We start from the raw sequence: 144,179 nt of genomic DNA on the forward strand, positions 1-144,179 counted from the left end.
AGTAGGGACCAACCTTTCCTCATGAGATAATTGCTGCATCCCAAGTACAATGGGGGAACTCAGTTCAAGTCAGAAGAAGGGTTTTGGCCCGAAACATTGCCTATTTCCTTCGCTCCATAGATGCTGTCTCACCCGCTGAGTTTCTCCAGCTTTTTTGTGTACCTTGAGTTTCAGTTCAGTTTAGTTTATTGTCACATGAAGGTACACAAAAAAGCTGGAGAAACTCAGCGGGTGCAGCAGCATCTATGGAGCGAAGGAAATAGGCAACGTTTCGGGCTGTGAAAAGCTTTTGTTGCGTGCCAACTAGTCAGCGGAAAGACAATACATGATTACAATCGTGCCCTTGTACAGTGTACAGATACATGATAAGGGGCTAACGTTTAGTGCAAGGTAACGCCAGCAAAGTCCGATCAATGATAGTCTGAGGGGCATCAATGAGGTAGAGAGTAGTTCAGGACTGCTCTCTGGTTGTGGTAGGATGGTTCAGTTACCTGATAACAGCTGGGAAGAAACTGTCCCTGAATGTTGGGGGAAGTCCAGAACCAGGGGCCACAGTTTAAGAATAAGGAGTAAGCCATTTAGAACGGAGACGAGGAAACACTTTTTCTCACAGAGAGTGGTGAGTCTGTGGAATTCTCTGCCTTAGAGGGCATTGGAGGCAGGTTCTCTGGATGCTTTCAAGAGAGAGCTAGATAGGGCTCTTAAAGATAGCGGAGTCGGGAGATATGGGGAGATGGCAGGAACGGGGTACTGATTGGGGATGATCAGCCATGATCACATTGAATGGCGGTGCTGGCATGAAGGGCCGAACGGCCTCCGCCTGCACCTATTGTCTATTGAATCTGATGGTGTGCATTTTCACGCTTGTACTTGAAATTGAAACAGAGGCTCGGCGTGAGGAGGGAAGAGAATAGGAATGTGTGGATTGCTCTTGCGTAGAGCCAGCATGGACGTGATGGGCAGAATGGCCTGCTGGGCCGCTGTAACACTTCTTGTTGATTCTCTGCTAAGCAACGTCTCTGTGCCCGTGCTGATCTCAGCCGGAGATTGCCTAGGGTACAATCCGTACTGCGGAAAATGTTAATCATCTCGTCCAGTTTCCAGGACAACCCTATCTGTCCTCACCGTAATTTTTTGTAATGTTTGACTTGCATTTATACCTCTCCACCCCTCCTCCTCAACACCGTCCCAGCCGAAATGTCCAGCGCTTTGATTAACAGCTGGACTTGAGTGGTGGACAAACGCTGGCTGTCAGCATGGGGTGAGATACTTTGAGCAACTTTCGATTTACTTTAATGAGCTGGCCTGTATTCTGCGGAAAATCATTGACGTTCTAGTAACGAGCGTGTGCGTGGAACTGGAAAATATAACCTCAATGTCCTGCAAACCCGTTCAATCAGGATGTGGTGTCGTTTATAATGTGGTGCTTGGGTTGTTGGCATCCCAACAGCTTAGAGATACAGCATGGAAACAGGCCCTTCGACCCACTGAGTCTGTGCCGACCAGGATGTTTCCACCAGTGGCAGAGTCTAGGACTCGAGGTCACAGCCTCAGAATTAAAGGACGTTCTTTTCGGAAGGAGATGAGGAGAAATGTCTTTAGCCAGAGGGTGGTGAATCTGTGGAATTCATTGCTGCAGAAGGCTGTGGAGGCCAAGTCAATGGATATGTTTAAGGTAGAGATGGATAGATTCTTGATTAGTTCGGGTATCAGGGGAGAAGGCAGGAGAATGGGGTTTGGAGGGAGAGATAGTTCAGCCATGATTGAATGGCGGAGTAGACTCGGCGGGCCGAATGGCCTTATTCTACTCCTATTACTAATGACCTCATGATCAGTGTCCACACTGGGTCTACTTTATCCCACTTTCTCATTCACTCCCTACAGGCAAGTTCATAGGAGTAGAATTAGGCCATTCGGCCCATCGAGTCTATTCCTCCATCATGATCAGAGTTGCTGCCCTGTTTTTGCCCCATTTAGTTGCCCCATCAGTCTCACTTATTTCCATATTTGCCATTGTTTCTCACTCAATTTTCAGGCACATGTTATAGGAGTAGAATTAGGCCATTCGGCCCCTCAAGTCCACTCCACCATTCAATCGTGGCTGATCTCTGCCTCCTAATCCCATTTTCCTGCCTTCTCCCCATAACCCTCGATACCCGTTCTAATCAAGATTTTGCCTTAAAAATATCGACTGACAGCTTTCTGTGGCAATGAGTTCCACAGATTAGAAACATAGAAACATAGAAATTAGGAGCAGGAGTAGGCCATTCGGCCCTTCGAGCCTGCACCGCCATTCAATATGATCATGGCTGATCATCCAACTCAGTATCCCGTACCTGCCTTCTCTCCATACCCTCTGATCCCCTTGGCCACAAGGGCCACATCTAACTCCCTCTTAAATATAGCCAATGAACTGGCCTCAACTACCCTCTGTGGCAGAGAGTTCCAGAGATTCACCACTCTCTGTGTGAAAAAAAGTTCTCCTCATCCCGGTTTTAAAGGATTTCCCCCTTATCCCTAAGCTGTGAGCCCTTGTCCTGGACTTCCCCAATATCGGGAACAATCTTCCTGCATCTAGCCTGTCCAACCCCTTAAGAATTTTGTAAGTTTCTATAAGAGTTCTATAACAACATGTTTCTATAAGAGGGATTAACTTCCCTCTGACCAAAGAAGTTCCTCCTCACCTCCTTTCTAAAAGAGCGCCCTTTAATTCTGAGTGTGTCCTCTAGTCCTAGACTCTCCCACCAGTGGAACCGTCCTCTCCACATCCACTCTATCTTTGCCTTTCATTATTCTGTAAGTTTCAATGAGGTTGGTGACTAGATGCATTTCACACAAGCCAATAAATCTACAAACGCACACGACTTTGTGACGTGGGAGGAGGCCGGAATGCCCGGAGGAAACCCACGCGGTCCTAGGGAGAACGTGCGAAGGGTAATGGTTTTCCTGGCGCTCCCAACATCCCAAAGACGTGCGGGTTTGTAGGTTAATTGTCCTCTGTAAATTGCCCCCTAGTGTGTAGAGAGCAAATGCAAAAGTGGGATAACATAGAACGGGCGATCGCTGCTTAGCGTGGACTCTGTGCCCATGCCCTATCTCTGAACTACACAAAATACCTGGAGAGATGCCAGATTTGAAGGCTGAACGCCCTGTCCCACGGTACGAGTTCATCCCACGAACTCTCCCCGAGTTTGCCCTGATTCGAACTCGGAGATTTACGGTAATGGCCGCTCGTCGGTACTCAGGGCTCTCGTGGACATTTTTCATCGTGTTGAAAAATCTTCACGAGTCTTCCCGTGCTTACCTGCCGTTAGCGAGTCTTCCCGAGTACCTGCCGTTAGCGCTGAGAGACGCCCCCGAGCTCCGACGTACCCGCTACGTTCATTCTCCGTGCTTACCAGGAGTTTGATTTTTTTTAAACTCGGGAGAGCTCTTGGAATGAACTCATACCATTGGACAGGGCTATGAGGTTCTAAAGCTATCACTTTAGTGGGTCGCTTATCGAAATGTACCTCCATTATGATCAGAGAAGGCTTTTGAGTGGAAAGGGCCCTAAACAGATACTAACAGCGGCACACTTTCCTACATTTTTGCAATGAAATAGCATCATTTGACAGTGTTAGTGGAGTATGGGATATTCTTGGTCAGAAGGGTACAACGAGGATGTTACTAGGATTTACGAGGATGTTGTCAGGGTTTGCGTGCCTGAGCTACAGGGAAAGGTTGGGCAAGCTAGGACTCTATTCCTTGGAGCGCAGGAGGATGAGGGGGTGATACAAAATCGCGAGAGGAATAGATTGGGTGAATCCATCCCTATCTGTTTACCGAAAGTAGGGGATTCAAGAACGTGAGGTCTTGACTTTAAGGTGAAATGGGAAATATCTAATGGGAGATTGATACCAAATGTTGGAGTAACTCAGCGGGACAGACGGCAGCAACACAGGAGAAACGGAATGGGCGACCTTTCGGGTCGAGACCCATCTTCAGAAACGTCACTCATTCCTTCGCCTCCAGAGATGCTGCCTCACCCACTGAGTTACTCCAGCATTTTGTGTCGACCTTCGATTTAAACCAGCATCTGCAGTTCTTTCTAACACAAAGATTTAACGGGAATCTGAGGGGCAACTTTTTCATACAGAGGGTGGTAGGTGTATGGAACGAGATGCCAGAGGAGGTAGTTGAGGCAGGTACTAAAAAACAGGTACATGGATAGGCAAGGTTTAGAGGGATGTGGGCAAATGCAGGCAAGTGAGGCTAGTGTAGATGGGGCATCTTGGACAGCTTAGGCAAGTTGGGCCGAAGGGCCTGCTTCTATTCTGTATCACTCTATGACTCAGTATGTATGGCATTACTGAGCAGGAGTTTTAAATACCACATAACAATTTGCCACAAACATTCAGTTTCGAAACAATCATTTAAACAAAAGTCGCAGAATCGATAGGTGGAAAATTCACTTTTCTTTCCTTTCTGATTTTCATTTCAAGACTGAAACTTTCTGTACAAAAACAGAAGGAACTGCAGGTGACGGAATCTAGAGGAAAAAAAACCAAAGTGCTGGAGGAAGTCAGCAGGTCAGGCAGCATCTGCGGAGGGAAATTACAATGTTTCGGTTCGGACTGTAGAGGGGACCCAACCCAAAACGTTACCTCCACAGACGCTGCCTGACCTCCACTGAGTTCCTCCAGCACTTTGTGTGGTTTTTTTTCCCTCTCTTTCTCTCTGATACTTTCCACAGTTTTATCGGCAATTATTTTATCGCAGACTCCTCTCCTCATGACGTTATTGCGGTCCTTGAGAATAAATGTTGATAATTTGTTCAACCGGATGATGCAAAACTTTTATCAGCTCAAGTTTGTGATTGATTGCAATAATATTAGACATTTAAGCGTTTGGCTTGCTGCTTGCTTCACTACAACACTTTGTTGTCTATTGAAGTATAAACAAGCAGGTTTTAGTTTTGGTATTGGAGATACAGCACGGAAACAGGCCCTTCGGCCCACCGAGTCTGCGCTGACCAGTGATCCCCGCACATTGAACACTACCCTACACACACTAGGGACAATTTACACTTATACCAAGCAAATTAACCTACAAAAACGCACGCCTTTGGAGTGTGGGAGGAAACCGAAGATCTCGGAGAAAACCCACACGGTCACGGGGAGAACGTGCAAACTCCGCACTGACAGCACCCGTAGTCAGGATGGAACCCGGGTCTCTGGCGCTGTAAGGCAGCAACTCTACCGCTGCCACCGTGCCACACGTTAAGGGGAAAGGCATGTACATGGTTAGTAATATGAAAATGGTGATCTTTAGAAGTGGGGAAACCTCATGGTAATTTCATTATTCTTGTGGGTTTATGATGGTTTCCTCTGGTACAACATTAGTTTAGTTTAGAGATACAGCATGGAAACAGGCCCTTCGGCCCATTGAGTTCACACTGACCATTGAACACTAGTTCTATATTATCCTACTTTCGGATCTACGCTTTTTACAGGGGGCCGATTATCCTCCAAGCCTGCGCGTCTTTGGGATGTGGGAGGAAACCGGAGCTCCCGGAGGAGACCCACGCGGTCACAGGGAGAACAAACTCCGCACAGATAGCATCCGAGGTCAGGATTGAACCCGGGTCTCCAGTGCTGTGAGACCGTGGCTCTACCAGCTGTGCCACACGCGAACATGGTGCTTTCGGGAAGTCAAATAAGGTGAGTATACCGTCATGGGCAGCATGGTGGCACAGCGGTAGAGTCGCTGCCTCACAGCGCCAGAGACCCGGGTTCGATCCTGACTACGGGCGCTGTCTGTACGGAGTTTGCACGCTCTCCCCGTGACCCGCGTGGGTTTTTTCCCCGGGTTTCCCCCCACTCTCCAAAGACGTGCAGATCTGCAGGTTAATTGTCTTGGGGTGTGTGTGTGTGTCTCATAGACTCAGTAGGCCGAGTTTAGCCTGTTTCTCTAAATTCTAAAGTTGAAGTTCTAAAGTCGGCCGTGTGCGGTGAAGGCGGACTCATCTTTGAGATAAGTTGAGAGGCGAGGCAAGCACTTGGTTTAGTTATTTTTAAAGCACGCATTAGCCTGTGACTTGGTACCGGTGACGATGTGGTCTTTCGATGCAAAAAGCTATTTCCTCTGTGATCAGGAACGAGACTGTAGTCAGTGCTGGGGTGTGGGCCCGTAACCAGAACATTGGGTGGAGGTTGTTTGAAGTAAACGGCCAAGCTGCAAAACTGTGGGGAGTAGGGAGTTTTATTATGCACGTGTTAGAAAACAATAGACAATAGGTGCAGGAGGAGGCCATTCGGCCCTTCGAGCCAGCACCGACATTCAATATGATCACGGCTGATCATCCCCAATATGTTTCCTGCCTTCTCCCCATATCCCCTGACTCCGCTATTTTTAAAGAGCCCTATCTAGCTCTCTCTTGAAAGCATTCAGAAAACCGTCCTCCACCGCCCTCTGAGGCAGAGAATTCCACAGACTCATCACTTTCTGTGTGAAAATGTGTTTCCTCATCTCCGTTCTAAATGGCTTACCCCTTATTCTTAAACTGTGGCCCCTGGTTCTGGAGTCCCTCAACATCGGGAACATGTTTCCTGCCTCTAGCGTGTCCAAACCATTAATAATCTTATATGTTTCAATAAGGTCTCCTCTCATCCTTCTAAACTCCAGAGTGTACAAGTCCAACTGCTCCATTCTCTCAGCATATGACAGTCCCGCCATCCCGGGAATTAACTTTGTAAACCTACGCTGCACTCCCTCAATAGCAAGAATGACCTTCCTCAAATTAGGGGACCAAAACTGCACACAATACTCCAGGTGTGACAACTCTTTGGTTATATCTCCTGTTAACGTGATCTGAAATCAGAGGCAACTTATCAAGAGATGGAATCACAATGTGAACACAGAACGGAAATTAAAACTGTTTACTGCAATATTCGTGCAATTATTCTTGCAGCTTTTTTAGGCACCTACAAATTTGGGCCAGGTTAATTGCTTAAAGTTATCCTTTTTCATGGTATTCATTCAGACCAGTGATTGAAACAATAAAAAAATGTTACCGAGTTGTGATTCTGTGTAATTAATATTAGTGTTTAGCTGAAAGTTAACAAATCGACTAAACTAAACTCTGCTGTCTTTACGGAGTTTGCTCGTTCTCCCCGTGACCTGCGTGGGTTTTCTCCGGGCGCCTAGGTTTCCTCCCACACTCCAAAGACGTGCGGGTTTGTAGGTTAATTGGATTCTGTAAATTGCCCCCAGTGAGATTGTCGGTCGGTGTGGACAAGGTCGATGGTTGGCGCTCACACGATGGGCCGAATGGCCTGTTTCCACGCTGTACTGTATCTCTAAACTAAACTAAGACTCGTGATCAGAAAAAGGACCTTTCCCACCAGTCAACAGCATCAAGCTGTCCATCGGAAATTGAAGCTCAAATTTTCAAATGTAACTTCTCTCAAGTCCCTTTGACCCAAAAGGCAAACCGTAACATTACAGTTTTAAGAAGCCCAAACTGAAACAAGGAAGGATAAACACTTCCCTTTTTCTGGTGACATTGGGCCTATTTTTAACAAATGCCTCAGACTCGTACACAAGCCAAAACTGGATTTAGGGGAACTGGACTATAATTGTCAGTTATTAAATGTAAAATATCTTTTTTTCCCTCTTTCATGGTAGCAAATTGTACATATTCCCACCACGGGTGGTAGGTGTATGGAACGAGCTGCCGGAGGAAGTAGTTGAGGCAGGGACTATCGCAACGTTTAAGAAACATTTAGACAGGTGCATGGATAGGATAGGTTTGGAGGAATATAGGCCAAACGCAGGCAGGTGGGACTAGTGTAGTTGGGACATGTTGGCCGGTGTAGGCAGGATGGGCCGACGGGCCTGTTTGCACGCTGTAACACTCTATGACATTTTAACAGATAATCCCATGAATAATTCCGGTTTAGTTTGTGTTAGTAAACGATCTGGTTAAATGAACCAAGGAACGTGTCTCGGCTGCAAAGTGTACAACTGCAGTTGTATAAGTCATTGGTTGAGACCGCATTTAGAATATTGCATTCAGTTCTGGGCACCATGTTATAGGAAAGATGTTGTCAAGCTCGATAGGGTTCAGAAAAGATTTACGAGGATGTTGTCAGGACTAGATAGTGTGAGCTATAGGGAGAGGTTGAGTAGGCTGGGTCTCTATTCCATGGAGCGCAGGAGGATGAAGGGGATCTTATAGAGGTGTACAAAATCATGAGAGGATTAGATCGGTTAGATGCACAGAGTCTTTTGCCCAGAATAGGGGACATCGAGAACTAGAGGACATAGGTTTAAGGTGAAGGGCAAAAGATTTAATATGAATCTTGAGGGGTAACTTTTTCACACAGAGGGTGGTGGGTGTATGGAACAAGCTGCCAGAGGAGGTAGTTGAGGCTGGGACTATCCCATCATTTAAGAAACAGTTGGACAGGTACATGGATAGGACAGGTTTGGAGGGATATGGACCAAGCGCAGGCAAGTGTAGCTGGGACATTGTTGGCCGGTGTGGGTGACTTGGGCTGAAGGGCCTGTTTCCACACTGTATCACTCGATGACCATCCACACCTCGGACTTCAGGCCTGCGGAGGTTTTCAGATGACTCTGCAATTGTAGGCTGCATCAGTGAGGGGGGTGAAACTGAATAGAGAGGCGTGTGTGGTCAACGACTTTGTTGAGTGGTGTGGGCTGAATCACCTGCAGTTCAACACTGACAAGACTAAGGGGTTAGTGGTGGACTTTAGGAGGAGAGGAACACCCCTGTCCCCTGTCTCCATCAAGGGTGTGGATGTGCAGTTTACCAAAGAGTACAAGAACCTTAGACGGTACCTGGACAGTAAACTGGACTGGTCCAGGAACGCTGAGGCCCTGTACAAGAAGGGACAGAGCCGGCTGGACTGTTTGAGAAGGCTCCGCTCCTTCAACATCTGCAGTGAGATGCTGCAGATGTTCTACCAATCGGTGGCAGCCAGTGCCATCTTCTTTGTTGCAGTGTGCCGGGGCAGCAGGGCAAAGGTCGCGGACACCAATAGGATCAATAAACTCATCAGGAAGGCTGGCTCCATCCTGGGGGCTGGAGTTGGAGTTGGATTCACGGGAGGTGGGTGGTCTTGGAGGGGAGGATGCTCCTCAAACTGCGGAGCATCCTGGACAATACAGCTCACCCCCTCTGTGACACACTGGTCAACCTGAGGAGCACCTTCAGCAACAGACTGGTTCCACCAAGATGCAGCACAGAACGCCACAGGAGATCCTTCTTCCCTGCGGCTATCAAACTGTACAACTCCTCCCCCTTCTGTCGTGGGGTAGACTGAGACTGACTCCCCTCCCACCCCCACCCCACCTCCCCAATCTTTGCACTTTCCCCCCAATCCTTTTCACTCGACACTTTAATTTCATGTTTCCTGCATTTTGTGTTTCATGACTGTCGGAGATCAATTTCTCTCCTGGAATAAATAAAATTCTATCGTATCGAAATACTGATTTTTCAACCATTGAAAGCTGTTGAAATGATCCAGTTTGAACAGTCAAAGTCCCGTTCCGCAGCAGATCCGTCCTCTCTTAACCAGGGTAGAATTTAAGGATAAGGTCTGAGAACAACACAACTCATTGGCTTCCACAGCCACTGGACTTGGGTCTCTGGACTGCCCTGGTCTGCTTTCTGTTAATTAGTTAAGTTGTTGATCAACTCATTAACGTGCAAACTAATTCCCAGGTGATGACTAAGATAAGGACAACCTGCATGGATAAAGGGCAAAGAAATGGTTGCTGCAGGTTAAATACGATACGATGAAATGTTATTTATCCCAGGAGGGAAATTGATCCACCAACAGAGAGAATGGAGCGGCTGGGCTTGTACACTCTGGAGTTTAGAAGGATGAGAGGGGATCTCATTGAAACATATAAGATTGTTAAGGGCTTGGACACGCTAGAGGCAGGAAACATGTTCCCGATGTTGGGGGAGACCAGAACCAGGGGCCACACAGTTTAAGAATAAGGGGTAAGCCATTTAGAATGGAGATGAGGAAACACTTTTTCTCACAGAGAGTGGTGAGTCTGTGGAATTCCCTGCCTCAGAGGGCGATGGAGGCCGGTTCTCTGGATGCTTTCAAGAGAGAGCTAGATAGGGCTCTTAAAAATAGCGGAGTCAGGGGATATGGGGAGAAGGCTGGAACGGGGTACTGATTGGGGATGATCAGCCATGATCACATTGAATGGCGGTGCTGGCTCGAAGGGCCGAATGGCCTCCTCCTGCACCTATTTTCTATGTTTCGATGTTTCGATGTTTCTCGGATGGGTTCCAACCCGAAACGTCGCCCATCGTATATTCTCCAGGGATGCTGCCTGACCCGCTGAGTTACCCCAACACTTTTTGTGTCTATCTCTGGTGTAAGCCAGCATCAGCAGTTGCTACCTACACATTAACCCTGCAGATGCTGGTGCAGCCAACTGTTAACCATTTAACCATATAACCATATAACAATTACAGCACGGAAACAGGCCATCTCGGCCCTACAAGTCCATGCCGAACAAATTTTTTTTTTTCTTTTTCTTTTTTCTCCCCTTAGCCCCACCTGCCTGCACTCGTACCATAACCCTCCATTCCCTTCTCAGCCATATGCCTATCCAATTTATTTTTAATAATTGTTCTGAAATAGGAACGCATTCAGATATATTGAAGTACAAACTTCAAAGATGAGGAAGTTAATTGTGCATATGGAGATCAGGTGCTAGAAATTGTTTCACAATAATATAAAGTTTGTTTGTGCCAGAACAGAAATGAATTCACCTAACCTGGATTACAGGGTATTGGCAATTAGGGCAGGTTGGACAGACTTAGATTTTTTATTCTCTTGAACACTGGAGATTACGAAGAGAAAGATTTAATAGGAATATGATCAACATTTTAAACATAGAATGTGTCAGGGAAATGGAACAAGCTGCCAGAAGAGGTAGTTAGAGCAGGTACCGCAAGGATTAGAACGGAGATGAGGAAACACTTTTTCTCACAGAGAGTTGTGAGTCTGGAATTCTCTGCCTCAGAGGGCGGTGGAGGCAGGTTCTCTGGATGCTTTCAAGAGAGAGCTAAATAGGGCTCTTAAAGATAGCGGAGTCAGGGGATATGGGGTGAAGGCAGGAACGGGGTACTGATTGTGGATGATCAGCCATGATCACATTGAATGGCGGTGCTGGCTCGAAGGGCCGAATGGCCTACTGCACCTATTGTCTATTGTCTATTGATTCGAAAGATTTAAAGATACCTGGGCCCAATGGGACTAGTTTAGATGGGGCATGTTGGTCTGCATGGAGGAGTTGGGCCGAAGGGCCTGTTTCTGCAGCTGTATGACTAATTACAAGTTGGAGAGAACGAAAACTAGAAAGAATGAGTTGAGGTGGGAGAGTCTCAGGCCCTCTTTTAGAAAGGATGTGAGGAGGAACCTCTTTAGTCAGAGGGTAGTTAATCTGTGGAACCCAGCCGCAAGCTGCGGAGGCAACGTCAGTGGATATTTTTAAGGCAGAGAGAGACATATTCTTGATTGGAACGGTTGCCGAGGGTCATGGGGAGAAGGCAGGAAAATGGGATTAGGAGGCAGAGATCAGCCATGATTGAATGGCGGAGAGGACTCGATGGGCCGAATGGCCTAAAGGGCCGGTCCCACTAGCATGCGACCCGCATGCGGCGAGCGCGACCACGCCGGAAACGGGGGCCGCACGGAGGTCGAGTGAAGTCCCGCGGGAAGTTTGCGCGTGACGTACGGCGTCAAGACGATGCGCACGCCCGTCGAGGCTCTGTTTACGCCGTCGAGGCGCTGTGTACGCCGTCGAGGCGCTGTGTACGCCGTCGAGGCGCTGTGTACGCCGTCAAGGCGACTGCGGGCCGGCAGGCCGTTGCCGTGCGGAATTTTTGAAAGCGGTCAGTTTTTCGGAGCCCCGCGCGATGTCGGGACCAGCTCCGCACAACTCCATACGGCTCTGGCGATCGAAGTGGGACCGGCCCCGCGTTAGGTCGCGCTTGCCGCTTGGAGTCGCATGCTCGTGGGACCGGCCCTTAATTCTACTGCTGCAACTTGTGACTAAAAATAGAATGAGCAACAATGGCAAAAAATGTGGAAGTAAGTGAGACTGGTGGAGCAACTAAATGTTTCATTAGCTAAAACAGGGCAGCAGCTCTGATCGTGTGTCTGTGGGAAGGTGCAGCAGACTTGTCTAAATATAAACTGAACATGACAGTCTATGGTTCAACCAAAACTGGTGACGGAACAATGCAACAAGCCTGGGGGGAACAGGGGTTTGTGTAATGACTGTAACCAAGTTTCAGTTTCGAGTTTCTGTGGAGCAGAATTTGCAAACCACAGTCCCCTCACTCTCACGTACGAAATGAAAAGGCACTGATAGAGAACTGTGATGTTTTAAGAGGAATTTAAAAATAAATTAAGCCGGGAGGCATTGGGAAGAGGGCGGAACCCACACAAACGTAAGGATGATGAGATCAAAATGGCAGATGGGCAAATTAGTTCAGAGTACCTGTAGTAGTTCGGAGAAATAGCATGGAAACAGGCCCTTCGGTCATCCGAGTCCATGCCAGCCATCGATCATCGGTTTGCACTAGTTCGATCTTGTCCCACTTTCTCATCCACTCCCTACACACGAGGGGCGATTTACACAGGCCAGTGAACCCACAAACCCAAAATAGTCATGTCGCCCATTCCTTCTCTCCAGAGATGCTGCCTCACCCGCTGAGTTACTCCAGCATTTTGTGTCTACCTTTGATTTAAACCAGCATCTGCAGTTCTTTCTTGCACAGAGTTACTGTAAATCCTTCTATAAATAACTTGAGTCAGTTTGGGGCAGCACAGCAGTAGAGTTACTGCCTCACAGCGCGAGAGACCCGGGTTTGATCCTGACTACGGGTGCTGTCTGTGTGGTGTTTGTACGTTCTCACCGTGACCAGCGTGGGTTTTCTCCGGGTGCTCTGGTTTCCTCCCACACTCCAAAGATGTACAGTAGGCTAATTGGCTTGGTTAAATTGTCTCTAGTGTGTGTGTGTGTGTGTGTGGGGGGTGTGTGTGGGTGTGCGGGTGTGTGTGTGGGTGTGTGTGTGTGTGTGTGTGTGTGTGTGTGTGGTGTGTGTGTGTGTGTGTGTGTGTGTGTGTGTGTGTGTGTGTGTGTGTGTGTGTGTGTGTGTGTGTGTGTGTGTGTGTGTGTGTGTGTGTGTGTGTGAGTGAGTGTTAATGTGCAGGGATTGTTGGTCGGATGTACAGGTTTGTAGGTTAATTGGCTTTGATAAAATTATAAATTGCCCCGAGTGTGTGTAGGATAGTGCTAGTGATGGTCGACATAGACTCGGAGGGCCCCATATCCCTTGACTCCACTAGCCCCTGGGGAGAAGGCAGGCACGGGTTATTGATAGGGGGCGACCAGCCATGATCACAATGAATGGTGGTGCTGGCTCGAAGGGCCAAATGGCCTCCTCCTGCACCTATTTTAAATTAAAAAAAAATAAAATAAAATAACTAAGCAAAACTAATTTCCAGAGAATTTGGGGATAAAAGAGCGGAAGTTAGTATTCAGGCTGGATGCTACTTTGAAAGAGTCAAATATGCCAAGTTCTAGACTTGAACATGGAGCAGTAGTCTACCAGCTGTGAGACCTCACAGAATGAGGGAAGTTGCCAACCTGGTCAGTGGACAAGTTGGGCAGTTGCCAGGTTCTGCACAACAACATTCCCAATGGAACGTTACTGCAAGCTGAACACGGAGTGGGAAAAAGTTGAGTTAAAGCCTAAACAAAAAAAATTAAAAAATCCAAAGTAAAAAAAAACCAAAACAAGTCCGAATTATTTTGAAAAGAGACACAATGCGCTGGAGTAGCTCAGGCAGCATCTGTGGAGAACATGGATAGGTGACGAAGATGGATAAAAAATGCTGGAGTAACTTAGCGGGCCAGGCAGCATCTCTATGGAGAGAAGGAATGTGTGACATATCGGGTCGGAACCCTTCCTCAGACTCCTGAAGGAGATCAGGTCTGAAGAAGGGTCTCGACCCGAAACGCCACCCATCCCTTCTCTCCGGAGATGCTGCCTGTCTTGCTCAGTTACTCCAGCTTTTTGTGTCTATCTTCAGTACAAACCAGCATCTGCAGTTCCTTCCTACAGTAGTTGGGCAGCAGACTCTGGGAGTGAGAGACCTGCCTCCTCCCAGATACTCTTCAAGGCAAACGACCCCCCCACCCGCAGCAGCTAATCTGTTATCATTCCTTCCATGTTAGACACACATCTTTTGTGTCATCTTCAGTATAAACCAGCATCTGCAGTTCCTTCCTACATATAGATAGGTGACGTTTCGGGTCGATGGGTGGGTGGGAACAGAGCTTGCCGAGTGATAGTTGGACACAGGTGAGGGGTGGGGGGTGGGGGGGTGGGGGCGATTGGCAGATACCCAGACAAAGTCCAGAGATGGTTACACAGAAAAGCTGGAGAAACTCAGCGGGTGCAGCAGCATCTATGGAGCGAAGGAAATAGGCAACGTTTCGGGCCGAAACCCTTCTTCAGACTGATCAGGGGGTGGGGGTGGGTGGGGACAAGAAAGGGAAAAGGAGGAGTAGCCGGAAGGCTGGAGGGTGGGAGGAGACAGCAGGGGAGCTGAGGAAGGGGAGGAGACAGCAAGGACTAACAGAATTGGGAGAAGTCGATGTTCATGCCCCCGGGGTGCAGACTCCCCAAACGGAATATGAGGTGCTGTTCCTCCAATTTCCGGTGCTGCTCGCTGTGGCCATGGAGGAGACCCAGGACAGAGAGGTCAGAGGCGGAGTGGGAGGGGGAGTTGAAGTGCTGAGCCACCGGGAGGTCAGCTTGGTTATTGCGGACCGAGCGGAGGTGTTCGGCGAAACGATCGCCCAACCTCCGCTTGGTCTCACCGATATAGATCTGCTGACATCTAGAGCAGCGGACGCAATAGATGAGGTTGGAAGAGATGCAGGTAAACCTCTGTCGCACCTGGAACGATTGCTTGGGTCCCTGAAAGGAGTTGAGGGGGGAGGTAAAGGGACAAGTGTTGCATCTGCTGCGGCCGCAAGGGAAAGTGCCCGGGGAGGGGGTGGACCGAGAGGGAAGGGAAGAATTGACAAGGGAGTTATGGAGGGAGCGGTCTTTGCGGAAGGCAGATATGGGGGGAGATGGGAAGATGTGGCCAGTAGTGGGGTCACGTTGGAGGTGGCGAAACTGATGGAGGATTATTTTTTGTATGTGATGGCTGGTGGGGTGAAAGGTGAGGACTAGGGGGACTCGGCCCTTGTTGCGAGTGCGGGGATGGGGAGAGAGAGCAGTGTTGCGGGGTATGGAAGAGACCCTGGTGCGAGCCTCATTTATGGTGGAGGAGGGGAACCCCCGTTCCTTCGCTCCATAGATGCTGCTGCACCCGCTGAGTTTCTCCAGCTTTTCTGTGTAACCTTCGATTCTCCAGCATCTGCAGTTCCCTCTTTAACAAAGTCCAGAGATGAACAGCCAAACAAGTGTGACGCAAGGGGGAGTCAGGATAGAAGAGGTGTGAAGTGGGAATTCAGAGGAAAGAATATGGGTGGAAGGGGGAAGGGAGAAATGGGTGCGCATCCAGGTGAGGCATTGGGAAGAGATGGGGGGAAAAGTGCAGGGGCGAGGGTGGGGCAGGTTGGAAGGTGTTTTGTAGATTAGTTACCTTGTATTGCAGAATTCAACATTCATGCCTTTGGGTTGTAAGCTACCCAAACGGAATATGAGGTGCAGTAGAAAGTGATCCTTTAGTTTGCACGTCCAAGATGGAACGGGCTGATTCCCCTCTGATCTTCAAACAAGAAAGCTGAGCAAAGAACTCATTTTGAATTGTCTGACCGTGGGCCGAAGGGCCTGTTTCCGTGCTGTACCTCTAAAGTCTAAAGCGGCAGTGCAGAAAGCTGCACAATGTATCTCCCTGTTTATAATTATGAAGCATCAGCTGGCTACATACCTTACAGGGCTGGGATTTGAAATGCCAAGTTAAATGTTCGTTAAAATGTCCCAGCCTCAATTTAGGGCCTTAATTATCATGTGCGTTTCTGATGATTAATTGTTCGAGGTGAGATCATCGCACACACGTCTCTGAGCTCCTGTTTAAAAAATATATACATATCTGAAAGAAATAGCAAAGTGTTTTTGTTCCATGCTGAAAACAGGTAGTTGTAGAATGATGAATATTTAGTGAGTATTGTGAGAGTTCTGCATTCAGATCGTGCTTGGAAATGCAATATGTTCCTTATTCAGTGTTCCGTTTATCAAGTGTGAAATATATTAGCGCAGCTCCACAAATAAATTTGCTTTTGTTGTTACTCGAGGGCGGAGCATCAAGGCAAATTCCTTGTATGTGAATACTTGGCCAATAAACTTATTGACTTATTTACGTTTGGTTACGTTCCCATCAAGAAGGCTCAGCAGCGGCTGCACTTCCTGAGGGTCCTCAGGAAGCACAACCTGGACTCTAACCTGCTGCTGACCTTCTACCGCTCGTCCATCGAGAGCCTGCTGACATACTGCATTACAGCATGGTATGGCAGCTACACCATGGCAGACAGGGAGAGGCTTCAGAGGGTAACCAGGACAGCGCAGAGGATCATTGGTTGCCCTCTCCCCTCCCTGATGGACATCTACACCTCCCGCTGCCTTAGCAGGGCAAAGAAGATCACCAAAGACAGCTCCCATCCTGCTGCCCTCTGGAAGGCGCTATAGGTGCATCAAATCCAGGACAAACAGACTCAGGAATAGCTGCTTCCCGAGAATTATATCTACCATAAATTCAAATCCACACCATGCACTGACTACACCGCCCAACACGGACTTCCATCTGTATATATGTATGTATGTATGTAGCGCCGTAGAATTTGTGCACCTATTCCCCCCCCCCCCATCTCCCTTCTGTTTTGTTTTTCTGTTTCTTGTTTTTTGTGTAAAATTGTATGTATGCACTGAGTACGAGCAGCTTTCAGTTTCACTGTACATGTATAGTGACAATAAATGGCATATCTATATCTATCGACGGAGTAATTAGGTCGCATTTAACAAACTGCTCGGTAATGCTCGGATTATGTGTTCCGTTCAGATACTAAAGTGCCTGCCCCACTTGGTGATTTTTTTTCGGCGACTGCCGTCATCATTGACTGACTCGTCATGTCACCGAAAAATCTGCGGAGGTGATGTGGCGTGACGCGGCTTGATGGCGTATTGACGCGCGATGTTTTTTCAAGTGTCGCAACTTTTGTTGACTCCGCTGGAATGCTCAAAATCTCTTGGCAACACTGATATGCCGCTGGCAGGCCCTTAAGGGAGTAATTTCAACATTGATCAACCGCGCTCTTTAGACTTTAGAGATGCAGCGCGGAAACAGGCCCTTCGGCCCACCGAGTCGGCGCTGACCAGTGATCACAGTTTATGCAAACACTATCCTTCACACTGGGTACAATTTACGCTTTTCAGAAGCCAATTAACCTACAAACCTGAAGGTACACAAAAAAGCTGGAGAAACTCAGCAGGTGCAGCAGCATCTATGGAGCGAAGGAAATAGGCAACGTTTCGGGATGAAACCCTTCTTCAGACCTACAAACCTGTATGTCTTTGGAGTGTGGGAGTCATATCACGGAAAAGGCTCCTGGAGTAAACCTCAAGAAAATCTGGAGTCGGACCCCCTAAGTTTGTCGTCGTCTACAACCTCGCTCTGGCAGCTCTGGTGCCAAACTGTAACGGCCCTGCTGTTCCTTTAGATCGATCAGCGACGTGGAGAGGGGGGTGGGGGGGGGGTTGCTGCATGGGCAACAGCCTGTCCTCCATATGACATCGCCCAGGCTTGCATCCGACCAGGATGCATCACCCATGGCCAGTCGCCGCCCTGTGAGAGTGTGTTTTGATGAGAACATTTTCTGAAGATAGACAAAAAAACACTGGAGTGACTCAGCGGGTCAGGCATCATCTCCGGAGAAAAGCAATAGGTGACGTTTCGGTTCGAGATAGTCTGAATGTCTCGACCCGAAACGTCATCCATCCCTTCTCTCCAGAGATGCTGCCTGTCCCGCTGAGTTACTCCAGCATTTTGTGTCTATCTTCTGTGTAAACCAGCATCTGTACATTTTCTGATGTTCATATTGAACTAAATGTATATAAACTAAATGGTATATAATGTAAGGTAGACAAAAATGCTGGAGTAACTCAGCGGGTGCGGCAGCATCTATGGAGCGAAGGAAATAGGCAACGTTTCGGGCCAAAACCTTTCTCCAGACTAATGCAGGGTGTGGGGGGGCGGGAAGAAGAAAGGAAGAGGAGGAGCCCGAGGGCTGAGGGAGAGCTGAGAAGGGGAGGAGACGGCAAGGGCTACCGGAAATTGGAGAAGTCAGTTGGAGAAGGTGTTGATAACGTAAGTTGGCCCTAGTGGGTGAAGGATAGTGTTAATGTGCGGGGATCGCTGGTCGGCACGGACTCGATGGGCCGAAGGGCCTGTTTCCGCGCTGTATCTCTAAACTAACCCAAATAAGGAAATATTAGAATGGAAGAGCAAGCGAATGAAAGTGGTTTTGAAAGAGGAACTAAAGATAGATTGGTAGAGGGTGGGGGGGTTTCGAGAAATGTCCTTGGACAGCTGAAGACTGTGCTGGAGCAATGAGGGTTAAGGATGTGAAACTATTCAGAATTGAAGGCAGACAAAAATGCCGGAGGAACTCAGCGGGTGAGGCAGCATCTATGGAGCGAAGGAATAGGTGACGATTCGGGTCGAGACTTTGATTTTTCCAGCATCTGCAGTTCCTTCTTCAAAGTTCAGAATTGAAAGTGCGCTGACAGCGCGGAGAGGTCCCCAGCTGGAAGATGCCTCAGAGAAGGGGAAGAGGACGAGGAAGTCCGCAGAAGGATTTGAAACTACGATCGGCCGTAAAGTCATGGAACTCCACACCAGGCCATTCGGCCCATCTCATCCATGCTCCGGTTTCCTGCCGTTCAGTTCCGTTTTAGTTTATTGTCACGTGTACCGAGGTTCAGCGAAAGGCTCCCGCATCCCAAAGACGTGCGAGTTTTGTAGGTTGATTGGCTCTCTGTACATTGCCCCCTGGTGAGTAGGGGGTGGGTGAGAAACTGGGAGGGTGATCGATGGTCTGTGCGGCACTCGGTGGGCCATGAAGCCAGTTTCCATGCTGTATCTCTAAACTAAAACTGGATTAATACAGAGAGACACAAGGAATGGCAGATGCTGGCTTACACAAAAAAAAAGGCAGAAAGTGCTGGAGTAACCCAGGGGGTCTGGCAACATTTCTGGAGAAGTGTCCCGACCTGAAACGTCACCTATCCATGTTCTCCAGAGATGCTGCCTGACCTGCTGAGTTACTCCAGCACTCTGTGAAACGTCACCTATACATGTTCTCCAGAGATGCTGCCTGACCTGCTGAGTTACTCCAGCACTCTGTGAAACGTCACCTATCCATGTTCTCCAGAGATACTGCCACTCTGTGAAACGTCACCTATCCATGTTTTCCAGAGTTAAGAGAGAATTAGTTAGAGCTCTAGGGGCTAGTGGAATCAAAGGATATGGGGAGAAGGCAGGCACGGGTTATAGATTGGGGACGATCAGCCATGATCACAATGAATGGTGGTGCTGGCTCGAAGGGCTGAATGGCCTCCTCCTGCACTTATTTTCTATGTTTCTATGCTGCCTGACCCGCTGAGTTACTCCAGCACTCTGTGAAATGTCACCTATCCATGATCTCCAGAGATGCTGCCTGACCCGCTGAGTTACTCCAGCACTTTGTGTCCTTTTGTGTATTTACCAGCATCTGCAGTTCCTTGTTTCTCCAACATACAATGTCATCTTCTAGACTAAATACAGCAGTATCTGTAGGTCTGACGGAGGATTTCCACCCAAAACGTTACCCATTCCTTCTCCCCAGAGATGCTGCCTGACTCGCTGAGTGACTCCAGAATTTCGTGACTATCTTCAATTTAAACCAGCATCTGCAGTTCTTTCTTACACGGTATTTGTCGGTGGGTGTTTTGTGGATGAAGTTTTGATGTCATTCTGAGTTCACTGCAAGTATTGCCATTGTGTTTATTCTCTCTGATGAAGGGTTAGACACTCACTGCCTTGGTGATAGCGGTTTAGTCCTGAAAATGCCGCGCTGAAATGATCCTTCTGTGCTGCAGCCTCATCTGACCGCAATCTCACTCCTAATACCATTGTCATCAGAGCGCAGTTTCCGCGGTGCCGAATGAAGTTGACGAAAGCATGCCCTCACCAACTCTTGCTCATAGCTCCTTTAATGTATTCCCCAAACTCCCAACGTTCATAGTTCTCCACGTCTCGCTGTCACCATGGAGCCGTCTCTAATTAAATGTGTGAGTTTCAACATACACGCTGAACCCTAGAACGGCACGCCATGCTGTCCAAATGATTCATACAGCATGGAAACAGGCCCTTCGGCCCAACTCATCCATTCCGCCCAACGTGCCCCATCAAAGCTAGTCGCAGGTGTTCCACATCCATCTAAACCTTTCCTCTCCAGGTATCCGTCCAATTGTTTTTCATTTGTTGAAACAACCTCAACTACCTCCTCTGGCAGCTTATTTCAAGAGAGCCAAGTGTTTTATTGTCATGAGTGCCGAAACAGAACTAAATTTGTACGTTGAGTTCGATTCGTACGATTTTCACACAGAAGTGGTATCTCTGGAATCTCTCTGATGTTGGGCCATTGGAAGAAGGGAGTTAGATGTGGCCCTTGCTAAGGGGATCAGGGGGTATGGAGAACGTCACAGTTGGATCACATTCTCCAGAGATGCGGTGCAGGCTCGAGGCCGAAATGGCCTACCCTGCACCCAATTTACGAGTTTCATTCCATGTATCAGAATAAATCTCCCGAGTTGAATTGAAGAAGGGTCCCGACCCGAAACGTCACACATTCACATTCTCCAGAGATGCTGCCTGATAGCCCTGTCCCACGGTACGAGTTCATTCCAAGAGCTCTCCCGAGGTTAAAGAAAAATCACACTCGTGGTAAGCACGGAGAATGAACGTAGCGGGTACGTCGGAGCTCGGGGACGGCTCATAACGCTAACGGCAGGTACTCGGGAAGACTCGCTAACGGCGGGTAAGCACGGGAAGACTCGTGAAGATTTTTCAACATGATGAAAAATGTCCACGAGAGCCACGAGTACCGACGGGCGGCCATTACCGTAAATCTCCGAGTTCGAATCAGGGCAAACTCGGGAGAGCGCTTGGAATGAACTCGTACAGTGGGACAGGGGTTTGACCAGCTGAGTTACTCCAGTATGCTGTTTGTTTGTTTTTTGGAACCAGCACCTGCAGTTCCTTGTGTTGTGAGTCTGTGGAATTCTCTGCCTCAGAAGGCGGTGGAGGCCAGTTCTCTGGATACTTTCAAGATAGAGCTAGATAGGGCTCTTAAAGATAGCGGAGTCATGGGGTTATGGGGAGAAGGCAGGAACGGGGTACTGATTGTGGATGATCAGCCATGATCACATTGAATGGCGGTGCTGGGTCGATTGGCCGAATGGCCTCCTCCTGCACCTATTGTCTATTGTCTAAATAATTCTGTTGTATATTACGTAATTTGGGTGTTACTGTAACGTGACTGAATCAGTGTGAATGTTTGCGGTGAAAATATACTCTCTACATACAAAGAAACCTACAGTCTCGCCATCACAAAATATCAGTTTAGTTTAGAGATACAGCGCAGAAACAGGCCCTTCGGCCCATCGAGTCCGCGCCGACCAGCGATCCCCGCACACTAACACTCTCCTACACACACTAGGGACAATCTTTACACTTATATACCAAGCCAGTTAACCCACAAACCTGGAGTTTGGGAGGAGACCGAAGATCTCGGAGGAAACTCACGCAGGTCATGGGGAGAACGTGCAAACTCCGTACAGACAGCACCCGTAGTCAGGATTGAACCCGGGTCTTTGGCGCTGTGAGGCAGCAACTCTACCGCTGCACCATCGAATGCAGTTCGATGCAGGATAACTCGTAGCAGAGAAGGCAATTAGTTATTTAAATGTGTTCGTCTTTGTAATAAATGTGGTGGTTTTCAACGGACAAACTCATAATGAGTGTGAGGGAATGTTGAATAGTAGTTTGCTGAAAGCACGCCGTGGAATGTCAAACATATGGTCCATTCTGGTTAACCCCTTTCTCTCTCCCTCCACCTCTCCCCCTCCCACTACCTCTCCCTTCTCCCTCTCTCTCCCTCTCTCCATCTCTCTCCCCCCCTCTCTCTCCCTCTCTCTCTCTTTCTCCCTCTCTCTCTCCTCTCTCCCTCTCTCTCTCTCTCTCCCTCTCTCTCTCCTCTCTCTCCCTCCCTCTCCCCCTTCCTCCCCCTCTCCCCCTCCCCCCCCTCCCCCTCTCTCTCTCTCCCTCGCGCCCTCTCTCCCTCTCCCTCTCTCCCTCCCTCTCCCCTCCCCCCTCTCTCTCTCTATCTCCTCTCCCTCTCCCCCTCCCCCTCCCCCCTCCCTCTCCCTCTCTCTCTCCCCTCTCTCCCTCTTTCCCCTCCCTCTCCCAGCTCTCTCCCTTTCTTCCCCTCACTCCTCTCTCACCTGACTCTCCTCCCTCTCCCCCTCTCTCCCCTCCCCCTCTGAAGCTGGAGTCTAGACAAACGCACTACCTGATACATTTAAGATTCTTTGCGCTCCCCCCTCTCCCCTCTCTCCCCCTCTCTCTCCCCTCTCCCTCTCCCCTCTCTCTCTCCCTCTCTCTCTCTCTCTCTCTCTCTCTCTCTCCCTCTCTCCCCCTCTCCCCCTCCCTCCCCCTCTCTCCCTCCCCTCTCCCCTCTCCCCCTCTCTCCCTCTCCCTCTCTCCCTCTCCTCCCCTCTCTCTCCTCCTCTCTCCCCTCTCTCTCTCCCCCCCTCCCCCTCTCCCTCTCCCTCTCTCCCCCTCTCTCCCCCTCCCTCCCCCCTCCCCCCCTCTCTCCCCCTCTCCCCCTCTCCTCTCTCTCTCCCTCTCCTCTCCTCTCTCTCTCTCCCCCTCTCTCTATCTCTCTCCCCCTCTCCCCCTCTCTCCCCCTCTCTCCCCCCCTCTCTCCCCCTCTCTCCCCCCTGGCCTATTTGCAGGACTGATGCTGCCAGAGGTGATCTTGAACATCCACCCCCACATGCGGAGAAGACTAGTTTCCTGGCGTGGATGATCGGGAAGCCCTTAAAGCACTTTGTTCACTCAGACTGAAGAAACATGCCCGGCAGGACTGGCCAAGAGATCGAGGCGGGCTGGAGTATCGAAACGGCCCTGGAGTCGTGACAACTCTTCCCCAACCACCGACCCTCCTCTTTCCCCCCCCCCCCCCCCCCCCCCCACCCCCCCCCTCCTCCTCCCCTCCCCCCCCCCCCCTCCCTCTCCAGCCCCCTACCATCACACTAGAAGATATACGGGGCACACAGCATGCAACTGAGCGAGGAGCCTCTCACACCCGACAGTAACAACAAACAACTCTTCACCAGCCGCTGTAAGCTCTGAACTGCCAACATCTTACCTTCAGTAGAGGAAAACCTGGACTTTGTACAATGCCATCCAGGGGGAAATATTTTATCAACGAAAATGAAACTCGGCGAAGAGCAGACTCGCTGTTTGAGACTTATTTCTGTATCACACAACAATTCCCGCTGGTTTTCCTTTTCCTTCTGATCATTGCGGTGGCTTGTATATCTCTGATCATTGTGTTCTTTGTCATTGAACTGGTAAGTTGAAAACGTCTTGTCCTTCAATGCACAGTACAGTCCATGGTTCAGCAAAGACAAAACTATATTGGTCTATTATGATGGTAGACAAAAATGCTGTAGAAACTCAGCGGGTGAGGCAGCATCTATGGAGCGAAGGAAAAAGGTGACGTTCAGAGTCTCGTCCCGAAACGTTGCCTATTTCCTTCGCTCCATAGATGCTGCCTCACCAGCTGAGTTTCTCCAGCATTTTTGCCTACCTGGAATTGTTTACTTTAGTTTAGTTTAGAGATACAGCGTGGAAACAGGCCCTTCGGCCCACTGAGTCTGCACAGACCATCGACCCCCGCACACTAGCACTATCCTACACACACTGGAGATAATTCACACTCACGCCAAGCCAATTAACCTACAAGCCTGTACGTCTTTGGAGTGTGGGAGGAAACCGGGAGATCTCGGAGAAAAGCCACGGGGGAGAAGGTACAAACTCCGTACACACAGCACCCGTAGTCAGGATCGAACCCGGGTCTCCGGTGCTGTGAGGCAGCAACTCTACCGCTGCCCCACACCGTGGCTCTGCGAGAATGGAATACTAGAGTGCAATACGGGAATGATGGAATGGAATCCTCAACTTCTGGGCAGATGTGGCAGAGACGGAGAAATTGAGGAAAGGGGACAGCATCTTCGCAAGCGGTGGGGTGGGATGAAGTGTAGATAATAGACAATAGGTGCAGGAGTAGGCCATTCAGCCCTTCGAGCCAGCACCGCCATTCAATGTGATCATGGCTGATCATCCCCAATCAGTACCCCGTTCCTGCCTTCTCCCCATATCCCCTGACTCCGCTATTTTTAAGAGCCCTATCTAGCTCTCTGTTGAAAGCATCCAGAGAACCTGCCTCCACCGCCCTCTGAGGCAGAGAATTCCACAGACTCACCACTCTCTGTGAGAAAAAGTGTTTCCTCGTCTCCGTTCTAAATGGCTTACTCCTTATTCTTAAACTGTGTGGCCCCTGGTTCTGGACTCCCCCAACATCGGGAACATGTTTCCTGCCTCTAGCGTGTCTAAACCCTTAGCAATCTGATATGTTTCAATGAGATAACCTCTCATCCTTCTAAACTCCAGAGTGCACAAGCCCAGCTGCTCCATTCTCTCAGCATATGACAGTCCCGCCATCCCGGGAATTAACCTTGTAAACCTACACTCCATCACTCCATAGCAAGAATGTCCTTCCTCAAATTAGGGGACCAAAACTACACACAATACTCCAGGTGTGGTCTCGCCAGGCCTCTGTACAACTGCAGAAGGACCTCTTTGCTCCTATATTCGATTCCTGTAGTCCAGACATCTGTGGTGGGTTCAATATACACGGGTCAGGAAGGAACTGCAGATGCTGGTTTACGACGAAGTTAGACACAAAATGCCGGAGTAACTCTGCGGGACAGGCAGCGTCTCTGGAGAGAAGGAATGGTTGACGTTTCGGGTCGAGACCCTTCCTCAGACTTCATTCTACATGGGTATTATGTTACTTAGCAGTTTAATAAACATTTGTCAGTGCCTAACCTTGTACGGAAATGTTGAGAGGGATTCTAAGTTTCACATTAATGTCATGTTTTTGTCCTTCACAGAGAGTTCCGGATCATCTGCGTTTTTTTGTTACGTTATGCACTGCTCTGGGGATATTTGTAGTGATTTTTGTTCTCATCTTCATTGAGTCACTATTTCAAAGATGCATGAAGATATTTGCCTTGTTCATTTGGCTTTGCCTGCTCACCATGGGCTATGTTTTCATCTTCACTGGTGAACGAATCTCTGCCTGGGACCAGGTATGTCCCTCTCACATCTTCAGTGTACGGTGGTGATGTGTAGGAAGGAACTGCAGGGGCTGGTTTACACTGAGGACAGACACACAATGCTGGAGTAACTCAGCGGTCGGTACAGGCAGCGTCTCCGGAGAGAAGGAATGGGTGACGTTTCGGGCCGAGGTGGACCAGTCCTAAGAAGGGTCTCAACCTGAAACGTCACCCAGAGATACTGCTCGTCCCGCTGAGTTACTCCAGCATTAAGTGTCCATCTTAAGTTGCTGTGATGTTGTGTTGCTTATTGTAGACAATAGACAATAGGTGCAGGAGTAGGCCATTTGGCCCCTCGAGCCAGCACCGCCATTCAATGTGATCATGGCTGATCATCCCCAATCAGTACCCCTTTCCTGCCATCTCCCCATATCCCCTGACTCTGCTATTATTTTTATAAACCTGCTGTTTGCCGTGCAATAATTTTGGCTTGGTATATCATGAAAAAATGTTCGGGACCTGTACAACAAGCGATAGGTTCCTGAGTGTTTATTACAGTGGGGCTTGTCCTATCGAAAGTATAAATGGATTTCATTTGAACCCAGCTATGAAGTTTAGTTGGACAATAAACAATAGGTGCAGGAGGAGGCCATTCGGCCCTTCGAGCCAGCACCGCCATTCAATGTGATCATGGCTGATCATCCCCAATCAGTACCCCGTTCTTGCCTTCTCCCCATATCCCCTGACTGCTATTTTTAAGAGCCCTATCTAGCTCTCACTTGAAAGCATCCAGAGAACCTGCCTCCACCGCCCTCTGAGGCAGAGAATTCCACAGACTCACCACTCTCTGTGAGAAAAAGTGTTTCCTCGTCTCCGTTATTAAATTAATTGGATAATTATTTCTGAAACAATTCTCCTCATAATTTTGGCAAAAGATGGAAGTTTTACTGAAATTGGAAGAATCAAGAGGCCTATCTACACTAGGCCCACGTGCATGTGTTTGGCCCACATCTCTCTAAACCTTTCCTGTCCATGTACCTTTCTGAATGTCTTTTAAATATTGTAGTGGGGGGGGGGGGGGGGGGGGGGGGGGGAGGGGGGGTGGGAGCCTTCGTAAAACAGTTGACATTTTAACTTTTTCCACAAACAAAATCGTGGTCACGGGGAGAATGTACAAACTCTGTATAGACAGCACCCGTGGTCAGGATCGAACCTGGGTCTCGGGCTCTGTGAGGCAGCAACTCTACCGCTGCGACACCGTGCCGCCCGTCTACAATTCAAAGGAGGTGTCAGGGGGTATGGGGAGAGGGCAGGAGAATGGGGTTAGGAGGGAGAGATAGATTAGCCATGATTGAATGGCAGAGTAGACTTGATGGGCCGAATGGCCCTAATTCTACTCCAATCACATGCTTATGACTAATGATCAAAGATGTGCGTGTTTACAGGTTAATTGGCCTCTAAATTTCCCCTGTGTATGAAGGAACTGCAGATGCTGGCCTAAAGCAAAGATAGACACAAAATGCTGGAGTAACTCAGCGGGCCGGGCAGCATCTCCGGAGAGAAGGAATGGATGACGTTTCGGGTCTTGGTTGAGTTAGTTTAGAGATACAGTGGGGAAACAGGTCCTTCGGCCCACCGGGTCTGCGCCGACCAGCGATCCCCGCACACTATTACTATCCTACACACACACGGGACAATTTACACTTATACCAAGCCAATTAACTTACAAACCCGCACGTCTTTGGTGTGTGGGAGGAAGCTGAAGATCGTGGATAAAAATCCACGCAGGTCACAGGGAGAACGTACAAACTCGGTACAGACAACACCCGTGGTCGGGATCGAACCCGGGTCTCCGGCGCTGCATTCGCTGCAAGGCAGCTACTCTACCGCTGCGCCACCGCGGCTGACTTCATCAGACTGAAAGTCACGGGCATGGGAAATGAGAGTTATAGACGATGATGTGGAGAGATTTCGATCCCAATGAATGAAAGATTGACTTGAGTTTAGTCTGAAGAAGGAATCTGCAGTTCTTTCCTACACAAGTAAAACAAGGCCATGGGCAAAGGCGTTTTAATGTACGCAACGATAAACTCAACTTCAAATATTTTTTGTTATCTTTGTTTGGAAGGTGCATTTTAAGAGAGTCATAAATGTAAACAGTGTCTGCTTGCTTCAAGGTGCCTTTCTTTTTGTACATTATCTTTGTGTTGTACACAATGCTGCCGCTATCAATGAGAGACGCCATCATCGCCAGCCTGCTCTCCTCCATCTCCCACGTCCTCACCCTCAGTATTTATCTGTCCACCACGTCAAAGCCGCCAACCTTCCTCGCTCAGCAGGTGAGTCCGCTTTACCGACTTTCCATCTGTTTAGTTTAGTTTTAGTTGAGAAATGCAGCACGGAAACAGGCCCTTCGGCCCGCCGAGTCCATGCCGACCAGCGATCCCCGCACACTAACACTATCCTACACACACTAGGGACATTTTTTTACATTTTTACATTTTTAACATTTACGCCAAGCCAATTAACCTTTGGTTTATACTCTCTAGAATTTATGAGATTGAGAGGGGATCTTATAGAAACTTACAAAATTCTTAAGGGGTTGGACAGGCTAGATGCAGGAAGATTGTTCCCGATGTTGGGGAAGTCCAGGCCAGGGGGTCACAGCTTAAGGATAAGGGGGAAATCCTTTAAAACTGAGATGAGAAGAACTTTTTTCACACAGAGAGTGGTGAATCTCTGGAACTCTCTGCCGCAGAGGGTAGTCGAGGCCAGTTCATTGGCTATATTTAAGAGGGAGTTAGATGTGGCCCTTGTGGCTAAGGGGATCAGGGGGTATGGAGAGAAGGCAGGTACGGGATACTGAGTTGGATGATCAGCCATGATCATATTGAATGGCGGTGCAGGCTCAAAGGGCCGAATGGCCTCCTCCTGCACCTATTGTCTATGTTTCTATGTTTCTAACCTACAATTTGGGGAGAAGGCAGGCATGGGTTGATTGTGGATGATCAGCCATGATCACAATGAATGGCGGTGCAGGCTCGAAGGGCCGAATGGCCTCCTCCTGCACCTATTGTCTATGTTTCTATGTTTCTACAAACCTGCGCGTCTTTGGTGTGTGGGAGGAAACCGAAGATCTCAAAGAAAACCCACACAGGTCACGGGGAGAAGGTGTAAACTCCATTCAGATAGATTCAACCTGGGTCTCTGCGCCCAAGGGCTGTAAGGCAGTGATTCTACCGCTGCGCCACCGTGACTGTTCTGGACACACACACACACACAATCTGAATCAAAACCCCATTTTAATTGGGTAAATTGTTTCATTTATTTAATCGGGAGCAATGACACTAAAATATTTCGAGCAATGAATTTAATTTTATCTTCCACACTCTTAATGTTATTAGATAACATTAAAAAAAATCAATTTGAGGCTTATTTATAAGGTGGGCAGTCAGAACCTTTTCCCCAGGGTAGAGATGTCCAACACTAGAGGTACAGAGCTGTATTCAAGATGTTTTCAAGAGAGAGCTAAGGGCCTGTCCTACTGAGGCGATTTTTCGGCGACTGACTGCCGCCGACATTCACGGTCGTTGCGGGACGCGGAAATGGACCAACCCTACGACAAGGTCTGCGACAGACTACTGCCTAGTCGACGACAAGCCACGACAACCGGCGACACAAATCCTCGTGACTTGGGACGTCTACCTACGACAACCTACGACCACCCGCAACAAGCTACGACCATGTCGATCGACAACTGAAGACCATTCAGTCGCCGGTACCTGTTGCCGCAGGTTGACGCAGGTTGACGCAGGTAGCCGCCAATGGAATTCACCAAAGTCAGCACTGGCGACCACCAACGTCACCTGCCGACAAACTGGCGGCAACCTACGACAGGAGAAGACGAGCCACGTCAGGCCCACTGTTGCCGAAAGGTTTTGAACATTTCAAAATCCAGCGGTGGCAAGAAAAAAAGTGGCGGCACTTAAGGAGACAACTCACGGTAATACAGGTGCCACCCCGCAATTTTGTGAACCATGTGGCGACTGCCTATTTTCCGAAAAAAATCGCCTAAGTGGGACAGGCCCTTTAGATTTAGCTCTTAGGGCTAACAGAATCAAGGGATTTAGGGAGAAAGCAGGAACGGGGTACTGATTTTTGATTAAGAAGGAACTGCAGATGCTGGAAAATCGAAGGTACACAAAAATGCTGGAGAAACTCAGCTGGTGCAGCAGCATCTATGGAGCGAAGGAAATAGGCAACGTTTCGGGACGAAACGTTGCCTATTTCCTTCGCTCCATAGATGCTGCTGCACCAGCTGAGTTTCTCTGGCATTTTTGTTACCTACTGATTTTTGATGATCAGCCATGATCACATTGAATGGTGGTGCTGTCTCAAAGGGCCGAATGGCCTACTCTTGCACCTATTTTCTATGTGTCCCTAAGGTGAGATTCAGGGACAGTTTCTTCCCGGCTGTTAACAGGCAACTGAACCATCCCATCACCAATTAGCGAGCGGCCCTGAGCTACCATCTACCTCATTAGAGACCCTCGGACTATCTTTAATTGGACTTTACTGGAATTTGTCTTGCTAGAAGTTACTCCCTTTAATGTATCTGTACAATGTGGATGGTTCCATTGTGATCATTGTTTAGTCTTTAGCGCTGGCTGGCGTTGTTAAATACTGTGTGGATTCCAAAGACTGACGTCGATGGTTTGGTTTTCCAGCTCGTCTCCAATGCTGTGATATTCCTGTGCGGCTGCCTGGTCGGCTTTTTCCATAAGTTTTCCATGGAACGTGCTCTGGAGCAAACCTACGAAGACACCCTCAGCTGCATCCAAATAGGGATGCAATTGGATGTGAAGAAAAAGCAGCAGGTGAGGAGATCCTCTTCCCAACTCCCCCGAAAATGTATAAAATCAAAGTCGCAACAGATTCGGGACTCGAGGGTCCGAGCTGCAGGGAGGCGTTGAGTGGGCTGGGACTCTATTCCCGGGAAGGTAGGAGGATGAGGGGTGGATTTTATAGAGGTGTACAAAATCATGAGAGGAATAGATCGGGTAGATGCACAGAGTCTCTTGCCCAGTGCATGCAGATAAATGCACAATAATGCCTAACTTTACGATCGATATTGCAGGCAATTCAACGATCGCAAAAATGTTTCAAATCCCTGGCACTTAATGCTCCGAGTCCAGACATTTGATTCTCGCTAACGGACACAAGAAATCTGGTGGCAAACTAATTTGGATAATTATCGTGGATAAATACAAGCCAGTTTCTTCTATTCCTGGGAAAGAGACAAAGTGCTGGAGTAACTCAGCGGGACAGGCAGCATCTCCAGATTGAAGGAATGGGTGACAGAGGAATGGCCAAAAGTCTGTCTGACGAAGGGTCTCGACCCGAAAAGTCACCCATTCCTTCTCTCCAGAGAAGTTGCCTGTGCTGTCGAGTTACTCCAGCACTTTGTGTTGGAGCATCTCTGGAGAACATGTATAGGTGACGTTTCTGGTCGAGACCATCCATTCCTATCTAGTGTATGCCAAATGGCTTCTCATCTCTTCCTTCTCTGGAGAGTTCCATTCCTATCGAGTGTAATTTGATTCCTAATTTGAGGAAGAACATGCTTGCTATTGAGGGAGCCCAGCGTAGGTTTACAAGGTTAATTCTTGGGATGGCGGGACTGTCATATGCTGAGAGAATGGAGCAGCTGGGCTTGTACACTCTGGAGTTTAGAAGAATGAGAGGGGATCTCATTGAAACATATAAGATTGTTGGGGGCTTGGACACGCTAGAGGCAGGAAACATGTTCCCGATGTTGGGGGAGTCCAGAACCAGGGGCCACACAGTTTGAGAATAAGGAGTAAGCCATTTAGGACAGAGACGAGGAAACACTTTTTCTCACAGAGAGTGGCGAGTCTGTGGAATTCTTTGCCTCAGAGGGCAGTGGAGGCAGGTTCTCTGGATGCTTTCAAGAGAGAGCTAGATAGGGCTCTTAAAAATAGCGGAGTCAGGGGATATGGGGAGAAGGCAGGAACGGGGTACTGATTGGGGATGATCAGCCATGATCACAGGGAATGGCGGTGCTGGCTCGAAGGGCTGAATGGCCTAATCCTGCACCTATTGTCTATTGTCTATAGTCTATTGTCTATTGTATGCTGAATGGCTTATGGCTTTTTGAGGCTGATTTTAAAACAATGAAAATGAATTAAGCTTCGGCCTGATATTATAATAAATGTAATGGTGAATGTTTAGTGGCGATAAAAATATTAACCAGTGCTCTTGTAATTAATTTCTTGCAGGAAAGTTTGCTGTTGTCGGTCTTGCCAGTTTATATATCAATGGAAATGAAACTCTCTATAATTGAGCGTTTGAGGGAGAGTAATTATTACCCACACAAGCGGGATAATTTCCACAGCTTATACGTGAAACGGCATCAGAATGTCAGGTACGTTGTCGATATTGTAGATCGTGACAGCATTCATAAAGATGACAAAGTAGGCCTTCTGTTATCAATTTTATTTCAACTGGGTCATCCCGCCTGTATTTTATCATACAACGTTTAAATGTGTAACATTTGGGGCAGGAGCATGGATAGGAATAGAGGGATATGGGTCAAACGCTGGCAGGTGGATCTGGTTTAGATGGTGCATCTTTGGTCAGGAGTGGTCTATAATCCCTGCCTCAACTACCTCATCTGGCAGCTCGTTCCATACACCCACCACACTCTATGGATACAAGTCGCTCCTCGAGTCCCCATTAAATCCTCTGGTCCTTGACTCCACTACTCAGTGTAAAAGGCTCTGTGCTTTCTCCCTGTTTATTCCCCTCAAGTTTAATTCCTCTCTTCTATCAGATCATCCCTCAGACTCCTGCGCTCCAACTTCTGCTGATAGCTCAGGCCCTCGAGTCCTGGCAACGAGGACAAGGGGCGGCGCAGTGGCGCAGCGGTGGAGTGCCTGCCTTACTGCGCCAGAGACCCGGTCTGTACGGAGTTTGTACCTTCTCCCTGGGACCGTGTGGGTTTTCTCCGGGTGCTCCGGTTTCCTCCACTCTCCAAAGACGAGCAGCTTTGTAGGTTACACAAAAAAGCTGGAGAAACTCAGCGGGTGCAGCAGCATCTATGGAGCGAAGGAAATAGGCAACGTTTCGGGCCGAAACCCTTCTTCAGACTGATCGGGGGGCGGGGGTGGGCGGGAACAAGAAAGGGGAAAGGAGGAGGAGCCCGAAGGCTGGGGGATGGAAGGAGACAGCAGGGGGGCTGAGGAAGGGGAGGAGACAGCAAGAACTAACAAAATTGGGAGAATTCGAATTCTGTCAATTTGTCATAAGATAGACAAAAGTGCTGGAGAAACTCAGCGGGTGCAGCAGCATCTATGGAACGAAGGAAATAGGCAACGTTTCGGGCCGAAACCCTTCCGGGTTTCGGCCCGAAACGTTGCCTATTTCCTTCAGGGACTCGGGCCCCGAAACGTTGCCTATTTCCTTCGCTCCATAGATGCTGCTGCACCCGCTGAGTTTCTCCAGCTTTTTTGTGTAACCTTTGACTCTCCAGCATCTGCAGTTCCCTCTTAAAAGCTTTGTAGGTTAATTGGCTTCTGTAAATTGCCCCCAGCGGTTATGAGGTGAGGGGAGTCAGTCCGCCCACAACAGAAAGGGGAAGAGTTGTACAGTTTGATTAGTGGGCAAAATTAGGGAACATGGTATTGGGGGTAGAGTGGTGACATGGATAGAGATGTGGTTGGCAGACAGGAAACACAGTGTAGGGATTAACGGGTCCCTTTCAGAATGGCAGGCAGTGACTAGTGGGGTACCGCAAGGCTCGGTGCTGGGACCGCAGCTATTTACAATATACATCAATGATTTGGTTGAAGGGATTCAAAGTAACATTAGCAAATTTGCAGATGACACAAAGCTGGGTGGCAGTGTGAACTGTGAGGAGGATGCTATGGGAATGCAGGGTGACTTGGACAGGTTGGGGGAGTGGGCAGATGCATGGCAGATGAAGTTTAAGCCATTTAGAATGGAGACGAGGAAACACTTTTTCTCACAGAGAGTGGTGAGTCTGCGGAATTCCCTGCCTCAGAGGGCGGTGGAGGCCGGTTCTCTGGATGCTTTCAAGAGAGAGCTAGATAGGGCTCTTCAAGATAGCGGAGTCAGGGGATATGGGGAGAAAGCAGGAACGGGGGGTACTGATTGGGGATGATCAGCCATGACCATATTGAATGGCGGTGCTGGCTCAAAGGGTCAAATGGCCTACTCCTGCACCTATTGTCCATTGTCTATTGATAGCCACAGGGGAAAAAGGATCTCCTGCAGAGGCTAACAACATCTTTCTCATCGCTGCATCACCAAAACTTGGTAGACAAAAAACTCACCGGGACAGGAAGTATCTCTGGAGAGAAGGAATGGGTGACGTTTCGGGTCGAGATCCTTCTTTAGGCTTCATCAAAACTCGACCTGAAACATCACCCGTTCCTTCTCTGCAGAGATGCTGCCTGTCCCGCTGAGTTAGTTACTCCAGTATTTTGTGTCTTACTGGAGGGTAACCAGGACAGCGCAGAGGATCATTGGCTGCCCTCTCCCCTCCCTGATGGACATCTACACCTCCCGCTGCCTTGGCAGGGCAAAGAAGATCATCAAAGACAGCTCCCATCCTGCGTTTGGACTGTTCGACCTGCTGCCCTCTGGAAGGCGCTATAGGTGCATCAAATCCAGGACAAATAGACTCAGGAATAGTTGCTTTCCGAGAATTATATCTACTATAAATTCAAATTCACACATGCACTGACTACACCGCCCAACACGGACTTCCATCTGTATATATGTATATATGTATATATGTATGTAGCGCCGCAGAATTTGTGCACCTATTCCACCCCTCATCTCCCTTCTGTTTTTTGCTTTTTCTGTTTCTTGTTTTTTGTGCTAAATTGTATGTATGCACTGAGTACGAGCAGCTTTCAGTTTCACTGTACATGTATAGTGACAATAAATGGCATATCATATCTATCTATCTTCACCAAAACTTATTGTCCCTTTTATATGTTCACAGCATCCTGTACGCGGATATTGTGGGCTTCACCCGTCTGGCCAGTGACTGTTCACCCAAGGAGCTGGTCGTCATGTTGAACGAACTGTTTGGGAAGTTTGACCAAATTGCGAAGGTAGGCATCTGGAAACATAGAAAATAGGCGCAGGAGGAGGCCATTCGGCCCTTCGAGCCAGCAGTATCACAACAGTATCGCACAGAACCAAACCGAGTGAACGAATATCTATGGTAGACAAAAATGCTGGAGAAACTCAGCGGGTGAGGCAGCATCTATGGAGCGAAGGAATAGGTGATGTTTCGGGTCGAGACCCTTCTTCTCGAAGGAATAGGTGACGTTTCGGGTCGAGACCCGACCAAAACGTCACCTATTCCTTCGCTCCATAAATGCTGCCTCACCCGCTGAGTTTCTCCAGCATTTTTGTCTACCTTCGATTTTTCCAGCATCTGCAGTTCTTTCTTGAACAAATACTTTATTGTCAGTTGTGACAAGTCACTCTGAAACCCTTTGCTTTGCATTGCCTAGGTATGCAAAGAGTTGGCACCTAAAGGGCACCGACAAAGTTGCAAAGCATCCCATTCCGAGACTCCCTTTGTTCCCGGCTGCTCTTCCTCGAACTCCCATGTGGCCCATCCTCACTATTCTTCATTATTCTTCATATTTCCTCATTATTCTTCATCGTGGTTCTTTTTATTAGTTGTGAAATTATGATCCATTTGACCCCCCCCCGAAGAGTCAAGTCAAGAGTGTTTTATCGTCACATATCCCAATAAAATTCTTGCTTGCTGCAGCACAACAGAATATACAGTCACAATAAATAATGTAATAAAAACTCAAGAACAAACAATAACAGTGCAAATATCATTAATGCTTTATGTGTCGTGCCTAACTGTCACTGTATGTCGCTGTTGTCACTAGCGGGAGGAACACCAAGGCAAATTCCTTGTATGTGAATACTTGGCCAATAAACTTATTCATTCATTCAAATGTGAATTTCACAGTGAAATTCTTTGCTTGCACCCCCAGGGTATTCGAATAGTAGCCACATAAAGGGCACTTATTAAATTACTACGTGCCCCCCTCGCCAGGCCCCTCTCTGTTCTCCCTCCATCCTCACGGCGGTCCCCACATGCTGGAACCCTCCTTTGTTCCTTCCCCCTGGCAGTGGCGACAATTTTGTGAGGTGACGGTAAACTGGGTGGCACAGTGGCACGGCGCCAGAGTTGCCACCTGGTGTTCGATCCTGACTACGGGCGCTGTCCGTATGTTCTTGTTTTGTACGTTCTCCCTGTGGCCACATGGGGATTTCTCCGGGTGCTCCGGATTCCTCCCACACTTCAAAGACGTGCAGGTTTGTAGGGTAATTGGCTTCTGTAAATTGCCCCTAATGTGCAGGACGCCAAACTGGGATAATATAGACCTAGTGTGAACAGGTGATCGCTGGGTCAGCGAGGACTCGATGGGCCGAAGGGCCTGTTTCTACGCTGTATCATTAAACTAAAGTAATCTAAGCAAGTGCAGAGGTTCGTGTTTATAAGTGTCCATAAGTGATAGGAGCAGAATTAGGCCATTCGGCCCATCGAGTCCACTCTGCCATTCAATCAGGGCTGATCTATCTCTCCCTCCTAACCCCATTCTCCTGCCTTCTCCCCATAACCTCTGACACCCGCACTAATCCAGAATCTATCTATCTCTGCCTTAGAAATATCCACTGACTTGGCCTCCACAGCCCTCTGTGGCAACATCCTCCTGGGTTGTGCCTTGTAGATGAGGGGAGTGGTTTGTGGTGTCAGGAGGTGAGAGTATGACTGGGGATACCCTCACTTTGGACATGGTTGATGTGGTTCGTCCACTTAGTTTTCCGTGCTGTGGTGACCCAAGTGTAATGATCGTGCAGAACCCGTCCATCATGGTTAGTGTAACATTTAGCAAACATGGTTGAATATGCTGGGGAAGACACAAAATGCTGGAGTAACTCAGTGGACCAGGCAGAACACGGATAGGTGACGTATCTGATGGATCTCTTCTTCTGATGGTCTTCATTTATGCTCACTTGCAACTCCCACAAAAGGCTAAGAGTCCTTTTAATATTATATATCCAATTTATTTTTAAATGATACCAACGAACCTGCCTCCACCACTTCCACTGGAAGCTCATTCCACTATATCAACTTAGAAATTCCACCCACATTCTTTCCTCCAGCTTCACAATTTGCTACTGTTCAAACCTATTGTCTCACACCTGTCATTTCATTTCTGGCCTTTGTTCCACTATCTGCCTATCAACCCCCGCCCTCTCCATAATACACCTGATACCTCAGGTAGATACAAAGTGCTGGAGTAACTGGTCAGGCAGCATCTCTGGAGAAAAAGAATAGGTGACCTTTCGGTTCGGGTGGGTCCCCACCCCACCCTAACCTCTCCTAACGGATGTTACACAGATGCTGCCTGGGCCCGCTGAAACTCCAGCACTTTGGGTCTATCTGCAGTATCTATGGGCCTTTGTTTCTGACCTATTCGGTTCTGGGCTTTGTCCTCCCCACCACTTCCAGGCTGAGAAATCGTCTCCTAACCACCGTTCCTTACGTACAGTTATGCTTCCATGGCCTTACGTAAGTCAGATCTTAGGTTAAGTCAGATCTTAGGCTAAGTCAGATCTTAGATTAAATCAGATCTTAGATTGTCAGATCTTTGATTGTCAGATCTTAGTTAAATCGGATGTTAGTTAAGTCGGATCTTAGCTAATTAAGGGACAGAAGTTTAGGGGTAACATGAGGGGGAACTTCTTTACTCAGAGAGTGGTGGCGGTGTGGAATGAGCTTCCAGTGGAATTGGTGGAGGCAGGTTCATTGGTATCATTTAAAAATAAATTGGATAGGCATATGGACGAGAAGGGAATGGAGGGTTATGATATGAGTGCAGGCAGGTGGGACTAAGGGAAAAAAGTTGTTCGGCACGGACTTGTAGGGCCGAGATGGCCTGTTTCCGTGCTGTAATTGTTATATGGTTATATGGTTATAATTCGGATCTTAGTTAAGTCGGATCTTAGTTATGACAGATTTTAGTTATGTCAGATCTTAGTTAAGTCAGATCTTAGTTAAGTCGGATCATAGTTAAGTCAGAATGTTTAAGAAAGAACTGCAGATGCTGGAAAAATCGGTAGACAAAAATGCTGGAGAAACTCAGTCGGTGAGGCAGCATCTATGGAGGAATAGGTGACATCACCAATTTCCTTCGCTCCATAGATGCTGCCGCACCCGCTGAGTTTCTCCAGCATTTTGTCTACGTTAGTTAAGTCAGATCTTACGCAAGTCGTAATCTCTATCCCATGCCTGAAATAACTCACTGAGTCAGAAGTAAGGTCTCGACCCGAAACGTTTTTTTCACACAGAGAGTGGTGAATCTCTGGAACTCTCTGCCACAGAGGGTAGTCGAGGCCAGTTCATTGGCTATATTTAAGAGGGAGTTAGATGTGGCCCTTGTGGCTAAGGGGATCAGAGGGTATGGAGAGAAGACAGGTACGGGATACTGAGTTGGATGATCAGCCATGATCATATTGAATGGCAGTGCAGGCTTGAAGGGCGGAATGGCCTACTCCTGCACCTAATTTCTATGTTTCTATGTTTCTATGTTTTCTATCCATGTCTCCCGAGAACAAGGAGACAAGTGGGATTTGAGTATAGGAGCAGGGAGGTTCTACTGCAGTTGTACAGGGTCTTGGTGAGACCACACCTGGAGTATTGCGTACAGTTTTGGTCTCCAAATCTGAGGAAGGACATTATTGCCATAGAGGGAGTGCAGAGAAGGTTCACCAGACTGATTCCTTGGGTGTCAGGACTGTCTTATGAAGAAAGACTGGATAGACTTGGTTTATACTCTCTAGAATTTAGGAGATTGAGAGGGGATCTTATAGAAACTTACAAAATTCTTAAGGGGTTGGATAGGCTAGATGCAGGAAGATTGTTCCCGATGTTCGGGAAGTCCAGGACAAGGGGTCACAGCTTAAGGATAAGGGGGAAATCCTTTAAAACCGAGATGAGAAGAACTTTTTTCACACAGAGTGGTGAATCTCTGGAAATCTCTGCCGCAGAGGGTAGTCGAGGCCAGTTCATTGGCTATATTTAAGAGGGAGTTAGATGTGGCCCTTGTGGCTAAGGGGATCAGAGGATATGGGGAGAAGGCAGGTACGGGATACTGAGTTGGATGATCAGCCATGATCATATTAAATGGCAGTGCAGGCTCGAAGGGCCGAATGGCCTCTACTCCTGCCCCTAATTTCTATGTTTCTATGTTTCTAAGTGCAACGAGACCTGGGTGCATGCAAGTACAGCAGGCAGTGAAGAAAGCTAATGGTCTTCATAACGAGAGGATTTGAGTTTAGGAGCAAAGAGGCCCTTCTGCAGTTGTACAGGGCCCTTGTGAGACCACACCAGGAGTATTGTGTACAGTTTTGATCCTCTAATTTGAGGAAGGACATTCTTGCTATTGAGGGAGTGCAGCGTATGTTCACCAGGTTAATTCCCGGGATGGCGGGAGTGACATATGACGAAAGAATGGAGCGGCTGGGCTCGTATACTCTGGAATTTAGAAGGATGAGAGGCAATCTTATAGAAACATATAAAATTCTTCAAAGATTGGACCGGCTAGATGCAGGAGAAATATTCCCGATTTTGGTGGAGTCCAGAACCAGGGGTCACAGTTTAAGAATAAGGGATAGAATAGGGGTCTTCTCCGCCATTCAATCATGGCTGATCCATCTCTCCCTCCTAACCCCATTCTCTTGGCGTCTCCCCATAACCCCTGACACCCGTACTAATCAAGAATCTATCTATCTCTGGCGTAAAAATATCCATTGATTTGGCCTCCACAGCCGTCTGTGGCAAAGAATTCCACAGATCCACCACCCTCTGACAAAAACAATTCCTCCTCATCTCCTTCCGAAAAGAACGTCCTTTAATTCTGAGGGAATGACCTCTGGTCCCAGACTCTCCCACTAGTGGAAACATCTTCTCCACACCCACTCTATCCAGGCCTTTCACTATTCTGTACGTTTCAATGAGGTCCCCCTTCAATTTGTTGGTGATTCAGCTTTTTTTTTAATCTTTCAGGAGAATGAGTGCATGCGGATTAAAATACTGGGCGATTGCTACTACTGTGTCTCAGGACTGCCCGTGTCTTTACCAAAGCACGCGAGGAATTGTGTGAAGATGGGTCTGGACATGTGCGAAGCTATTGAGTACGTAATGATGGCCGTCTGGGAAACAAAGGAAATAGGTGCAGGAGTAGGCCATTCGGCCCTTCCAGCCAGCACCTCCATTCAAACTAAACTACATGTCTAAATGTCTTTCAAATGTCACCATTTGACGGCAGGTAAGCACGGGAAGACTCGTGAAGATTTTTCAACATGTTGAAAAATGTCCACGAGAGCCCCCAGTACCGACGAGTGGCCATTGCCGTAAATCGCCGAGTTCGAATCAGGGCAAACTCGGGAGAGCACTTGGAATGAACTCGTACCGTGGGACAGGGGTTTATTTAACACTATATGGAACTGTAAGAGGGCTTGGTGTTTTGAGGTTGTGGGGTCTATGCAGCCTCTCGCTGTAGCTGGCAGTCTCCAGTGCAGGCAGTGGTGTGGGATGTGGTAGTGATTGTGTGTTCTTGCCCCGGTGCAGGGTGGTGCGTGCGGTGACTGGGGTGGACATCAGCATGCGCGTGGGCGTACACTCGGGCAACGTGCTGTGTGGGGTCATCGGCCTGAGGAAGTGGCAGTACGACGTGTGGTCCCACGACGTGACCCTGGCCAACCACATGGAATCTGGAGGCGTCCCTGGGTGAGTAGCGTCTACAGAAATGCCCGCGTAACTCAGCGGGTCAGGCAGGATCTCTGGAGACCCATCCCTCCTCTCCAGTGATGCTGACTGTCCCGCTGAGTTGCTCCAGCATTTTATGTCTACCTTCGATTGAAACCAGCGTCTACAACAGTTCTTTCCCACACACGAGCAGTGTTTACCATCACTATCCCTGGTACGAGCTGCGTTTCCCGTGTTCATCAGAAGCAATTGTACCACAGACTTCTCTGCTCACTTATGGAGTCAATAGACAATAGACAATAGGTGCAGGAGTCGGCCATTCGGCCCTTCGAGCCAGCACCGCCATTCAACGTGAGTCATAGAGGGATACAGTGTGGAAACAGGCCCTTTGGCCCAACTCGCCCACGCCGGCCAACAATGTCCCAGCTACACTAGTCCCATTTGCCTGCGCTTGGTCCATATCCCTTTAAATCTTACTTGAGGGCTAACTTGGTTAGGAAAATATAATGAAGATTTACAGAGATATAGCATGGAAACAGGCCCTTCGGCCCACCGATTCCATGCCGACCATCACCAAAAGGCTAGACGCTACAGGGCGGCACGGTGGCACAGCGGTAGAGTTGCTGCGGTTTCCTCTCACACTCGAACAACATACAGGTTTGTAGGTTAATTGGCTTCGATTAACTTGTTAACTGTCCCTGATATGTGTGTCGTTGGGATAGTGTTAGTGTGCGGGGATCGCTGGTCGGTGCGGACTCGGTGGGCCGAAGGGCCTATTTTCATAGAAACATAGAAAATAGGTGCAGGAGTAGGCCATTCAGCCCTTCGAGCCTGCACCGCCATTCAATATGATCATAGCTGATCATCCAACTCAGTATCCCGTACCTGCCTTCTCTCCATACCTCCTGATCCCTTTAGCCACAAGGGCCACATCTAACTCCCTCTTAAATATAGCCAATGAACTGGCCTCAACTACCTTCTGCGGCAGAGAATTCCACAGATTCACCACTCTCTGTGTGAAAAAAGTTTTCCTCATCTCGGTCCTAAATGATTTCCCCCTTATCCTTAAACTGTGACCCCTTGTTCTGGACATTGAACAACCAGAGGGTGTAGATTAAAGATGGACACAAAAGGCTGGAGGAACTTAACGGGTCAGGCAGCATCTCTGGAGAAAATGAATATGTGACGTTTCGGGTTGAGACCCTTCTTCTGACTGAGAGTCAGGGGAAAGATAAATTAGAGATATAGATGGTTATATGGAAAGATATAGAACAAATGAATGAAAGATATGCAACCAGGAGATCACGTAGGCCATGGCAGAACGATCGCCCTGTATCTCTAAACTAAACTAAAATGTGATTTTGCACACCTCTGTAAGATCACCCCTCACCCACCGAATGAGGGCTCCAAGGTATAAAGTGCTTGCCTGCTCAACCTCTCCCCTACAGCTGAGGCCCTCGAGTCCTGGAAACATAATTAGTTCACGGAGCAGAAATATTTGGCTCATCCAGTCTACTCCGCCATTCAGTCACGGCTGATCTATCTTTCCCCCCTCAACCCCATTCTCCAGCCTTCTCCCCATAACCCCTGACACCCGGACTGAACCAAGAATCTGTCAATCTCCGCCTTAAAAATATCCGTTGACCTGGCCTCCACAGCCGTCTGTGACAACGAATTCCACAGATTCACCACCCTCTGACTAAAGAAATTCCTCCTCATCTCCTTTTTTAGAGTACGTGCTTTTATACCACACCTGGAGTATTGCGTGCAGTTTTGGTCTCCAAATCTGAGGAAGGACATTATTGCCATAGAGGGAGTGCAGAGAAGGTTCACCAGACTGATTCCTGGGATGTCAGGACTGTCTTATGAAGAAAGACTGGATAGACTTTTATACTCTCTAGAATTTAGGAGATTGAGAGGGGATCTTATAGAAACTTACAAAATTCTTAAGGGGTTGGACAGGCTAGATGCAGGAAGATTGCTCCCGATGTTGGGGAAGTCCAGGACAAGGGGTCACAGCTTAAGGATAAGGGGGAAATCCTTTAAAACCGAGATGAGGAGAACTTTTTTTTTTTCACACAGAGAGTGGTGAATCTCTGGAACTCTCTGCCACAGAGGGTAGTTGAGGCCAGTTCATTGGCTATATTTAAGAGGGAGTTAGATGTGGCCCTTGTGGCCAAGGGGATCAGAGGGTATGGAGAGAAGGCAGGTACGGGATACTGAGTTGGATGATCAGCCATGATCATATTAAATGGCGGTGCAGGCTCGAAGGGCCGAATGGCCTACTCCTGCACCTAATTTCTATGTTTCTATTCCGAGACTCTATAGCCTCTGGTCGTAGACTCCCCCATGAGTGGAAACATCCTCTCCACATCCACACTCTCCAGGCCTTTCACTATTCGATAGGTTTCACCGATTAAGCTTCCTCTCATCCTCGTAAATCTTCTCTGCACCCTTTCCAGTCTACTTTCACTCTACTGAACGTTTTTTTCCTTCCATTATTTATTATGTAAAAGAATATGTGTGTTATAATTGTGTTTATAATTTGTTTGGTTGTTTTGTTGTTTGTCTTTTGCACAAAAGTCCGCGAGCATTGCCACTTTCATTTCACTGCACATCTCGTATGTGTATGTGACAAATAAACTTGACTTGACTTGACTTGACTTGACTTCCAGCTTGACAACATTTTTCCTATAACACGGTGACCAAAGCTGATGTTGCCTGAGTCCCACTTCGTTCCTCCAGCAGTATTGATTTTGTCTCGGGTTTCCTGCCTGCAGCCTCTTGCATCGCTCGGTGAGAGAACCCACCAGTGATAAGGTGAGCGGCTGATGATATTTTTGCTCCATTTTAAGGCGTGTGCACATCACTGCCACGACACTGAGCTACCTGCAGAAGGCGTATGAAGTCGAAGAAGGAAATGGTCACCAAAGAAATGCCTACCTCAACGAGCTGAAGCTCAAAACCTACCTGGTCATAGATCCAAGGGTGAGTATTAAACAGGAACTCCATTTTATTTTTGCGGGCTGCAACAACTTCAGAGACCCAGGTTCGATCCTGACCACGGGTGCTGTCTGTATGGAGTTTGTACGTTCTCGCCGTGACCTGCGTGGGTTTTCACCAGTTCCTCTGGTTATCTCCCATATCTCAAAGACGTGCAGGTTTGTAGGTTAATTGGCTTTGGTAAAATTGTAAATTGTCCCTACTGTGTATGTGTGTAGGATAGTGTTAGTGTGGGGGGTGATCGCTGGTCGGCGCGGACTCGGTGGGCCGAAGGGCCTATATCTCTAAGCCGTACCACACTAAAGTTGGCCGCACATCATTGTCGATGCTTCCCATAACACTCCACCTGCAGTAAACCCTCGTTGTCACCGACCAGTTTATAATGGATTTCGGTGATAGCGGGCGGACCTGCTGACCTTCACCGCAAGGACGAGCTGCCGGCTCCACTCCAGGCCCGCAACGCCGCCCCGACCAGACCTTCTGCCGCCACCGCTGGTCCACACCGCCTCACCGGCCACTTCCGAACCATGCCAAACGGAGCCACCCGCCTCACCAACGCCTTATACAACTGCAACATGACCTCCCAACCTCTATACGATACGATAGATTCATTTATCTCAGGAGGGACTTGATCTGCCAACAGTCATAACACACAAAATACATGAAACATGAATTAAAGTGACGTGTGCAAAGATTGGGGGGGGGGGGTGTCGGGGTTGAGGGGTGGGGAGTCAGTCTCAGTCTACCCCACGACAGAGGGGGAGGAGTTGTACAGTTTGATAGCCACAGGGAAGAAGGATCTCCTGTGGCGTTCTGTGCCGTATCTTGGTGGAACCAGTCTGTTGCTGACGGTGCTCCTCAGGTTGACCAGTGTGTGTCACGGAGGGGGTGAGCTGTAATGTCCAGGATGCTCCGCAGTTTAGACTCCGTGCACTTGTGCCTTAGCTGTGTGGTGCTGAGCATCTCTCTGTGGTGTTATTACCATCCACAGACCACCCAGCAGAGCCTGAAGAGCCGCCATTTGCCAATGCCAAGGCACTTGAAAGGAGGGCTGAAGATGAGAGCATCTGTCCGCATGACCCGATACCTGGAGTCGTGGGGAGCAGCGAAGCCCTTCGCCCACTTACAGCAGCGGGAGAGCGTCAGCAGCGATATCTCCACGCCCAGCGGGAAGACCAGGAAGGTAAAAATGCCACTGCCCGTGAATGAGATCGACCCGTGTCCGCGGCCTCCTCCAGTGTCTGCGTGGGCCCACGCGCAAATTGGAGGAACAGCGCCTCATATCACAACTAATATCAACATTACATTCTCCACGGGCGGCACGGTTGCGCAGCGGTAGAGTTGCTGCCTCACAGCGCCGGAGACCCGGGTTCCATCCTGACAAAGGGTGCTTGTCTGTACGAAGTTTGTACGTCCGTGACCCGTGTGGCTTTTCTCCGGGTGCGCCGGTTTCCTCCCGCACAACAAAGGCGTGCAGGTCCGTAGGTTAATTTGGCTGTGGTAAAAATTGCCATTTGTCCCTCGTCTGTCGGATATTGCTAGTGTACGGGGAATTCTCTGCCTCAGAGGGCGGTGGAGGCCGGTTCTCTGGATGCTTTCAAGGGAGAGCTGGATAGAGCTCTTAAAAATAGCGGAGCCAGGGGATATGGGGAGAAGGCAGGAACGGGGTACTGATTGGGGATGATCAGCCATGATCACAGTGTATGGCGGTGCTGGCTCGAAGGGCCAAATGGCCTACTCCTGCGTCTATTGGCTATTGTCTATCACTGGATGGCGCGGACCCGGTGGGCCGAAGGGCCTGTTTCCACGCTGTATCTCTGAACTAAATTAAGCTGGACAGAGTGAAGAGATGATTTACAAGGATGTTGCCAGGACTCGAGGGCTTGAGCTATCGGGAGAGGTTGAGCAGGCAAGGACTTTATTCCTTGGAGCTCAGGAGGCTGAAGAGAGCGGAGTGTAATATCATGAAAGCAACACACAGGGTGTACACACCGAGTCTTTTACTCAGGGTACGATCAAGAACCGGAAGTCACGGATTTAAGGAGACATGAAAGATTTAACAGGAATTTGGGGAGTAATTTTTTGACTCGGATAGTGGTGGGTGCATGGAACAAGCTGCCAGAGGAGGTAGTTGAGGCAGGTAGTGTAACTGCATTTTAAAGACACTTGGACAGGAGAGGTTTAGAGGGAAATGGACAATAGGAATCATTGAAAGAAGGAATGGGTGAATCCATCTGAATAAGGGTCTCAACCCGAAACGCCGTGCATTCCTTCTCCCCAGAGATGCTGCCTGTCCCGCTGAGTTACTCCAGCATTTTGTATCTATCTTTGATTTTGACCAGCATCTGCAGTTCCTTCCTACACAAGATTCACTGAAATGCGGGCAGGTGGGACTTAGTGCAAATGGACATCTTGGTCGGCATGGGCAAGTTGGGCTGAAGGGCCTGTTTTCATGCTGCATCATTCTATGAAACAGGCCCTTCGGCCCGACTCGGCCATGCTGACCTAGATGTCCGTTGAACTAGTGGGCAAATGGGGCATCTTGGTCGGCAGACTGTAACATGGAGGGATATGGACCACATACGGACAGGTGGGACTAGTGTAGCTGGGACACGTTGGTCGGCATGGGCGAGTCGGGGCTATGGGCCGGTTTCTCTCTATGATGTAGTCTGACATGTTTTTTTTTCTCTCATCTGTCTAGGAAATTCCGATGCGTTCCCTGGGACTTCACAGGTCATTAGACAGGTAGGTGTGCACCACCTCTTGAGTGCAACAGGGGCGTGTTCCTGCCACTGTGTATTCAATCACGATGAAAAACCCCCCCTCAGATGTTACTTTGCCCTCTTGAGGTCATAGAGTGATACAGTGTGTAAACTGGACCTTCGGCCCAACTTGCCCCACAAGTCCCAGCTACACTAGTCCCACCTGCCTGCGTTTGGTCCATATTAAAATTATTTTATTTGTTTTTAAATCATTGAATGGCCTCACCCCGCCTTACCTCTCTGAGCTGCTCCACCTATATGCTCCTGCCCGGTGCCTCAGGTCAGCGGATCAGCTGCTCCTTGAGGTACCAAGGTCTAAGCGGAAGCTCAGAGGGGATAGAGCCTTTTCTGTTGCTGCCCCGGCACTCTGGAACACCTTGCCGCTGCAGATCAGACAGGCCCCTTCACTGTCCATCTTTAAATCCTCCCTAAAAACTCACTTTTATTCACTGGCTTTCGACACTGGCTGAGACATTGTTCCTGTTTTAGTGCTTTTAATGTCTTTTAATTTTTACTGTTTTTATAGTCCTGTCATCTTAATGGTTTTAGTAGTTTGTAATAACTTTTTGTTGACTTCCCATGTACAGCACTTTGTGGTAACTGATGTTGTCTAAAAGCACTTTATAAATAAAGTTATTATTATTATTATTATTATTATTATTATTATATCCCTCCAAACCTGTCCTATCCATGCACCTGTCTAACTGTTTCTTAATTGTTGGGATAGTCCCGGCCTCAACAGTTTAAGAATAAGGAGTAAGCCATTTAGAACGGAGACGAGGAAACACTTTTTCTCACAGAGTGGTGAGTCTGTGGAATTCTCTGCCTCAGAGAATTCCACAGACTCACCACTCTCTGTGAGAAAAAGTGTTTTATCGTCTCCGTTCTAAATGTTGGAGGCAGGTTCTCTGGTTGCTTTCAAGAGAGAGCTAGATTGGGCTCTTAAAGATAGCAGTCAGGGGATATGTGGAGAAGGCAGGAACGGGGTACTGATTGGGGATGATCAGCCTTGATCACATTGAATGGCGGTGCTGGCTCGAAGGGCCAAATGGCCTACTCCTGCACCTATTATCCATTGTCTAACTACCTCCTCTGGCAGCTCGTTCCATACACGCACCATCCTTTGTGTGAAAAAGTTACCCCTCAGATTCCTATTAAATCTCTTCCCCTTCACCTTAAACCTATGTCCTCTGATTCTTGATTCCCCTACTCCCTGGCAAGAGACTCTGTGTGTCTACCCGATCTATTCCTCTCATGATTTTATACATCTGTATGAGACCACCCCTCATCCTCCTGTGCTGCAAGGAATGGAGTCCCAACTTACTCAACTTCCCCCTGTAGCTCAGACCCTCGAGTCCTGGCAACATCCTCGTAAATCTTCTCCGTATCCTTTCCAGCTTGACAGCATCAAGCTGTATTTAACCAAAAGTATTTAAACCAAAATACTTGCTCAATTAATCCCCGTTAGTTTGCCGTTTGACTTCCGGTTGCAACATTGAGATAGAAGGTTTAGATCACATCCAGTGACTTGGCCTCCACTGCCTTCTGTGTCAGAAAAATCCACAAATTCACAACTCTCTGGGTGAGAATGTTTTTTTCTCATCTCAGTATTAAATGGCCACCCCTTCATCCTTAGACTGTGGCCCCTGGTTCTGAACTCCCTCAACATTGGGAACATTTCTCTTGCAAGTTGACAGTCCATGACTCTATGTCTCTGTGTCGTGTGCGTTGGCGTGTGGTAACTACTATGTTTATTTTTGCAGAAACAAATCACAAAAAAGACGATTTGAAGAAGAGTTGCACGAAAAAATGATAACAACAATTAACGGGATAAATTCACACAAGTAGGTAGCGTTGGGATGGTGTTCTCACCGTGTGTGTGCGCATGTGTGTGTGTGTGTGTGTGCGCATGTGTTTATGTGTGAGTGTGTGCTTTGCATGTGTGCATGTGCGCATGTGTGCATGTGTGTGTGTGTGTGCGTGTGTGCGTGCGGGTGTGTGTGTGCGCATGTACGCATGCGTGTGTGTGCGCGCGTGTGGGTGTGTGTGCGTGTGCGCATGTGTTTATGTGTGTGTATGCTGTGTGCGTGTTTGTGCATGTGTGCATGTGCTTTGAGTGTGTGTGTGTGTGTGTGTGTGTGCGTTTGTGCGTGTGCATGTATTGTGTGTGTGTGTGCATTGTGTGTGTGTGTGTGTGCACGTGAGTGTGCATTGTGTGTGTGCGCTTTGTGTGTGCATGTTGTATGTGTGTGTGCGCTTTGTGTGTGTGCATGTGCGCATGTGTTTGTGTGTGCGCGCATGTGTGTGCATGTGCACATGTGTGTGTGCTTTGCGTGTGTGTGTGCTTTGTGTGCGTGCGCGCCTGTGTGCGTGTTTATGTGTGTGTGTGTGTGTGCTTTGTGTGTGTGTGCGTGTGTATGTGTGTGTGTGCGTGTGTGTGCGCCTGTGTATGTGTTTTTGTGCACGTATTTGTTTGCATTGTGTGTGTGTGTGCGTGTGTGTTGTGTGTGTGTGTGCGCGTGTGCTTGCGTATGTGTATGCGTGTGAATGTCGTTTTCTCCAGGCGATTAGGTCCCATTGTACAAAGAGTATTAACTTTTCAAAATACATTTTTATGATGGTACGTGCTGTTACAGTGAACTAGTACCTCTAAAAAAAAAGTTGAACTAGATATTCAAAATTTTAATATTACACAAAAGATTACTGTAGTAAAAAATAAAATTCATCAGATACATTAGATGGTCAGGCACTTAAACATCTTAGATTATAGAACTGCAGAAAAAAAAGTGCTGGAGTAACTCAATGGGTCAGGCAGTGTTCCCTGAGACCATGGGCAGGTATGTTCTCCAGAGAAATTTGCTTAATCAGCTTCTGTAATTGTAAATTGTCCCCAGTGCGTAGGATAGTTCCAGTCTGCGGGGATCGCTGGTTGGCACGGACTCGTTGGGCCGAAGGGCCTGTTTGCACGTTGTATCTCTAAAATCTAAGGGAGAGGTCAGTTGATTTTGTTGCAATGGAAGAAATAGATGAATTAATATAATGATTAGGTTTTTGTGATGGAGGTAATTGATCTAGCTGGCAACAGTTTAGTACGTGTGTGATCGCGGCATTCTCATTGATTGATTCCCACGTCTTTCTGCAGAGAATCAATTAAGTGCGGCATCTTTGCTGGGGTAACGCCATCTTTCAGTGAAAAGGGACTGGAGAAAGCAGTAAGTGTTTGTAATAAACGTGCGTTTACTGAGCCACCTATTCAAGTTATTTCAACGAAAAACCTCTCATTGTTCATGTTCATGTGATGGGGGCAGAATTAGGCCATTCGGCCCATCAAATCCATTCCGTCATTCAATCATGGCTGATCTATCTCTCCCTCCTAACCCTGTTCTCCTGCCTTCTCCCCATAACCCCTGCCATTAACTTGGCATCATGTTTGGCACAGATGTTGTGGGCCGAAGGGCCTGTTCTTGTGCTGTACTGTTCTATGTTCTATATTCTATGACACCGTACAACCGATAAGGCTCCAGTTTATCTTCATTACCGACACATTTATTTCTGTTTGTTTGACATCTCTTTACATCATCACCCAACGGAAATCTAACCTGGCATGGCATGGGGGGGGGAGGGAGGGGGAGGAGAACAAAGGAGGACCTGCAGCGGGATATTTGTAACTTTGTCGATGCCCTTTATGTGGCGACTATTCGCATACCCTGTGTGTGTAAAGCAACGAATTCCACTGTGGCTCGCCACATGTGGCAATAAAGCATCCATCCATCCGTCCATTTATTCATCCCTCCATCCATTTATTCATCTATCTATCTATCTATCTATCCATCCATCTATCTATCTATCTATCTATCTATCTATCTATCCATCCATCCATCCATCTATCTATCCATCTATCATCTATCTATCTATCATCCATCCATCCATCTATCCATCCATCCATCCATCCATCCATCCATCCATCCATCCATCCATCTATCCATCCATCCATCCATCCATCCATCATCCATCCATCCATCCATCCATCCATCCATCCATCTATCCATCCATCCATCCATCCATCCATCTACCCATCTATCTACCCATCCATCTATCCATCTATCCATCCATCCCTGTAACGGCCACCTCTTTTCTTTCTTCCAGTATCGGTCAGTTTGTCTTCCGTACATGCGATATTATGTTGGTTGTGCTACATTGATATTCTTTTCCATCTTTGTGGTCCATCTGCTGGTCATGCCACTGTAAGTATTATTAAACATTAAACACTTTAAAAATGTTTTATTTTTTTCCAACCTGACTTCTACTAAGTATGTTTCTCTCAATAGAAATGTTCTCCTGGGAATATCATTTGGAATTGCTGCCGCCGTGCTTCTGATAATTCTTTTTGTTTCCTTTGCCGGTTATGTGAAGGTGAGTTGAATCCAAACATTGTAACTGAGATAATCTACTGGCCTTTGTCACACACACGCTCACCAAAAGCTTGACTCTTTGTGATCTTATCGCTTTTAAAACCGGTTGATATCTTACATCAAATACTGAAAGATCAAACACAGAAAGCTGGAGTAACTCAGCGAGACAGGCAGCATCTCTGGGGAGAAGGAATGGGTGACGTTTCGGGTCGAGACCCTTCTTCAAATACTGATGTGTGCCCTGCTCTTTACCTTTTAGTTTAGTTTAGATGGCCCTTCGGCCCATCAAGTCCGCGCCGACCAGCGATCGCCCGTTCACACTAGCGTTAACTATCTTATCCCATTTTCGCATCCTACACACTGGAGGCAATTTCACAGAAGCCAAGTCTGTACGTCTGCATGTCTATGGGATAGTGGATTGTCACCTTGTCGTGGTGGAGAAGCTTGTGTGGACCTGAGATCCTGAGAGCGATGCCGTCTGGAGCTACGCTCCTGGTAGGGCCACCCCTGGCGGTAAGGTCGAGGGGGAGGTCTCTGACAAAGAGCAATCCAACCAAGACCTCAACGGTGGAACAGGCGGAGGACGATGGCTGACCTTAGTGGAGCGTCACAACGGCTGGGAAGGCGGATGAAGGCTGCAGCAGAAAAGGGTCTCCGGTCGTCTTGGACTCCATGCCACTGGATCCTGACCCAGATCTGTCTAGGACCGTGTGGGGTGGCTGTCTGTGCACCAGTCTCCCCACGTTAAACAAAGTCATGCACGGGCGTCCTCCATGAGAGGACAGTCATACTCGTTTCGAGTGACCACTGATGATGATGATAGGATGTGGGAGTAAATCGGAGCATCACAGGGAGAGCGTGCAAACTCTGCACAAACAGCGCCTGTAGTCAGGATCAAAACTGGGTCCCTGGCGCCGTGAGGCAGCAGCTCTACCGCTGCGCCACTGTGCCACCCTGTCACAATATCAATGCAGAAACAGGCCATTTGACCGTGCCTCATCTGTGAGCATAGAACAGTACAGCACGACACCTGGCCCTTCGGCCCGCAATGTCTGTGTCGAACATGATGCCATATCTTACTTACCTGCGCAGAATCCATATCCCTCCATTCCCTGCATATCAATTTTGCCTGTCCAACAGTCTCTGAAATTCCACATCTGCCTCAACCACTGCCCCTGGCAAGGCCTGGCAGGCACTGAAGGATCTGAAGAAGGGTCTCGACCAGAAACATCACCCATTCCTTCCCTCCAGAGATGCTGCCTGTCCCGCTGAGTTTCTCCAGTACTTTGTGTCCATCTTCGTTCCAGACACTCCCTGTATTAAAACAAAACTTGCCCCATCTCATTCAAGCATCTCATTCAAACATTCTCCCTTTCACCTTAAAGCTATGACTTCTAGCATTTGTTTAAGGAGGAACTGCAGATGCTAGAAAATTGAAGGTAGACAAAAATGCTGGAGAAACTCAGTGGGTGAGGCAGCATCTATGGAGTGAAGGAAATAGGCCACGTTTCGGGTCGAAACCCTTCTTCAGGGATGAAGGGGTTTTGACCCCGAAACGTTGCCTATTTCCATCGCTCCATGGAGATTTCTAGCTTTTGATCATTACACCCTTGGGAAAAAACCTCTGACCATTTCAGACTGGGATAATATTACGTCGCACTTTTAACTAAAATGCAAATATTTCCTCAAATTTCATCTCGTGCGGACAACTGTTTCAAACGTGAAGCGTAAGTGTTAAGAAACACAATGAACCAACATTGCTTTTAATTACCTCTGTATTTTTGGAGATTGGAGATCTTGCTTTACAAATTGCCAAAGAACGGCAGCATCCTGAATACCGTCAGGATGGGCGAGCAGTCTAAGGTGCTGCATGCGGGTCGCCGTCTCCTCTGGAGGTGTGCGTTCATAGAAACATAGAAAATAGGTGCAGGAGTAGGCCATTCGGCCCTTCGAGCCTGCACCGCTATTCAATATGATCATGGCTGATCATCCAACTCAGTATCCTGTACCTGCTTTCTCTCCATACCCCCTGATCCCTTTAGCCACAAGGGCCACATCTAACTCCCTCGTAAATATAGCCAATGAACTGTGGCCTCAACTACCCTCTGTGGCAGAGAGTTCCAGAGATTCACCGCTCTCTGTGTGAAAAATGTTTTTCTCATCTCGGTCCTAAAAGATTTCCCCCTCATCCTTAAACTGTGACCCCTTATTCTGGACTTCCCCAACATCGGGAACAATCTTCCTGCATCTAGCCTGTCTAAATTCTAGCGAGCGCAATCCGAGTCTATCCAGTCTTTCTTCATATGATAGTCCTGACATCCCAGGAGTTAGTCTGGTGAACCTTCTCTGTACTCCCTCGAGTCCCTTCGAATCCCACCCTTGACTGCGCTCCATAAGGCCATTCGGCCCCTCAAGTCTACTCTGCCATTCAATCATGGCTGACACCATCCTAACCCCATTCTCCTGCCTACTCCCCATAACGCCTGACGCCTACACTAATCACGAATCTATCCATCTCTGCCTTAAAAAATTATCCATTGACGGCCTCCACAGCCTTTTGTGGCAAAGAATTCCACAGATTCACCACCCTCTGATTAAATAAATTCCTTCTCATCTCCTTCCTTAAACATCCTTTCATTCTGAGGCTGTGGCCTCTAGTCCTAGACTCTCCCACATCCTCTCCACATTCACTCTATCCAAGCCTTCTATTCTCTGCCTCAAAGGGCGGTGGAGGCCGGTTCTCTGGATGCTTTCAAGAGAGAGCGAGATAGGGCTCTTAAAGATAGCGGGGTCAGGGGATATGGGGAGAACGGGGTACTGATTGGGGATGATCAGCCATGATCACATTGAATGGCGGTGCTGGCTCGAAGTGGCCGAATGGCCTCCTCCTGCATCTACTACCTATTGTCTTTCACTATTCGATCCTTTGAGCCTTTAGCTCCTTTTAATCACGTATTGTCTTTCTCCTGACTGGATAGCACGCCACAAAAGCTTTTCACTGTACCTCGGCACACGTGACAATAAACAAAGCTAACTAACATAGAAACATAGTAAATAGGTGCAGGAGTAGGCCATTCGGCCCTTCTAGCCTGCACCGCCATTCAATATGATCATGGCTGATCATGATCATGGCTGATCATCCAACTCAGTATCCTGTCCCTGCCTTCTCTCCATATCCCCTGATCCCTTTAGCCACAAGGGCCACATCTAACTCCCTCTTAAATATAGCCACTGAACTGTGGCCTCAACTGCCCTCTGTGGCAGAGAGTTCCAGATATTCACCACTCTCTGTGTGAAAAATGTTTTCCCCACCTCGGTCCTAAAAGATTTCCCCCTTGTTTCAATGTACTATTATTTTCTGCTCTTTTCAAAGCTCTGGATGAATAATAGCTCGTCATCAAATCCATTCTTTGGAATCTCTGAAGCTGTTACCAAGAAACCGATACTACGCCTGCCACTGACTCTGATCGCCATCGTTGTTGTGCTGGTCATTTCGGTTTTGAACTTGGTGAGTAACATTAGGAACATCGTTGAAAATATTTGCACATTCGACTCATGGCACGGTGGCGCAGCGGTAGAGATGCTGCCTTACAGCGCGTGCAGCGTCGGTGACCCGGGTTCGATCCCGACTACGGGCGCTGTCTGTACGGAGTTTGCACGTTCTCCCCCTGACCTGCGTGAGTTTTCTCCGAGATCTTCGGTTTTCTCCGAGATCTTCGGTTTCCTCCCACACTCCAAAGACGTACAGGTTTGTAGGTTAATTGGCTTGGTAAATGTAAAGATTGTCCCTAGTGTGTGTAGGATAGTGTTAGTGTGCGGGGATCGCTGGTCGGCGCGGACCCGGTGGGCCGAAGGGCCTGTTTCCGCGCTGTACCTCTCAACTGAACTAAACTAAAATAATTACTGCAGCTTATCTTATTTTATAAGTACTCATTATCAACAAAAACTATGTGTTTAGTTTAGAGATACAGCGCGGAAACAGGCCCTTCACCCCACCGAGTCTGCGCTGACAAGCGGTCACCGCACTAAGTTCATAAATACATATGTTCTAGGAGCAGAGTTAGGCCATTTGGCCCATCTAGTCTGCTCTACCATTCAATTATGGCCGATCTATCTTTCCCTCTTAACCCCATTCTCCTGCCTTCTCCCCATAACCCCTGACACTCATACTAATCAAGAATCTGTCATTCTCTGCTTGACTTGGCCTCCACAGCCGTCTGTGGCAATGAATTCCACAGATTCACCACCCTCTGACTAAAGAAATTCCTCCTTATCTCCTTTTTAAAGGTGCATCCTTTTATTCTGAGGCCAAGTGGGACTGGCCCTTAACACTATCCTACACACATTAGGGACAATTTACATTTATACCAAGTCAATTAACCTTCAAACCTGTAGATCTTTGGAGAGAATGGAGCAGCTGGGCTTGTACACTCTGGAGTTTAGAAGGATGAGAGGGAATCTCATTGAAACATATAAGATTGTTAAGGGCTTGAACACGCTAGAGGCAGGAAACATGTTCCCGATGTTGGGGGAGACCAGAACCAGGGGCCACACAGTTTAAGAATAAGGAGTAAGCCATTTAGAACGGAGACGAGGAAACACTTTTTCTCACAGAGAGTGGTGAGTCTGTGGAATTATCTGCCTCAGAGGGCAGTGGAGGCAGGTTCTCTGGATGCTTTCAAGAGAGAGGTAGATAGGGCTCTTAAAAATAGTGGAGTCAGGGGATAGGGGAGAAGGCAGGAGCGGGGTACTGATTGGGGATGATCAGCCATGATCACATTGAATGGCGGTGCTGGCTCGAAGGGCCGAATGGCCTACTCCTGCACCTATTGTCTATTGTATATTGGAGTGTGAGAGGAAATTGGAGCACCAGGAGAAATCCCACGCAGGTCACGGAGAGAACGTACAGACAGCACCCGTAATCGGGATTCAACCCGGGTCTCTGGCGCTGTAAGGCAGCAACTCTACCTACACATGCTATATTGAATATTATATATTTTTTATTTTAGTATTCCATACCAGAAAGGCCCAGCAAGACAAATGAGACAAATGAGATAAATCTCGTGAGTAGATGCAAATATTATTTTTCATTTAGTGAATCTTGCCTGTAAAGGTTTGCCTTGGATTGTTAGATTACACCACAGATAATTCTAAATCAATCTCTGCTTCTCAGTTGGCCAGTGGAGAACTAGATTGTTGTTAATTACCGTAAGGCGATGTACGCTTTGGTCCTTCAGTATAATATATTACTGTAACGAAGATTGACCCAAGAATGGTGGAGTAACTCAGTGGGACAGGCAGCATCTCTCGGGAGAAAGGGAATTGGTGACGTTTCAGACCCTTGAGGTCTGAAGAAGGGTCTCGACCCGAAACGTCACCCATTCCTTTTCTCCAGAGATGCTGCTGCCTGACCCGCTGAGTTACCCCAGCAATTTGTGTCTGTCTATGCTGGTATAAACCAGCATCTGCAGTTCCTTCCTACACTTACTATAAAGGTAGACAGGAGGAGAGAAAGATGTGGACATGACGAACATCAGATGCTGGAATCTTGTGTCGGACACAAAATGTTGAAGGAACGCATCGGGTCAGGCAGCATCCGTGGAGGGAATGGATAGGGAACGTTTAGGGTCAGGACCCTTCTTCAGACTGATTGTAGCAGGGGAGAGAAGGCTGGAAGAGAGAGATGGGGGCGGGACAATCCCTGGCAAGTGATGGGTGGATACAGGAGAGGAGGGGTTTGATGGCGAGACGCAGGGCCGGCCTTAGGAGGTGCGGGGCCCAATTGGGAACAATTTTGGTGAGAACTCGGTGAGAACCAATATAATTAACTAGGTCAATTTAATTAACTAAACCAATGACGGGTGTGTGTGTGTGTGTGTGTGTGTGTGTGTGTGTGTGTGTGTGTACGCGTGCGTGCATGTGTGTGTGTGCGCGCGCATGTGTGTGTTTAGTCCCCACCCCCCTGGTGGCGGGAGCAGATGCCGGGGTCCAGGCGGACGGGTGTGCGCTCAGGCCGAGGTTTGTAAACATTGCTCCAACCCCCGGCCCGGCCCTCCCTGTATTGATCACTGTGTCTCCCCGGGGAGAGAGAGAGAGGGGAAGCCATGGCTGTGTGCGTGAAGCACGGCGACTGGAGGGGCGGGGGCGCTGCCCCGGAACTGTGAGGGAACGACCCAGCTCCCCCTCTCCCCCTTCTCCATTCCCCCCTCCCTGTCTACTCCTTTCTTCCCCCTCCACCCGGGATAGATCTACCCGAGCCGAGAGTAGATTACCCTAGCGCGGGGCCCCCTTAGGCGCGGGGCCCAATTGGGAGCAATCGGTCCAATTGGCTTAAGGCCGGCCCTGGCGAGATGGGTGGAGAAAAGCCAGAGATGAAAAGGAAGCAAGAGGGGACTGAAGGAAGAAGAGTCTCAGGTCAGGAGAGGCGTTGAATGTAAAGCCAGAGGAAGAGAGATGGGAGATAAGGGGTGGAGGGGAAGGAAAGAGAGGTTAGAATAGTGGGAGAAATGGGTGTGAAGATGTTACCAAAAATCGGAGAATTCAATGTTCAAGTATTATCCAATTCAATGTTACGTTCCATTTATTGCCACTTGCACCAATTGGTACCGTGTGTGATTTGAGTTGCCATACAGCCGTACGAATAAAAATAACACAATACACGATAGAGTTTAACATGAGCATCCCCACCCAGTGGAGTCAACGTTTCCCACTGTGAGGGAAGGCACCAAAGTTCAGTCAACTTCCTGCTCGTTCACCCGTGGTCGGGGCCTTTGAGCGCTCCGCAGTCGCCGCTACGGGCGGCCCGACGTTCAAGAGAGAAAAATGATTTTTTTTGTTTAATGAACTCAATTGATCGGTCAATTGGCTGGCCTTGGGCCGTCAACATCGAATGTAATCGTTGCATGAACCAACTTCAGTGTTCCACCAATTATGGGCAGAAACTGCTGCTTAACACATTTTCGAATCATTGAAAATGACGTGCACTTTTGAATACTATTTTCTTTTTAGCATTCCCTACAAAACAACATAACTGCTACAGGAAATGAGACTTATAATCTTACTGTGAGTATATCTATATATTCTTTTCCATTTTGTTGTTTGCAAATAAAATGTTGCCTTGGTGTATTAGATTATGCTGCAGTAACTTGAAAGTATTTTGGTGCTTTGCAGTCGGGGCAATGGAACAGTTAGTGTAGGTAGGAACTATAGACTCAAAATGCTGGAGTAACTCAGCGGGCCAGGCAGCATCTCTGGAGAGAAGGAATGGGCGACGTTTCGGGTCGAGACCATTCATCAGACTGAGCATCAGGCGAGATGGAAACTAGAGGTATGAAAAGGTACTGAACTGTTTTGTATCGTCTCTGACCTGTCCAGTACGTTTTGACCCGCTGAGTTATGTCCCTGTCCCACTTAGGAAACCTGAACGGAAACCTCTGGAGACTTTGCGTCCCACCCAAGGTTTCCGTGCGGTTCCCGGAGGTTGCAGATGGTTGCCGGAGGTTGCAGGTAGTGGAAGCAGGTAGGGAGACTGACAAAAACCTCCGGGAACCTTCGGGAACTGCACGGAAACCTTGGGTGGGGCGCAAAGTCTCCGGAGGTTTCCGTTTTCAGGTTTCCTAAGTGGGACAGAGGCTTTACACCAGCATTAGGGCAATGGAACAGTATGTGTTACTCCAGCAATATGTGTCTATCTTTTGTGGAAACCCATGCGGTCACGGGGAGAGCGTAAAACTCGGCGCAGACACCGCCTCTAGTGATGATCGAACCTGGATCTCTGGTGCTCTAGAGGCAAGACCCTTCTTCACACAGTCTGAAGAGGATGACTGAAGAAGAGTCTCGACCTGAAACGTCACCTATTCCTTCTCTCTAGAGATGCTGCCTGTCCCGCTGAGTTACTCCAGCATTTTGTGTCCAATTTTAATGAACCAGTAAATATTGTGAACAACGATAATGAGACATATAACATACCCACCGCAAAAAATGTGGCAATAATAATAATAACAAAGTTAAAAAGTGATGCCTTTTTTGTAACGAGAACAAGTGAACCCCTCTGTGATTGTGAGGCAGCTCGATTCTAGTGCAGTACTGTATGTCGTGTTGTTACTTGTGAGCAGAGCACCAAGGCAAATTCCTTGTATGTGTACATACTTGGCCATTAAACTTATTAATTAATTCATCCATTCATTCATTAATTAATTCATTCGGCTTCAGGTGAATTACATTGAGGAATGCCTGTTTGAGGATCCAATTTAGAAACCACTTAAAAATACCAATTTCTGCCCTTAGACTTCCAATATAAATTGCCACCTCCAGGTTGTTGCTTCCAGCCACATACATCTAGGTTGCATGCTGGTAACGATATTGGGAGCGCAGTATTAATCAGTGCCTTCGTTTAGTTTAGTGATACAGTGTGGAAACAGGCCCTTCGGCCCACCGAGTCCGCACCGACCAGCGATTCCTGCATACTAGCACTATCCTATGCACTAGGAACAATTTACATTTAGACCAAGCCAATTAACGCACAAACATGCACGTCTTTGGAGTGTGGGAAGAAACAGAAGATCCCAGAGAAAACCCACGCAGGTCACGGGGAGAACGTACAAACTCCAAAACAGATAGCACCCGTAGTCAGGATCGAACCCGGGTCTCTGGCGCTGCAAGGCAGCAACTCTACCACCGTGCCGTCCTTAATCATTCCCCTTACTGTATGATTTATCACATAATTTTGCTAAAGACACGCGCGTCCATTTTGATGGCTAAAGATTATATGTGATAAACTGCTATCTTGCTTATTTTAGAACTGCACTTTGTGCTTAAAAAATGTATACGCTGTTTTAAACATTTTAGTTCTATTTTTTAGGATAACTTACAAAATAAGACAAATTCTTCAGGGTGTGAGAACTACTATCTTCCAGTGAGTATATCTACATTTTGCTGCTGCAAGTAGGAATTTCATTGTTCCATTTTGGTACATACTATGGCAATAAGACACTCGTGATTTTTCATTCTGACACTTGCAAATTAAATTGTTTCTGTGTTATATTTTACGCCACGATACTGTGAGATCACTTTAGTGTTTGTAAGTCGTGTAATGGGACACTATACTTTGTCCAATAATGAGACATCCATTTTCTCTTGTAAAAAGATATTGCTGCATTAATAACACAAGGTAGAGATAGATAGATGGTTGAATAGTACGGGTGTCAGTGGTTATGGGGAGAGGGCAGGAGAAATGATGCTCATCATATGTGAGTCTGTAGAATTCTCTGCCTCAGTGGTGGAGGCCGGTTCTTTGGATACTTTCAAGAGAGAGCTAGATAGGGCTCTTAAAGATAGGATATGGGGAGAAGGCAGGAACGGGGTACTGATCGGGGATGATCAGCCATGATTACATTGAATGGCGGTGCTGTCTCGAAGGGCTGAATGGCCTACTCCTGCACCTATTGTCTGTTGCCTATTGTCTATTATTAAATCCAAAGCCATAATTATGAATCTCAATAGGAACTGTGTACAAGCCGGTGCCTCCGCGCCTAATATATCCATAGATTATTGATTGATTTGAAATTGATTGATTAAAAGATACAGTATGGAAACGGGCTCTTCAGCCCACCAGGTCCACACCAAGCAGCGATCGCCCGCTCACACTAGTTCCATGCTATCCCACTTTTGCATGCGCTCCCTGCACACTGGAGGCGGTTTACAGAGGCTAATTCACCGCACGTCTTTAGGGTGTGGGGGAGACCGGAGCACCTGGAGGAAACCCACGAGGTTACCACGAGGGAGAACGTGCTAGCATGCAACACCCGAGGTCAGGGTTGAACCTGGGTCCCGGGTGCTGTAAGGCAGCAGCTCTACCAGCTGTGCTGACATTGGTTTCATCTCATGAATGGCACAGCGGTAGAGTTACTGCCTCACAGCGCCAGAGTCCCCGGTTCAATCCCGACTGCGGCCGCTGTCTGTACGGAGTTTTACATTCCCCCCCGTGACCTGCGTGGGTTTTCTCCGGGTGCTCCGGTTTCCTCCCAACACTCCAAAGACGTACAGGTTTGCAGGTTAATTGGTAAAATTACGTGTCAGACTGTGTGAGAGGTGATGTGTGGTAAGGAACTGGAGACGCTGGTTTACACCGAAGATAGACACGAACAGCTGGAGTAACTCAGCGGGACCGGCAGCATCTCTGGAGGTGGCGTTTCGGGTCGAGACCCTAAAAGGTGATCGCTGGTCATAGAAACATAGAAACATAGAAATTAGGTGCAGGAGTAGAGGCCATTCGGCCCTTCGAGCCTGCACCGCCATTCAATATGATCATGGCTGATCATCCAACTCAGTATCCCGTACCTGCCTTCTCTCCATACGCCCTGATCCCCTTAGCCACAAGGGCCACATCTAACTCCCTCTTAAATATAGCCAATGAACTGGCCTCAACTACCCTCTGTGGCAGAGAGTTCCAGAGATTCACCACTCTCTGCGTGAAAAAAGTTCTTCTCATCTCGGTTTTAAAGGATTTCCCCTTTATCCTTAAGCTGTGACCCCTTGTCCTGGACTTCCCTAACATCGGGAAGAATCTTCCTGCATCTAGCCTGTCCAACCCCTTAAGAATTTTGTAAGTTTCTATAAGATCTCCTCTCAATCTTCTAAATTCTAGAGAGTAGAAACCAAGTCTATCCAGTCTTTCTTCATAAGACAGTCCTGACATCCCAGGAATCAGTCTGGTGAACCGTCTCTGCACCCCCTCTATGGCAATAATGTCCTTCCTCAGATTTGGAGACCAAAACTGTACGCAATACTCCAGGTGTGTGGTCTCACCAAGACCCTGTACAACTGCAGTAGAACCTCCCTGCTCCTATACTCAAATCCTTTTGCAATGAAAGCCAACATACCATTCGCTATACCATACGGTCGGCATGGACTCGTCGGGCTGAAGAGCCAGTTTCCGCGATGTATCTCTAAAGATAACATTTTCAAATGATTGATTAATTGTTCAATAAAGTGCATATTCTAATTATTTTAATTTTACTTTGTGTAGTATTACGTGTGCTGTTGTATCCTGGGACTCATCGCCTGCTCAGTCTTCCTCAGGATTAGCTTTGAAGTCAAAGCTCTCCTCCTAATTATTGCCTGTGTGGTCTACAACATCATTTTCCTGAAGGATTACGCTTTCTTGTTCGAGCAGTATAAGACATTTCTCTACGGCAGGTATGATTTATTCGGCAGCGGTTACGGGGAGAAGCGCGGACAATGGGGTTGAGAGGGAAAGATGTGGGGAGTCTCGCACACTGGTGGGAGAGTCTAGGACTAGAGGTCACGGCCTCAGAATTAAAGGACGTTCTTTTAGGAAGGAGATGAGAAATTTATTTCGTCAGAGGGTGGTGAATCTGTGGAATTCTTTGCCACCGAAGGCAGTGGAGGCCAAGTCAGTGGATATTTTTAAGGCAGAGATGGATAGATTCTTGATTAGTGCGGGTGTCAGAGGTTATGGGGAGACGGCAGGAGAATGGGGTTAGGAGGGAGAGATAGATCAGCCATGATTGAATGGCAGAGTAGACTCGATGGGCCGAATGGCCTAATTTATTTCTATCACTTATGATCTTATGAGATAGATCAGCCACGATTGGACTAATTCTGCTCATATCACTTGTGATCTTATGATTTCACCAACGGAAAATTATAATCTTCTGTAATATATTCTCTCTATTCTCTCACTGATAGACAACACTTTGTTTCAGACTTCAGACACTTAGAGATACTGAGTGGAAAGTCCCTTCGGCTCGAGAAGTCTGCGCCAATCGACATTCGCTCCTTACACGCGCGCTATCCTACACACTAGGGACAATTTACAATTTTACAGGGGCCAATTAACCTCCACCCATTCACACTAGTTCTATGTTATCCCAGTTTCGTCTCCTGCACCTTAGGGGCAATTAAACAGAAGCCAATTAACCTGCAAACCCGTACATCTTGGGAGTGAGGGAGGAAACCGGAGCTCCTGGAGAAAACCCACGCAGGTCACGGGGAGAACGTGCAAACTCCGTACAGACAGCGCCCGTAGTCTGGGGCGAATCCGGGTCTGTGGCGCTGTGAGGCAGCAACTCTACCGCTGCGCCACCGTGCCGCCCATAACTCACGAAAGACAAGATTCATCTTTAGTTACTTAATGCTGAAAAGAAACAGTGCGTTATTTTTCAATTCCGGGACTCTATGAAAAATGTATATATTTGTCATTAAAAAGGTGCAGCATCACTTTTCTCATGTGCATCGTAAACCGATTATGCCGAGAGCCAATGACGATATTTGAACAATGTTGCAATAATTCGGAGCAACTTATTTTGTCCATTTTGTTTTTCTTTAGTGCCACTCCAAGTCCCACGAAAAATCCAAAGATTATGGCTAGTTTTTACCTCCTCCTGTTTGGATTCACACTGCTGTTCTTAATAAAACAGGTAAAAGTACTGTCGTCGATCATAGACTGTGAAGGAAGGAACCACGTATGCTGGTTTACACTGAAGATAGACACAAAATGCTGGAGTAACTCAGCGGGACAGGCGGCATCTCTGGAGGGAAGGGAAGGGTGACGTTTCGGGTCGAGGCCCTTCGTCAAACAAACAGCTCGTTCCACCCTTTGTGTGCAAAAGTTACCCCTTGGGTTCCTGTTAACTCTTTCCCGCGCTCCTCACCTTAAACCTACGTCCTCTGGTTGTCCATTCCCCTGCTCTGGGCAAGAGACTCCGTGCATTTACCTCATCTATTTCCATTACTGGTAGAGCACTCGATAACCTATTTGATCTCACTGCCGTAATTCAAACTGAATAGACAATAGACAATCAGTGCAGGAGTGGGCCATTCGGCCCTTCGAGCCAGCACCGCCAATCGCTGTGATCGTGGCTGATCATCAATATTCAGTACCCCGTTCCTGCCTTCTCACCATATCATAAAACATATAACCATATAACAATTACAGCACGGAAACAGGCCATCTCGGCCCTACAAGTCCGTGCCAAACAACTTTTTTCCCCTTAGTCCCACCTACCTGCACTCATACCATAACCCTCCATTCCCTTCTCATCCATATGCCTATCCAATTTATTTTTAAATGATACCAACGAACCTGCCTCCACCACTTCCACTGAAAGCTCATTCCACACCGCTACCACTCTCTGAGTAAAGAAGTTCCCCCTCATGTTACCCCTAAACTTCTGTCCCTTAATTCTGAAGTCATGTCCTCTTGTTTGAATCTTCCCTATTCTCAAAGGGAAAAGCTTGTCCACATCAACTCTGTCTATCCTTCTCATCATTTTAAAGACCTCTACCAAGTCCCCCCTTAACCTTCTGCGCTCCAGAGAATAAAGACCTAACTTATTCAACCTATTTCTGTAACTTAGTTGTTGAAACCCAGGCAACATTCTAGTAAATCTCCTCTGTACTCTCTCTATTTTGTTGACATCCTTCCTATAATTGGGCGACCATATCCCCTGACTCCGCTACCTTTAAGAGCGCTATCTAATTCTCTCTTGAAAGCATCCAGAGAATTGGCCTCCACTGCCTTCTGAGGCAGAGGATTCCACAGATTCACAACTCTCTGGGTGAAAAAGTTTTTCCTCATCTCAGTCCGAAATGACCTGACCCCTTATTCTTAAACTGTGGCCCCTGGTTCTGGACTCCACCAACATCGGGAACATGTTCCCTGTGAAAACTAGAAAGATCTCGACCCGAAATGTCACCCATGCCTTCTCCTCAGATGCTGCCTGTCTCGCTGAGTAACTCCAGCGTTTTGTGTCTACCTTCCATGATGTACCCGTGACCAATTTGAGTGGTTGAGTGAGATGCAGACAAAACAGCGTATTCTACCTCTTTACAGAATGCGTATTACTGTCGACTAGACTTCCTGTGGAAGAATAAATTTAAACGGGAGAGAGAGGAAATTGAGACCATGGAGAATCTGAATCGCCTTTTACTGGAGAATGTGTTGCCTGGACACGTTGCAAAGCACTTCATCGGTGAAACCAAGAAGAACGAGGTATGAAGATCTTCCCACCCACCCATTTAATCGATAATGTTTTATTATTAACGTTTTATGTGTCATTCCTAACTGTCACTGTATGTCAGGTTGTCACTGGCGGGCGGAGCACCAAGGCAAATTCCTTGTATGTGAATACTTGGCCAATAAACTTATTCATTCTTTGGTGGGCGCCTGGAACGTGGTGCTGCCGGCAGATATAATGGTGATGTTTCAGAGTTTTACATCGGCACGTGGATTTGCAGGGAATGGAGGGATATGGACCGTGTGGAGGTCGAAAAGGCCTCATGTTTACCTTGGCATCATGTTCGGCCAGGACATTGTGGGCTGAAGGGCCTGTTCCTGTGCTGTCTTGTTCTATTGTCCGAAGAAGAGTCTCGACCTGAAACACCATTTGTTCCTTCTCTCCGGTGATGCTGCCTGTCCCGCTGAGTTACTCCAGCAGTTTGTGTCCATCTTCTGTATTGTTCTTTGTTCTATGACTAAGACGGTAGTGGATGAAAAGTCAAGAGAGTTTATTGTCATGTGTCCCAGATAGGACAATGAAATTCTTGCTTTGCTTCAGCACAACAGAATATTGTAGGCATGAATGCAGAAGAGTTCAGTGTGTCTATATAACATAGACCATATATATACACATAAATAAACATAGAGTGCAATAGGCTGTTATAGTTCAGAGTCTGAGTTTAAAAGCCTGATGGCTGTGGGGAAGCAGCTATTCCTGAACCTGGATGTACCAGATTTCAGGCTCCTGTACCTTCTACCCGATGGTAGCGGAGAGATGAGTATGTGGCCAGGATGGTGTGGGTTCTTGGTGATGCTGGCAGCCTTTTTGAGGCAGCGACTGCGATAGATCCCCTCGATGGTGGGGAGGTCAGAGCCGGTGATGGACTGGGCAGCGTTTACTACTTTCTGCATTCTTCTCTGCTCATGGACGCTCAAGTTGCCAAACCCAAGTGAGCTGCAGTGGGTGGAGGTTCTTGTTGAGGTAGGAGTTGATTTGTGCCATAATCAACCTCTCAAAGCACGGGAAGGCACATCAGTAGTCTCCCTATCAAAGCGTGCGCAAAACGCATTGAGCTCGTCGGGGAGTGATGCTTAGCTGACAATTGAGCTGCCTCCTGATTTTGCCTTGTAAGAGGTGATGGCATTCAAGCCACAGTTGCCGAACATCCGTCTCATCCTCCAGCTTGGAGCAGAAGTCCCCTTTGGCCTTTTTGATGGCATTACCAAGGTCGTATCTGGACGTCTTGTAGACCTCTGTATCTCCAAACCTGAATGCCCGGGAGCTGGACTTCAGAAGAATGCGGATCTCATGGTTCATCCAAGGCTCCTAATTGGGAAACACTCAGAAGGTTTTTGTTAGAGGGCGGTGAATCTGTGGAATTCTTTGCCACAGAAGGCTGTGGAGGCCAAGTCAATGGATATTTTTAAGGCAGAGATAGATAGATTCTTGATTAGTATGGGTGTCGGGTTATGGGGAGAAGGCAGGAGAATGGGGTTAGGTGGGAGCGATGGATCAGCCATGATTGAATGGCAGAGTAGACATGATGGGCCGAATGGTCTAATTCTGCTCCTATCACTTATGATTCAGGACAAGGGGTCACGGCTTAAGGATAAGGGGGAAATCCTTTAAAACCGAGATGAGAAGAACTTTTTTCACACAGGGAGTGGTGAATCTCTGGAACTCTCTGCCACAGTGGGTAGTTGAGGCTAGTTCATTGGCTATATTTAAGAGGGAGTTAGATGTGGCCCTTGTGGCTAAGGGGATCGGGGGGGTATGGAGAGAAGGCGGGTACGGGATACTGAGTTGGATGATCAGCCATGATCATATTGAATGGCGGTGCAGGCTCGAAGGGCCGAATGGCCTACTCCTGCACCTAATTTCTATGTTTCTATGATCCTTGTATATGCTCTCTTTGAAACAGTGTTGATCTCTGAGATAGGCATGGACATTACTTTGGCAATAGACACTAAACGCTGGAGTAACTCAGCGGGTCAGGCAGCATCTCTGGAGACCCTTCTTCAGACTGATGTCAGGGGAGATGGAGATACATGGATCAGGAGGTGTAAGGTGTGAAAACAGGGCAAAGAGAATGGAGATCAAGGAAAGTGTAGAATAGATCATTGTTAGCTGGGAGAAGGTGACAACAAAGCAGAGATAAAATGTAATCGGAGACAGCCAGACTGGTCAGAGAACTGGGAAAGGGAAGGGATGAAGAGAGAGAGGGAAAGCAAGGGTTCCTTGAAGTTAGAGAAGTCAATGCTCATACCGCTGGGGTGTAACGTGAGGTGCTGAACTGAAATGCTGTTTAATGTGCATGGAACATATCAACTTTTATTTAAATTTTACCTCATATGATTTTCCACAGGAATTGTATCATCAGTCGTATGACTGTGTCTGCATCATGTTTGCCTCAGTCCCTGACTTTAAAGAATTTTACACAGAGTGTGATGTTAATAAGGAAGGACTGGAGTGCCTCAGACTGCTGAATGAAATCATCGCAGACTTTGACGAGGTTAGTGTTTTTTGAGCAATATTTTTTGAATTGCCATTTAATTATTGTATGCTATTGTGTGTACGGCCCTGTTACAGTGGGTAGAGCTGCTGCCTCCCTGCGCCAGAGACCCGGGTTCGATCCTGACTTCAGGTGCTATCTGTGACTCAAAGCCCAAACCAAGATGTAGGGAAAGAATGGAGATTTATAGTTACGAAGATAGATGTGGCTTTTTTTAATTTGGTAGAAAGAAAACTGAATTGAGGGGCAGTAGATAATAGGCTTAGAGAATATAGGTTATGGCACTGTGGCACAGTGCTTCCTCACTGCGCCAGAGACCCAGGTTCGATCCTGACTACGGATGCTGTCTGTGCAGAGTTTGCACGTTCTCCCTGTGACCGCGCGGGTTTCCTCCGGGTGCTCCCACATCCCTACGACGTGCGGTTAAATTTCCTCCGTAAATTTTATGGGGTGGCGCAGTGGTAGAGTTGTTGCCTTACAGCGCTTACAGCACCTGACACCCAGGTTCGATCCCGACTACGGGTGCTGTCTGTACGGAGTTTGCACGTTCTCCCTGCGATCGCGCAGGTTTTCTCCGAGATCTTCAGCTTCCTCCCACACTCCAAAGATGTACAGGTTAGCAGGTTGATTGGCTTGGTGTAAGATTAAATTGTCCCTAGTGTGTGTAGGATACCACTGCACCATCGTGCCATAACCGTTATTCTCTATCAGTAACCCTACCATTATTTATCTACTCCTATCTTCTTAACCATAGATCTCCAGACTTTCCTACATCTTGGTTTGGGCTTTGAGTCACAGATAGCACCTGAAGTCAGGATCGAACCCGGGTCTCTGGCGCAGTGAGGCAGCAGCTCTACCCACTGTAAGGAGGCCGTACACACGACAGCGTACAATAATTAATGGCAGTTTCTATACCTTCTCAAAGTACAACTTCGATAGCCATTACTTCACGAGAATGTGATAGTGCTATAGTTTACGCACTCACGACATGACAGGAGCCTCCTGGTGGCGATCCCTGGAAGTGCCCTCTGTAGCGCGCGTCGGGCGACAATTCTGTCAACATGTTGGATGATGACGGAAGCCGACAGCGAGCGACATCGTCTCTGACACACGAGGGAACGAACCAACCAATCTCTTATGATTGCAAAAACGGATCCTCCAGGCATTGCTTCTTGGTTCATTGGTCTTTATTGAAGTAATACATACCGAAGATATCTCATAACTTTCCGTTATCGATAGCTGTTCCATTCATGGCATAGAAATCGTGTAAAAGTGTCTTCTGATAACGGTGTGGCGTCTAGTGCCTCGTGAGATCGTGATAAAAAACTGTCAGCCTTCACATCCTTCGCGACAAACTAAAACTCAAATCTATGAGTCTGCTCTAGTCTCCTCCAAACCCCTCTACGTATCAAATCCCACCTACAAACGTACAGACACAGATAAAAATTAGACATGGCTATAATATACTGACTTGAGCTTAATGGCTCCGACAGTGTTACTGTGCGGGGGGTCGCTGGTCGGCGCGGGATCGGTGGGCCAAAGGGCCTGTTTCTGCACTGTATTCTCTAAAACATAAAACTAAAAAGTAAATTGCCCCCTAGTGTGTGGGGAAAAGGGACGAGAAAGTGGGATAGACAATAGACAACAGGTGCAGGAGGAGGCCATTCGGCCCCTCGAGCCAGCACCGCCATTCAATGTGATCATGGCTGATCATCCCCAATCAGTACCCCGTTCCTGCCTTCTCCCCATATCCCCTGACTCTGCTATCTTTAAGAGCTCTATCTATCTCTCTCTTGAAAGCATCCATAGAACTAGTGCTGCTGGCAACATGGTATTGTGTTTCTTTGTTTGTCTGTAGGCGCGTGTGTGTGCGCGTGTGCGTGTGTGTGTGTGTGTGCGTGCGCGCGTGTGTGTGTGTGTATGTGTATATATATGATCTAGAGATCTATATATGATCCTCTCTCTGTCTCTCTATATATATATGTATATATATATATATAGTGTGTGTATATATATATATATGATCTATATATATGTGTGCATTTGTATGTGTACGGTATATATATACACTCACTGAACTTTCTCGTTTGCTATATTGTTTACAGTGTACTATGTTTACATATACTGTGGTGCTGCTGAAAGTAAGAATGTCATTGTTCTATCTGGGGTAGACACAAAAATGCTGGAGAATCTCAGCGGGTGAGGCAGCATCTATCGAGCTTCTTCAGACTGAAAAGGGTCTAGACCTGAAACGTCACCTATTTCCTTCGCTCCATAGACGCTGCTTCACCTGCTGAGTTTCTCCAGCACTTTTGTCTACCTTTGATTTTTCAAGCATCTGCAGTTCTTTCGTAAACATTGTTCTATCTGGGACGCATGAGAATAAAACACTCTCGACTCTCTGGAACTAGTGTGAACGGGTGACCGATGGTCGCCGTGGATTCGGTGGGTCGACGGACCTGTTTTCCGTGCTGTGTCTCTAAACTAAACTGAGTGTTCGAGGGCCTGAAACATCGGGCCTGTAGCGGCGACTGTGGAGGCCTCGATAGGCCCCGACAACGGGTGAACAGAGGAAGAGGACTGAACTTTGGTGCCTTCCCTCACAGTGGGAAACGTTGACTCCGCTGGAGGGGATGTTTTTTTATGTTTTACGTTAAATTCTACAGTGTTATGTTTGTCTTATTTGTGTGCTGCAAATTTCACTGCACCACGTGGTGCATGTGACGATAAATGTCCTTTGTCCTTTAAACTAAGCCGTACGTGCTATGTTTTTCCACAGCTGTTGTCAAAGCCGAAATTCAGCAGTGTGGAGAAGATCAAAACCATTGGGAGCACTTACATGGCAGCAGCGGGCCTCAGCATAGGCACAGGACAGGAAAATAAACAGGTAATCAGCTCAGTACACTTCAGTTGATTGTCAGTAGACAATCTGCAGTTGTATAGAGCTTCTTCTGCAGTTGTATAGGGCTCTGGTGAGACCACACCTGGAGTATTGCGTACAGTTTTGGTCTCCTAATTTGAGGAAGGACATCCTTGTGATTGAGGCAGTGCAGCGTAGGTTCACGGGATTGATCCCTGGGATGGCGGGACTGTCATATGAGGAAAGATTGGGCTTGTATTCACTGGAGTTTAGAAGGATGAGGGGGAATCTTATAGAAATGTAAAAAATTATAAAAGGACTGGACAGGCTAGATGCAGGAAAAATTTTCCCAATGTTGGGCGAGTCCAGAATCAGAGGCCACAGTCTTATAATAAAGGGGAGGTCATTTAAGACTGAGGTGAGCAAAAACTTTTTCACCCAGAGAGTTGTGAATTTGTGGAATTCCCTGCCACAGAGGGCAGTGGAGGCCAAGTCACTGGATGGATTTAAGAGAGTTAGATAGAGCTCTAGGGGCTAGTGGAATCAAGGGATATGGGGAGAAGGCAGGCACAGGTTATTGATAGGGGACGATCAGCCATGATCACAATGGATGGCGGTGCTGGCTCGAAGGGCCGAATGGCCTCCTCCTGCACCTATTTTCTTTGTTTCTATGACACAAAATGCTGGAGTAACTCAGCGGGTGAGTCAGCACCTCTGGGGAGAGGAATGGGCGACGTTTCGGCTCGAGACCCAAGGGGGTCTGTGGGAAAGAGAAACTAAACTAATGTTCCTTCCCACAGATGCAGCCTGACCTGCAGAGTATTTTCACCATTTTTTGTTTTTTTCTGACTACTCCTTATTATTTACTTATTGTATGTATAATATGTTGTCATTTTGTTACGTTGACAGGATAAGGAAAAGCCTTGCGCTCACATTGGAATCATGGTGGAATTTGCCACTGCACTGATGAGTAAACTAGATGGCATCAACAGACATTCATTCAATAATTTCAAGCTGAGAGTTGGTATGTTATATTCTATAATTATTTGAGGTCGCTTTATTAAGTGCAATTAATAATGCCGATGGGTTAGTTTGTTTTAGTGATGCACCAGCATGGAAACGGGCTCTGCGACCCTCGAGCCCACGCCGACCATCGATCGCCCGTTCACGCTAGTTCTATCCCAATCTGACCTCTCTGTCCTGGGTCTCCTCCATTGCCAGAGTGAGCAACACCGGAAATTGGAGGAACAGCACCTCATATTCCGCCTGGGCAGCTTGCATCCAGATGGCATGAATGTTGAATTCTCCCAATTTTGCTAGCCCTTGCTGTCTCCTCCCCTTCCTTAACCCTCGAGCTGTCTCCTCCCATCCCCCCGCCCTCGGGCTCCTCCTCCTCTCCTTTTTCCTTCCTTCTCCCCTCCCACCCCCCATCAGTCTGAAGAAGGGTTTCGGCCCGAAACGTCGCCTATTTTCTTCGCTCCATAGATGCTGCTGCACCCGCTGAGTTTCTCCAGCAATTTTGTGTACCTTAACCATATAACCATATAACAATTACAGCACGGAAACAGGCCATCTCGACCCTTCTAGTCCGTGCCGAACACATAATCTCCCCTAGTCCTATATACCTGTGCTACTTCAGACCATAACCCTCCATTCCCTTCCCATCCATATAACTATCCAATTTATTTTTAAATGATAAAAAACGAACCTGCCTCTCCACCACCTTCACTGGAAGCTCATTCCACACAGCTACCACTCTCTGAGTAAAAAGTTCCCCCTCATGTTACCCCTCCATAGAAACTTCACCCCCTTATTTCTCATGTTTTGTCTACCTTCTTGTTTGAATCTCTGCCCTACCTTAGATGTGGCCCTTGTGGCTAAAGGGATCAGGGGGTATGGAGAGAAGGCATGTACGGGATACTGAGTTGGATGATCAGCCATGATCATATTGAATGACGGTGCAGGCTCGAAGGGCCGAATGGCCTACTCCTGCACCTATTTTCTATGTTTCTATGTTTCTCATCTACTCCCTGCACACTTGTAAGGTAGACAAAAATGCTGGAGAAACTCAGCGGGCGAGGCAACATCTATGGAGCGAAGGAATAGGTGACGTTTCGGGTCTCGACCCGAAACGTCACCTATTCCTTCCCTCCATAGATGCTGCCTCACCCGCTGATTTTCTCCAGCATTTTTGTCTACCTTCAATTTTTCCAGCATCTGCAGTTCTTTCTTACACCCTACACACTTGGGACAATTTACAGAGGGGCTAATTAACCTTCAAACTGACACGTCCTTGGGATGTGGGAGGAAAACGGAGCACCCGGAGATACCCTGAGGTCAGGATCCAACCCATTGGTTCCCTGGCTCTGTGAGGCAGTGGATACACCAGCTGTGCCACTGTGCTGCAAGTCTTCCTAAAAACTAATTAATTGCCATTGTTAATTGCAAATAATGCCAACCAGTTAGTGGCTGAAAGTCATGCGCACTGTAAGGGGTACGCCATTTAGAACGGAGACGAGGAACCACTTTTTCTCACAGAGAGTGGTGAGTCTGTGGAATTCTCTGCCTCAGAGGGCGGTGGAGGCGGGTTCTCTGGATGCTTTCAAGAGAGAGCTAGACAGGGCTCTTAAAGATAGCGGCGTCAGGGGATATGGGGAGAAGGCAGGAACATAGAAACATAGGAAATAGGTGCAGGAGTAGGCCATTCGGCCCTTCTAGCCTGCACCGCCATTCAATATGATCATGGCTGATCATCCAACTCAGTATCCCAACCATTCCTTCTCTCCATGCCCCCTGATCCCTTTAGCCACAAGGGCCACATCTAACTCCCTCTTAAATATAGCCAATGAACTGGCCTCAACTACCTTCTGTGGCAGAGAATTCCACAGAGTACTGATTGGGGATGATCAGCCATGATCACATTGAATGGCGGTGCTGGCTCGAAGGGCCGAATGGCCTACTCCTGCACCTATTGTCTGTATTTTTTAGTGAAAAGCTTTTCCCTGTACTCTTGGTAAATGGTGACAGTAAACTGAAATAACTAAACCAAACTTTACACAGATGGTACAAAAGCAGTTCAAGTGTTGAAGAAACAAAATATTAAGAAATATAGTGTGTCGGGAGTGGGAGAGTGGACTAACATAGAACTGGTATGAATGGATGAGTTATGGTCTGTGTGAACTCATTGGGATGTAAGGTCTGTTTCAATGCTGGGTCTCTACGCCAAACTAATCTAATTTAAATATTTAATTTGTGGCAGAATTATGCGGCTTTTTTTATCCGGGGGGGTGGGGAAAGTGGAAGAATTTTGTACGGAAGAACAATTTATGCTTTTAAAACTCAAAACAAGTTTAACATTTTGTGAGATGTACCTTCTCCATTCAATAGAAATGGTCGTTTGCTCATTTACTCAGCATGTATTTTTTGTTGTTGTTTTGAACAGGTATAAACCATGGGCCTGTAATTGCTGGTGTCATTGGAGCACAGAAGCCTCAGTACGATATATGGGGGAATGCTGTTAATGTTGCCAGCAGAATGGACAGCACTGGTGAACTTGGGAAAATACAGGTAAAGTGTTCCTTGCGATTACGAAATGCGCGTGTGTGAGACTTAAGTGATTTGATCATTGATTAGGAAACTGATTCACTCCCATCGGGCAAAAGGCATCGAAGTGTGAAAACGCACACCTACAGATTCAGGGACAGTTTCTTTCCAGGAACACACTACCAACAACGAGATAGCAGTCCTGAGCTACTATCAACCTCATAGGGGATCCTCGGACTATCTTTAATCGGACTTACTCGATATTATCTTGTACTTAACGCTATTCTCCTCATCATGTGTCTGTATACTGGAGGACGGCTTAATTGTAATCATGTATTGTCTTTCCGCTGACTGATTAGCACACAACAAAAGCTTTTCACTGTACCTCTTCATAACAAGAGGAGTTGATTATAGGAGCAAAGAGGTCCTTTTGCAGTTGTACGGGGCCCTAGTGAGACCACACCTGGAGTTTTGTGTGCTGTTTTATTGGTCCCCTAATTTGAGGAAGGAAATTCTTGCTATTGAGGGAGTGCAGCGTAGGTTCACCAGGTTAATTCCTGGGATGGCGGGACTGTCATATGCTGAGAGAATGGAGCGGCTGGGCTTGTACACTCTGGAGTTTAGAAGGATGAGAGGGGTTCTTATTGAAACATATAAGTTTATTAAGGGTTTGGACACGCTAGAGGCAGGAAACATGTACCCGATGTTGGGGGAGTCCAGAACCAGGGGCCACAGTTTAAGAATAAGAGGTAATCCATTTAGAACGGAGACGAGGAAACACAGAGAGTTGTGAGTGTGGAATTCTCTGCCTCAAAGGGCGGTGGAGGCCGATTCTCTGGATACTTTCAAGAGAGAGTTAGATAGGGCTCTAGAAGATAGCGGAGTCAGGGGATATGGGGAGAAGGCAGGAACAGGGTACTGATTGGGGATGATCAGCCATGATCACATTGAATGGCGGTCTTGGCTCGAAGGGCCGAATGGCCTACTCCTGCATCTATTGTCTATTGATACACGTGACAATAAACGATACAACCCTGGGAGAGGCATTAATATCAAGTATCACGGAGATCGGGAAGGTAAGATGGGAATGCTCAGCTGTTTTGATAGGGAATAAAGTCAGGAGAGCTGTCGTGGGTTTTTGGATAAGTTTGGCGAGGCTAAGACAGGGGATGAGGAAAGATGCTAAGATATCTGTGCTTTTAGTTTAGTTTAGAGATACAGCGCGGAAGCAGGCCCCTTCGGCCCACCGACCAGCGATCCCCGCACATTAACACTGGGGACAATTTACACATGCACCAAGCCAATTAACTCACAAATCTGTACGTCTTTGGAGTGTGGGGGGAAACCGAAGATCTCGGAGAAAACCCACTCAGGTCACGGGGAGAACGTACAAACTCCGTACAGACAGCACCCGTAGTCAGGATCGAACCCGGGTCTCCGGCGCTGCAAGCGTTGTGATAGCCCTGTCCCACGGTACGAGTTCATTCCAAGAGCTCTCCCGAATTAAAAAAAAAAATCAAACTCGTGGTAAGCACGGAGAATGAACGTAGCGGGTACGTTGGAGCTCGGGGACGTCTCTTAGCGCTAACGGCAGGTACTCGGGAAGATTCGCTAACGCCAGGTAAGCATGGGAAGACTCGTGAAGATTTATCAACATGTTGAAAAATGTCCACGAGAGCCCCGAGTACCGACGAGTGGCCATTACCGTAAATCTCTTGAGTTCGAATCTTGGCAAACTCGGGAGAACTCTTGGAATGAACTCGTAGCGTGGGACAGGGGTTTAAGGCAGCAACTCTACCGCTGCTGTTATCTGTGCGATGTTCTGTGCATTGATGCGACTATTGTATAATTTCAGGTGACAGAAGAGACTTGTAAAGTTTTGAGAGAGCTGGGATATTCTTGCGAATCTCGAGGACTGATCAGCGTGAAAGGGAAAGGGGATCTCCAGACTTACTTTCTCTGCATGGACATGAACAAGTCGCACTGAATCCTGAACTGACCTCGGGACAAGACACACACTGAACGCAAAAGACTAACTACTGGAGCTTGCAGTAGCGTTAAGCAATATTTCTCTTCACCAAGATTGCCATTTGCACTGGAGACGTTTATGAATTTTGTATGGAAAAAAAAGTCACAGCAATAAGTGTTATTTTCAAATCTGAAACCGGAAAAAAAAACCCACGCAAATGATAAGTACAGAGATGACTTTTTTATTCGAACTCTTGAGGTACAAGAATCTTGTTAATGACGTTGCAGTTATTTTACAATCTTTTAATTTGGTGATAACACAATCCACTGCCTATGGCTGACGAGTGAATGTGGAAAATGCATTCAGTTTAATTGTACATACACGTCCGCAGTCATTCTTTCTGTTTCATGCCGGAATAATAATAATTTACATAAATTGTGATACATATGGACTGTAAATACCTGTGTCGAGGAAAATATTTCTATATTTTTTGGATTTTAAAAATGAACAAAAGCATTGTTAGCAGGATTGTACTTGTCTGATCAGCAGAATTGTTACATAACACATATACGTTTCCTTATCTGTGTTCACTTTAAAAAAAAAGTCTTGAGCTGAAAACTCACAATAAGTGGATACTGCACTGCTGATACGTGGTTATTATTACATAATTCAAGGATATCTTCATTCATATTCATTTCTTGATTCTAGTTTACCCACCAAATGTAGTTTCAGGCACTGTGCTAATAATGTCAAGAAGGGACTTGTATGCTTTACCGAATCATGTCATTCAAAGTATTTAAGGTACATTTTTTGAAAGATTGGAATATTGAGGGCAATGAGGAACTGGCATTGAAACGGAGTTGAGGTCAGTCATGAGTAAACTGAATGGTGGGCTAGATAGTTCTATTGTAGACCCAAAACAATGGAGGAATTCCTTCTCTCCAGAGGTGCTGCCTGTCCCGCTGAGTTACTCCAGCTTTTTGTGTCTATCCTCAGTTTAAAGCAGCATCTACAGCACCTTCATACACACCTGTTCTCATAGTGGTGTGTGTTTCTGTGAACCACAGGCTGCATTTGCCGAATGCTGTTGCCTACCATTTTATTTTGGACATTGTCTCGGTCTTGTCTATTCACTCTTGAAGTTAATGCATTGTGGCCCTCTATCCAATTCTTTAACGGCACAGAGCTCAAAAATGTTTCACGGTTGAAACAGCATTGTGGAGTTTAATTTAATACGTGATCTTTTGACGGCAGTCAAGATTCTTTTTGTGTAATATGTGATTATTCGAATTCGAAGTGAACTCATGCATTTTAATAATATGCCCGATTCTAAATTACTCCATAACTCTAGTCATAACTGTTGACCAGTTTTTTAAAGCGCAAATATAGCTGATAAGTCTTTTACCTTTGCCAGAGATTTTATCCCCCAGCCTTTTGAGGAGTACCTTTAAATTATTAAGCTGTAATTGAGTTCCTGTACTTTTTGTATGTGGTAGATTTAAGGAAAATGGCATCTTCAATGTATTTACTTTATTTTGTATTTTAATAACCCTCATTAATTCTGACTGTTGACCTGAGTGGATATCATGACTAATGTCAATTCTAGTAAAAATATGCACTGTTTTAGGAAAAGAACAAACTGTAATGGATTTTTAAAAAGTTTTCTTTTACAAAAACAAATTGTTCAGTAATTTTTTTAAAATCATTTTCTATGCTGCATGATCGGTCGCTTATGAATGAAGTGTGTGTTAGTGAAGACAAACGTTTCTCTGGTACTACTGAAGCAAATAGATCACAATAAATTAGACCTGTAATAGTACAACTTGTCAAAGTTCTTGATATTCAAGGGAATCTGGAAAAGGATCGATTGACTTTGAAAATGTTTAAACACTAATTATTCCACAATATACTAGATATTTCAGAACATAATAACACAACAACCTGGAAACATTTCACACGAGGGCTTTCGAACTGGGCAATTTTACCTGGACAGCTTACAACCCAGTGGCATGAACGTTGGTTTCTCTAATTTGAAGTAACCCGCATTCCCTCCTCCCCCGCCATCATCCTACCAGTTCCACTCCTCGCACCAGTTCCATTCTGTTCGCATTGTCTGTCAGTTGTACAGAGACAACGAAATGCATTTAGCATCCCCCCATAGCAAACGATTTGTAAATAATAATAAGGGTCCGGGGGGGGGGGCAGAGCAGTTCCCATACCATACTGTGATGCAGTTGGTAAGGATGCTCTTGATGGTGCAGCAGTAGAAGTTCACCAGGATCTGAGGAGACAGGTGGACCTTCTTCCTCAGGAAGACTTATCACCCCCCCCCCCAACCCCCACTGTCTGAAGAAGGGTTCTGACCCAAAATGTCACCTGCCCTTTCTCTACAGAGACGCTTCCCGACCCACTCCAGCACTCTGTGTCTATCTCCGGCACGAACCAGCACCAGCAGACCATTCCGACACTCCCTAAGCCAGACATTATACTGAGTGTGATGAGGAGATAATGGTGATGGATCAAGAGCTTGGCCAATGCTACCAGAAAGGCAAAGAGAAATAGGATTGAAGAGGCATGCAAGGGGAGCCGATAGTCTTGGCAGCTGAAGGCAACGGGCTTTGGTTAACATTGTGGATGTGCAGGGGCCTTACATCTTCAAGGATTGCGTTCCACTTCATGTCTATAGCAAGAAATATTTACGGTGAGTACATTTCTCTTCCATTGAGGGATTGGAAAACTAGAAAGAGCATTTTAACTTTAAAATTGAGGCACTGTTTAGATGGAAACCAATGTAAATAGCCACAGTGTTAATTGGTGAATGGTATATAGGGGGAATTGAAACATTATTTTAAAACTTGCATTGTGAATTTCTTCATTGTACCCGAGTTGACTGACCAGACGCTATGATTATTGCCTTGTGTAACAAGGTACAGTGAAAAGCTGTGTTTACTATACTTTAGATTAGATAGACTACAGCTCGGCATTCAATACCATCATCCCCTCCAAGCTGGTTACACGAGGAGGTGTGGTGATTCGGAGCTCCCGTCCAGACTCAAGAACTAGTGGAATTCGGAGGAGATCCAGCGGTACTTTAAACATCTGAGTATATCGCTGCAACGCTGCAGAGACTTGTTTTAAAGTTTTTCTGCTCGTTTTGGGACCTATCAATTGACTGCGTAGCTCCCACTATGGTGGCTGGGAACCTGCCAGGAAAATGTTTGCAAACCAAAAGAGGGGAGAAAACCAAAAGAGGGGAGAAAGTCCTGAAGATCTTTCTGGACTTGTACAACTGTGTCCAGAACAACCCCCTTACTGCCTCGTCGGGGTTGACCTGCTCCGGTCTGGTTTCCGTGGGGTGTGCGAGGTTTTCTGCACCTCCACCGTCTCGACCTTCTTTTGCGGCCTTGGAGTTTGGAGCTGACGACGAAGCCTCCTTTCTCTCGGCAAGACCGAGGGAGATAAGAGGCTTCCAACAACAGTCCCTTTCGTTGCTGTAGGAGCGGTGAAGAACAGCTGGGATTGCCTGCGAAGGTCAGCAGCTCGCCAGGGAACGCAGGAGAGCCGAGATAATCTAGCGAAGAGGTGGTGACGACACCACTTGGCCTCCCTCCCTCGAACTATTCCATATTGTTTTTGTGTTTGGACTTGACCTTGTGCCATTTGGACTGTCTGTGTCTCAGGCTTTAAATAAGTGATATGTTTTACATTGTAGCATCTGTTACTATGCTGGGTCAGTGTTCTGGGGGAGCGGGGCCTTCCAGGAACTATGCTCAGGCAGCTGCTTCAGCTACTGCTCTTGTGGCCCGGTTCCCCATGAAGAACCTGCCTTTTGAGTATGGGGTACGGTGCTACTTGCCCCCCCCAGATCAATCTGGAGGACAGCTCGGCTGTCGTGGCAGTGGCGGCCAAGCCCGCAGGTGTCCTGTACGTGGCCAAAATGTTCGGGAAGGCTGTGCTCTTCCTTGAGTCCGTTGAGGGGGTGAATAAAGGGGTCTCAGTGGGGGGAACATTCCTGCAGGTCTAGCCCGTAGGGTCCATCGCGCAGCGGGAGGTCCTTTCCAACGTCCCGCCCTGCGTCACAAACGAGGCCCTCCTTCCCCACCTTCACACCCTGGGGAAGGCACTCACGGTATTCCCAGGGGTTCCGCAGGAAGGAGCTGCGGCACGTTCTTTCCCACCGGCGCCAGCTGACGATGATGCCGGACCAGGAGGAGGTAGTTGCCGGGCGCTTCCGTGTCCAGCAGGATGGGCGTGACTTCACCGTCTACTGGACATCGGAGCGTCCAAGGTGCCACGCCTGTAAGGAAGTGGGGCTTATTCGGAGGAATTGCTCCAAATCCCACGAGGGGACCTCTGCCTCCGGTGTCACTAACCCCCCCCTCCACCGGCCCCCCAGGGTTGGGACTGAGGTGGAGGAGAGACCAGCGGGTGGGGCAGAGGCAAACCAGGTGCAGGGTGGGGCGGGCGTCTCCAGCACTGAAGGTGTGTCCGGAGTTGGGGTTTGTGACTCCATCGTCAGTGAGTGGGTGGAAGGGGAGATCCGCGAGTTCACCACGGCCACGGAAGGGGCCCAACATCGGCCCAGACTGGCCTCCCGCTGGTGGCCGGACTTACACGAACTCACCAGCTCGCTGAACCTCATCCTCAAAATGACCGGCGTCAGCTCAGGTCCTTTTCGGACGACCTGGAGAAGGACGCCAAGGCCAAGAGCAGCGTCGCTCCTGCTGAGGGTGGAGGGAGCAGTAGAGCATCACTTGTAGCAAAGATCTGGAAGGTAAGACCCACCGCCAATCCACCTCGTGTCCATAGGGGGAGGAGCAGCTCTGCTGTCAGTGACCGGGGGACTGGTGAGGGGATCTAGTGTACTCCTGACATGGCGATCACCATAGCCAGTTACAACATAAATGGCAGCAGGAGGCCTCTCCGCAGGTTTAACCATCTCTTAACCCTGAGGGATGGGAAATATGCGGTGAGCTTCCTGCAGGAAACCCACACCACCCCAGGAGACAAGTCCACCTGGCTCCTGGAGTGGGGTGGTGAGGCCTTCATGAGCCACCTCAGCTCCATTTCCAGTGGGGTGGCCATTTTGTTGGCCCCGAATTTCCGGCCTGAGATCCTAAAGGTCCAGGAACTGGTGCCAGGCCGCTTGCTTCACTTGGCCGTGCGCCTGGATGGCGTGCCGTTGCGTTTTGTCAACGTGTACGCCCCCAAGCCCGCCGTGTTGCAGACGCGCCTGTTCCGGGAGGTGTCTGCCCTGCTGAGCTCCATCGACCCTGGTGACTGTGTGATCCCGGGGGGGATTTCAATTGTACCCTTGAGGAAGGAGACCGTTCCGGTATCCAGCGTGGTCAGGAGTCGGTGAAGAAGTTGAAGGAGCTCGTGGGCTCCTCTGACTTGGTAGACACCTGGAGGAACCTCCACCCCGACTCTAGGGCCTTCTCCAGGAGGTCAGAGGGGGGTGGGTCTCGCATCGACCGCCTGTACATTTCACGGGCGTACCGTCTCCCGTGCCTCGGAGGCCTCCATGCTGCCGGTCCCGTGCTCGGACCACCACCTGGTGTGGGCGGAATTCACTCCACTGCGCACGAGGGGAGGGTCCGCGTACTGGCATTTTAACAACTGGTTGCTGGAGGATCGCCGCTTCCGGGACTCGTTTGAGAGGTTCTGGAATACCCGGAAGGGGAAGCGGGGAGGATTTCAATCCCTGCGGCTACGGTGGGACGTGGGCAAGGCCGACATCCAGTGTTTCTGTCAGGAGTACACTAGAGGGTCGACCACAAGACGCGATTCCAAGATCAGACAGCTCGGGAGCGAGCTGCTCCATTTGGATTCGCGTCTAATTCAGACCGTCGGGGACATGATCCGCTGGATGGAATTCCAGGAGAAGAAGAAGGCATTGAAGGAGCAATCCCAAGGCGCATACGTGAGGTCGTGGATCCAATTGCTCCACGATTTGCTCTAATCCTTTAAGAATTTACGGGTCTACGGTTGGGTGTAGGGAGAACAGAAAACATTCTTGGCAAGTCTTCTATGAGACTTTGGTTCGGACACTTTTGGAGTATTGCATGCATTTCTAGTCGGCCCATTAAAGGAAGGACGTGGAGACTGGAAAAGGTGCAGAGGAGGATTACCAGAATGCTGCCTGGATTAGAGGGCAATAGTTACCAGCAGGGGTCAGGGAAAGAGCGTTCACGTCGCGGCCCCGTTTCCACCAATCTTTCCACCACCAGAAGCAACAAGACAGACACCATTGTAGGCAGATGCCGAGACGTGCGTTCAGCTCTGGCTGAACAACTTCCAATCTTGTGTGTGGACTCGATAAGTAGATGAAGAAGGAGGAGCTACCAGCAGAGATTGGACAATCGTGCATTATTTTCTCTGGAATGATGGAACTGGAGGGGAGAAGTGATCGAAGTGGACAATACATAGTTCGGGGAGACAGACGGAACTTTGTCTCCTTTTCCATGGGTTGAAATGTCAAAGACTAGAGGGGCACAGCTTTAAGGTGAGAGAGGCACAACGTTTAAAGGGTATAAATGTGGGGACAACTTTTTTCAGAAGTTGCTTAGAATATGTTGCCAGTTATGGTGGTGGAGGCAAATTCCATCGTGGCATTTAAGAGGCTTTTAGATAGGCACTAGGATATGGAGTGATAGGCACATGGATATGTATGGAATGGAGGTATATGGATCTCTAGACAGAGAAGCTTAGTTTAACTTGGCATCACGAACTGTATGGCTGTTATGGGCCTGTTCCTGTTCCGTTCTATGAGCATCTATTTGATCAGTTTTGTTTTGAAATGTGTGTTGCACTAGAATTGAATGTGCCACTCAAAGTTGTTGCTTTTGTTTGGGAGGGGTTGCTTGTGCGTTGCTGTGCCTCATCGATGGCTGATCGTGCTGGTAATGAGAAGATAAGAAGCAAAACGTCTTGCCCCTATCTTAGTTGCCAAGATTTAGCAAGGAGAGCAGTCATGCTTTGTGATTTTAATTCGTAGGATGTGGAAAGAGAATTGTGCAACTTGTAAGAAAGCTTAAGCATTTTTGAGCAGGGCTAACGTTTTTCAATGCGGCAGAGAATAGATCTGGAAGAACAAGTAACTGAGCTAGAAAATGCTGCACTTTGACATCTAAGGACTCGTGCTGCAGTCAGACTTCTAGACTGGAAAACCTGACAGCAACTATCACTAAGGAATGAAGGTAGACACAAAATGCTGGAGTAACTCAGCGGGTTGAGGCAGCGTCTCTGGAGAGAAGGAATGGGCGACGTTTCGGGTCGAGACCCTTCTTCAGACGGATGAGGAATAAGGAATGTTGTGGAAGGAGTTAAGAACATTAATGACGGAATTTTGACGAGCTTATCAAAGACGATCAGATAATTATTGGAACTGGTGATGTGTTCTCGTCATGGATGTTGATTTTGGGCACAGATGAAATGAGGAAGAGCAAGGAAGGAGGCATACTTGGTGAGGGAAGTTCGATTTTTTAAACGTTTAGAACAAAAGGTTGTGAATCGAAGCTTTTCGATATTTGTCAAGGGAGAGGTATGGAGTTAATGCATAGGAAATGGGACTTTTGGAAGGATTCAACGGTAACGACTTCAGTCTTAATAATTAATAGAAAGGACATTTTTGCTCCTTTGGTACTGACCCAGGTAGATTAAGCAAGTATTAATGTTGATCACAAAATTAACAAATGTTACAGCATTTTGTCTGGTACACTAATGCTCTTTAAGGAGGGAAATCTATATTTTTTTAATCACAGTAATCTACAATAGATCCCTAAGCGTTATGATAAACTTGCGTTTAAGAAGAAATTGCAGATGCTGGAAAATCGAAGGTAGACAAAAGTGCTGGAGAAACTCAGCGGGTGCAGCAGCATCTATGGCACAAAGGAAATAGGCAACGTTTCGGGCTGAAACCCTTCTTCAGACTGATGTAGGGTGGAGGGGGGGGGGCGGGGAGAAGAAAGGAAAAAGGAAGAGGAGGAGCCTGAGGGCTAAGGGAGAGCTGAGAAGGGGAGGAGACAGCAAGGGCTACCGGAAATTGGAGAATTCAATGTTTATGCCGCTAGGGTGCAGACTGCCTAAGCGGAATATGAGGTGCTGTTCCTCCAATTTCCGGTGGTGCTCACTCTGGCCATGGAGGAGGCCCAGGACAGAGAGGTCGGATTCGGAATGGGAGGGAGAGTTGAAGTGCTGAGCCACCGGGAGATCAGGTTGGTTAATGCGGACCGAGCAGAGGTGTTTGGCGAAACGATCGCCAAGCCTACGCTTGGTCTCACCGATAGATTAACTTGCGTAATCTTAAACGCCACTCAAGTATAAATGCCAGGGAAACAAGAACTCAAATGGCGGTGATATTATGAACTGGATTTATGAGTTATCAATAGACAGTTGCGGCAAATCTACTTACTACGTAATATGGAGGTGTCCATTTTTAAACAGTCATCTTGATAAACACATGCAAAAAGCTTTTAATAATCCATGAACATTAAAGACTAAATAATAGTTTAGTAAAAAGTTTTTAAAAAAATGCCACATTTATTATACAAACACTTTACAGTGCAAAATTCTTACAAAATCATTAATGTGTTGATTATGTTTTTAGGATGAAACACGTTCCTACATTATCTGATTACTGGAATGTCCCTGGGAACGGTGTTGGCTGTTTCGGACTGGGACAGCTCAGTGACTTCCATCTCCTCCGCCAGGTTGCTGCCTTTGGCTCCTGCAACAGTAAGTTTCCAGTGTGGGAAGGAAGTGCAGATGCTGGTTTACACCGAAGATAGACACAAAATGCTGGAGTAACTCAGCGGGACAGGCAGCATCTCTGGAGAGAAGGAATGGGTGACGTTTCGGGACGAGACTTCTTCAGTCTCAAGAAGGGTCTCGACCCGAAACATCACCCGTTCCTTCTCTCCAGAGATGCGGCCTGTCCCGCTGAGCTACTCCAGTAAATTTCCAGTTACGCTTATGCTAGAAGAGTCAGGAATTCTGAGATTTAATCCGTAGAGGTACCACCTCTCACCATAATTCATCTCACTGTTGAACTGGCACATCAGAGTCATACAGTGCAGAAACAGGCCCTTCGGCCCAACTTGCCCACACTGGCCAACATGCCCATCTACACCAGTTCCACCTGCCTGTGTGTGGCCCATATCCCTCTAAACCTGTCCTATCCACATATCTGTCTAATTGTTTCTTAAACGTTGCGATCGTCCCTGCCTCAACTACCTCCTGTGGCAGCTCGTTCCATACACCTAAAGTTGCCCCTCAGATTCCTATTAAATCTTTCCCCTTCACCTTAAACCTATGTCCTCAGGTCCTCGATCCCCTACTCTGGGCAAGAGACTGTGTGCTGGACTCTGACCTGTGAGTAAGTGTTGCCCTTGCCAGGCCTCTGGTGGGATAATACTGAAGTTTGAGGGGATGCATCTTCTTACTTTCTCCCAATTTGAAGATTGTGGGTAGGCACAATAATGTCACACAGCAAGGAACCAGGCCCTTCCACCCAACCTGCCCATGCTGACCGGGATGCCCCACCTTGACCCAAATCCCTCTAAACCTGTCCTATATATGTACTTGTCTAAAATAGTCATGGTACACCCACCAAGGTTTAGGTTTGTTATTGTCACATGCACTGAGGTACAGTGAAAAGCTCCACATGACATTAATGCAATCAAGGCAAACTCGAGTACCATAGGTCGAGCATGAGGAAAGACAGAGTACAGAATATACTTCTCAGCGTTGTGGTGCACCAGTTCCAGAGACAAAGTCCAACATCCGCAATGAGGTAGAGGAGAGTCGGACAGTGCCCTAACCTATGGAGGGACCGTTCGGAAGTCTGATAAGTAGTAAGGAGAATGATGATCTGACACTTAGATAGATTTGGCCATGGAAAATAATTCCCTCTTACGAACAGAGGGCATAGGTTTAAGGTGAGAGGAGAAAGATTTAATAGGAACCTGAATAACTTTTTCCACCCAGACGGTGGTGGGTATATGGAACGAGCTGCCGGAGGAGGTAGTTGAGGCAGAAATTATAATGGCATTTAAAAGACATTTGGACAGTTGCATGGATAGAAAAGGTTTAGAGGGTATGGGCCAAACATGGGCAGGTGGTACTAGTGTAGATGGGGCCTTTTGGTCGGCATGGGCATGCTGGGCCAGTTTCCGTTCTGTATGACTCTGACCAGCCAGGAAACATTTCACAGGGTATCGATACAAGATTTGAAAGCAAGGTTTTATCTTCTACCAGCGTTATAATTTAGAAGATTTAACGTAGAATATTTATTCCAGAAAACAAGCCGATCCCTGGTGTTAGACCTTGCAGTGATCACAGGCATAGATTGGTGATTATCACATTGAGTTCCGACTGCCACCTGCTGGCTCTTTCCAAACTAACAATTGGTGAAGCTAAGATGAAGAGATGAGGTGCACCCCTATGGTCAACTTGTCTCACACCAGTCTTTCAAAAGGAACCACCACGTGGGCCAAGTGTAATGGGGTACCACCACTCAAGAAGAGTACTCGGGTATTCCATGAGTTATAGGAGCAGAATTAGGCCATTCGGCCCATCATGTCTAGTCCACCATTCAATCGTGGCTGATCTATCTTTCCCTCTCAACCCGATTCTCCTGCCTTCTCCCCATAACTCCTGACACTTATCAGGGTTTGGAGGGATATAGGCCAAATGTGGGCAGGTGGGACTGGTGTAGATGAGGCATCTAGGTCGGCTATGCGCAAGCGGGGCCTGTTTCCATATTCTGTATTTATCCTTTCTGAAGGTGTGTGAGGGAACTCCTTAAACTCCCAAAAATCAAATGCACGATTTCAATACAATGATGACAGGAATCATTCAGGTACTTGCACACTCAAGATAGAAGAAATTAGGAATAATCTAAATAGAAAACAGAAAATCTACTCTAACTAAGACAATAAGCACTGTGGCACAGTGGTAGAGTTACTGCCTTACAGTGTTAGAGACCCGGGTTTAATCCTCCCTATGGGTGCTGTCTGTACAGAGTTTGTACCTTCACCCTGAGACTGCGTGGGTTTTCTCAGAGTGTTCCAGTTTCCTCCCACACTCCAAAGACGTACAGGTTTGTTGGGAGTCTGAAAAAGGGTCTCAACCCGAATCATCACCTATTCCTTCTCTCCATAGATGCTGCCCGTCCCGCTGAGTTTCTCCAGCATTTTGTGTCTACCTCAGGTTTGTAGGCTAATTGGCTTTGATAAAATTGCAAATTATCCCCTGTGTGTGAGATAGTGTTTGTGTACGGGGTGGAATCTATGGGCTGAAGGGCCTGTTTCCACTCTCTAACGTCTAAAGAATACTGAAAATAATATAGGACTATGGATGATGATCTTTTTACCTGTGCAGTTTGTTTACAGCGGTTTGCAGTAATGTTGCCTTTGCACCTTATTTAATTCTTCCTATGACTTACCGACCAATGGATCTGTAGAACTGCTATCCATCATTTCCAAAGGGATTGAAATTCCCATGGCCTTTCGAATACCAGCAATACTGGTAATGTCTCCGGGTGCCACCTGACTTGTCAGTTCCTTCAGGTTGCAAGTTAACTTTTCAGCTGAACAGACAAAAAATGAAAGTTACTCTAAGAAGTTACAGAAAGTAGAAAAGCATTGGTCTTAATTGCAATACACTATTTCTAATGCAATATGTCAATGGGTATAAAATCCTATATCCAATTATCAATATTTCATCTTGGGGCTTGCAGGATATACTGTGAAAGCCAAGTGTTTCTATTGCAATTTAAGTTTGAATGGTTCATTCTATAAACACAACATTCTCTCCGTTTGAAGGCAAGTCATAGAGTTATACAGCATGAAATACAGGCCCTTTGGCCCACTTAGTCCTTGCCAACCAAGACGGCATTCTGGGCCAGTCCCATTTGGCCTACATCCATCTAAGCTTTTCTATCCATACATCTGTCCAAATGTTGAATCGGTCTAACCAACATTTCACTTCAGTTGAATCCTTAGAATAAAGGGGAGGCCATTTAAGACCGAGGTGAGAAAAACCTTTTTCACCCAGAGAGTTGTGAATTTGTGGAATTCCCTGCCACAAAGGGCAGTGGAGGCCAAATCACTGGATGGATTTAAGAGAGAGTTAGATAGAGCTCTAGGGGCTAGTGGAATCAAGGGATACGGGGAGAAGGCAGGCACGGGTTATTGATTGGGGACAATCAGCCATGATCACAATGAATGGTGTTTCTAATTCAGGAGTTTGCCCCACAGATAAAGATGACTTAAAATAAATCTCTTGACCTGCTTACTACAGGGAAACTTTAATTTGTAATGTACAAAAGATTCTTTCTCAACTTTTAAAGGTCATTCTACCAAAGAGAGAGTTTGCATTTAGGACCTCTGGGTGGCGCCGTTGTTAAATGTAAGTTTTAGTGTATCTTTAGTTTTGTAATGCGGGGAGGGGGGGGGAAGCAGAAAAAGCATTTTTTAGAGTTTAGAGATACAGCGCGGAAACAGGCTGATCGGCCCACTGAGTCAGCACCGACCAGCGATCCCTGCACACTAACATTATCCTATACCAAGGCAATGAACCTACAAACCGGTACGTTTTTGGAGTGTGGAAGGAAACCAATGATCGTGGAAAAAGCCCACGCAGGTCACGGGGAGAACGTACAAACTCCGTACAGACAAGCACCCGTAGTCAGGATCGAACCCGGGTCTCGGGCGCTGTGAGGCAGCAGCTCTACCGCTGCGCCACCGTGCCGCCCGTAATGGTAATTTCCTCACTGACCAAAGGAAAATAAAAATCCTTTGGTCTTCGTGAGCATTTCGTGAGCCCAGTAAACTGTCCTGCTGCCGGGAGAATTCCTGTACTGCTGGCCACACGAGACATAGAAACATAGACAATAGGTGCAGGAGTAGAGGCCATTCGGCCCTTCGAGCCTGCACAGCCATTCAATATGATCATGGCTGATCATCCAACTCAGTATCCCATACCTGCCCTCTCTCCATACCCCCTGATCCCTTTAGCCACATCAAACTCCCTCTTAAATATAGCCAATGAACTGGCCTCAACTACCTTCTGTGGCAGAGAGTTCCACAGATTCACCACTCTGTGTGAATTTTTTTTGTCTCATCTCAGTCCTAAAAGATTTCCCCCTTATCCTTAAACTGAGACCCCTTGTTCTGCACTTCCCCAACATCGGGAATAATCTTCCTGCATCTAGCCTGTCCAACCCCTTAAGAATTTTGTAAGTTTCTATAAGATCCCCCCTCAATCTTCTAAATTTCAGCGAGTACAAGCCGAGTCTATCCAGTCTTTCTTCATATGAAAGTCCTGCCACCCAGGAATCAGTCTGGTGAACCTTCTCTGTACTCCCTCTATGGCAAGAATGTCTTTCCTCAGATTAGGAGACCAAAACTGTACGCAATACGAGACATTGGACCTACCCAGTAGCAACTCTCGTATGGAAGGTCCGAGCAGGCAAAGCGTGGCTGATGGGGGCCGGGTTCCGAAACGTTCATTCTGAGCCTGTTGAAGATCCTGTAACAATCTGGTCGTTTCATCAAGCTTCTTTTGAAACATTTCACACTCTGAAAAAGGAAGAGAATTAATTAAACCGTAAAACTCCCGAGAGAAATCCGGCATTATTTGTCTGCTCAGCCTTCAGTACATTACGAAAGGAATTTTGAATGGTGAATTAATCTCAGAACAGCCCTTCCCTCAAGTCTTCCCCTTGATCTAGAAGTTTAAGAAAGAACAGGAAAAATCGAAGGCAAGAAAAAAAAATGCTGGAGAAACTCAGCAGGTGAGGCAGCATCTATGGAGCGAAGGAATAGGTGACGTTTCGGGTCAAGGTCTCGACCCGAAACGCCACCTATTCCTTCGCTCCATAGATGCTGCCTTACCGGCTGAGTTTCTCCAGTATTTTTGTCTACCCTTGATCTGGAAAATGTTTTGTAAGCATGGTATGGTGGAATTGCCAAGATTGCATTTAGAGCATTCCCAAGATTGCAAACACAGAAGCACACTAAGGAAAACACCAGTTTCTCATGCAATACATTTCAATACTTTCCTTCCCACTATTGAGGTGAGGCAAATCACTTGCTCTTTTTCCAGTCTAGTACCCAGATTAAAGCAGGATGCTCCTTAAAGCGAATTAGTGTATGATTTCTTCTTTTTCAATATAGCCCAATTTATTGGGTGTATCCAATAGTCTTATCAGCACCAGATGCTTCCCCCTCAACCTCACCAGGAACCAAAGGTAACCTGTCATCTTTCTTGTGCAGGAAGGAACTGCAGATGCTAGTTTATACTGAAGATAAGACACAAAATGCTGGAGTAACTCAGCAGGTCATGCAGCAACCTCTTGAGAAAGACCCGATCCGAAATGTCAATAGACAATAGGTGTAGGAGTAGGTCATTCGGCCCTTCGAGCCAACACCGCCATTCAATGTGATCATGGCTGATCATCCCCAATCACTACCCCATTCCTGCCATCTCCCCATATCCCCTGACTCCGCTATTTTTAAGAGCCCTATCTAGCTCTCTCTTGAAAGCATCCAGAGAACCTGCCTCCACTGCCCTCTGAGGCAGAGAATTCCACAGACTCACCACTCTCTGTGAGAAAAAGTGTTTCCTCGTCTCCGTTCTAAATGGCTTACTCCTTATTCTTAAACTGCGGCCCCTGGTTCTGGACTCCCCCAACATCGGGAACATGTTTCCTGCCTCTAGCGTGTCCAAACCCTTAACAATCTTGATCTACCCATCCATGTCACCCATCCTTTTTGTCCACAGATGCTGCCTGTCCCGCTGAGTTACTCCAACATTTTGCATCCAACTTCAGTCTAAACCAGTTCCTTCCTACACCTGTTATCTCTCTTGATGAAGGATCAGTAACCTGGAACATTACCACATTCTTTTCCCACAGATGCTGTCCGACTTGCTGAGCATTCCCAGGATTTTCTAATTGACTCTGTTCAGCCTAACATTAACCAGCTCTGAGATGGCTACATACCTGCCGATTCAGGCTCTGCATTTATCAGTGATTGTAGAGAAGCAAAAGTGTCGCAGGCTCGCCCACAACCGCGCAAAGTCTCTGCCGAGGCAACCTGCACAAAGCAACACAGTGTGTTATAGAGAACGAGTTCACAATGCATTTAATCTTATTAAGGGGGTTAGATGGAGGTCTTCTCCCTCGCTATTCTGCATATTGTCATTGTAACACCAAACAAGGATAAATACAATACAATACAATTTATTTGTTGTCATTTGAACCTCATTGAGGTTCAAACGAAATTTGGTTTCTGCAGTCATACACACAAGAAAAAGAACCAAGACACAACACAATTTACACAGTGAATCTCCTCCTCACTGTGATGGAAGGCAAAGTCTTATCTCTCCCCAGCACTCCTCATTCTCCTCCCGATGTCAGAGTCAAAGCCCCTGGCGGGCGATAGTAAATAAGTCCCGCGGCAATAAAAGCCGCGCCGGGCGATGATGCAAGGCCCCGCTCCAGGTAATTTTCAAACCCACAACTCGGGCGGGAGAAGTCGGCGTTGCGGAAGCCCCTGAAAAGCGGTCTCCCACCAGGGACCCGCGGGCTCCCGGTGTCACCGTCCACCAGACCTGCGGCTGGAGCCTCCGAATCTCTGGGGTCGGGCTGCAGCAGCTCGCCACCACAGCTCCTCCCGCTCCGAACTCAGCCAGCTCCGCGATGGTGGGTAAGTCCGCAGCTCCGCAACTGGAGCACCAGGTCGTTCCGGTTGGAGGCCGCTCCACGGTGCTAGGCCCCAACGACAACAGAGACCCGACAGAGAAAAGGTCGGGTCCACCGTACAGGGAAAAGATTTTAAAAGTTTCCCCACCCCGCACCCCCCCACACACCCAGTTAAAAATAAAAATTAAAAACTACATTCAAACGAGACAAAAAATAAATAAAGACAGACGGACTGCAGAGGCCGCCGCATTCCGGGAGTCGCTTTCTACAGCATAATTTCAATAAAATTGTCTTATTTTCAGGGAATGGTTCATATCAAACTGAATGATTTATAAAGTGCGCCACAGAGGCGGTAGAGTTGCTGCCTCACAGCGCCAGAGATCCGGTTTCAATCCTGATTACAGGTACTGTCTGTACAGAGTTTGTACGTTCTCCCTGAGACCAAGTGGGTTTTTCTCCAGGTGCTCCGGTTTCCTCCCATACTCCAAAAACGTACAGGTTTGTAGGTTAATTGGCTTCAGTAAAAATTGGAATCAGTCCCTAGTGTACAGGGTTGTCACTGACTCAGTGGACTAAAGGACCTATTTCCGCACTGTATCACTAAACTCTAAATAATTGTCACTAAAATCTTTTTGGCAAATCCTGTACTGCAATCACCTCTTTTTCATTGTTATGTGGCATTGAGTTGAATTGGAACTAAACTTTGAGCCCTTTCTTCCTGCGTCCGTCCCACTCTCCCTTGAGAGTTCTACAAAAATCTGAATCCCAATCCCGTAAAGTTAAATTGTGGAAGCGTTCATTCCTGGTGCCAGCGCAGTTACAAATGTCAGCCAAGGCCGGCACACATCCGATTAAGAATATACACAGGCATCCCAGTTACCGAACTGGGAACTAGGACCATAGAATGGTAACAGCACAAGAACAGGCCCTTCGGCCCACAATGTCCATGCCGAATATGATGCAAAGATCATCTCTTACCTACCTGCCTACAATTCATCTCTCTCCATTCCCTGCATGTCCATATGTATATCTTAAATGCCACGATTGTATCTTCCTCCAACACCAAACCTGGCAGCACGTTCCAGGCACCCACTGTGTAAAAAAGTGACCCCGCACATCTCCTTTAAACTTCGCCTCTCTCACCTTGAAGCTATGTCCTCTAGTATCTGAATTTTTAATCCCGGGCAATAGGTTCTGACTTTCTACTGATTCAATAAATCAGTAAAAAAATGATCAATATGTACAGTGGGCATGTAATTCCTGGCACTAATTTCTATGCTACTCTTAAAGATCAGTCTGAAGAAACTTCTTGACCAGAAACATCACCAATTCCTTCTATCCAGAGATGCTGCCTGGCCCATTGAGTTACTCCAGCATTTTGTTTCTATCTTCGTTGTAAATCAGCATCTGCAGTTCCTTCGTCCACTTAAAGATCAGGAAACCCGTAAAACTGTCTAAATAAAAAAAAACAGAAAAAGATGCATCTTCCCACAAATAAGAAAGTTTTTTTGATGCATCCACGCAGCATTTCAAGGCGCTTTCTTGCTCTCCGTTTCACGAACTGAAAATTTGCCCAAAACATTTGATGAAACAAAAAAAAAAACCCCAATCCTGTTACAAAGATACCACTGACTAAAGGGCCTGTCCCACTGTACGAGGTAATTCAAGAGTTCTCCCGAGTTTCCCGATTCGAACTCGGAGAATTATGGTAATAGCTGTTCGTAGGTACTCGTGGCTCTCGTGGACATTTTTCACAGTGCTGAAAATATTTCACGAGTTTCCGCGTTTCCCGAGTACCTGCCGTTAGCGTTACGAGCCGCTATGGGACATCCACGACCTCCGACCTAGCCGCTACGTACATTCTACGTACTTACCACGAGTTTGATTTTTTTTTAAACTCGGGAGAGCTCTTGAATTACCTGGTACAGTGGGACAGGCCCTTAAATATCAAAGGAACTTTGCACCTTTAAGATTTAACTAGCAGGGATTTACAAGTCAATACTACACAAGAGAAAGGATGCTGTATCAGTAGATATTAAATGTAATACCTGTACGTCTTCAGAGTTTTGAAGAACAATCACTTCATCTCCATTGTTATTTGTAGCCTGCAAAGATATGGTTATAAAAAAAATTACAAAATTGACCTACAAAACACTTCAAAGTACCTCTACAGCATCAATGAATGTGAGGATTAGTTGTAAAGGTAGTAACAGACACAAATATGAATTATTCAATTATGAATCTCTATTTTTGTAGTTACAGTATACAAAGACATCTAGATGCTACCTGAGGTTATAAATGGGAGAAGTTTACAACAAATGACAGAGCACTTAATGAATCCACCTGTTTATTCAGATACAGAATCAGCAGCTTCCCAGCACTGAGGGCGAACAAGGGGTCATTAGAGGAGGAATTTAAGGAGATTAGCATTAGTAAAACTAACAATGCTGGAGAATATAATGGAACTGAAAGTGTATAAATTCCTGAGAATTAAAGGAGATAGCTATGGAATATAGTTGTCCTCTTACTAAATTTTAAAGATTGTGGAATGGTTCATAGAGACTAGGCTGCGTGAGTACTGGGACGGGCCGCCGAGAACAAAGAGGGACCCGGCTTTGTGGGGCCGCTGGGACTTTGCGTAGGGGGCCCATTGAGACCGGAGGAACCCAGCATGGGGCCCAGAAGGAACAATTAGAGGGACCAGGCGAGGTCGGGGGGGGGGGCGGGGGGGAGAGAGGGGACACAGGGAACGAATAAGGACAATCAGCGCTATAATTAATACTTTTGTAACTTTGTCGGCGGCCGAGACGCGGCTCTTAAAAATAGCGGAGTCAGGGGATATGGGGAGAAGGCAGGAACGGGGTACTGATTGGGGATGATCAGCCATGATCACATTGAATGGCGGTGCTGGCTCGAAGGGCCGAATGGCCTACTCCTGCACCTATCGTCTATTGACTCATTGCATATGCTGTGTATTTTCTGCAAAACAAATCCACTGCACCCAAAAGTATCATCATGGGCGTGGCATCTAAGATTTCAGAGAGAGTTAGAGGATTTAAGAGAGAGTTAGATAGAGCTCTAGGGGCTAGTGGAGTCAAGAGATATGGGGAGAAGGCAGGCACGGGTTATTGATAGGGGATGACCAGCAAGCTGGGATTTTTGTGGTGTTGAACTGGCAGGTTTTCGTGACTCATGGATGTCATTCTTAGTAATATCCCAAAACACTTGAATCCCTTTTATAATATTTTCTAATAACCCTGAATTTAGTGATGATGTTGAGACATCTCGCAGAATGCAGACCTACCTGCTCCATTTCCTTCAGTGCTTTAGAATGCTCCCCATTAGTCAGGGAATCCAATAAATTATCCACCATGTCCACGCTGTAGTCTTCATTACTTGCCAAAAACTGCTGAACACTGCAAACAGACACACCGTTCAGTCCTGCTAATCTTTTTGATCTGCCCTATTGTCAATTTGTCCTTCAACATCTAGACAAACACAATTAATTTGGTGAGTGCGTTCATCGATTTAAACTGCGCAGCTATTCTTCATATCGTCTTTGAAAGGAAATATTACTAGCGTTGCTGAGCAACATGCCATGATGCTGTCTGGGCTGCCACGTGACCATCTAGAGGCTAAACCATAAGACACACACCCAGGTCTGATCTCCCTGCGGTGGACCTGCCTCGACTGAGGGTGTCTTGTGATAAAAGGCCGAAACACTCAGTGACGTTGAGGTATGCAACTGAAGATGTGTCTGATTGGTAGCAAAATCACCTAATGGTCACCCCCAAGAATACCAAATGTCAATTGTAGTGAAAAATCTTAGGGATTGTAACATCCTCATCAGCAACAACGATTGGCCTCATCAGCAACAACGATGAGCTGGCCTACAGGGAGGAGGTCCAGCACTTAGCAGCATGGTGCGCTGACAACAACCTGGCCCTTAACTCCAAGAAGACCAAGGAGCTCATTGTAGACTTCAGGAAGTCCAGAGGCGGCACGCACACCCCCATCCACATTAACGGGACGGAGGTGGAACGTGTTTCTAGCTTCAGGTTCCTGGGAGTCAACATCTCCGATGACCTCTCTTGGACCCACAATACCTCTACTCTGATCAAGAAGGCTCATCAGCGTCTCTTCTTCCTGAGGAGGAGACTGAAGAAGGTCCATCTGTCTCCTCAGATCCTGCTGAACTTCTACCGCTGCACCATCGAGAGCATCCTTCCCAACTGCATCACAGTATGGTATGGCAACTGCTCTGTCTCCGACCGGAAGGCATTGCAGAGGGTGGTGAAAATTGCCCAACGCATCACCGGTTCCACGCTCCCCTCCATTGAGTCTGTCCAAAGCAAGCGCTGTCTGCGGAGGGCGCTCAGCATCGCCAAGGACTGCTCTCACCCCAACCATGGACTGTTTACCCTCCTACCATCCGGGAGGCGCTACAGGTCTCTCCGTTGCCGAACCAGCAGGTCGAGGAACAGCTTCTTTCCGGCGGCTGTCACTCTACTCAACAACGTACCTCGGTGACTGCCAATCACCCCCCCCCCCTCCGGACACTTATTATTTTTTATTCAAATCGTTTGCTATGTCGCTCTTCAAGGGAGATGCTAAATGCATTTCGTTGTCTCTGTACTGTACACTGACAATGACAATTAAAATTGAATCTGAATCTGAATCTGAATCTGATCCAGTCCTACTAATCAATCTGAACAATGCGTGTATTCTCATAGAGATACATACAGTGAGGAAACTGGTCCTTCAGCCCATCTACACAAGTCCCACCTGCCTGCGTTTCGCCCATATCCCCCTATACCCATTCTATCCATGTACCTGTCTAATTGTTTCTTAACGCTGCGATTGTTCCTGCCTCAACTACGTCCTCTGGCAGCTCGTTCCACACACCCACCATCCTGTTAAATCTTTTCCCCTTCACCATAAATCTATGTCCTCTGGTTGCATTTGGGCAGGAAGCTCTGTGCGTCTATCTGACCTATTCCTCCGATTCTTCTATTTATTAATAGATTACATACCACCTGGGTTTCCCCAGTGACAATCATGCCTTTTCTATTTAAAATACTTTAAATGACTGACTGAGAGATACAGTATGGAAGCATGTTCTTCAGCCCACCGCGTCCATCAGTTCTACATTACACCCCTTTTGCATCCACTCCCAACATATTACGGGTCATTTACAGAGGCCAATAATCCCTCTAAACCTTTGGGATGTGGATGAAGAGCAAAGCCCCCAGAGGAAACCCGCACGGTCACAGGGAGAACGTGCAAAGCCCACAAAGACAGCACCCGAGGTCGGGATAGAACCCAGGTCTCCGATGCTGTGAGGCAGCAGCTTTACCCGCTGTGCCACCCTTAAAATAGGCCTGGCAAGAAATCAGAAAGGGGCCCAGCTAGAAACAGGAGCTGCTGGAATCCTCAGACTTCCTCCATCTGAAAGAAAGGTCCTGACCCGAAATGTCATCTGTCCATTCCCTCCACTGATGCTGCCTGACCAGCTGACTACCACCAACACATTGTATTTCGTCGAAAAAACTATACATGCCAGAGTGAGGCCCAGCGCAAATTGGAGGAACAGCACCTCATATTTTGCTTAGGTAGTTTACACCCCAGCGGTATGAACAAGAGCTATCTAATATTAGATAGCCCTTGCTTTCTCCCTCCTTCCCAGCCCTCCCACAAAGCATACTGTCTCTGCCTCTTCCTTTCTTTTTCCTGCACCCCCCCCCCAAGAAGGGTCTCGACCCGAAACGTCACCTATTCCTTCTCGCCATAGATGCTGCTTCACCCGCTCAGTTTCTCCAGCATTTTTTGTACACATGACTATGGCCTCAGTTTTGGAGTTCCGAAACAATTATCATAGACATAGAAAATAGGTGCAGGAGTAGGCCATTCAGCCCTTCGAGCCTGCACCGCTATTCAATATGATCATGGCTGATCATCCAACTCAGCATCCTGTACCTGCCTTCTCTTGGTCCTAAAAGACTTCCTTCCCCCTTATCCTTGGCTGAGACATTGCTCCTGTTTTTAGTGCTTTTAATGTCTTTTAATTTTTACTGTTTTATAGTCCTTTGTTTTACGGTTTTTAATGGTTTGTAATAACTTCTTGTCCATGAGTTCTCATGTACAGCACTTTGTGGCAACTGCAGTTGTTTAAAGTGCTTTATAAATAAAGTTGTTATTATTATTATTATTATTATCCTCAAACTGTGACCTCTTGTTCTGGACTTCCCCAACATCGGGAACAATCTTCCTGCATCTAGCCTGTCCAACCCCTTAAGCATTTTGTAAGTTTCTATAAGACCCCCCCTCAATCTTCTAAATTTTAGCGAGTACAAGCGAGTAACACTTCAAAATGTTCGATGTTGTCAACTGTACTATTTTACTCTTCTTAACTAATAGATGTAAACTATCAAAACAAACACTATTGCTGTGATTCAGCTTTCTTTAAAGAAAGAAAACTCACCTGAAGGAACCAGGAAGACTTGATTCATTGCTGTACGTCGAGTAGACCAGGTCAGAATCCTCTTTGCTGAGGTTCGCACAGGTGGAATCGTAGACTGGAGCGTAGGAACTGAATGGTCCGTAGTTCAGGTAAGTCACTGCAACACCATACAATGGAAAGAAAACTACTTACTGCATGAGAGCACAAGTAAAGTTCATGAAAAACTTCAAACTCTATGTTCCAGCCACACTCGAACAACATAGATATCATAAGATAGACAAAAGGAGCTGCAGATGCTGGAAAAGATAGACAAAAGTGCTGGAGAAACTCAGTGGGTGCAGCAGCATCTATGGAGCGAAGGAAATAGGCAACGTTTCGGGCCGAAACCCGGAAGGGTTTCGGCCCGAAACGTCGCCTATTTCCTTCAGGGACTCGGGCCCCGAAACGTTGCCTATTTCCTTCGCTCCATAGATGCTGCTGCACCCGCTGAGTTTCTCCAGCATTTTTGTCTACCTTCGATTTTCCAGCATCTGCAGTTCCTTCTTAAACACATAGATGTCGTAATTTGACAGAGTTTAAGTGCAACCACCTCACATGTTTGGAAAGGGCTGCCTCAGCTAAACATCAAGGTCAGCTTTCACTTAGAAGTAAAATAGACACACAAGGAACCGCAGGTGCTGAAATCTTGAGCAGAACACAAAGTGCTGGAGGAACTCAGGGTGTCAAGGCAGCATCTGTGGAGGGAAATGGATGGGCGATGCTTCTGACCTGAAATTTGCCCGGGTCGGCACGGTGGCACAGTGGTAGAGTTGCCGCCTCATGGTGCCAGACCCGGGTTAGATCCTGACTATGTGCGCTGTCTGTGCAGAGATTGCAATTGCGTGGGTTTCCCCAGGGTGTTCCTATTCCCCCCCCCCCCCCCCCGCATGTTCCAAAGAGGTACATGGATTAGACAGGTGCATGGAATGGACAGGTTTGGAGGGATACGGACCAAACGCAGGCAGGTGGGACGACTGTAGATAGGGCATGTTGGGTGCCGAAGGGCCTGTTTCCACGCTGTATCACTCTATGACTCTACATGTAGATGTGTAGGTCGACTTTTTTCCTAAGTTGCTCCTGGTGTGTCGGATGCAGAAGTGGGATAGCATGGACTCAGCTGGCTGGAAGGGCCTGTTTTCACGCTATATCTCTAAACTGCACTACATTTCCTCCACAGACACTGCCTAACCCGCTGAGTTACTCCAGTACTTTTGCGTTCTGCTTGCTATTGGAAGCGTAATGGCAATCCCGTTTACAAATTACGTTTGGCAATCAACGCAATATTAATTCTGTGGTAGACAAAAATGCTGGAGATACTCAGCGGGTGAGGCAGCATCTATGCCTCACCCGCTGAGTTTCTCCAGCATTTTTAGACAATAGACAATAGGTGCAGGAGTAGGCCATTCGGCCCTTCGAGCCAGAACCGCCATTCAATGTGATCATGGCTGATCATCCCCAATCAGTACCCTGTTCCTGCCTTCTCCCCATATCCCCTGACTCCGCTATTTTTAAGAGCCCTATCTAGCTCTCTCTTGAAAGCATCCAGAGAACTGGCCTCCACCTCCCTCTGAGAGAATTCCACAGACTCACCACTCTGTGAGGAAAAAGTGTTTCCTCGTCTCCGTTCTAAATGGCTCACTCCTTATTCTTAAACTGCGGCCCCCTGATTCTGGACTCCCCCAACATCGGGAACATTTTGTCTACCTTCGATTTTTCCAGCATCTGCAGTTCTTTCTTAAATATTAATTCTGTGGTCAGTTGCTCTTTGTGTCTCCATTCTTAAAGATGATTCAAAGCACTGGTAAAAAACACTAACTCCAGCAACATGTGCAGCACAAACCTGGAATAACTTTATTACGTTTGTCTTCCTTAAATCCCTGGAGAGTGTTGATACCAGTCTGCAATCTACCTGTCATCATGCCGAGCTTCACCTGGCAGTAATTCACATCTGTGAAAAGATAAAGCACAATAAACACTTGATTCACAGATCGAACGCAAAACCTGAGCGCATGTCCCACGGTGGCGCAGCGTTAGAGTTGCTGCCAGAGCCAGGTTCGAATCCTGACTACGGGTGCTGTCTGTTTGTACGTTCTCCCCGTGACCTGCGTTGGTTTTCTCCGAGATCTTCGGTTTCCCCCCACACTCCAACGACGTACAGGTCTGTAGGTTAATTGGCTTGGTAAATGTAAAAATTGTCCCTAGTGGGTGTAGGATGGTGTTAATGTGCGGGGATCGCTGATCGGCGCGGACCCGGTGGGCCGAAGGGCCTGTTTCCGCGCTGTATCTCTAAGCTAAAACTAAACAACAAGACTGTTCAAATGCTCAAATAAAGTAAAATGATTATGAGCTACGATCGACAGAGCGTGGTATCACAAAGGATGTGGAAAGGATGTTTCCAGTAATGGGAGAGTCCCAGCATCAGAGTCCCAGCCTCACAATTAAAGGGCGTAGCTTTAGAATGGAGATTTATTGCACTAGAGGGTGGTGAATCAATGGAATTCATTGCCAAAGACAGCTGTGGAGGCCAAGACTTTGGGTATTTTTAAAGAGGAGAATAATAGGCGCTTGATTAGTAAGGGCGTCAAAGTTACAGCGAGAAGGCAGGAGAATGGCGTTGAGAGGGACAAATAGACCAGCCGTGATCGAACGGCGGAACAGTTGATGGGTCGAATGGTCTAATTCCGCTCCCATGACTTATTGATTCATATTTAGGCGATGCCTTTGATTACATTCAGAAAAGGAGGTCATTTGTCTATTGATTGAAGGCGCAAGAAAATGTTTTATTTTCAGTCCAGCTCATCTGAAACTTAGATCCACACAAAAAACAGGTCTCAACTGTAACCATATAACCATATAACAATTACAGCACGGAAACAGGCCATCTCGGCCCTACAAGTCCGTGCCGAACAATTATTTTCCCTTAGTCCCACCTGCCTTCACTCATACCATAACCCTCCATTCCCTTCTCATCCATATGCCTATCCAATTTATTTTTAAATGATACCAACGAACCTGCCGCCACCACTTCCACTGGAAGCTCATTCCACACCGCTACCATTCTCTGAGTAAAGAAGTTCCCCCTCATGTTACCCCTAAACTTCTGTCCCTTAATTCTGAAGTCATGTCCTCTTGTTTGAATCTTCCCTATTCTCAAAGGGAAAAGCTTGTCCACATCAACTCGGTCAATCCCTCTCATCATTTTAAAGACCTCTATCAAGTCCCCCCTTAACCTTCTGCGCTCCACAGAATAAAGACCTAACTTATTCAACCTTTCTCTGTAACTTAGTTGTTGAAACCCAGGCAACATTCTAGTAAATCTCCTCTGTACTCTCTCTATTTTGTTGACATCCTTCCTATAATTGGGCGACCAAAATTGTACACCATACTCCAGATTTGGTCTCACCAATGCCTTGTACAATTTTAACATTACATCCCAGCTTCTATACTCAATGCTCTGATTTATAAAGGCTAGCATACCAAAAGCTTTCTTTACCACCCTATCTATATGAGATTCCACCTTCAAGGAACTATGCACGGTTATACCCAGATCCCTCTGTTCAACTGCATTCTTCAATTCCCTACCATTTACCATGTACGTCCTATTTTGATTTGTCCTGCCAAGGTGTATCACCTCACGCTCTACCACTGCACTACAGTACCGGTGTTTCACAACTCCCCGTTACGCATCAACATATAATAGTCATTTGTTACAGGAAACTGATGACTATAACAAGTACAAGAATGTTCAGCTCGAGAAGGCAAAGATGCCTAATATTGGTGAGAAAGGTGCAAAAGCACACAGCAGTGGCTAGCTCGGGAATGAGCAAGTGTTTGTAAACCTGCCTGATGCGCTGGGCCTGAAGGTTGAATCCAAGGCATTGTGTACCAGCAATTAAAAATGTGTTGTATACACTTGAACTTCACATCACAAGAGGAGGTTTATAACAAGAGGAGTCGAGTATAGGAGCAAAGAGGTCCTTCTGCAGTTGTACAGGGCCCCAGTGAGACCACACCTGGAGCATTGTGTGCAGTTTTTGTCCCCTAATTTGAGGAAGGACATTCTTGCTATTGAGGGAGTGCAGTATAGGTTTACATGGTTAATTCCTGGGATGGCGGGACTGTCATATGCTGAGAGAATGAAGCAGCTGGGCTCGTGTACTCTGGAGTTTAGAAGGATGAGAGGGAATCTTATTGAAACATATAAGATTGTTAAAGGTTTGGACACGCTGGAGGCAGGAAACATGTTCAGATATGTTGGGGGAGTCCAGTTCCAGGGGCCACAGTTTAAGAATAAGGGGTAAGCCATTTAGAAAGGAGACGAGGAAATACATTTTTTCACAGAGAGTGGAGAGTCTGCCTCAGCGGGCGGTGGAGGCCAGTTCTCTGGATGCTTTCAAGAGAGAGCGGATAGGGCTCTTAAAGATAGTGGAGTCAGGGGATATGGGGCGAAGGCAGGAACGGGGTTGATCAGCCATGATCACATTGAATGGCGGTGCTGGCTCAAAGGGCTGAATGGCCTACTCCTGCACCTATTGTCTATCATCAGCAATCCCCCTACAATTGGACAGTGCGGTTACAATGTTCGGACTATATCGTACCTCCCATGTCAGGTTCCACTGGGTTAAGGATTCCCAGGGTCGTAGTCCCATCAACTTTTCTTCTCTGGAATTCAAACTGCAAATGAAGTAAATAATTTGGACAATTTTATCCGTGTGAATATTTCCCTCTCCCTCTATTATTCCTAACCAGGATGTGGTGATACGGCATCAGGCCATATTGAAAACTACTGATACATTACTCAAACATTGATGTGAATGGTAGCAACAGGAAGTTTCTTTTTCGTTTATAGAAAGGGCATAGAACAGGCCCTTCGGCCCACCGAGTCCAAACCCCAATCACACTAGTTCCATGTTATTCCACCAGGGGCGATTTACAGAGGACCAATTAGCATACAAACCCGCACGTCTTTGGGATTAGGGGGGAAAATGGAGCACCGCGAGGAGTCCCACGTGGCCGCAGGGAGGACGTGCAAATTCCACACACACACACTGCTCTGAACTGGCCCTGCTGAGTACCCCCCCCCCCCCCCCCCCACCCCCATGAACTGTCTCCCTCGCACATCGACCCAGCACAGACACATTTGCACTTTAGACCATTTTGACTGTTTTCCTGTTCTTTTTATAAATCATGTTTCTCGGGGTATCTAAATCGAAATTTTATTCGTTGTTTAAGGTATGACATCGGATGGAAGCTGCATACCAAATCTCGTTGCACACATGTGCAATGACAATAAAATATGCTATTCTATTATTAGAACAACAGCAGAGGGTGGATCGAAATTGGGTCTCGGATCGCTGTGTTCCACGCTCCCTTCCGTGAAATTCTGTCCAGAAGCAAGCTTGTCTGCGGAGGGCGCTCAGCATCGCCAAGGTACTGCTCTCACCCCAACCATGCGGGAGGCGCTACAGGTCTCTCCGTTGCCGAACCAGCCGGTCGAGGGTTTAGCTTTTTCCGGCGGCTGTCACTCTACTCAACAACGTAAGTGACTGCCAATCACACCCCACCCCCCCCCCCCCCCCCCCCCCCCCCCCCCCCCCCGGTCTTATTATTATTTGGCACTGCGTTGCTATGTGGATCCTCAAGGGAGATCCTTTTCTGGCCTGCGCAGGGCACTGCAACCACAAAGTAAGCACTGATTTCACAACCAATTCACCAGGGCCTGAACAGCATTGATCTGAAGGTATGACATCGGATGGAAGCTGCATACCAAATCTCGTTGCACACATGTGCAATGACAATAAAATATATTATTATTATTATTATTAGACAACAGCCGAGGTTTGGATCGAACCCGGGTCTCGGACGCTGTGAAGCCGCGGCTCTCTTCCGTGAAATTAAATACAGAAGAAACTTTTTTTAAAAGCACAAGTCAGTACTCGACACTCGGATTTACCTTGCCGTTTATTTTCCGCCGCGTGAGTTTTCCGGAAGATTCTTCAATAACACGGTCAACCTTCTCCAGTTCTTTGTCGATCACGGTTTTGGCACTGCTTGCTGGATCCTCCCCCGACTCCTTTTCTGGCCTGCGCAGGGCACTGCAACCACAAAGTAAGCACTGATTTCACAACCAATTCACCAGGGCCTCCACAGCATTGAAACACAGCCCCGTATTTCATTCCGCTTTAGGGTAAAAATTGAATTGCAGAACCGTTAAACTTTCAATTTAGTACATAATATATGAATGATTTTTTTTTTAAATCTTTTTTTTTTAATTCCCTGTAGCTATATAATAAATATTAAGGCCCAAACAATTATTTCGCATATGAAATCAGACGATATATTAAAGTTTAAGAACTGCAGATGCTTTAAAAATCAACGGTAGACAAAAGTGCTGGAGAAACTCAGCGGGTGAGGCAGCATCTATGGAGCGAAGGAATAGGCGACGTTTCGGGTCGAGACCCGAAACGTCGCCTATTCCTTCGCTCCATAGATGCGGCCTCACCCGCTGAGTTTCACCGATATGTTAAAGTAGTCAGTAATAAAGTCAAATCCATCATTTTATTCTGTCCCAACTGGTCTGAAGAAGGGCCTCGAAGCGAATCGTCACCCATTCCTTCTCTCCAGGGATGCTGCCTGCCCTGCTGAGTTACTCCAGCATTTTGTGTCTATTTTATTCTGCGCGTTCCTCTAACTATTCTTCAGCTGCTGAGTTAAAAGCTTCGCAGCTAGTATCTTTGCTTCACGGTTACTCAGAGTCCACTCGTACCTCATCCAAATGGGCAAGTGTGAGGTACGAAACGGGAACACTGAGGGTTCTCAGACTAATTTTACTGCATGATGTAACAATTAGGCTATTTGTATTACACACTGCATTTCATTACATTCCAATGCTTAAGGAACACTCAGGCAACTGTTATGGCCCAAGAAGCCTAAAGTGCTTATTAATACTGTATGGTCAGATTTCGCTGGCATTAATTCCTATCGAAACACTGATACAGTATTACTGGGACTAAAGGCGCAATGGAGATTTCCAGCAAAGGTACTTCCATCAAATTGCAAGACCCCTTCTCAAAATAAATCAGGAACCGTCTTAAGAAATGTTTTGGGACAAAACTGTTGAACGAGTTAAAAGCTATCATGGATGAGCCACTCCTTATTTTAAAATTCAGTAATTTTAGTTTAGTTTATATTCGAGATACATCATGGAAACAGGCCTTCGGTCCACTGAGTCCACCATCGACCAGCCATTCACACTAGTTCTATGTTATCCCCTTTGCCATCCTAGGGCAATTTACAGAGAATAATTAGTTTAGTTTACTGTCACGTGTACTGCGGTTACAAATGAAACGCTTATGTTGCGTGCTATCCAATCAGCAGAAAGACAATACATGATTCAATACAATCGAGCCGTTTAACCTGCGGACCGGCAGATCTTTGGGATGTGGGAGGAGACCGGAGCACCCGGAGAAAACCCACGTGGTCACAGGGAAGAACATGTAAACTTCACACAATGATAGCACCCGAAGTCAGAGTTGAATCCGGGTCTCTGGCGCTGTGAGGCAGTAGCTCTACCGCTGCGCCACTACGGCAACAGTACTGTACAAGTCCCTTACATTCAAACTAGGTGGATAGGGATGTTTTCCTCCATAACATATAAGGCTTTCCATACATTTTGGAGGTAACACACAGTTTTCACAACACCATTACCTTCTATCTTCATTCTTCTGATCAGCTGTTCTTGTTCCTTCATTTTTCATCGTATTCCACGTGGTATCCATGTCATCTTTCCTGTGTTCCCCACTGCCCTCTCCCGATCTCAGCTTCTCTCCGTGCTTGTGGGATTTCTCTAGATCCTGCATGAAATCTATACTGTGCTTCAGACTCTGGATCTTCTCCTGAGAAAATAACCATTCGTTACTCATCATTCGCCACCCCGAATAATTAGTGTCACAATCAATGGCCCAAAGATAAAGAATTGAAATACCAATAGGAGACTGAATTCATTCTATTTTGTGCAGGAAGGAACTGCAGATGCTGGTTTAAACCGAAGATAAACAACAAATGCTGAGGAGTAATTCAGCGGGACAGGCAGCATTTCTGGAGAGAAGGAATGGGGTGATGTTTCGGGTTGAAACTTCTTCAGTCTGAAGAAGGGTATCGACCCATAAGGTCAGCCATTCCTTCTCTCCAGAAATGCTGCCTGTCCCGCTGAATTACTCCAGAATCGTGTGTCTATCTTCATTCTATTTTGTGGTCTATTCTGGTGGTAATGTAGAATATGGTGTTTAATTTTATTCTTAGAAATTCGTACTCATATAACCATATAACAATTACAGCACGGAAACAGGCCATCTCGACCCTTCTAGTCCGTGCCGAACACATATTCTCCCCTAGTCCCATATACCTGCGCTCACACCATAACCTTCAATTCCCTTCCCGTCCATATAACTACTCAATCATAAATGTTACTTCATTCACATTCTTCCAGGCACCTTTTCCTAGTATCTAAAAATATTCACCGCATTTGCTCTGGAGGAGTCAAAGTGTAGATAACTTTGACTGGGCCTACAGCATATTCACTGGAATGTAGAAGGATGAGAGGATGTCATATAGAAACATATAACATTCTTAAGGGACTGTTTAGGCTAGATGTAGGAAAAATGTTCCCGATGTTGGGAGAGTCCAGAACCAGGGGTCAAAGTTTAAGAAAAATGCGTAAATCAAATACAGGTAGGATGCGAGATGCCACTTATTTCAATGTTCGGTCCTCTTACCTGGCTGAGAATTTTCATCCCTGAGTGTAACAACTTTCTTGCAGCTTTGTAATAAATGGTATCCGGCCTGTTATAGGTCATGGCATTTTCACACATCGTTTTAAAATCTCCCTGTAAAATAAATATTTATTACAGAATCTTGGATCTAAATATTATTATTACACCAACTACTTTATTCTGCTACCTTAGAATCATAGAAAATAGGTGCAGGAGTAGGCCCTTCGAGCCTGCACCGCCATTCAATATGATCATGGCTGATCATCCAACTCAGTATCCTGTACCTGCCTTCTCTCCGTACCCCCTAATCCCCTTAGCCACAAGGGCCACATCAGTACCAGTACTGATCAATATATTCTTGTACACATTTGATGACTTTACACAAGGTCCAGTGGAAGACAATACTATTTAATGAAGATGTAACAACATCACAAATAGCTCATAGCAACAAGTGAAGCTGGCTCCTTTTGAAGAAATGGAGTCTTCAAAAGACTGGAAGAATCTTTCTTCAGTAACTAAGAAATAAACGCCTTCTCCTCCAAATGGATATGATATAAAACAGGTTTGCAATGAACAGAATCGACAGAAATAGTAAATAAACTTCCAAACTACTCGTGTTTCAACTCTCGCTATTTGCAGACATAACCCTGGTGTTCAGAACCAGAGGTCGCGTGAATACCATTGAAGCATTGCTTATGTTTAAGATGATCATATTTTGTCAATACCACCTAACTTACCTCAGCATTGCCAATGTACGAACAATGAATTCAACATCAGACATTTGGCATAAGATACAGATTTTGTTTCAGTGATGGACTGATGAATCTTGTCACGGACAACAAAGAGGATTGTCTACATTGATCTAGCTCTGTTGTGGTATTTAGCCTGTCACTGGGTAACCAACAGATTCTGTTCTTACAGATGGCTACAGGTCAAATTTGTTCACAAGTATAAGAACCAGAGGACAAAGGTTTAAAGTGAGGGGGGAAAGATTTAATAGGAACCTGAGGAGTAATTTTTTTTTTTTTTTTTTTTTTACACAAAGGGTGGTGGATGTATGGAACGAACTGCTGGAGGAGGAAGTTGAGCAAGGTTTAAGAAATATTTAGACAGGGACATGGATAGGACAGGTTTGGAGGGATATGGGCCAAACCCAGGTAGGTGGGACAAGTATATGTCCATAGATGGGTCCCTTTACCTCCCCCCTCGACTCCGTTCAAGGACCCAAGCAATCGTTCCAGGTGCGACAGAGGTTTACCTGCATCTCTTCCAACCTCATCTATTGCGTCCGCTGCTCTAGATGTCAGCAGATCTATATCGGTGAGACCAAGCGGAGGTTGGGTGATCGTTTCGCCGACACCTCCGCTCGGTCCGGAATAACCAAGCTGACCTCCAACGTGGCTCGGGCCCAAAACCCTTCTTCCGAGACCGCTGAGTTTTTCCATGCTTTTTTTGTGTGTCCCATTGGAGGACTTGCACCCACCTTCCTGGGGGTTTGGCCCTGGTATGAACATCGAATTCTCCCAAAGTCCTTGCTGTCCTCCCTTCCTCATGCCCCCCCTGTCTCCTCCCATCCCCTAAATTCTGGCTTAAACCTTGCTCCCCACCACCCCCCTTCCTCCGATCCAGCAGGGTTTGCCCCAAAACGTTGCCTATCCTCCACCGATGCTGTGTAAAAAAAGTTCTCCAGCTTTTTTATGTAACCCCCTATAGATGGGACATGTTGGTTAGTGTGGGCAAGTTGGGCCAAGGGGCCTGCTTCCACACTGTACAACTCCAGGAGTAGGAAAAGGTGAAACTCGGCATGATGGCAATGAAACAAGTATGACTAGGGAGAGCATGCAGCTTGGAAACATACCCTTTTGTCTAATCTGTCCATGCCAGCCAGGACACACATTGACGCTAGTCCCACTTGCTTGTGTTTGGCCCCTCAGACTCCTTCCCTCAAGAAAGCAAGCCCAGCCTGCATAAACCTCCCAAAACTAAATGTTCCAATCTAGCCAATAACCTGGTGAATCTCCTCTTCATTCTTGAATCATTTTAAATATTATTATAATTCACATACAATTAAGGGTGGCACAGTGGTGCAGCAGCAGAGTTGCTGCCTCCCAGCGTCAGAGACCCAGGTTTGATCCTGACTACAGGTGCTGTCTGTACGGAGTTTGTATGTTCTCCCCATGAACTGCGTGGGTTTTCTCCGGGTGCTCCGGTTTCCTCCCACGCTCCAAAAGGTACAGGTTTGTAGGGTTAATTGGCTTTGGTAAAATAGTAAATTATCCTTAGTGTGTGTAGGATAGTGTTGGTATACAAGGCTCACTGGTCAGATGGTATCTCCAAACTAAATGAGAATTATTATATAGCGACTAACTGCTAGACAGTAGTTGCAGTGCAGCTCACCGTTAAAACCTCACCTGGATTTCCTTTGTATAGTGAGAAAAATTCATAAATATTTGAGCCATTCATCACTGAAATATAATGCTAAAGAAGACGGCTCATAAATACATCTTAGATATGCCCAAAGTGCAATTTAGGATTTCTATATTTATCTGTGGTAAATGATAGACAATAGATAATAGACAATAGGTGTAGGAGTAGGCCATTCGGCCCTTCGAGCCAACACCGCCATTCAATGTGATCATGGCTGAGCATCTCCAATCAGTACCCCATTCCTGCCTTCTCCCCATATCCCCTGACTCCACTATCTTTAAGAGCCCTAACTAGCTCTCTCTTGAAAGTATCCAGAAAACTGGCCTCCACTGCCCTCTGAGGCAGAGAATTCCACAGACTCATAACTCTGTGTGAAAAGGTGTTTCCTCATCTCTGTTCTAAATTATCTAAATCTCCGTTCTGGATATTATTTGCTTTCTTGTCTCAATCTGTTTCATAATTTAACAGTAGCTGCATCTGTGAATTCGAAAGTGGACAGATTTTTTTCCCCAATATTTAGTTTGAATCAAATTGGACAGCACGGTGGTGCAGTGCAGCGGCAGAGTTGCTGCCGTACAGCGCCAGAGCCCGTGTTCGATCCCGACTACGGGTGCTGTCCATACGGAGTTTGCACGGCTCTCCCAACGACCGTGTGTGTTTTCTCCAGGCCTACATCCCCAAAGGCGTGCGGGTTTGTAGGTTAATCAGCCCTCTGTACATTGTCCCTGGTTTGTAGGATGCAGAACTGGGATAACATAGATCAAGGTGTACAGGTTGGTCGGCTAAGACTCGGTGGGCTGAAGGACCTGTTATCACACTATATCTCTATGTTAAGCTAAATATGGAGCCAATATTTTTATGACAGTACCTTTAATTCCTCAAGGTTCTGATACTCATTTTTCTTCACCTTCTCTTTCATTGAACTGAAGTCCATTGGCTGCTTAATGATCAGTGAGTATCCAGGGGCGATAAAATCAGTAACTGGGAATGAAAAAAATGCATTGGGGTCTTTCCTGTAAGAATGCAAAGTGAGAATCTGAAAAACCTTTTATGAAACAATGCCATTGGCCCATGTACATGGACTACATAAAAATCTCAAAACTTGATCTCATCTCAACAATATGTTTTGATGACCCAGATACGCAAACTGAATGAAGTCTAAAATATCTTCCATTTAAAATAGACAAACCAAAATAATGTTAACAATTCTGGTCTATCAATCGTTTTTAAGAGAAGCATGTTCAAAATCGTCATTTTTATTGCAAAACATGAATAAAAGAGTTTGCATTTTAAGTTACTGATCTTTAAAACTAGGCAAGCTAAGACTTGGAACAGAGAAATCAAGATACGACTTAACCACAAGCTCTCCAATAAGTTAGGCCCGTTCGCCAAATAATGTTTGAAAATGTCCATATTTTTACTATGCAAGCCAAATTTTTTTTAAATGAAGACAGCATATGCTTCTCAAAAGTATAATTAAATAATGAACAGGTCTTCGGAGCACTCCCAAATTATTCTCCTCATCCAACAAACAACATTTTTCAGCAGTTAGTACTTGCCTCTGAAGTTGTCGTAAAAGTTGGTAGAGCAATTCTTGGAAAGGAGTTTGATGTTCTTTGAGAAAAGAAAAGAAAACAAGTTAGCAAGAAAGGTTTATGGTTAAAAAGTAAATCAGAACTTTCTAAATCCTGATGAAAAAGCAGTTTCAATCTAACCTTAGACACAAAACGCTAGAGTAACTCAGCGGGACAAGCTACGTCTGTGGAGAGAAGGAATGGGTGACATTTAGGGCCGAGACCCTATTTTGATCTGAAACTTCACCCATTTCCTTCTCTCCAGAGACCCTGCCTGCTCCGCTGAGTTACTCCAGCATTTTGTGTCTATCTTCGGTGTAAACCAACATCTGCAGTTCCTTCCCACACATTTGATCTATCCTTGCTTTTTGAAACCTTGGATTTAAAGTCATTGCGAAAGGATTAAGCGAAGAGGTTGGGAGGGACATTTTCATTGGAAAAGATACTGAAAGCCAATTTCATAAGCAAACGAAAAGAGAGTTGGAGTGTTGCTCAAAATTCCACATGATGGACACTAAGCAGTAGTTGTACAGAACAAAACTACATTACTTTCCCAATGGCCAATACAGGCACTATTAGCTGGAAAGGCGTTGTTCATGGCAGTTTCTGTGACTGCCAGGGTGAACAGGATTAAATGTTGAAAAAAATGACAGGCATTGGTTTGATGTAGACAGTGCCCAGAGTCAGAGTCAAGAGCTTCAAATTCCTGGGCGTGCACATCTCTGAAGATCTCTCCTGGTCCGAGAACACTGATGCAATCATAAAGAAAGCACATCAGCGTCTCTACTTCCTAAGATTACGGAGAGTCGGTTTGTCAAGGAGGACTCTCTCTAACTTCTACAGGTGCTCAGTAGAGAGCATGCTGACCGGTTGCATCGTGGCTTGGTTCGGCAACTTGAGCGCCCTGGAGAGGAAAAGACTACAAAAAGTGGTAAACACTGCCCAGTCCATCATCGGCTCTGACCTCCCGTCCATCGAGGGGATCTATCGCAGTCGCTGCCTCAAAAAGGCTGGCAGTATCATCAAGGACCCACACCATCCTGGCCACACACTCATCTCCCCACTACCTTCAGGTAGAAGGTCCAGGAGCCTGAAGACTGCAACGACCAGGTTCAGGAACAGCTTCTTCCCCACAGCCATCAGGCTATTAAACTTGGCTCGGACAAAACTCTGAACATTAATAGCAAATAATCTGTTTATTTGCACTTTTATCAGTTGAATTATTCATGTGTGTATATATTTATGCAATGGTATATGGACACACTGATCTGTTCTGTATTCATGCCTACTATGTTCTGGTGTGCTAAAGCAAAGCAAGAATTTCATTGTCCTATCAGGGACACATGACAATAAAACTCTCTTGAACTCTTGAAAATAAGCAATTTCCCAGTGCAGTTAAACTGTAATAATCCTGTACGCTCAGGGCAATGGTGGCACACACATTTTACAGGCAGTGTAGGAAGGCAAACTGCAGAAGCTGGTCCTTTTATAGCGACTATATAGATTTACAAAAAGCTGGCAGTAACTCACTAAGCTGGGGGGGTCGGGCAGAGACTGCATCTCTGGATAAATGGAGGAAAAGGGGGAGAATAGCGAATGATGTTTTCGCGTCAAACGTCTTCAGGGGGTCTGAAGAAGTTTTTGGTCTCCAAATTGACACATAAACGTCACCTATTCCTTTTCTTATCAGAAAGACTGGATAGCGGTTTATACTCTCTGAATTTAGAAGCTGAGATCTTTACTTCAGCTTCTTGTTCCTGCAGGAAGATCTTACATTTTACAGGCTTTTTGGATGTTACCCCATCAATATCTCAACTGCATATTATTTCCACTTTTACTAATAATTTACTTTTTTTTTAGCTGTTACACTGGTATAACATAGAAAAGTACAGCATAAGAACAGGCCCACAATGTCTGTGCCGAACATGATGCCAAATAGCAGAGTCAGGGGATATGGGGAGAAGGCAGGAACGGGATACTGATTGGGGATGATCAGCCATTATCACATTGAATGGCGGTGCTGACTCGAAGGGCCAAATGGTCTATTCCTGCACCTATTGTCTATTGTCTATGAAAAACTAATTTCATTTGCCTGCACATAATCCATATTCCTCCATATCCATGTGCCCATTTAAAAGCCTCTTTAACACCGCTATAGTACCTGCCTCCAATAACCTTCAGCACCCAGCATCCTCAGTGTTAAAAAAATTGCTCGGCATATCTCGTTCGAACTTTTCCCGTATCACTTTAAGGCTACGCTCTCTAGTCTTTGATGTTTCCACACTGGGAAACAGGTCCTGACTGTCTACCCGATCTCTGCCTCTCATCATTTTATATTCTTCTATCAGGTCTCCCCTCAACCTCCAGAGAAAACAATCCAAGTCTATCCAACAACTCGGGCGGCACAGTGGCACAGCTGGTAGAGCCGCAGCTTCATAGCCCCAGAGACACGGGTTCGATCCCGACCTCGGGTATTGTCTGTGTGGCGTTTGCACCCCGTGGTCACAGGGAAAACGTACAAACACCATACAGATGGCACCCGTAGCCGGGATCGAACCTGGGCCACTGGCGCTGTAAGGCAGCAGCTCTACTGTTGCCCCCATTAGAGGGAGTATGGAAACAGACTCTCTAGTGAATAAACAGGGAGCACAGGAAGGAAGAGTATTCCGTGTGAATGAACAAATTCCCAGGTGAGTGGAGAAGGGGCTCAGGAACCAGATCCCCGATGAATGGGAATGAGAGCAGGATTCTAGGCTCTGGGTGAGTTAGAGCGAGTGCAGGAACTGGGGTAGTCGTGATGGGAAAGGGAGCATGACTAGCAAGATAGCGGTAAAAAGAAAGCGAGTTTGAGAACCGGGTGAGGAGGAGAATGGAACGGAAGTTGGAAAACATTTCCCAGTGAACCAGATGTTGCAATAATGGGATTTCAAAATCGTTGGATCGTGCAGTATCAGAGTTTTAGTGTATTGGCATCCTCATAAAGATGAAAGATCATCAATAAAGATATATAAAATTATGTGGTAGACAAAAATGCAGGAGAAACTCAGCGCGTGAGGCAGCATCAATGGAGCGAAGGAAATGGCTTCCTTCGCCCATAGATGCTGCCTCACCCGCTTAGTTTCTCCAGCATTTTTGTCAACCTTCGATTTTCCAGCATCTGCAGTTCCTTCTTAAACATCTAAAATTATGTAATCAGTTGCTCAAAATTAACTATATTTTCTCCAAATATCAATAATTTATTTATTAAAAATAATTGATTTAATTGAATAAATGCAACATTGAAAAAGTCAATGCAGAAATTAAAATGTATTACTGAGGTAATCAAACATCAAAGACTCACCTTCCACCTTTATTAAAGGAGAGACCATGTGTCGTTCTTGTGGCATTTCAAACCGGGCAGGAGATCGGCTTCTTTCCTCCTCTTCCCGTTCACTCGCAGAAGGCTCCTTCTCCCGTCTTTTCTTTTCATCCTGAGAGGGGCAAATATTTGATTACATTCAATTATTTCATCTCCATTTGTTTCCCCAAGGCTTTAATTATAATACTTTTGATACTTTATTATCTCATAGAGTCATAGGGTGATACAGCGTGGAAACAGGCCCTTCGGCCCAACTTACCCACACCGGCCAACATGTCCCAGTTATATGAGTCCCACCTGCCTGCGTTTGGTCCATATCCCTCCAAACCTGTCCTATCCATGTACCTGCCTAACTGTTTCTTAAACGTTGGGATAATCCCAGCCTCAACTACCTACTCTGGCAGCTCAGTCCATACACCCACCAACCCTTTGTGTGAAAAAGATCCCCCTCAGACTCCTATTAAATCTTTTCCTCTTCACCTTGAACCTATGTCCTCTGATCCTTGATTCCCCTACTCTGGGCAAGAGACTGTGCATCTACCCGATCTATTCCTCTCATGATTTTATACACCATAAGATATAACTTTTAGTGTCCGCCACACTGACTCTGTACACAAGAGATTAGCGTGCAAAATTAGAGCATATCGTATTGGGGGTAGGGTATTACCATGGATGGAGAACTAGTTGGCAGACAGGAAGCAAAGAGTTATAATGAACGGGTCCTTTTCAGAATGGCAGGCAGTGACTAGTGAGGTGCCCCAAAGCTCGGTGCTGGGACCCCAGTTATTTAAAAGGGTGGGAGATTACAACCTTCACATGGTCCACCCTGTTTCCACTAATGCAATCAACCAAAGGTGCACAAGCAAAAGATTAAATAGAACAAGTTGATCTACAACTTTAGGCTGTGCACACCATACGCAAGAAGAAGTAATTTAAAATATTTATCAACGATTTAGACGAAGGAATTAAATGCAACATCTCCAAGTTTGCGGATGATTGATTCACCTATTCTTTTTCACTTATTTTTCTCCAGAGATGCTGTGACAAGTCACAGTGATATTCTTTGTATTGCACACCCAAGGTATGCAAAGTCACCATGTAAAGGGTGCGACAATGTTACAAAGTATTCCATTTTACCCAAACCATTTTTAACACGTTCCCTTAGTTCTTGGCATTTCCCCCACTCAAGGTCTTCCTTTATTCTTCACCACTCCACCTCACGGCGGTTCCCCCACGCCGGGTCCTCCTTTGTCTTCCCCCCTAACGTATTCAACAAATTGGGGACCTGGGGTGGAGGGTTTTGCACCGAGGTGTTCCCTGCAACCTGTTTCTCTCGCGGTTCACAGACTCGCCAGCTTTTGCAGGCTGGAAGAGTCTGTGTACCACGTGTACATGGAGTGCGTGAGACTGCAGCCACTGTTTGAATACCTAAAGGGGCTGCTCCTTGCCTTCTGGCTGCACTTCTCACCCACCATCCTCATCGTTGGACACCCTGTGCATAGGGGAGAGGGTAGGGCTGAAGATGTCCTGGTTGGGTTGCTCCTGGGCCTGGCCAAGCTGGCCTTCCGCGATTCACGGCGCCAGGCGGTGGAGGGCTTTACCCGAGCCGACGGCCTGCCCCTTTTCCGGGGTTTACATCCGTGCCCGGGTGGGGTTAGAAAGGGAATACGCCCTGTCTACGGGCACCCTGAGGGAGTTCCGGGACCGCTGGGCTCCGCAGGGTGTTGAATGCATCCTTGACAAGGAGTGTAAGATAATTGTACAGTAGTTTATTAAGAATATATATGTTTGTGTTGTATTATGGTGGTGGGATTGTTGAAAAAAACACAAAAAAACGTATTCAACAAACAAACAAACGGTTCTATTAGATGCACCGAGTCTTTAGGATGCTTGGTCAGTCAGACGTATGTTTTGGGTTCATTGTAAGATAAACCCCATTTGTTTTTTTAAAAATCTTTATATAAAGCTGTGCATCAGCACAATATCTTTCTGCTGTATCTCCATACCTTTCTCCTTTTCCGCTCATCGGGAGTTGTACGTTTCTCCTTTTCAGTCTTCTTTTTCTTTTTCTTCTTTTTCTCCTTGTGTTTATCATGATCGTATTTCTCTTCATTTATACTGGAGTCATGACCCAAACTCGCCGTCGACAATTCTGTTATCTCGCTTCCACCCACTTTAAGCACCAGCTTTAAAGGCTTATCTGTGTATCCTGAAAAAAAAACACAAGTGCAGCAGGGGGTTGGAGTGTGAAGACAAGATATAGAATGTTTTATGCATCAGGGAGACATAAAGCAATGCAGAGCATTGGGAATAGGAGCAATGCTTCTGTTTAGCAAACATTACAGTAGGTCATGGTACAAGTTTAGCACTTCAAACATTCAAAAAAGAACAGCACAGAAACAGGCCCTTCTGCCCACAATATCTCCCGAGTTTTCCCCTGATTCGAACTTGGAGAATGTTCGTAGTGGGTCTGTAGGAGTTCGTGGATGTCTCGTAGCGGTTCGTACGAGTAACGGTAGGTACTTGAGAAATCCGGTAAACTCGTGACTTTTTTCAACACTGTGAAAAATGTCCACGAGTAAAAAAATACTCGTGATGAAATAAATTGTTACTTTGTACTCGTACGAGCCTCTACGAGACATCCACAAACTCTTCCGGACATTCTCCGAGTTCGAATCAGGGGACAACGCGGGAGAACTCTTGAATTACCTCGTACAATGCGACAGGCCCTTAAGGCAGCAAATCTACCACTGTGACACAGAGTGATTGGTTTTACTGGACTGTATGCAAAACAAAGCATTTCACCTATCCAGATACACAAGACAATAAAGTAACTATTGAACTCCGATTGAAACATAGCTACTCTGCATTGGAACCATCGAGTTGGACTGCTGCAAGCACTGACAACTGACCCTAGAAGCCTCAGGCACTTAGAACCTTGTGTATTCTTTCACACTGTAGTAAAGTTCCGAACAAAGACACTCATTCAAAATCTCCCGCGACGAGTAACTGCACCGACGGCAAGAGGTTTGGGAGGAGTGAGGCCAAGAAAAATTTATTAATGGCACCCTGAAATGTCAAATAGAAGGATATGAAGATAGACACAAAAAGCTGGAGTAACTCAGCGGGACAGGCAACTTCTCTGGAGAGAAGGAATGGGTGACGTTTCGGATCCTTCTTCAGACTAGACCCAAAACGTCACCCATTCCTTCTCTCCAGAGATGCTGCCTGTCCTGCTGAGTTACTCCAGCTTTTAGACAATAGACAATAGGTGCAGTAGGCCATTTGGCCCTTCGAGCCAGCACCGCCATTCACTGTGATCATGGCTGATGATCCACATTCAGTACCCCATTCCTGCCTTCTCCCCCATATCCCTTGACTTCGCTATCTTTAAGAGCTCTATCCAACTCTCTCTCTTGAAAGCACACAGAGAATTGTGTCTATCTTCAGTTTAAACCATTATCTGCAGTTCCTTCCCACAACTAGAAAGATACTGTATTTGTCGTACAGTTACAATTTGATGGAACTCGCTCTGCCAAGCTGGAGGGTCTCCACCCCAGGATAATGATATGACCGGATTACAGCAGTCCTGTCATGGTAATCCATCTGGCTACCACCCACCCACCACCCTGCTGCTCTGCACCCACCCGACAGCCAGTAGCCGTGCTCCCACCCATCGTCTGAGGGCCCAGGACCCACCCTCCCAGGGCCCTGCACCTACTCTCCAGCCAGGCGTTCTGCACCTGCAAAGGTGGCCTGCAACCACCCAGTGACACTGCACCCACCCTGGACCCTGCACCCACCCTGGACCCACCCAGTGACCCTGCACCCACCCTGGACCCTGCACCCACCCTGGACCCTGCACCCACCCTGGATAATGATACCCTGGACCCTGGATTACAGTGACCCTGTCACCCTGACCCCGCAATCCATCTGGACCCCGCACCCACCCACCCACCCACCCTGTGACTCTGCACCCACCCTGGACCCCGCACCCACCCTGGACCCCTGCACCCACCCAGTGACCCTGCACCCACCCTGGACCCTGCACCCACCCTGGACCCCACCCACCCAGGGCCCTGCACCCACCCTGGACCCTGCACCCACCCTGGACCCCGTTCTGCACCCTGGACCTGCACCCAAAGGTGGCCTGCAACCACTGGACCCCGCACCCACCCACCCCGTGACCCTGCACCCTGCACCCACCCAGTGACCCTGCACCCACCCCCAGTGACCCCGCACCCACCCTGGACCCTGCACCCACCCCACCCACCCAGGGACCCCGCACCCCCACCCAGTGACCCCGCACCCACCCTGGACCCCCCACCCAGTGGACCTGCACCCACCCTGGACCCTGCACCCACCCTGGACCCTGCACCCACCCAGTGACCCTGCACCCACCCAGTGACCCTGCACCCACCCAGTGACCCTGCACCCACCCTGGACCCTGCACCCACCCTGGACCCTGCACCCACCCTGGACCCTGCACCCACCCCACCCAGTGACCCTGCACCCACCCTGACCCTGCACCCACCCTGGACCCTGCACCCACCCCTGACCCCGACCCTGCACACCCCACCCTGGACCCCCCACCCACCCTGGACCCCGCACCCACCCTGGACCCAGCACCCACCCACCCCGCACCCACCCTGGACCCTTCACCCTCCTCGTCCACCCAGCGAGCCCGGGCCCGCCAACCTGTGGGGAGGGGAGGGCACCCACCCAGTGCGCACCCACCCTGGCGGGGCACCCACCCTGGACCCCGCACCCACCCGGGGGTCTCGGTGCCGCACCCACCCGGACCCTGGGGGGGGGGAGCGCACCCACCCTCACCCTGGGCCCCGTGACCTTGCACCGACTTGTGACCCTGCACCCACCCTTCTTGTGTTTCCTTCCCATTGTCTGTCTGTCTGTCTGTCTGTCTGTGCGCGGGCGGCGATGGCAATGGCGGTGGAGGCGCGCCCCCCGACAGTGAGGGGGTTCGGCGGCGGTGGGCCGGGCGCGGGCTCCCGTCTCAGTGATGGCGGGGGGGGGGATGCGCGACCCTCCCGACAGTGATGGCTTCCCATTGTGGATGCGCGCCCCCGATGGTACAGGCGGTGGAAGCGCGCCCCCGACAATGATGGCGGCGGTGGATGCGCGCTCCCGACAGTGATGGCGGCGGTGGATGCGCGCTCCCGACAGTGATGGCGGCGGTGGATGCGCGCCCCCCGATAGTACAGGCGGTGGGGAAGCGCGCCCCCGATAGTGGAGGCGCGCCCCCGATAGTGGCAGTGGAGGCGCGCCCCCTATATAGTGATGGTGCATGCGGCGACGGTGCATGCGCGCCCCCGATAGCACTGACGGTGCATGCGCGCACTGACGGTGCATGCGCGCCCCCGATAGCGGCGGTGGAGGCGCGCCCCCGATAGTGGCGGTGGAGGCGCGCTCCCGGTGCATGCGCGCCCCCGACAGTGATGGCGGCGGCACCAAGGAGCGCCGAGCCTGGCCGGAGGACCAGTGGGAGGACCACAAGATCCAGCAGCAGAATTAGGCCGTTCGGCCCATCAAGTCTATTCCACCATTCAATCCCTCCTAACCCCATTCTCCTGCCTTTGACCTCTGACACCCGCACTGATCTAGAATCTATATCTCCATCTTAAAAATATCCACTGACTTGGCCTCCACAGGCTTCTGTGGCAAAGAATTCCACAGATTCACCATCCTCTGACTAAATAGACAATAGGTGCAGGACTACTAGGCCATTCGGCCCTTCGAGCCAGCACCGCCATTCAATGTGATCATGGCTGATCATCCCCAATCAGTATCCCGTTCCTGCCTTCTCCCCATATCCCCTGACTCCGCTATCTTTAAAGCCCTATCTAGCTCTCGCTTGAAAGTATCCAGAGAAATTCCTCCTCATCTCCTTAAATGAATGTCCTTTCATTCTGAGTCGACGACCTCTGGTCCTAGACTCTCCCACTAGTGGAAACATCCTCTCCACATCCACTCTATCCAAGCCGTTCACTATTCGGCAAGTTTCAATGAGATCCCCCCTCATTCTTCTAAACTCCAGCGAGTACAGGCCCAGTGCCGTCAAACACTCATCATATGTTAGCCTTCTCATTCCTGGGATCATTCTTGTAAACCTCCTCTGGACCCTCTCCAGAGCCAGCACATCCTTCCTCAGATATGGTGCCTGAAAATTGCTCACAATACTCCAAATGCAGCCTGACCAGCGCTTTAAAGAGCCTCAGCATGACACCCCGGCCTTCTCCATAAGTGGGAGGACCCACGGGCAGGATCAGCTGCAGCTGGGCGAGGCCACATCAACATGGCGCCAGGTGAGGCCTTGTCTGAGGAGATAGCTAGAGAGTATGTGTGTGTTTCTCTTCTCGCATGTAAACATTGTCAACCAACATGTCCCATCTACACTAGTCCCACCTGCGTGCATTTGACCTAAACCTTTCCTATCCATGTACCTGTCCAAATGTCTTTTAAATATTGTAATTATACCTGCATCAACTACCTTTGGCAGCTCGTTCCATACACCCACCTCATTCTTCAGTGAAAAAGTTGACCCTCAGGTTCCTATTAAATCAATTCCCCTCTCGCCTTAAACCTATGTCCTCCGCTTCTCAATTCTCCTACTCTGGGTAAAAGACTCACGGCGGTGCAGCGGTAGAGTTGCTGCCTTACAGCGAAAGCAGCGCCGGAAACCCGGGTTCGATCCTGACTACGGGTGCTGTCTGTACGGAGTTTGTACGATCTCCCCGTGACCTGCGTGGGTTTTCTCCGAGATCTTCGGTTTCCTCCCACACTCCAAAGACGTATAGGTTAATTGGCTTGGTAAATGTAATAACTGTCCCTAGTGGGTGCAGGATAGTGTTAATGTGCGGGGATCGCTGGTCGATACAGACTGGGTGGGCCAAAGGGCCTGTTTCCGCACTGTATCTCTAAATTCTGTGCATCTACCTATCTATTTCTCTCATGAACCTTGTCTCACTGCTCGAGTGTGGCCCATGTCCCGCGAAACCTTTCCTATCCATGTACCTGTACAAATGTCTTTTAAATGTTGTCATAGTACTTGCCTCAACGACCTCCTCTGGCATCTCCCTGTATCCATCAACACAAATTTTTGAGTCATCTACAAACTCACAATCATGCCTCTTTGCCTAATACCATGACATCAGCAAACAAACCCTTTCATTGATATTTACCTTTACTTTAGCCTTTGGAGATACCGGGTGGAAACAGTTTGTTGAAGACTACAACAACCAGGTTCAGGAATAGCTACTACCCTACAGCCATCAGGCTATTAAACATGGCTCAGACAAAACTTTGATTATTAATAACCAATCATCTGTTATTTGCACTTTATCATTTTATTTATTCATGTGTGTATATATTTATGTTATAGTATATGGACATGTTGATCTGTTTTGTAGTAAATGCCTACTATGTTCTATGTGCTGAAGTAAAGCAAGAATTTCATTGTCCTATCAGGGACACATGACAATAAACTCACTTGAACTTGAACTTGAACTTGAACCTTTGGCCCTCTGAGTCCGCGCCGACCAGCGATCGCCCCGTACACAAACACTATCCCACACACTAGGGACAATTTTACAATTCAAGCCAATTGACCTACAAACCTGTACGTCTTTGGAGTGTGGGAGGAAACCGGAGAACGTCCACGCGGTCACAAGGAGGACGTACAAACTCTGTACAGACAGACAGCACCCTTTGGTGTTGTGGTGGGCCATGCACAGATGACACAAAGATTGGTGCAGAATGAAGGCGTCAGCACCCACTGATCTACCAGATTCCATCAATGTTCACACATCTAGTGACACTATCAGATAAATAAATTAAAAAACAAAACGACAGTGCAATACAAAACTAAGCCGGAAATCCTTAATAGTAATTCTAAAATTTAGTTGTAGTTTATAGTGTTCAATAGCCTGATGGTTGCAAAGAAGAAGCTGCTTCTGAACCTGGAGCTCACGGTTTTCACTCCTGTACCTTCTTCCCTATGGCAGAAGTGAAATGAGCGCTTGGCCGGGGTAATGTGAGTCTCTGATGATGGTGGCTGCCTTTTTAAGGCACCTCCTCCTATAAGATCCCTTTGATAGTGGGGAGGTCAGTAGCTGCGATGGACCGGGCTGTGTTCACCAAATTTTGTAATCTGCCACGTAGAGTAATCCTTGTTTCAGATCAGTTCGTCGGTGAGGGTCAGGGATGATAGTTGAGTATAGGGCCTCATTTGGCATCATGGTGATGTATTTATTTCTTTGCCAGCAGAATTAAAGTTAATCAACGGTCCTGGAAGTAAAAGGTAGACAAAAATGCTGGAGAAACTCAGCGGGTGAGGCAGCATTTATGGAGAGAAGGAATAGATGACGATTCGGGTCGAGACCCTTCTTCAATCTGAAGAAATGGCATTTTGGACATTTTAGAGATTGGGTCAGAAATCACTTTGGGTGTGGAGTCACATTTAAGTCAAATCAGGTGAGAACAGCAAATTTCCTTTCTTGAAAGTGGTGCAGCGGTAGAGCTACTGCCTTACAGCGCCAGAGACCCGGGTTCGATCCTGGCTACAGGTGCTTGTCTGTACGGAGTTTGTTCGTTCTCCCCATGACCTGCATGGGTTTTCTTCGAGATCTTCGGTTTCTTCCAACGCTCCAAAGACGAACAGGTTTGTAGGTTAATTGGCTTGGCTTTGTATACTTGGTATAAGTGTAAATTGTCCCTAGTGTGTGCAGGATAGTGTTAATGTGTGGGGAGCACTGGTCGGGGCAGACTCAGTGGGCCCAAGGGCCTGTTTTCATGCTGTATCTTTAAACTAAACTAAACATCTGTGAACTCGATGTGTTTTTACAATAACCTGGTAGTTTTAGTCACTATTACTGAAACTAGCATATTTTGAAAAGTTTTTTAATAATTCCAGATTGTTTAAGCTGAGTTACTCCGACATTTTGTGTCTATCTATAAACTAGCATCTGCAGTTCCTTCCTACACATTGATGATCTTGCCTTTGGATCCATTCCAAGGGAGCATCAGAAGATTCTTTGTTAATGCACTTTCAACAGTCCGCAATCACTTCCATGTTGTTTGCCCAGGTCAGCAATTAGTCATATTGATGCTTGTCAGGTTGAGCTGACTTTCAGGTTTGTGTGTGAACTGTGCACAAATAACAATTCTTGCTCTCAGCATTCAATCACTCAATAGTCAGGAATGGACAGCAATGTCTATCATTGTGCAGCTGGTGCAATACATTTAGTTTGGTTTAGGTTAGTTTAGAGATATGGTGTGGAAACAGGCCCTTCGGCCCACCCACCGAGTCCGCACCGACCAACACACTAGGGACAATTTACATTTATACCAAAAGATAGACCCAAAATGCAGGAGTAACTCAGTGGGACAGGCAGCATCTCTGGAGAAAAGGAATGGATGACGTTTTGGGTTGAGACTCTTCTTCAGACATAGACACAAAAAGCTGGAGTAACTCAGCAGGTCAGACAGTATCTCTGGAGAAAAGGAACAGGTGACAGCATCTAAACTAAACTAATCTAAACTAAACTAAACTAACTAAAGTATATGTAGTCTTGACGGAGTTTCATGGTAACTGCATAGTTTTATTGAGAGTTACAGAGGGAGAAGGGAAATTTATGATGATTTCTAGCGGACAAAATCCAGAGATGATCTTGTCCGCGGAAGGATCTGGAGTTATTTTTATTTAATTAATTCTCTGCAGCATAGTGATTCATTTAAGAGATTACTTCACTCTTTAGTCTTTCGATATTACATGAAATTATTGTAAATTTATGAGCGGAATTACTGGTTTAAATTTTTAGTTTAGATTAGAGATAAAGTGCGGAAACAGTCCCATGGGCCCACCGAAGGTAGACACGAAATGCTGGAGTAACTCAGCGGGACAGGCAGCATCTTTGGAGAGAAGGAACGGGTTACGTTTCGGGTCGAGACCCTTCTTCAAGGGCCCACCGAGTCCACTCCGACCAGCGATCCCTGCACACTAACACTATCCAACACACTAGGGACAATTTACAATTTTACCAGACCAATTAGCCTACAAACCTGTACGCCTTAGGAGCGTGGGAGGAAACCGGAGATCCCAGAGAAAACCCATGCAGACCGCCGGAAGAATGTACAAACTCCGCACAGACAGCACCTGTAGTCAGGACCAGGATCGAACTCGGGTCTCTGGCGCTGTAATGGGGCTGTCCCACTGTACGAGCTAATTCAAGAGTTCTCCCGAGTTTCTCCTGATTCAAACTCGGAGAATTACGGTAATAGCCGTTCATAGGTACTTGGGGCTCTCGTGGACATTTTTCAACATGTTGAAAAATCTTCACCAATCTGCACGAGCTTACCGCCTTTCCCGAGTACCTGCTGTTAGCGTTACGAGCCACTAAGAGACGTCTCGAGCTCCGATGTACCCGCAACGTACATTCTGCATGCTTACCACGAGTTTGATTTTTTTTAAAACTTAGGAGAGCTCTTGGGTGAACTCGTATAGTGGGACAGGACCAGTAGGCTGTAACTCTACTGCTGCGCCACCGTGCCACCCATAGGTGTTGGTGTGTTACTATTTAATTGTATTTCTACGCAGATTTGACTTCCATTGCATCAACTTCCATTCCATTCCAACCCCACTCTCACCATCGACGGCACCACTGTCTCCCCATCTCCCCAGGCCCGCAACCTTGGCGTGATCTTTGATTCCACCCTCTCCCTTGAGCCTCACATCCGCCATGTCATTAAAACCTCCTTCTTTCATCTCTGCAACATCACCAAACTCAGACCCTCTCTCACACCTCCCGCTGCTGAAAGACTAATCCATGCCTTCATCTCCTCCCGACTGGACTATTGCAACTCACTTCTCCTTGGCATCAGCTCCACCTACATCAACCGACTCCAACTGGTCCAGAACGCAGCCGCCCGACTCATCACCCACACCAAATCCTGGCATCACATCACTCCAGTCCTCAAACAACTTCACTGGCTTCCCATCTCCCCCCGGATCACCTACAAAATCCTGATCCTCACCTACAAAGCCCTCCACCATCTGGCCCCCCCCATATCTCACTGACCTCCTCTCCCCCTACCAACCCTCACGGTCCCTCAGATCCACATCAGCCGGTCTCCTCTCCATCCACAAGTCCAACCTCCGCAGTTTTGGGGACAGAGCCTTCTCCAGGGCAGCTCCCAGGCTCTGGAACTCCCTCCCCCAACTGATCCGCAATTCTGTGTCCCTCACCATCTTCCAGTCCCGCCTCAAGACCCATCTCTTCACCTCTGCCTATCCTTAGCCCCACGTCCCCCTCCCTTTTCATCTGTGCATTAATTGCCTCATATTGTGTTTTGAATTGAATTCTGTCTTTACTTTGTGAACTAGTCATGTCTCTACTATTTATTTCATTCCCCTTACATGTTTTTCCTCTACCTGCTAAATTTTTGTAAGGTGTCAAACAAGAGGACATGACTTCAGAATTAAGGGACAGAAGTTTAGGGGTAATATGAGGGGGAACTTCTTTACGCAGAGAGTGGTGGCGGTGTGGAATGAGCTCCCAGTGGAAGTGGTGGAGGCAGGTTCATTGGTATCATTTAAAAATAAATTGGATAGGCATATGGATGAGAAGGGAATGGAGGGTTATGGTACGAGTGCAGGCAGGTGGGACTAAGGGGAAAAAAATTTGTTCGGCATGGACTTGTAGGGCCGAGATGGCCTGTTTCCGTGCTGTAATTGTTATATGGTTATATGGTTATATGGTGTCCTTGAGACTCTTGAAAGGCGCCCATAAATAAAATTTATTATTATTATTATTATTATCATGCATGTGTGTTTCTTCACCTCCCGGTGGCGCTATGAGACAATTGGAACAGATCTTTTGGAAGCATTGTAGCTGAGTCTGTATTCCTAACAGGAATTCAGTCAAGTTAAAGCACGCAGAATCAAATTAAATACAATTGGTAAAACTTACCTTTCCAGAGCCTTTTTTAAATGAAAATAGGGTCAACGAGACACAAAGCACAGAAACAATTCCTTCAGCCTAACTTGTCCATACCGATCAAGATGCCCCATCTCAGCTGGTCTCATTTGCTGGTGTTTACCCCATATCCCTCCAAACCTTTCCTCACCATGTACCTGACCAAATGTTGTTTAAATGATGTTATAGTATCTGCCTCAACTACCTCCTCTGGCAGCTCGTTCCCTACACCCACCACCCTGTGAATGAAAAAGTTGCCCCTTAAGTTTGTATTACATCTCGGCCCTCTCACCTTAATTTTATGTCCTCTTGTTTTTGATTCCCCAAAAGCATGGTGATTTCGAGAAAGGAAGTGTAAAACGTAGTTTATTTTTATAATAAAGGCAAGACAATCAAGAAATATAGTCAAACAATCATCGCTGACAAAGTCCGTACCATTTGTCCTCCAATTCTTATTGCCTGCCTTTGACTTGTTAACACACGCTGGGCTGTAGTTCAGGAGCATCAGTGGGCCATCAACGATTTGCATGCCTCGTGTTATCCTGCACCTAAATAATCTTCCCTCTCGAAGGCAACATCTGAAGCTTTCAACTTCTTAGCTATTGTTGTGTCTGTGATGTGTTTAATAAACCGATAGAGGTTTTTTTTTTCTGATCCCAGCCTGTGCAGCTTGGAATGATAAGCCACAAAGGGCTTTGCAGAAGATACTGATAACTTCCCCACGATGTTTAAAACCATATATTTCTCAGTAAGAATTGCTGTTCAGGAGTCAAGAGCGTTGTATTTCACTTTTCCTCGTGCGACAGAGCTGAAGATTTATTACACTGCCCTTGCCAATATAGTTGCAATCAAGTAATTGAACAATTAATTGGGCGGCACGATAGCACAGCAGTAGAGATGCTACCTTACTGCGCCAGAGACCCGGTTTTGATCCCGATTACGGGTGCTGTCTGTACGGAGTTTGTACGTTCTCCCCCTGACCTGCGTGGGTTTTCTCCGAGATCTTCAGTTTCCTCCCACACGCCAAAGACGTACAGGCTTGTAGGTTAATTGGCTTGGTGTAAATATAAAAATTGTCCCTAGTGTGTGTTGGATAGTGTTAATGTGCGGGGATCGCTGGTCGTTTGCGGACTCGGCAGTCCGAAGGGCCTGATTCCGCGCTGTATCTCTAAACTAAGCTAAAAGTCAAAAATGTTCTCATCTTCACATGGTGACACCCCAAATGTAGACCTATCCGTTGACATCTTGGGGAGTCCTTAATCCTCCTTCCAGCATTGTTATTTAAAAAATAGTTAACACCGTAAATAAGTTGAAAATATTTCTATACCGTTGTAAAATTTCAAAGAGATCCAAATGTAATCAAATGAAAGCATGATTCAACATAGAAATGTACACAGTACACTGATATTTTCTCCACTAGATCCATCCAGTCTAATCTGAATATCCTGCCCTCTCCATTCCTTTGATATTACTCTTTTTATGTTTTTATTTTATGTTAAAGATACCATCTAAATGCAAGCTATTGTGTTTCAAACAGCTATTAAATTCTGTTTGAAAATAATTTATGGAATTTATAATTCCAGACTGCGACCATCTTTTGTATAAAGATTAGTTTTCCAAACTAAGCTTGATTCCACCCCCCCTCCCCCCCCCCCCCCCCCCCCCCCCCCATCATTTTAAGTTTCATTATGTTTCCACTGAATATCTGAATGTCTCAGGTATTTTATTTTATTTAATGCCACGTGTACCGAGGTACAGGGAAAAGGTTTTGTTGCGAGCTAACCAGTCAGCGGAAAGACAATACATGATTACAATCGAGTCACTTGTAGTGTCGAGATAGAGATGTAAAGGTGTGGAGCGATCGTAAAGAGTAATTGCAGATCCGTTTCTGTGACTGGCACATAAATAGTTGCCTGGGTTGGGCCATGGGCCACAACAGTCGATCTATAATCAACCTTTCATGTCAGCTGTGTCCCCATTTGGCAGCAGTCTTATTTAGACGGATGTGAGTTTGAAACCCATTCTGGAGATTTGAACACAAAATAATCTAGGCTGACAGTCAGTGCAATACAGAGCATGTTCTTGCCTTGCCACCTTGCCGAAGATAGGTCCTGATCCAAAACATCATCTACCCATGTTACTCCACAGATGCTGCCTGTCTGTCCTGCTGAGTTACTCCAGCATTGAGTCCTTTAAGACAAGGTCTTCTGTTGTTTTGGACTTACAGAACGTTTTTCCTTCCACTATTTATTATGTAAAATAATATGTGTGTTATGATTGTGTTTATAATTTGTTTGGTTGTTTTGTTGTTTGTCTTTTGCACAAAAGTCCGCGTGCATTGCCCTTCATTTCAGTCCGTGCCGAACACGTATGCTCTCACCCCCCTAGTACCCATCTACCTGCACTGAGACCATTACCCAGGTCCTTCCTTCCGGCCTTTCCCGTCCATATAAACAACTATCCAATTTATTTTTAAATGATAAAATCGAACCTGCCTCCACCACCTTCACTGGAAGCTCATTCCACACAGCTACCACTCTCTGAGTAAAGAAGTTCCCCCTCATGTTATCCCTAAACTTCTGTCCCTTAATTACTCATTGAGTCCTTTAAGTCAAGGTCCTGTTTTGTTTGTCATATCTACAGCCTAGGCCTCTCGGCCCTTCTAGTGTGCCGAAAACGCTTATCCCCTACGTCTCAGACCTGTCTCTCCATTCCCCTCCCTCATCCATTTTAATGATACCTCTATCACCTTCCCCCCTTAGCCCTGAAGGGTTTTCGGTTACCCCGAAACGTTGTCCCCTAATTCCTCATGTCCTCTTGTTTGAATCCATAGAGTGGGCTGCTTATCCCGCTGACTCTTCTCCAGCTCATTTTTTGTGTATCCCCCTTAACCTTCTGCGCTCCAAAGAATAAAGACCTAACCTGTTCAACCTTTCTCTGTAACTTAGTTGCTGAAACCCAGGCAACATTCTAGTAAATTGGCATTAAAGACGCTGATGGTTGATAAAAGTTCATGTTTCATCACCATATTTCATCTTACAGGCTGCTATTGCTTAAATATATTCCTGGAGGTTTTGTGGTAAACTTTGGAAAGACATATAAGGATACAACATATACAGTAAATGGTAGGGCAGCAAGCAATGTTGATGAACAAAGGGACATTGAAGTTTAAATCCATATTTCTCTCAAAGTGACAGCACGGGTAGAATGGGCATTGAAGAAGGCATGTGTACCTTCATATGTCAAGGCGTCGAATATAAAAGTTGGGATGTTGCAACTTTATTAAGACTGTGAAGACTGTGCATAGAATATTGGGAAGGACGCAAAGTGCTGGAGTAACTCAGCGGGTCAGGCCGCATCTATGGAGAACATGGATAGGTGACGTTTTAGGTCAGGACCCTTCTTCAGATGATTGAGTCTCAGAATAGTGGCAGGGTGACGCAGCGGTAGAGTTGCTGCTGTCTTACAGCGCCAGAGACCCAGGTTCGATCCGACTACGAGTGCTGTCTGTTTGGAGTTTGTACCTTCTCCCTGTGACCTGCGTGGGTTTTCTCCAGGATCTCTGGTTTCCTCCCACACTCCAAAGACGTACAGGTTTTGTAGGGCTAATAGTTTTGGTATAATCATAAATTGTCCCTAGTGTGTGTAGGATAGTGTAAATGTGCCGGGATCGCTGGGCGGCTCGGACATAGTGGGCCGATGGGCCTGTTTCTGCGCTGTATCTCTAAACTAAACTAAACTAAACTAAAATACTAGAGGCAGTTCTGGTCACCACATTATAAAAAGCAAGTGATTGCAGGCCTCAGCAACTTATGGTGTGACCAACAGTAGTGAAGGAACTAAAACAAAGGATTGCAAAAGGTTAATTCAATTCAATTCAATTCAATTCAACTTTATTGTCATTGCACAGATACAAGTATGGGTACAACGGAATGCAGTTTAGCGTCAGTCCGTAGTAATAGTGCAATATAGAAATAAAAATACAGAATAAGCAAACAATGTGGACGGAGAGACTGGAGAAATCTATCGGCGGGACTCCGAGTTCAGCAATATGATAGTGTTGTTGTAGAAGCTGTTCCTCATCCTACTAGTACGAGACCTGAGGCTCCTGTACCACCTCCCTGATTGGAGGAGGGCAAACAGTCCATGGTTAGGGTTAAATTGGAAGAGTGTGGAGGTGTTGCCGGCTGTTCATTTGGAGGTGGTTATAGAAACATAGAAACATAGAAAATAGGTGCAGGAGTAGGCCATTCGGCCCTTCGAGCCTGCACCGCCATTCAATATGATCATGGCTGATCATCCAACTCAGTATCCCATCCCTGCCTTCTCTCCATCAGCCGGGGGCTTTGACTTTGACTCTGACATCGGGGGGGGGAGAGTGCAGTGGAGAGATAAGTTTTTTTTGGCCTTCCATCACAGCTATGTGATGGATGTTTATGTAAAATGTAATTATGTTGTGTCTGGGTCTATTTGTGTGTAATGTATGGCTGCAGAAACGGCATTTCGTTTGGACCTCTAGGGGTCCAAATGACAATTAAATTGACTCTTGACTTGACTCTTGACTCCATACCCCCTGATCCCTTTAGCCACAAGGGCCACATCTAACTCCCTCTTAAATATAGCCAATGAACTGGCCTCAACTACCTTCTGTGGCAGAGAATTCCACAGATTCACCACTCTCTGTGTAAAAAATGATTTTCTCATCTCGGTCCTAAAAGACTTTCCTCTTATCCTTAAACTGTGACCCCTAGTTCTGGACTTTCCCCAACATCGGGAATAATCTTCCTGCATCTAGCCTGCCCAACCCCTTAAGAATTTTGTAAGTTTCTATAAGATCCCCCCTCAATCTTCTGAATTCCAGTGTGTACAAGCCGAGTCTATCCAGTCTTTCTTCATATGAAAGTCCTGCCATCCCAGGAATCAGAGGGAAAGGGTGACATGAGGGATGAAAAATCATGGTTGCTGCTTTATTTGTTCCATGCAACTAATTAAATTAGAAACTAATTTTCAGAACATTCCTACCACAAGAATAGAATTTGAACTTCTTCCCACTTAGCTAATTCAGTCTGAAGAAGGGTCTCGACCCGAAATGTCACCCTTTCCTTCTCTGCGGAAATGCCGTCTGACCCGCTGAGTTACTCCAGCATTTTGTGTCTTTAACCTTAGCAAATTTTTATTTTGCTTAATCACAACTACATTAGAAAATTGGTCGAGTAAATTTGATTCCCACAACATTTGGCTTGATTATGAAAAACCAATGGAACCTTTTGCCAGCAAGATGATGTTGTGAAATAGAATGAATGACCTTTTTGAACTCAACTTCAAATGATATTTTATGTCGGAAGAAACTCTCAACCTGATGAAGGGTCTCGACCCGAAACGTCACCTATTACCTTACTCCAGAGATGCTGTCAAATCCGCTGAGTTACTCCAGCTTTTTGTGTTTATCAAAATATTTTGTTGGGAGTCCCAATTGACAACAAGCGGAAAATATTAGCAAATATATTAAGGTAATGGTAGTACTTATTATTTAATGATCGATAGTTTGCAACTTTCAAGAATTAAGAAAACATCTCTACGGTTTATTTTCTCATCGGACTTCCATGCCAGGCTGATAGACCCAAAATGCGGGAGTAACTCAGTGGGACTGGCAGCAGCTCTAGAGAGAAAGAGTGTCTGACATTTCGAGACCCTTCTTCAGATTGAGAGTTCTGATTCAGACTGAGAGTCAGGGGAGAGGGAGTCTGGAGATTTGGAAGGGTACAGGGAATGTAAGGTGTGAAAAGGGGACATGGGAGGGTACAAAGGTTGTTACCAAATAAATTACCACTGGATTTAAACTCAGATATTAGACAATAGACAATAGGTGGAGGAGTAGGCCACCCGGCCCTTCGAGCCAGCATCGCCATTCACTGTGCTCATGGCTGATCATCCACAATCAGTACCCCGTTCCTGCCTTCTCCCCATGTCCCCTGACTCCGCTATCTTTAAGAGCTCTTTCTAACCATCTATAGCTTCAACCTATGTGTTAATCAACTCTTCATTTTAATTCAGTTCAAAAGTATGAAATGAATGTAGGAAATGAATGAAAAGCAGAGATCAGGAATTACCTTTGGGAATCAAGCAGCATCTATGCTGAGCTTTCTTATATAAGTGGACAGGAATGGTCCACAATACGGTTATTTGTATGTGGTGCGTGGACAAAATTGGATTATGGATTGGACTGATCTGTTAGCCACTGAGAAATGCTCACAATAAAGTTGCAGATAATAAAAAAACTCTTTCATGCTCTACTAACTTTTAACCTGGAAAACATGGCCACATATAATTTATTTCGCATGATCATTACACAACTGAGGCATTACATAAACACTGAATACCAATATTGCTTCAGGTGAATATGAAATTGGTGACAATACATAGTATGGGCTTCATATTTTGCTCAGAACCATAGACATTCTTCAAAGTTTTAAGCCACATTCTGCACTAGCTCTTCCAATATTTAAAAAGTTTTAATGGATACCTATTGCTATCCTTGCACCTATCAAAATAACACATGTATGGAACAAGCTGCCCGATGAGGTAGTTGAGTCAGGACTATCCCAACGTTTAAGAAACAGTTAGAGAGGTACATGGATAGCACAGGTTTGGAGGGAGACGGACCGAATGCAGGCAGGTGGGACGAGTGTAGCTGGGACATGTTGGCTGGTGTGGGGAAGTTGGGCTGAAGGGCCTGTATCACTCTATGACTCCTTAACAGAGTCATTTAGTAAATCCCTGAGAAACATCAATTAGTGTAAACGTGTTTCATTTGATTTGATGCTTGGCCTATTTTGGAGGCTGAACTTGCTTCCACCGCAGTATCATTTCAGACAGCACAAAATATCGTGGAAAATGGGAATGCATTTAAATTTCTACATAGTTTCTTCCACTGATTTATGTATGTATTTTCTCTGGAGGCATCGATGCACATTTGAGGAAACTCAACTGTGAATCCATAAGCAATCTGCATGTACAGATAAACTTGTGAAATGATTTAAGTGATTTCTGTTTGCAATTCATATTGTTTCAAATGTAAACGGTTTGCATTGATTTCAATATCACATTCCCTTTTAATTCCTTCCGCCAGTATCTGTAGTTTTATTGCAATGATGCTTTAATTGCATTTGGAAGAACTTTATTTAAACCAATATAAATAACCCAAACCAGCAACAAAATATCTAAGTGAATATTATATAAAAATGCAAAAAAACATTTTATATGATTTAATCTGACAGGTTATTAAAATTTACTTTCATTAATCATTCATGTAATGGCGTTTATGTACACATTAATTATGGGAGATACATTTTCCAAAGTTCAGTTTGTTCTAGTTTTGAACGTTACTTCAGTGGGGTAAAATTAAACATGTTTTATCATTTAATTGCCACACTTTTACTGGGGATAGCTCATTTTGAATCTTGTTAATTGGTGCTACCATTGTTCAACCGAGGAAATAGTTTTGAATACTGTCATTTTTTTTACAAGGATCAGGTACGAACATCAGGACATTGAGATTCAGGGATGTTGGGCAGCTGTATAATGCAACAGTATCTAGAATAACATCACGCATGTCACAGTAAGGAACCAGGATGAACACAAAGATAGCAAGATGATCCTGAAACTCTCTGGATGTCAATGATTCATCTCTTTTCAAGATTGTCCTGTGGGTCTTTGGTCTTACTGTATCTCATCATTAATTTAAAACCATTAGCTATGCCAATATTATTCTGAAACTTTACTAAGGGTATAAATTGGAGAGAACTTATTTTTCCAAGGAGACCAATACATGAGATCTCAGATCTCTTTGTTGTTTTCTTATTATGTTTTAATAATCATATTTAAGTTATCATGGGCCTGCTTGGACAATGTAGATTAATGCACAGAGATGTGAAGACATTATACATGACAATAGTCTCATGACGATATTCATTTGAGTGGCACAGCGGTAGAGTTGCTACCTTACAGCGCCAGAGACTCGGGTTCGATCCTGACCACTGTGCTGTCTATATGGAGTTTGTACGTTCTCCCTGTGACCGCATGGATTTTCTCTGGTTGCTCCACACTTTAAAGAAGTGCGGGTTTGTAGGTTAATTGACTGGTAAAATTGTCCCTAAAGTGTAGGATAGTCCTGGTGTACAGGCTGATCGCTGGTCAGCATGGAGTCAGCGGGCCGAAGTGCCTGTTTCTGCGCTGTAGCTGTAAGCAATACCCATTCAATGCAACTTAATTTACCAGCCTCTATAAACAACCTGATCTAAGCTTCAAGACGGTGGGTTCCAAAATTAATTCAAGAAGGCCAGGGGAAACTTTACATCTCCGCTAGGTTTTGTGAAGCACATCTGACGATTTTGCTTCCTGTTGTTACTGAGGTCTTTTGAGGGTTGAGAAAGGTTCTGTGGTTTTGGATTAATTTCCACTTTCTTGGCCACTTTGCTTTCTCATTGGGAGTTTCCTTAATTCTCTGCAGTTTGGTGGAGAACTCGGTAGAAGAGGCCCCATACCTCCATAAAAAGGGCATAAACTGCTGGAGTAACTCAGCGGGTCAGGCAGGATCTCTGGAGAATATGGATAGATGACATTTCTTCAGACATCCCTCTATAGGTTAAAGCAACACCAAGGGATACACATTTTTCGTCGGAAGACCAACTCCTGCGGAGTCTTTGCGTCTTCAGGGAGCATAAAGAAAGAATAACGATACTGTAGAATGAAAGGAGCAATGAAGGGAAGAGAGGAAAGTAGAAAGGGAGGAAAGGAAAAGAGATAGGATTGAAGGAAATAAAGGAAAATATAAAGAAGTGGGAAAGAGAAGAAGGGAAGGAAATCAGTCTGAAGAAGGGTCTCGACCCGAAGCATCACCCATCCCTTCTCTCCAGAGATGCTGCCTGTCCCGCTGAGTTACTCCAGCATTTAGTGTCTATCTAAGATAATTATGATGCACTTTCACAACCTCAGGCTGTCTTGAAGAGTTTGATAGCCAGCAAAACAACTTGAGAAGCTTCAAGGTATAATGGATGTAGAAAATTACCGAATTAGAAAACAAGAACCACAGAGGAATATGGTCAATAACGGGCCTGTCCCACTTAGGCGACTCTTCAGGCGACTGCCAGGGACTAGTTTTAATGGAATCCACCTACGACAACCTCTCCGTCAACCTACACCTACGACAACCTACGATAGCAAAAAATGTCGTCGAAAAATTTTCAACATGTTGAAATGTTTGTGGCAATTGCCTGTAGACGCCCAAATATTCGCCTAAGTGGGACTGGCCCTAAGTGATAAAATCTGACCCTGCCAATGGCACACTGAACCGAGCTTCTGAGTCTGTATCACCTCTATCACAAATGCTGCCTAGTTTTACCTTTGAAATACTGCTTGTTTCTGCAACATAATAAGCTCACATTTTGCTGAAGGTCCCACCCAGCTGTTTGATATCTTTCCTTTCCAAATTCTCATTTTTCAATCTCTGTGAACATTCTGTTCTCCATTTCCCATTGAGTCCTGCTCTCTCATTAGTGCCTCTTTACGCTGATCCATATTGAATCCCTGCCTTCCATTGCCTCTGGATCTGAATCCTAATATTTCCGTTAAGGTTTCACCATGGCTGTAATCAGGAATGTGAACAGGTTTTTTGATAATCCCATCCCATTGCCCCAAACCCCTTCAATTGTGAAATGGAAAAGTTTTAATAAGAATCTGAGGTGGACCAAAATGCTGGAGAAACTCAGTGGGTGAGGCAGCATCTGTGAAGAGAAGGAATAGGCGACATTTTGTGTCGCCTATTCCTTCTCTCCATAGGTGCTACCTAACCAACTGAGTTTCTCCAGCATTTTGGTCTACCTTCGATTTATCCAGCATCTTTATTTAACATAGGAATCTGAGGGGTAACGTTTGCACACAAAGGCTGGTGGGTGTAAGGAACGAGCTGCCAGAGGAGATAGTTGAGGCAGGGACCAATATTTAAGAAACAGTTAGACAGGTACATTGGTCGGACAGGTTTGGAGAGATTTGGGCCAAACGCAGGCTGGTGGGACTAATGCAGCTGGGACATGTTGGCCGGTGCTGGGAAAGTTGAGCCGAAGGCCCTGTTTCCGCGCCGTTCGACTCTAATACTCTGTGGTGCTACTCTGGTTTGGTTTATTCTCGCTGACTCTTTGCTGTTAGTTTACAGCAACCTTCGCCTCCCAATTTGGATGGATGGCTTGGCAAACAGTTGACGTTTAGATTTCGTACGGGTTTTCTAAAGAAGGGTTTTCTCTGGGAGAGGTCAGAGCTGACATGTAACACTGTAAGGGATGGGGAAGAAGGCTGTCAACGCACTAATGGGGAAACCTGACTTCAGACTTCCTCTGCGTTATTGAGAGTATGCAGTCAGGAGGGCAAGAACAGCTCTGTCAGCTTCAATCAGCACATTAGTACAGTTACTGACAGATGTTTCCTTCACGTAAAGGAAGACATTGCACATCATATTTAAAAAAAAAAAAATCACATGTACACTGCTCCCTTATGTTTGGAACCATCCCTGTGAATACTGTGCCCTGTATATTAATTTAGTAGTTCGTGGGTTGATGAATGACCTGGGAAAATTAAGAATTTGCGATCTTGGAGATGGGATAAATCCTTTTATATTTCATCTTCTTCTTTGATGGTCATTGGGTTTTTTTCCGGTCCAGCGACAGTGGTATCACTCGATCTTTTAAGCCGGTTGTGGCCGGCTGGATCAACAACAATGATGTGATGAAGTGCAGGAAAGAGATTGGGAACCTGTGTGATGGTGTCACGACAACAACTTGGTGCTTTAACGGCAGCACTGAGATGAAAGACTTGGTTGTTGACCCGAGGAAGCGACGAGGGGTGAACCCAACCCTGCCTTATCGTCAGCAGAGCAGCTGTAGAGATGGTCGACAGCTTCAAATACACCGGCGTTTATATCACTAGCAACCTAAGATAGACACAAAATGCTGGAGTAACTCAGCGGGTCAGGCAGCATCCCTGGAGAAAAGGAACAGGCGACGTTTCGGGTCGTGACCCTTCATCAGACCTCAGACTGATGAAGGGTCTCATAGAAACATAGTAACATAGAAAATATGTGCAGGAGGAGGCCATTCGGCCCTTTGAGCCAGCACCGCCATTCATTGTGATCATGGCTGATCGTCCCCTATCAATAACCCGTGCTTGCCTTCTCCCCATATCCCTTGACTCCACTAGCCCCTAGAGCTCTATCTAACTCTCTCTTAAATCCATTCTAACTCTCTCTTAAATCAGTCTCGAGCTGACTGATGTCTGAAGAAGAGTCTCGACCCACAGCATCACCTGTTCCTTTTCTCCAGACATGCTGCCTGACCTTCTTAGTGCTTACTCCAGCATTTTGTGTCTATCTTCAATGTAAACTGCATCTGCAGATCCTTCTTACACATTGTTGTGTTCAAGAAGGAACTGCAGATGTTGGAAGATTGAAGGTACACAAAACACATTACTCACTAGAAAACTAACTTGGTCCCTTCACATTGACTTCATGATCAGCAGAGTACAACAGCATATTTACATTCGTCAGCAGCTGAGAATATCCTCTTGAACTGCAGATGAAGCAGATAAAGTATTCTGTTGGGAAGCATGTCCGCCTGCTCTTGGCCTCCCGACCCTACAGTGAGTGGTGAACACAGCCCAGTCTGTCGCAGGTACTTCCATCCAATCCATCTTCATGGTGCGTAGACAAAAGTGCTGGAGAAACTCAGCGGGTGCAGCAGCATCTATGGAGCGAAGGAAATAGGCAACGTTTGCACCCGCTGAGATTCTCCAGCACTTTTGTCTACCTTCGGCTTTCCAGCATCTGCAGTTCCTTCTTAAACAACCATCTTCATGGTGCGTTGCTTCAGGAAGTCTGGAAGTTTCATCAAGGATGCCAGAAGCCCTACCCATTCCCTTCATTCTCTTTTACCTTCCGGGAGAAGATACAGGTGCTTAAAAGACCAGACATGCAGACTAAAGGGGCTGTCCCACTGCGGCAACCTAATTGGCGAGTTTAGAAGAGTTTAGGAGAGTTTGAAAAAGTGTCATGGTGAAGACCTCCTTCGACTATGTTGAAGACCTCCTTCGACTATGTTGAAGACCTCCTTCGACTATGTTGAAGACCAGCTTCGACTATGTTGAAGACCAGCTTCGACTAGCTTCGGGAAAATTGGACACCGAAGAGTGGAGAGTGAAGAAGACCTCCTTCGATCTCCTTCGATCTCCCTTCGACTATGTTGAAGACTATCTGCGACTACCTTCGACTACCCTCGATTACCTACGACTAACATGCCGACCTACTACGACTAAACCTACGAGTAAAAAAAAAAGATATTTTCCATGGCGACCATTTTTTACGCGCGGGCATTTTTCAACATGTTGAAAAATACGCCGCGACCTAGCAGAGGCCTCGAGTACGCGGGGACTACTCTCGAGCATGAAGGAGAGTTACAAAGACCTCCTAGGACCTTGTGTCGACAATGCTGCAAGTATGAGTCGAGGGTAAACACTTCTGAACGCGCGGATTAGGTCACCGCAGTGGGACAGCCCCTTTAAGAACTGCTTCTCCCGCACGGCGATTCAGACTCGTGAACCATTCACCTTTCACCCCAACGGCCCGGATGTACTGTTTAATATGTTTTGCACTAATTCAGATCACACTACAATTTTGCACTGTTATGTATTTTGCAATCATCATACGTATTGTTGTACTTAAGATAGACACAAAGTGCTGGAGTAACTCAGCAGGTCAGGCAGCATCTTTGAAGAAGAGGAATAGGTGACGTCTCGGGTCGGAACCCTTCTTCGGACTGAAAGTAGAGTAGCGAAGAAAGACACAAAGTGCTGGAGGACAGGACGGTGTGGACTCAGGAATGGAGGGTTATGGTATGAGTGCAGGCAGGTGGGACTAAGGGGAAACAAATTTGTTCGGCACGGACTTGTAGGGCCGAGATGGCCTGTTTCCGTGCTGGTATTTAAAAAATAAATTGCATAGGCATATGGATATTGTTCCGTGCTGTAATTGTTATATGGTTATATGGTGGGCAATAGGGCCTGTTTCCGTGCTGTATATCTAAACTAATCGGAGGGCTCGGTGGGCCGAAGGGCCTGTTTCCGCGCTAAGCTAAGCTAAACTAAACTAAACTTAACACCAGGAAGATAAAAGAGTTGGTTAAGGAACTCGTTTCCTGTTTTCCTTTTAAGGAACTCTCATAAGAAAACGAGGGGATGAACACAATGCTGTCCTCATCAGCAGAGCTGCTGTAGAGATGTCAGGCTCATGTGAACAAGCTATTTCATTGCACCCTGGTGTATATGACAATAAACAAATCTACATCTATATCTGTTCCTTGGGATTGAGGGCAATTAGACTGTGTGTGATCTCTTCCTGCAGGGGGTGCCTTGCACATCAGTTAACATCAGTTAATGAGTCTGAAGAAGGGTCTCGACCTGAAACGTCACCCATTCCTTCTCTCCAGAGATGCTGCTGCCTGTCCCGCTGAGTTACTTCAGCATTTTGTGTCTAACATCAGTTAACACGAGGTTTTGGTAGGGTGAAGATGTGGTCCAAAAGATGTTTGGAGGTCAGGCTTTGTTGCATGTTTTATAGAAACATAGAAAAATAGGTGCAGGAGTAGGCCCTTCGAGCCAGCACCGCCATTCAATATGATCATGGCTAAATATGATCATCTAAAATCAGTACCCTTTTCCTGCTTTTTCCCCATATCCCTTGATTCCTTAAGCCCTAAGAACTAAATCCAACTCTCTCTTGAAAACATCCAGTGAATCGGCCTCCACTGCCTTCTGTGGCAGAAAGTTCCACATATTCACAACTCTCTTGGTGAAAAAGCTTTTCCTCATCTCATTCCCAAATGGCCTACCCCTTATTCTTAAACTGTGACCCCTGGTTCTGGACTTCACCAACATCAGGAACATTTTCCCTGCATCTAGCCTGTCCAATCCTTTAAGAATTTTATATGTTTCTACAAGATCCCCTCTCACCCTTCTAAATTCCAGTGAATACAAGCCCAGTCAACCTATGCCTTTGGAGCCATTTTGTTAGGGAACGGGCAAGCAGCCTTGCTGGATACTTAGTTTAGTTTAGAGATTTTATGAATGTTTTTTTTTACTTGTATTTTAATGTTGCTTTTTTTAACTGCACTTTTTTTTTAAACTATTCGTACTGTTTTTATCAGGAACTGGATTGTTTTTTATTTATGCGTGAAATGTTTAAGTTTTTATGTGCGATGCTCCGGTATTCCCTGGGAAACGTCTTCTCATTTTGCGCTGTACAATTTTGCACCGTACAATTGTTGCAAAATGAGAAGACGCTGAGTTTCTCCAGCATTTTTGTGTACCTTCGATCTTCCAGCATCTGCAGTTCCTTCTTGAACACATAAAAAAGATGATTGATTGATTGATTGATAGATACAGCGCAGAAACAGGCCCTTCAGCCCACCGAGTCCGCACCGACCTGCGATCGACTATTAACACTTTCCTACATATACTAGGGACAAATTATACTTATACTAAGCCAATTAATTGTACGTCTTTGGAGTGTGGGAGGAAACCGAAGATCTCGAAGAAAACCCACCCGGTTATGGAGAGAACGTGCAAACTCCGTACATACAGCACCTGTAGTTGGGATCGGACCCGGGTCTCTACCCCTGCGCCACCGTGCCGCCATAATCTTGCCAGATTCCTTCTTTCCCCGCTCCGTGCTTCCCCGTTTGAGTTTTTAACTATTTGGACTGACATTTCACTTCACTTAAACGATGTTTCTCATTTTCGCCCTCCGAGTCACTGTCTCTTGTAAACCCTTTCATGCCAGTCTGATCAATGAGTGGAAGGGACGTGCCGTCCATTTCACTTTAATTTCAGTAAAAGCCGGGTAAATGAGAAAAGTGGCTGAAATGCATTGAAGTACATTAAAAAAAAAAGTCTGACATCCTCTTAAAGAGCAAAGACTTTGCAATGTGCCTTTCATCTGGCTGAAAGATCTCCACCCCTTGGTTTGGATGCTTTACCAGATAAAATGTCCACACCTGAAACTCCTACAAGCTATTTTTCCCCTCTCTTTGCACATGCTAATAACTCGGTTTGGGATATCCAGCACTTTCTGCCTTTCTACATCGGGAGCCTTTGTTTTTTTATGTAAAACATTGACTTTGGTCGACAACAATCCAAACCACAATGTGTAGCCATCTCTCACATCCTCGGGTTAAGCTTTCTCGGGTCAAGCAGAAGCTTGACCTTGTGACATTAGGGAAGTAATTTGTAATGAATGCAAGTCAATGGATGCAGTTGGGTGCAGGGGCAGGATGGGGGTGGATATGGTGGAGGTGGGGCACAGGGTGTGAGGGCTCTCGCTAATGAAAACGCTACTTCATTCAAAGATGGATTATTATCAGAAATTCACATGTTAATCTTTGCCTCATCATCAGCATATGCATGTCGGAGATTGTTTAGGTTGCCTTCAATTTATTTAATCATTTTTCAATCTGGTTTCTTGTTAAACTCACATTCACACAGGCGGAAAGCCTTATCTAGTATCCTGTGGTCAAAAGTCACCTTTCCCCAGGAGCTTGGTTGAGAGAATGTAATTGTGAATAGGATTTGTCCACTTCCACAGATTCCAATGGGAATACGGTGGCTTTCAGGGTGAAGATAGAGTTTCCATTTGTCTTTTGCACATTTCTTGCAGCAGGCCAGACATAAACTATGCAATGCGTACTAAGTTATGTACACTCTCATTTTTAACCGAAAATGGAAATGTCTTGGAGCTGTTTTAACCCAATCCACACAAACTGAGCAAATGTTCAAATCATTTAAAATAACTGGCTTCAGATTATTTTTTTAAGTTTAATTTAGTTTAGTTAAGTTTAGATTAGAGATACCGCACAGAAACAGGCCCTTCGGCCCACCGAGTCCGCACCGACCAGCGATCCCCGCACGGAGTTTGTTGCTTAATGAAAGTAAAGAAACAAAAGAGGATTAAACTGCAGCGGTGAAATTATGGACATGGCATGATGACTGTGCACTTAAAGTAGGGCACTTGCTGAAACTAGATCTTGTGAAAATATAATATTCTTCATTCACCTTTTCAGAGTTAGAGTTTCCTGCGTATTGTTTTTCTGCAAACAATGCAAAATTAAATGGAAGTTTAAAAAAAAATGAGGACGGGGGACATTTCAAATGAAATTATATTTTAAAAATCCTCATGAGATTCCACTGTAGAAAGAGTAAAGCACACATATTGCGGCAATATTTTGTATTATGTTGATATATCGATATTATGCATTTAGGCTATTCTAGCTTAGGTATAATTCAATTCGAGTGCAAAGTAATTTAACATCTGCTGATGCTCTTAAATCACAGTTCTGGCAGGGTTTTATGGCACTGCAACACATGGTATTTAAAGTGAACACAAATGGAGTGCTATGGTTCACTGCTAGCATTACCATAGGTTAAGCGACCTGAATGTGTCTTAACCCTTTGCACACTACTGCTAAACTACATTTACATCAAGGTAATGTCTGGATCTATTTTCAAACCCCTGTTTTCTCTTTACATTTCAAGAGTCAAGAGTGTTTTATTGCCATATGTCCTAGATAGAACAATGAAATTCATACTTGCAGCAGCAGCACAACAGAATACTGTAAACAATACAATAAACGAGAGAGAAAAAGTCAGCTTTCAAAGTTTTGAAATACCATGTTAAAGTGGACTCTCAAATGTGGTAAAGTGCGATGGTTATTATCTGTGCTAAACTCAAACGGGTCGGAAGAAAAGTGCTCCTGGAGTGCCCCGTGCCATCTGCTGCATTACAGCTGTTTCACGCAGTGTAGTCTTTGTGCTTTTCCTGGGAGTTAATCTCCATTCTGGTATTTACTTGCTTTTAGTTTGGCCTCTTTTCACCCAAAGAGCAGTCACGTGGCACACATTTGAAACTCATTAGCCTTCGCTGGCATAAGGAGTGCAATTGAAAACAGAAGCAAAAATAATCATCAAACGATACATATGCCGGCGTACACAGTTGTTGTTATGTCAAGAATAATGAGGACCGAGGAATGTTAGCAAGGATATCATTTAGCTCACTCTTTAACCCATCATCCAAATTGAATGGATGTGAACTTTATAAAGTACGGACAACTTTAATGTGGAGCTTTTCGATAGTTAAAGCACCTGCAAACTAATGCTGAATATACTGCTTTTACATGGAATTATTTACTGCTAAAATAAAGAATCTCTAAAAACTTGGCTTACTCATTGGTAATTTTTGATCAGTTCCAATAAATTCCCTTGAAAAGTAGAATAAACTAAACTAAACTAAACCAAACTAAACTTATTTTCAGACTAAACGTGCAGGACGGAACTCCAGATGCTGGTTTACACCGAAGATAGACAAAAAATGCTGGAGTAACTCAGCGGTTCAGGCAGCATCGCTGGACAGAAGGAATGGGTGACGTTTCGGGTCGAGAATCTGAGGCAGGGTCTTGCAGTTGTACAGAGCCCTAGTGAGACCACACCTGGAGTATTGTGTGCAGTTTTGGTCCCCTAATTTGAAGAAGGACATTCTTGCTATTGAGGGAGTGCAGCGTAGGTTTACAAGGTTAATTCCAGGGATGGCGGGACTGTCATATGCTGAGAGAATAAAGAAGCTGGCCTTGTACACTCTGGAGTTTAGAAGGATGAGAGGGGATCTCATTGAAACATATAAGATTGTTAAGGGCTTGGACACGCTAGAGGCAGGAAACATGTTCCCGATGTTTGGGGAGTCCGGAACCAGGGACCACAGTTTAAGAATAAGGAGTAAGTCATTTAGAACGGAGACGAGGAAACACTTTCTCTCACAGAGAGTGGCGAGTCTGTGGAGAGCAGTGGAGGCGGGTTCTCTGGCTGCTTTCAAGAAAGAGCTAGATAGGCCTCTTAAAAATAGCGGAGTCGGGATATGGGGAGAAGGCAGGAATCGGGTATTGATTGGGGATGATCAGCCATGATTACATTGAATGGCCGTGCTGGCTCGAAGGGCCGAATGGCCTACTCCTGCAGCTATGGTCTATTGTCTATTGTGTCAAAACTTATTTTCACTCTGTTTTTGTCTCTACATCCATATCTGGTCCTATAACTTTGGACACGGGATTAACATTAACAAATATAATGTTATGAGGTTCTAAATAAAATGTGCAATTGATTACCAGCAAATTCTGTGTGCAAGATATTTGCTTCATTTAGGCAGTATGTTAGTTAATTTGTTGCAAGACATTTTGAATCTAAAAAACGTAAAATATGTAAAGAAGTCACAGAGCGTATATTTCTTAATTTAATTCTGTTGGTAATTCTGAAGAGCTTTGT

At 46.6% G+C, this 144,179-nt stretch overlaps 2 protein-coding genes across 3 annotated transcripts; one reads left to right on the plus strand and one right to left on the minus strand.

Moving 5' to 3' along the window:
* Positions 1-23,379: 23,379 nt before the first annotated feature.
* Positions 23,380-76,106, plus strand: adcy7 (adenylate cyclase 7). Of its 2 annotated transcripts, XM_055648407.1 has the most exons (27): positions 23,380-23,740; positions 25,346-25,543; positions 27,688-27,849; positions 30,238-30,387; positions 31,810-31,955; positions 34,563-34,674; positions 39,666-39,793; positions 40,230-40,388; positions 43,223-43,355; positions 44,362-44,553; positions 46,072-46,115; positions 47,896-47,976; positions 49,275-49,344; positions 50,279-50,376; positions 50,461-50,545; positions 53,918-54,052; positions 55,554-55,607; positions 57,553-57,606; positions 59,405-59,458; positions 61,571-61,740; positions 62,894-62,984; positions 64,400-64,558; positions 66,931-67,077; positions 69,857-69,964; positions 70,847-70,961; positions 73,380-73,504; positions 75,336-76,106. In XM_055648407.1, the coding sequence occupies exons 1-27, from the start codon at positions 23,567-23,569 to the stop codon at positions 75,465-75,467; spliced, it is 3,276 nt and encodes a 1,091-aa protein (XP_055504382.1). In that variant the 5' UTR covers positions 23,380-23,566; the 3' UTR covers positions 75,468-76,106. The 2 variants fall into 2 exon arrangements, with proteins under 2 accessions (XP_055504382.1, XP_055504383.1); XM_055648408.1 differs by lacking the exon at positions 55,554-55,607.
* Positions 76,107-83,969: 7,863 nt separating this feature from the next.
* On the minus strand, positions 83,970-119,157 carry brd7 (bromodomain containing 7). Its single transcript, XM_055649081.1, has 18 exons — positions 118,758-119,157; positions 118,436-118,485; positions 115,794-116,054; positions 113,770-113,899; positions 110,415-110,469; positions 109,724-109,868; positions 106,432-106,542; positions 105,365-105,552; positions 103,611-103,752; positions 102,256-102,331; positions 99,498-99,605; positions 97,640-97,775; positions 94,463-94,574; positions 93,207-93,263; positions 90,457-90,550; positions 88,889-89,032; positions 86,896-87,039; positions 83,970-84,177 (listed from the first exon to the last, which is right to left on the minus strand). Exons 1-18 carry the CDS (start codon positions 119,155-119,157, stop codon positions 84,077-84,079), a joined length of 2,454 nt encoding a protein of 817 aa, XP_055505056.1. The 3' UTR covers positions 83,970-84,076.
* Positions 119,158-144,179: the final 25,022 nt, after the last annotated feature.

This window comes from Leucoraja erinacea, chromosome 17 (genome assembly GCF_028641065.1).
Source record: "Leucoraja erinacea ecotype New England chromosome 17, Leri_hhj_1, whole genome shotgun sequence".
NCBI lineage: Eukaryota > Metazoa > Chordata > Chondrichthyes > Rajiformes > Rajidae > Leucoraja > Leucoraja erinaceus.

What these genes read in the sequence shown, in the direction of transcription:
- adcy7 (XM_055648407.1), top strand. Translation starts at nt 23,567, where the DNA reads ATGCCATCCAGGGGGAAATATTTTATCAACGAAAATGAAACTCGGCGA. An exon ending in GACATGTGCGAAGCTATTGA is followed by an intron (nt 39,794 to 40,229) that starts GTACGTAATGAT and finishes GCCCCGGTGCAG; the next exon opens with GGTGGTGCGTGCGGTGACTG. An exon ending in AAAAGGGACTGGAGAAAGCA is followed by an intron (nt 49,345 to 50,278) that starts GTAAGTGTTTGT and finishes TCTTTCTTCCAG; the next exon opens with TATCGGTCAGTTTGTCTTCC.
- brd7 (XM_055649081.1), bottom strand. Translation starts at nt 119,157, where the DNA reads ATGCACCGTCAGTGCGCGCATGCACCGTCAGTGCTATCGGGGGCGCGC. An exon ending in CACTGAAGGAAATGGAGCAG is followed by an intron (nt 93,264 to 94,462) that starts GTAGGTCTGCAT and finishes ATATCTTTGCAG; the next exon opens with GCTACAAATAACAATGGAGA. An exon ending in AAAACTCTGAAGACGTACAG is followed by an intron (nt 90,551 to 93,206) that starts GTATTACATTTA and finishes TGCTTTGTGCAG; the next exon opens with GTTGCCTCGGCAGAGACTTT.